Below are 137,197 nucleotides of genomic sequence, written 5' to 3'. Positions count from 1 at the left end.
TATATGGCAAATAAACTGAGGGAATGGACCAGCAACAGTATCATTCATCAAGATCAGTGATTGCAACCCAAACAAGTGTCCGCTGTATTTAGACAGCTGCATATGTGGGCTGAAGAAACTGAGAGCACAGCGCTGAAGGCAAAACTGTATAATAATGATATGTGTCTGGTTTTTTGCCCTAGTGATCAAAGCCCTGACAGTAACTTTCACCTTTTTTCTCTTCCTGTGACTGTGTGTTGTCTGACATAATACAGTATACTCAGCTCATCGCCTTTTATTGCAGGAAAGCAATCTTCAGTCCACAACCGAAGTCCTACAGGTCCTGGTTATTAAATTGAGAGCATCTTGATGTTACATGCAAATAAAGTGTCCTCAAAAAAGTGAAAGCTAAATGCAATAAAATTGGAACATTTGTCAGCTGGGAATTGACCGCTAGCTAAATCAGTCCCCCGAAGAGCAATTGTCCAATCACAGTGACACAACCATAAATAGGCTCAGCAGGCCTGTTGAAGGTTGAAAGTTTGAGCAGGACGATCTACCGAGGGAGCCCTCTTCATGATCAGCACATCCACTTTGAGGCATTTCCCTCCTGCTGCATGGAGGTCACTTATTAATACTAATCCATCAGTGCAGGGTAGCGTTAGCAGCTCTGCCCTTGGATTTTGTGACTTTTTCACTCCATTGAACGAAACTGAAGGAACTCTCTACTAGAGAGAGCGCAATGTTCATCAAACACTTGTCTGAAAACCGTTTTATCTTTTAAGGTTCAAAGAAAACCATATTGTTAAAAAAAAAAATACAAACAGTAAAGCATAAATCTATTGTTTGGACAGATGGGACTAACTTTAAGTTACCCTGCAATACAAATTTCTCTATTCCTGAATCTATATTAGGATTGGTTAGCATGGTTATGATGCTAGGAGAAGCTGTAGGCTGGAGAAGAAGCTGAAGATAAATGAAGCGTTGCCTGAGACATGTGGCCTTAACTTCAGTTGTTCTCATATAAGTTATATTATATCAAAGTGCTTCTTATTATTTAAAAAAAAAAAAAAAAAAAAGTCGACTGAACACATTTAAAAGTCGGCCAGAGAGCCTGTTCAACCAATTTATGGGAATATTTTTGCTAGATTAATTAGGTGATGCCATTATACCAGCTGTCATTTGGGGAAACTGGGAAAATCAATATTCGCTGACTACAAATGAGAAGCTCCTCTTATTTGCACGGTTATCTGAAGCCACAGATTTCAAGTAATAAATCGTTGCCACAGTGAACTGCATAGAGCTGCAAAGCTTGACAGGCACGGCAACGATAACTAGGGGATGCAGAACTTAGCAAGCGGTCAATTACATGTTGTTGAATGGATTTTTACAGTATTGATTTGAATAAAAAAATGTTCCTGAACATGCCACATGACAGATTTAAGTGTGTTTAGAAGGAAATATTTATTATATATTTTCTCTTAATCCTTCGAAAGAGATGTAATTTTTCTTGTAACTGCTCGGGGTGTGGAGCATAATAAGATTAGGGATGTACAGTACTCTGTCATATTCCATGGTCATCAAAGAAAAAAAAATGTGCCATACAGTACATAAGATGTAATTTCACTGACTGTGTAAAATCTGCCATCTGACATCATAATCGCAAATGAATGACGCATTGATTGTGTGCAACTGCATTTGTCAGATTCTCAATGACTCCTCAATAACAGACATTTTGTAAATGCTCTGCCTGGTGTTCCTCTGTAAAAGAAAAAAAAAAAAAATAGGCAGTGCAGGAGATATATCTGCTTATGACAACACGCTCTGACACATGACAGATTCATGCTGCTGGAGGATTTACTGCACTGCTGCCACGCACAGGAAGCAGTCACCTCAAGTGTTCAGAAAAGGATTTGGTGAAAGAATCAGGCCAGGGAGTAGCAGCAGATGCAAAAGAATAGAAATCTGACGCATCAGTTCACATGCATTTACACAATCGGGCTGTGATACTTATGTGTGATACTTCAATCAATAACCCCTTTTGGAGCATTTTGGACTCAGTTTTACCCACAACTGAAAATAATTATCGGCCACTGCACCTCTTAAATAAACCATGTGACTCATCGGAACACAAGAGAAGTACAAGATGTTTTCACAGCAGGGGGGGTTAATCCCAGGTCAAAAAAAAGATTTCCCAGTACGAAGCTTTCAAATGAGTTCAACATCCTTTAATTAAGTGTCAGTGAAATTGCCTGAAAACAAAAGCTCCTGTTCAAGATTTTATGCATGCACATTCATATCAGAGGTCATTTGAGAAAATCATTTTATAAAGTACCATGTCTATGTCTGCGCAGTGCAAAACAACAAGCATAAAGCTCCCCACGGATACTGTCTGACATTACATCCAATTCTAACACTAGCTTAATACTCAGAAATGGAAAGTGTTAAGATAATGGAAATATTCTTCAGGGTTTTGTTTTTTTTGTTTTGTTTTTTTTTGCTCTTCATTATTCCCTTGCCCCACAATAAGAAGGTTGTGGATTCGGTTCCCGGCCTGGGGCCTTTCTGTGTGGAGTCTGCATGTTCTCCCCCTGCCTGGGTGGGTGGGTGGGTGGGTTTCCTCCCACCGTCCAAAGACATCATGTTTGTTACCTGGTGACTAAATTGTCCGTAGTGAGTTGTTGGTCTCTGTCTGTCTCTGTGTGTTGGCCCTGTGATGGACTGGTGACCTGTCCAGGGTGTACCCCGCCCCTCACCCAGTGTGAGCTGGGATTGGCTCCAGCACCCCCCACAACCCGGAAACGGGTAAGCAGCAGAAGATGGATGGATGGATGAATCCATCGCTGGCATTTTAACTATTAGGAAAACATATTGGTCCTTCTGACAATCTGCTGGCACTTTCTTGGAAAGCAGACAGAGGCTATTTACACCGTCCTGAGCACTGTCAAAGAAAGCCAGACGATGTCACACTTTATATTACTTTTTTATTACACTTAAAATCCTCTCATCCCTCATTTAGTTCAATTGATTTCATCTAGTGATCTTATTTCTGTGGGATTCATTCAGGGAGCTCCCTACATTTAGAGACTCATAAAAGCACAATGAAGTAAGGGGTAGAGATACTGTGATAGTTTATCCACTTTATGTACTTCTTGCAGTTCTTTCCGAATCCCACAAGTGATACAAACAACTCAACATACTTGTTTACTCAAATAAACTAAAAAACAATAAAACCGAGCCAGATGTTTTTGCTCGTGGCACAGTCTAACCTGTATTCCCCTCATGGATGTAGAGCAGCTTGCATAACACAAAACAAGTGGGAATATTTACCTTTTTAAACTCAAACAGATGTGCGGTTCATCTCAAGCTTGCAAGGTGAAAAGGTTTATGCTTTCATGTTCGGCTGCACCTCAGGCAGCAGTGTATTTATGTGGAGACACGCAGCTTTGTCTTACCCAAGAGTTTATGGTGTAGTTGAAGTATTTCGATTTAAGGTCAAACTCAAGTTTCTGTCCGTCTTCGTCTGCTTGTGTGTTGCCCCTGTCATTTTAGAGTTGTGTTGCAACTGCTGGCGGGCAGGGCCGCTGTGAAAACTTGATTTCCCTAGGGAGTTACACCGCTGCTATGCCCACACTTTCAGATTACCTTTCCCATCTTGCAGGCACTATGACACTAGTGTTGCTAGTTTATTTTTAAACTGTCGCTGAAATCACAAAGCAGCCGTCTGCTTTCCTGATACATCTTCGGGTCAGAGGTGCAGGTACTTTTCAGTCCCCTCAATGACTCATAACTCATTTTGTCTCATTTGAAGTTACTTCAATCAGTGATTCTTTTGAAGACACTTCTGTGAATCACATTCGCAGCCTCGGTTTTTTAAATTTGGCCACGGCTTTGATGGAAAGGGACACCTTTCCTTATTCAGTATCACCCACTGATCTTCACTGCAGGATTATCACTTTAAGACTGCACAAAAACTATATTTGAAACTTAGTTTAGAATAAACTCTAATCAAGAAAAAAACATTGTTGCCTTTTGCAGCAAAGAGCAACTTTATAAAACATTCAACAAGATGTCTATTTAAATTAACTATTAATTAACTACCATTAATTAAGAAAAGCGAGGCTGAAACCAAATGTAATTTTTGTTCCAGACAAATATAAAACACTCCTCTGCTCTGTCTGACATCTCTCTTCATGATCATTTTCATTCCCTTACCCATTGTCATCTGGTTATTCAGATACTAAATCCTAATGACATATACATCATAATCCCTTGAAAAAATAATACATGAGGATGTAAGTATTATCAAATGAAGATTTAATACCTAAATCCAATATGCTTTTCTTTGATTCCATCAACAAAGAACATCAGGACAACAACATTTTAATGCAGCAGAAACAGAGTTAATGCTGGCTGATGCTTGTTGTAGCAGTGGTGAAATGGGATACATAATCTATGTTCTCAAAAGAAAGCAAACAAACAAAAAACATCAGTGTGCAGTAAAATCAAGATTTAAAATTTTAGGCTGTCGTTATAGTTGTTTCAGCCACTATCTCTGCTCTCGCTGCTGAGACCTGAAAGCAAAGTCATGCGTCGTCAATAGCTTTAAATATTGGCAAAATCCGTCTTCCTGAATTCCACATTCAGTGTTGAAATTATAAATCAATTATGGTGAACAGAGGCATAGTTAAACCAGTACTGTGTCTGTGCGCTTTGGATTAAAGGCTGAATGCCACTCCTTTTAACACACACACACTTGATTGACTCTGTTGGTACGAATGGTGACGCTACAAACAAACTGAGGAGCTCTGAAAACAAACTCTTCCATGGAGATATACATTCGAGTGTGTTTTTTTGTTAAAGGTCTTGGACGACCACCGGGTCCATGTGGTAGCGACAAGTTCTCAGATTGGCTTGTTAGTGCAGCCACTAACAATGCAACTAGTGCGTACTACTACCCTGTGCGCAGAAACATTTTAGATAGCACTAATCTACTGTCTTCCTGCTGCTCTCTCCCTGAATGGAAAAAGCCAAAAGGGTGCGTTCGTACACCATTTATCTCCTCTAAGAGAAGAAGGTGTAAGAACAGCTCCGGTAGCTGATACAAGGCATCGTGGGGATAAGAATAACATGGCAAGATAAGTGGAAATGTAAAATGTTTAATTAAAGCTGACATCTATTTAAAGCATTTACATCACTGTGTTTCTTTCTGATTAGTTCCAGTTGCATAATAATTATACTGGTCACCATGCTCTGCTCAGGGCACAGTTTGGTATTTGTGCTGAGCAAAAAGGTTGCTAGGCAATCCATTGAGATCTAAGAAAAGGTCTGCATGAGATGTGGTGAAGACAGAGAGCTGGCAGTTGCTGGGTAAATTGCAAGTAGACAATCAAAGTCATATCACACTGAGATGGGAAGCGGAATGAGAGGATCAAACTGCTGAAAGAAGCTGTTTACCTCCTGGCCTTATGCGCTGCAGAAAATGGTTGATATCAACAGGCACCATGAGCAATTACATTCACTCCATAAATTAGACAGTGATTGATTGTTTCATTTAAAACAAAACAGGGAATAGGATGGCATTATTCAAACATGATTCATGATGTTACATGCTCATGTCTGTAACAGATAAAAAAAAAAAAAAAACTTTAGAATGTGTCTGTGATCAAACGACTAGGATTTTGAATGGGACAAGTGAAGGAGGTGGTAAATTTGGGTTCACACTATGTGGAGACGGGGTGAGTGAGGACGGGAGTCACTCGCTCACACTCCCTCTTCCAAGCATCCAAAAGAAAAAAAAGAAAAAACCCATCCAAAATAAATAATGGGCCGTTGATGAAACACCACAAATTTTCTACACCTGACCGAGTTCACCTACTGACACGGCACGACGGGGCAGACTGAATTTAGCTGTCTTTGAGCTTAACACACAGGTGTGGCCGTGTGCCCTGCAGAGTATGGGGGGATTTATAGCAGGAAAGACTGTAGATGTCATGTCCCTGCAGCAGCAGCACCACCAGTGCTCAGCATCTCTGCCAAGGCGCAGTTTACTCTGCCAGCACTGCCCTTGCATCCCAATGAGCTGCATGCAGGAAACAGCTAATGTTACAGCCTCTCATCGTGTGTCCTGGGATATGAGCTCAATTAACTCAACATAAGCACTGTCAATGGGGATCAAAAATGATACAGGCCTCGTATTTAGCTGTGTCCATAATTACAGTTTATGGAACAAATCAAGCCACAAAAAGCAGTTTCGGATCAATGTGATTGATAGCTTTGATGCTGAATTTCATTGTTTCACACCTCTCATTTGTGCCTGTAATCCATCTTTTAGTGTCTTTATGCTCTAGCTGGGGCATTCAGGGTGATCTCAGGAGCCAAGAATAAAACTCGAGGATGCTCCATCAATTTTAGCTTGCTACGCTGATTTACATCTCTTTGGCAGAAGGCAGTTCATTGTGGAAATCCAGCATTTTTCCCTCTATTTTTCCACATGACTGGGAATTTATCATGGCAGATCTAATCAAGAACTCCAAGAAAGGCCGCAGAAGTATCTGCTCTGATCACATTTAATCAGTGGGCTCGTATATTTAATCAGAAAATGAATTAGAAGTCTAAATCGGATTAAGTAACAAGGAGGTATGTTGCTATTAGAGTTCAGGGTAAGGTATGAGGGTCAGAGGATCTTCAGCACAAAAAAGGCTCTTTGCAACTGGCAGAGGTCCACCAAGAGGTTATCTCCTCAGGTCATTCACACACACGAGGTCGAAGGGAAATTCATTAGAACTGCTGACCAGTTATATACCAGAGATCCCTATCTTTTTAAGTTGCTCTGTGTCATTTTCCTATCCCTTTGAAACCAAACAATTTTTTGAGTTCTTTACATATTCATAAGAGGTCAATGGCGCATTTCATTACCCATTCATTCAACGATGAATAATGGATTTCACAATCATCAGATATGGCTTTTGTTGTAATACAATTTTAATGCCACATGTTAACAAACTTTTTGACTCCTGAATGAAAGGATCTGCAGATAATGCAATTAAAAATGTATTCAGTAACAAGAGTGCAATGTCTTTACAATGTCTTTACAACTTGGAAAACCAAGTTGTTATGTAAAGCAATGTCATTTTGCGAACGTGTCGTGCGCCTGCAATGCAAACCCGAAGCCTAATTCAAAATGATTTTTCCATAGCAAGACGCGTGACTGTTCCTCACCTTGTTCTCCTGTTCTTATTATATTTACTCGCTAAATTAATCTACAGCTTATCTACCACTTCTCTATTACGTTGAGGAGAGCGGCACGATTAATTCTGATTCATTTAAAAATATATAGAAAAATAATTGTAAACTCACAAATGCAGCTGGAAATTATTGTTTTAATAGCAGTTAAATCTAGCCATTAAAGCTATTGCCTCATATTCTTTTCAGCACCAACCCAGGAATACAAATGTTGTGATGTACTGAGGAGTGGAAATTAGCTTTCCTTAAAGAGACTGTTTAATAGTTGTTTGTCTCATCTGTCTTTTGGAGTCTTTAGATGCCGGAGCATGATGTTGGTGTGTAAAGCCCGGGAGCATCATGTGTACGGCAATGAAATGACTTATGAAATTGTTTGCCTCACAGCCCCCTCCCATGTTACAAGGGAGTACGAAACTGTTGACTGGTGCATCAGTGCAATAAGATGCTCAATTGCATCAAGGACAATCAAGTAAGAGCCTTCAAAGATGCACCGTCTGGCAGAAAACACATGAAAATCATAGGGACGTCATAGACACACTCTTATATACAAGACTTGAAGTGAAGCAGGAAAATGAATTAGTTGCGAGTGAATAGTGATTCTTTATCCCTAACATCTCACATCGTCTGTGTCAGATGTACTTATTGAAGCCTCTGATACCTTTTCTCTGTTTTTCTGCTCAGTGTGTAAATTAATACCCTTCTGGTGTCTATCAAAACTTAATAAGTTTGCATTCACAAACAATGATGATTGGCATTACTTGCACTGCACGCACAGCGTATCGCTTTAAATAATGCAGCAGTTGAGTTATATCCTAAAATATTATTAGAATTAAACTTCAGAAGGAAATGTAAATAATATAAAACACAATTTTATATTATTTATAATATTTGTTATAAATTCAAAATACAATTTTTTTTAGGCATACTGATCATGATCATCCTCTTCTGCTAAAGTAGGATTTTCACACTCACAGTGAAGTATCCTCATAATCCTTTGTAGCTACTGGCACGCTAAATGGCAATGTTAATAAAAACTCTGCAAAGTATTGATTGAACTCACATTAAGTAAATTGGATGATCATCTCTCTTTAGCTTAACACTCTCTGAATAAATAAAACAAAGAAGAAGAGGAGAAAAAGAAATAATTTATTTTTATGCAAAGAGCTTTAAATGCATGTGGGAAGATGAGACATGGTGCAACCATATGGTGGTCCTGTTTTGCAAAAAAGAAAAAAAGAAAAACATCAGTTTTTGCTGCCATATGGAATGTGCAGAAATATGGGTTGTGTGTTTGTGTCCCGGCTTCATCCTATATATAGGCACATATAGAGAGAGAACATGAAATACATACTAAGTGTTAGTCCATTTTTTTTTATTCACAAAGAAATCAACGTGCAAACTTTTTCTTATTAATAAGAAGGACACACTTTACCTTTTGTGAAGTTGAATTCTTCATTGTATTGTGGGCAAATTCAGCTTCACAAAAAGTAAAAAGTCTCTTCTGATGATTGGACGGTATTCTGGTGTATTTTGTTATTCCTGTTGTTTCTCTGGGTTTGCAGAGCAGTTTCACCACTGAGTGTTTAATACAAGTGAACTTAATCTTGAGGCTCTTCCAGTATGAACACGTTACTCAGATTTATTGTGTGCTGTAACTGCTGCTGCCTTCAAGTGGACTTCATGAGCTTGTGGGAAGTCTTGTTAAGATGTGAGGACGGCGCTGCCAGGCAACAGCGACATGAGCACCAAAAGATTTACACCGGCTAACAATTTAGCAGGCTAGCAGGCTGGTGATGTAACGCAGCACATGCAAAGGTATAGTGACAGAGGGACAAGATTATCAATATATCCCTCAGACATGTAAAGAATATAGTAACTTAACCATCTAATGAAAAACATCACAACATCTGAGGTCATGAATAGCACAAGAGCAGACTTTTATATGGATTCTGGTGAACATGAGACCATTTGACACCAACTTGATCATTTGATTTTGGAACCCATGCAGATGAGGCCAATTTACAGTAACGAGCATTTATGTTTAAGGTTGGATTTTGCTTTGCACTTATTTTCTCGTGTCATTGAATATTAACGTATTTATCTGTGACATTTGGATACCAGATGTAAGCATTATAACATATATAGTTGATTTGGCATTTATAAAGGCCAAGCATGCCATTCAACTGGTAATACTTTAACAGTAAAGTAACAAAGTTTGTTTAATCAACAAGAACAGGCTACCGTTGCAACACACTGGAAGAGTTCATTTTTTTATATGCTTTGCTTCTATTCCAGAAACAGTTCAGAGGGAAATATTGGACATTATACTCGCCAACATAATAGTTTGGTTTTTTTGCTTTTTTTAACAGCTGTATCTCGAGTCTAAAGTAGTTATGTTGCAGATTGACTTTAATTTCACATACAAAGCATACTGTTTGTTCAATAATTGTGATCATTGGTACTAATTAAAGTGTCAAGCCGCTCTAACATTAAAATTCCTCTTAGATGCTTATGTCTCAAAGCTAATAATAACATAATATACAAAGTTAGAGTCAAGTATACTGGTCAAATGCAGTAATACTCCAAGATTAAACTTGTTTGAATCTTTCTAAAGAACTGGAGTATTTGCCAAACAATTAAAAGCACATTGTTTACTTAAGCCAACCACTGTGTTAGCGTTATTGTGAATTTACAGAACCTCGTTAATCTGGAACAACCGACTGAAGACAGTAAGTTGGAAATTATCCAAAACATGTAAATGTGTCCATGCCAATACAGAGATGCCAACCTTTATGGAATGAAATATTACAGGGCTGAAGTTAGACAGCTGATTCAGACATGGACCTTTTAGCCAATAGCATATTGCAGTGATTGTCACTTTAGAAGAGCATCAGCCACCGTTGCATTTGGAGGCGATATACTACGTGTCCGAGCTGTGTCAAGTCTTCAGGGTGTGACAGATGCTACAGAGAGTTGCAGTTAGCAAACTAGCCCCAGCAAAGACATGTGGTTTGATGCTGAATTCACATTGTTTTTCTAGACTGGTAAGTAAACAGCTGGTAATGTAAAAATAAGTTATGTAGCTATTGTAAAACTTGTGGGAAAAGAGGAACAGCTGTTTCAACATGAAGCCACGGCTGCTCTGATGAGCAATCCTCCTCAACATGAGCCACAAACACAACATGACGGTTGGTGGATTTTTCTTCTCTGAAGTTTATGGTCTATATATATCACATCTTTCAAAATAACAAGTAACAAGAACTTTGCGGGAATGTAGAGTAAGAAAAAACTGCTCGCGTGAAAATACACCTAATTACCTTATTACATCACATGTTACTGAAAACATGTAGCTCTGCCTGGGACTCTATATTGAATGCATACTTTTACATAAATAATATTTTGCATGAAAATGTCTTTTAGTCACCCTCAACAGAGACCTGTCGAGAGATCTGTGAATGTGCAGTGAATAAACACCACAGAAATCAGCATCCAAGATGTTGCTAAATCTCCAGGATTACTACTGTGTGTCCATACCAATAACTGTGAAATGCATCAGTGTTTGCTCAAGTGGCTGTTAAAGCACTACATTCTCCTCCAACTGGTTGATTTTCTCTGCCAGCACGTAGCTAAAAAGTTGGCTGTTTAATTGAACTTTTGCACTAAACTTCAGAGGCACTTTAAAAAATATGAATAGAAAATGTAATATTTTCATGTATTCGAAGTACTTCATGCATCAGGATATCAGGTGAGAAGGGATGCGTGCGCAGGCAAATTCCAATAATACAAGATGTTCACTCACAAAATGCAGCCATTCCATCTTGAAAATAAATAGAAAAATAAAACATAAGAAAATGCACCCCTGCTAAGTGCATGTCCACACTAGCAAGAAACATGAATTACAATTCTCTCTCTCTCGCTTCATAAGAGACAGAAAATCCAAATTGTCAATTCATTTTTGGGTGCTTTTATCTGCATAAAAATGTTCTGACAACATGCCACACAAAACCTCTCACACCTGTCAGTTCCAGAGATCACCCACACAGTATCTGTATTAGTCTTTCTGCCCTGAGTAACAGCTCATCGGGTACTGGGCCCTCTGGACCAATGCTTTGCCACACACACACACACACACACACACAGGTGGACACACGGATTCACAGCCTCCTTTGCCATCCAGACCTATGCATAGGCATCATAATTATGCACAGCAGGAATTCAAATAGCTCTTCGTACTTCCTTGCAGAGGAACATTGCATTAATTTTCCTCCACATTATACAGCACAAACAAAACAAGTAACATAGAAATCTTTTTTTAGTTGTTTTTGTTTACTGACTGAGGCAGTGGAAAGGCTTCACTAGATTCAGTAGGTATCTGGGAAAAAAACATCTATTCATGCTTTCTAGGGTTTCTTTATCCTCCTTAAAAGCACATGCATCACATGAAAAAAGCTGCTGCACAGAATATTTGGAACACCTGGAGGTTGTATTGAGTTACTATGCAAACCCATCTCCGCCATGTGTTGGATATGTCACCCTTTCTTCGTTTGCAGTTGAAGGAGCCACTTAGATCTGGGCTTCCCTGTCGGCATCACATCCACTTTTTCAAGTGCATCTGAGACTAACTTGACCCATGGACTGTGTACATAAATCTGCCCCAGTGCCGCCGACGTGGTCCTTTTCATGGTGTGTGTTAAAGGGATAAAAGGTAAAGATAAAGGCGAGACAAATAACGAAAAAGAGAAAGGAGACGTGAGAAAGAAATGGTGGAGCAGCATTGCTGTACAGGAAAACAGGCTGTGTTCTGCGCTGAAGCCAGCAGGTCTGTTAGAGTTGAACAGTTTCATTTCTTTTAGAATCCATTTATTTAATTAAATGCCAGGGAAGTAATATTATTTGGGATGATAATTAACAAACGACTTGATTTACAGACTTCACAGATCAGCCATCTCCAGTTCTTTCAGGACCACCGTCAGTTAGTTAGTTGGCTGTTCCTATTTTATGTGTGTTGTTCATGGCCTGTGAATATACACAGCAATGTTTAGTGCAGAGGATAACAGGATCAGTCTAGCATAGACTAAACGCAGCTCTGTAAAATTAAATCAGGATTGTGTTGTTTATGTGTGGAGTTTGGCTACAGTGAGTACTATTCTCTCTTCTAGGGTGACATATTTAGTCACGGGCCATCACACGAAGCACCCAGTGATGAAAAAATATGGGATTATTTTTCTTGAAGATGGGATTATTCCAAATTTAATTTCCAGCTAATCCATTTTGATATTTCTTTCAGCGAGACCTGAGATGCTGCACAAGATCTAATACTGAATAATGGTGAATATGCTTGTATTTAGGTCGGGTCATCTGCTTCTAAATTGCAGTGAGTCTGTATATAATAAATGATCATTTGATGTCACCTTAGGGACAGGAAAGGAGAAGGGAGGGAAGGAAAGACGAGAATCATAAACGCGAATCACAAATCATAAAGTTTTAACTCCTTGAAAGTGGAAGGTTGGATGAAACTCGGGGGAGATTAAGTGAGATTAAAAATTCTTAATACCTGGCAGCTCATCATTGGGCAGCTTTCCATGAAGCACTGACACGAAAGGTGACTTTCACACAATGAATAGAACACCGGATGACGCTGTCATGTGGGAGCAGGGATTTTTTTTTTTTTCTTTGAATAAACTCCAAATGTTCTGGTCAGTGGTCTCCTTTGTTTTCTTAAACTTTGTGGAATTGCATTATTTAGTCTTTCACAATGACTGTGTACATAACCAGTGATTTTAAAGGGCACTAAATGTCCGGTCCATCATATTGTCTTTTAAGCCTCCTATTATTAACAGCACTAAAGACAGTATTTATTAAAAGTGTCACCATATCGACTGAACCAAGTTATTTTTTCTTTATTTTTTGGTTCTTTTACAAATGTCCACTGAAACTTGTAATACCAGCTATAAGTTAAAAGTGTCACCAATCACAGTGGGTTGTACTCAGCCTCCACACGCCGTAAATGTTGGCTCTATATCTTAAGGTTTCACTGACTTGAGCAAAGCCAGTCCATGTTCAATTTCCTTCCACAGTAATATTCCCCTGAATTAAATGGGTTTGTGAAATTGGGAATATAGGAAACCATTTTCGTGAGATAAAACTATTTTTGTTACAGTGAAAGCAAAGCGTATATCCTCTTCTAAGTTATTTCAGGGGTACAAAAATCAATAGCTCTCTCGTTGCATTCCTGCCAAGTTGATGGAGGTGGTTGAGTACAGGTGCAAAGATAGATCAAGTTGGAAATCAATCAAATCTGAAACATTCCATTTGAAAGGCAAGAAATGTAGGGCACTGAAGTGAGCAGGAGTCAATTTCAGAGCACTAGAGGTTCATTCATATTGGAAAAGTATACCCCACCTCGTCAAAGACGATGGGGAGGTTGGAGCTAAGACTTTACAGGGTTCAATTATCCTTCAAATTGCATTCCTTGGCCACAACAAATTGGGTCCGTCTTCTAATCTTTGGATTTCTTGTCTCACCACTAGATAATATGAAATTAGAGTACTTTTAAAACATGAATGCATTTAATCCAACTTAATCTACTTAAGGTGGTCTAGGTAGAGCTTCAAGTATACTTGGCCAGCACTTAAACAGTCTCAAGTAAAACTATAAGAGTTTCAGCTGTTTTTTTGTCTTTTTTTTCTCAACTTCAAATGACAAGACAGACTTTCTCCCTGGTTTTATTTTCCTTTTGATTTGATGTATCTCAGAAAGAGTAATGCTTTACACTGTGCTGATTTCCTGTATCACCAGACGTGACCTTTTGCTGGGTTCAGAAAAAGACCAACAATTACCTATGAAATGTCACAATACAGCCTTGGCTATCTCTGTAATTGCATTGTATTTATTTATTTATTTATTTTCTTTCTTTCTTTGTTTTTGTTTTTTTTTTTTTTGTTGTTGAGAAAAGGAAAAGAAAAAAAAAAATATATAATATATAGAAGAATAAAATTGCAGTGAGCACACAAGTGTTGTTTTATAAGATATCAAGAAATCTTCTGATAGTGTATTTGTTTGGTGCATTTTTCTGTTTATACCAGAAATAGAGAATTCAATTCCAATGCGATTCAAATATATGAAGTACGTTTTGTTCACAAGGATATTTCTAAATTACATTCATAAAATATCTTGGCCATAAATCCTTATTTTCTACCATATATTCTATATTAATTAATAAAAGCAGTCGTCTTTGTTTCATATGACACCTTAAAAAACTGCAAAAGACGTTTTGTGTGGGACAATGTCGGGTTTAGAGGTTACTTCTGTGATAAATGTGTGTTATTTAAATTATAAATGTGACCTGTGTCTAAATCCTACTCATTTCACCCCTCAAATGAAACATGACCATATGTTCTACAAAAGTACCACGTTGTTAACAAGCTTTATGATGTGGATATAAAACAGAGTAATAAGCCATAACAGACATCTGAGACTCATAAATAAATTATAAATACCTTATCAGGGTTATTTCTAGCACATATTTAAACCCAACATAATTTATAGTCAAGGAATTACCAAATATAATTACTATATCTTCTGTTCTGTTAACATTTGTGAAAAATTATAAGAAAAAAAGGTTTTTCCGAAAATAATGCTTTGACCGATCCTTTTCATTACAATATATAAAATGGAAAAGATAATTCAATTTCCTATTAACTAGAAGAATTAAACAGCGTCTACAGCAGGTAAACCCTAGAAGTCCCGTTGAAATGAGTATTTAACTCAAATTGAATGATGAACGGGAAAGCTTTCCTAAAACACTGGAAGAAATCTGTCACTGTTCTGTGACTACACTCCCAGGTCTGTGCCAAATGTCAAGCCTCACCACTTAACTCTGGAGGTCAGAGAAATCGAGCAGGTATGTACATGACAAGAACAAATAGCTGTTTGTATGAGTAACCATAATTGTGCCGATAAGAACCATTACCTGTCCTTCCCAGGTGAGATTATCAAGTCAATGGTCTTGAACTAATGACCAGAACATTGAGCCCAGGCCCGACATAGTGCTCACTGCCTTAGCGGCAAAGAGGAAATCTGTCTGAAGCTCCAATCAGTCTTTAGTGAGGAGCCTGTCCCCATTCAGAGGAGTAATCATTCACAGTTCACATTGAACTGCTTAATTAAATATTCCTGGTGTTCATAATCTACATCGGTCTCCTGGATATAAAGACGTTGATGGAAACAAATAAAATGAAACGCTCTGATCAATATGTCTATATTACAACAGACCTTAAGATAATCGTTTTGGTTATACGTTCGGCAGCTTTACTGTTTTTTCTCCATCTCACAGCTCTCATAAATGACAGGCAGCTCTTCTCAGTTAAAAAACCTCTCAAGACATATCAGACTTTTAAATATAGTTCAGCTAAACACAAATTTTTCACATTTTTGTCCTTCTGCAAACATGATTTCTATAAACACAGCAAAGTTTGAAGAAACTGTATTAGCTACATAAAAAGCATTGCAAGCCCTGCGATTCCCCAGTTCATGGAAACACCAGTGACTTTGTTTGCAAGCGTCTTTACATATTAATACATATAATACATACTTACATATTAATAGTTTTTGACAGAAATATAAAAGACTGCATAGTGTAAAGCATGACATAGTTTGTCAGACTCTTAAAGTAAATATTTCTTGTAAGAAAATATTTCAGAGTTACCTCCCCTTATAGTGGCAGCACGGCGGCATAATGGTTAGTGCTGTTGCCTGACAAGAAGAACATCACAGGTCCAGGTTCCCGGCCTGGGGCCTTTCTGTGTGCAGGTGGCATGTTCTCCCCGTGTCTGAATGGGTTTCCTGTCTGTCTGTGTCTGTGTGCGTGTGTTGACCCTGTGATGGACTGGTGACCTGTCCAGGATGTACCCTATGCTGGAAAGCGGTAGAAGATGAATGAATGAATGAACCTTCCCTTATAGCCTTCATCAGAATTTTCCTTAAATTTCATTCACGAGAGTAGGAACTTATTAAAGCCCACATATAATATTTGCCCTTATTTTCTGCCATATGTACAATGCAATAACGGTAGCTGTCTGTATTATATGTGGCCAAAATATCTAGTAATTGAGAATGTAACAGTCATCTGTCAGACTTGAGACTGCCCATTTATTTCTACTTTGGCAAGGTGCTGACAACATCTCAGCAATTAATATGGTCATCCACTCCAGGCACAGCTCATTCTGGCAAAACAGTCTACTTGAGTATCATGCAATTTTTAATTTATACAGAAGGTAATTGACAAGAAAAAATAAATCCTGTGCCCTGTCAAACTATAACTATAAGCAAGTCATGAGTGAATTATTTGCTGAACAGAAAATCTCCGGATGAGACTTGGGCTTGAACATGTAGGGATGGATTTGAGAAACTGCCATTTCCAATCAAATATGCTATGTTGCTTAATAGTTTCACAGTTTGCTATGGGAAGGCTGAGGAATGAGGATGAGTTGGCATTCACAAACACTGAGTTGGCCAATCAGAACATGGTTTTAGGAGGGGGGCCTTAAAGAGCCCAGAGAATCTTTTTCAGTCAGAGGCTCAACCAAGGGGCTGCATAACAAGCAGACTGAGATAAATAAGGATCTTTTTTTGAACTGTGAATCGTGTAAAGCTTCTCTAGTGGTGTCCCAGAATGAAAATATAGAACTGGAAATTAGCATAATAGGTGCCTTTTAAGATCCGTCTCAACAAAGCTATCAACCTGGCTGTCTGGTGTCATGTTGGACTCCTCGACGCGATGCAATGGATGATAAGAATGATGTATGTGGTAGGGCTGTTACAGCAACACATCTGCTTACCTCAAAATAAGAATGAACCATAATCTCACACCTGCTGCTGGCTTCTCTCAACAGCATTGGCAGATAAATCTCATGGGATGGCACACCAATACACACACAGACATTCACACACGCCAAAAATGCCAGCGTGTGTCCAAACAGTTGATGGAAAAACATCTGGAACTAATGCTTGAGGAGAGTCTCTGATTTTATTGGTATTCTCCTTCTGAGAAGAACTGTATTTGGTAGAGACTTTAAAGAGGGGGGAAGTCAACTGAACATCTGCAGTATATTGCCCTGAAGCAGCAGTACATGAAGTGTGGCCGTCCTGTTTTTGAAGAATAAAATTAATATTATGTTTCCAAGACAATCCTGTTAGCAACTGTCTAATCCGACTCAGATTGGCAGGCTTGAAGCCTGGCCTCAGAAGCAGCTTGAGGATTACCTGGCTTGAGTCTTATAGACACCACACATGCTGGTAGCTATGTTTTGGCCAGCTCTGAGGACTACATACTCAGAGAGGAAAACACGCCATTCTGTATGAGAGGCACAACCACAATTGCAGTCACTAACGGCCTCAAACTAAAAAAAAAAAAACTTCTCTGCTCTTACCACAGACACAAGCAGCCGATATGATGAGAGTACGGAGACGAATAACAGCAACAAAGAACTCAATGCAGCACAAGCAGCATGTGTTATCCTTGCATTGTAGTCAACGCTCTGGGGACCCACAGTCTCACACGGCTTCTGAAGGCTGTCGGTGGTTGATATTTACCAGTATGTTTACATCTGTTCCTCTTCTGTGAGGGTATTAGATGTTTTTATGCACCAGCTTGAGTTCCGCTTCTGATTTACGTACATACGTCTTTCGGTCCAGTTTTCTGCCACTGCGCAGAGGGAGAACTGCAAGACAAACTCCACAGTGTCCCCATACTGGTTTAAGTTGGCACAAAATAAAAAAATACGCAAATAAAAGCAATAAAATGTGGTCTTCTGCTACTGCTGAAAGCTGCAGATTTAAGCTGCTATAGGTAAAACACTGCAGATAAATTGCTTTCCCCTCATTCACTTGCACAGCATTCATCACAGAGTAGAATACATTAAAGCTAATTGAGCGTTTTTGCCATTTGGGCTGTATTAATTGAAAAGCCATCACTGCCAGCCATGCACCAAATGACCACATTAACTGTCAACATTATGTTTGACATCCTCCTAGATGAAGTAGTGCTTGGGGAGCTCTCAGTGGGCTCTTAGATACATCAGACAAGGGAGAGAAGAGCCATGCTAAGCTTGTGAGTAGGTGGTCAGGCCTAAAGTCAAAGAACAAATTGCCATCTCTTTGCGTCACTAGTGCTAATCACCGCCGGATGGATTTGCCGTGTCATCCAGGATTTGCGTTTGCTGGGATGAAACAGCACAAACTTTCATGGTGTCTTGTTGGTTTCAAACGGCAATGAAACAGAAAATAGAAAATGATCCCCTTGAGTCTATTTAGAGACGAGCGCTTCTAAGCTGTTTTCATCTGTTTGCACCACATTTCTGTTCGCAGCGCATCTATCATATCATTTCTTACGCCTGCAAGATGTTTTCACCCTTACTGCTTTCCGGGTTTCACCCTGTTTGAGCATCTGAGCTTGTGTTTCAGAATAGGTAGCCTAGGGACTGAAATGCAGATTCTGTCTCCACTGGTACACTGTGCACTCACTCATGCGCAACTCTGTGCAGTGTGTTTCTTTTGAAATGACAGCAGTGCTTAATTTTAACATAAAAGGTATATACCAGATCCCTCCAGATATTCTTTGACTTGTACGTTTGCTCAAGGGTCATGTGGCATTGTGCTATGTAGTCTGGGGGTAAAACAGCTGAAACAATACAATTAAAATGGCTTACTTTGTTAAAATTGTGAAAAAATAAATCAAGATGAATAAGTTCACAAAGACAAGCGCGCATGTCATTCGGAATGAAATGATGGCCTATTACTCATACTCCATACAAGAGCACTGCTAGTCAGGATGGGATGATAATACGTGAAAAAGCCGTCCAGATAAGAGAACGAGTGCACAGAAATACAGCAGGATGAAGGTTATACAGCAGTGACCGCTTTCATAATGAGTCTGAAAGACAAAAGGCCATTTAATTTTTCTCATTTTGACACCAATGTACTGCCATAGAGTAGGGGAAAAAGTTGAAGGATGAGGATATTTGAGGATAGTATATAAAATGACAGATAAGCATTAGTCTCATATTCATACCACAGCATGTGTTGTGGATGTGGCTGTGGTGTGGAGATGACATTCCTGAAGCGTCTCCAGGGAACCCTTCATCTGAATATGCCTTTGAGACCAGAGTTTGTGACTCTGATGGGACTTGAACCTCATTTCCATCTCGGCTTCACTGGCAGTGGTGAATAGTAACAGGGAAAGAGACAGATGGTGCTAATATGGTGAAGCAAGGTGCAGGGTACAGTCCACAGTTGGTATTTTGTGGGTGGAGCACGTGACAAACAGGTTAGGATTAGGATGAATCCATTCTATATTATATACTGAATATATACAGTATATTTATATATTAAAATAAGACAAGAGACTTGAAAGAAATCTCATCTCCCTTCTTTCAAAGAAGCACTTTCCCCACAAACAGCTTGTAATTGAGCGTTTGGAAGAATGTCAGCCAAGAGAAAAAATATGGGTGAAGGGATGAAATCATTTAAACTCACTGTGTGTGGGTACAGAGCACGGCAGTCACCCTTATTTCATCTGCAGGTATTCAAGGCGCTGTAGCGCAAGACAGTTTGCATTATGGTGTTGTAGGCAGCGTCTTTCAACTGTCTTTACTTTTCATAGCTGCACTAAAAACATGTAACTGGAAGTTACTGGATCAAGTATCTGCATGTAAAGTGAAGGGTGTTGCACATACTGACAAACCTACTCACCTCTGGAATTCCTCTGGTTTTTCAGCTTTCTCTTTTGGTTTTTGATGCAATTTTTATGTTGGCTTTAAGTCTCATTAGCCTCTGCAGTCTAATTTCCAGACACAGAGGGCAACTATTTTTGTGAAATATACAAACCCCTCAAAGCCAAACAGCCGACAGACAAAGTTAGTGGCTAGTTGGTGGTAAAAACAAAAGCATTTACCAGCATGTAAAACTCAGATGGAAGCCTGGATCCCAAAAGGCTCAACTTCAAATGACCAATCACATTCCTCATCTAGTTATTATTTGTTTTACTAATCAGGACCATAACAAACATTTGCAATGAATTCACACTCAATGCTAAATGTTTACCTTACATGGCATGTGTAGTTAACTGTGTGAAGAAATTGTGTTCATCAAAAAATATAAAGATGACTTCATGGGCTAATAGACCTGCTGAAGCTTTCAGAAACACACAGGTCCGCAGATGATTTTCCAACAGCCAGATTGTAATCCTTTTATATCTGGCACTCTGCTCAGACAAATGAAATCATCTGCTGCAACTGGAGAGAGGCCAAGTTTACATAAATAAATTAAGAAACAGATTCAGTTCCACCTCCTTCAGTGACTGCACCTGGATTCCATGAACAGAAAAAAAGCATAATTTAACTGATAAGGGTCTCTAAATAAATTGCACTCAAATAGCATTTGATTCAGATGGGTCTTCGTTTTTTTGGTTCTTCAGAAAAAAGTATTGGTCATTGGATAAAGACTCATTATTCATTGAGAGTAAATACAGCAGAAAGTTTCAAGGGTGCTTTTTAGAGCTAATATACTACAAATCTGTAAACTGGGAGTTGAAAATACTCCCAACAGCCTCATTGTTGAGATAATACCCTTGCTGAGACATAACTTCATGCATAAATATACACATGAAGGAGTAGATATTTACAGGGTAGATAGAGGCCCTACACTTTGTTTAAATCCAGCTTCCTGTAGAGATGGTTCTTTTGGAGGGGGGGCTGCAGTTGCCACGGGCCACCATGAGAGATTGTGGATTCAACCAATGAAAACCTAGTTCCTCCAAAATGCTTGCAGGAACCCAAGAGCCATGTGCATTGAAAAACTGTGAATAACTGTAGTGAGGAGAGGTGGTGCTGTTTTAAAAGCCAAGGGTGGTCACTCCGAATATTGATTTCTTTTTGGCTTTTCCTACTTACTGCAGTTTGATACATCCTTGATTAAAACCACAAAAGCTAAAAGTTTTGACTATGATGTTTACATTTATTAAAGTTTAATATTAAAATGTTAAATAGTTGAAATAGTAAGCTAATAGCAATAATGGTGTGAACATTGAAATAATTCAAGGTCAAGAATAAATGTAAATGTAAATGAAAGTATTTACTTACTCTATAACCAATCATTTTTGCTGTTGTTACCAGTTCAAACCCGTTTACCAGTTTAGAGGAAATGTCCAGCATCAAATTTCATTCCTTTTCTTGTTTTAAGCTCGAGAAGTGAAAAACAAATGTAAATTGTCAGGCCACCCATAATGATAACCAATGGGTCAAATTGAAATTGAAATTGGACAGGTGATGCAAATTCTTGTGTCTTCCATCACCTTTCTTCGACTGATATTAGGACATTAACCAGCCAACCCGCGGCCCATTGCTTTCCTTATCACTTTCCCATAGCCCATCACTGTAGCCTCCACTTTGCCCTGAAGGCTTTGCGCCATTCAGAGGATGCACAGTATTGTCACTGCTTGTATTGTAAACTCAATGGTGGCTGAAAAGCTTATCAAGCAACCACCAACTTCCCCTGGCAGGAAACCATGTTTGGTGGCACAAAAAAAATGTACAAATAGTTCCTTTAAAGTAGTTGGCTAATAACTGATGCAGTATTGCCTATAACTGGTTATAAAACCTTAAAGTAATGGATAAATATGTGGTTGGAATAGAAAGCATTATAATGGCTAAACTGTTTTAATGCATAGCCGGAGATAGAGTGAGCTGGAGGCGGAGTAGATGAATGATAAAGTTGATTGCTTTCTTTGTGGCAGATGAACAAATGCAAATTTGTCCAAATCAACTTAAACACTAAAGGTACTACAGCTGAATGACACAATGATGGCAACAATATCCATTTGACAACCACAGGTCATCTAACAGGGCTGTAGCAGTCGTCTACAACACATGAGAAAGCTAGGTAATTATGCAAAACCGATACACACTATCATAGATGGAGTACACAACAGTGTCTGAAAGAGTTAATGAGCTTGAGTTTCAAAGTAACAGCCTGTTTCAACAGGGAGCTGCAGGAGCTGGGACTCTGTAAGTGTGGATGGATGGGGTTGTTTGATCACTTGTTATCCAGGTGCGCCGTTCCAAGGTCGTGTTATTGCATCTTGCTTAATTATGTTAAGTCAAAACCAAAGTTTTATCACATCTGAATTCATTAAGCTTGGCAAGGACCCTCCCCTACCGCTACAGTCCCCAAGTCCCTATGAAAATGCTCAGAGTTGTTAAAAACAACTATCCCGGTACTCCGTTTGAGCCTCATTCAAAGCTCTTGAATGTCAGTCAGCGTCCCTTAATGGCAGGGTTTCTGCTGTGGGAAGAAAATAAACTTTGCTCTGTCACTTTTGTTGAGGCTGAATTTAGTGTTGCTCAAAACAAGACTGAAGCCTCTGTTCTTATTCGTGCATTTCAGCGTGTGCCTGTGTGCACATGCAGGTTTACAACGGTATCTTTTGTTCCCTAAAATAGTCAGTTTCCTTTACCAAACAAGCAAAGATATATGATGCAATCTTAATTTAAATTCCCTAAAAAGGAAAGAATGCCGTGGCAAACATTCCATTATCATTGCCCTGAAGAAATTATATGATGAATTAAAAACAGGAATTGAAACGATAGCTTCAGTGACACTGAAAAGTCCCATTAGTGGCCAAGAAAATGAAAGATCTTTTATCAAAGCCTGAGACGACAGTACTGTAGCTATCATTCACTCCCAGCAGCTGGACATTTTTCCTGCACAAACCTCAGATTAATGCTTATCTGTTGTTCAACAATGTAATACTTGAGCCTGCTCCCTCTATTTAATATGATTGTTTCGCACACCTGTGGAGAGCAATTTTCAAAAAATACACCTCCCATTATTGTCACTTATTCCACAGAGAAAGATGGTTTTCTTGATTGAAAAATGAATTACTTCACAAGGATAAACAATGTTGTAACTGAAGCGCTTGTTTTCTTTCTTTGTCCAGCAACACGAAACTATATCAAATGTGAAGTAATGATCCCAAGTGTATTACATTTTAATGGTGTTATTACAGCATACGAGCACAATTAGTTCATCAGCAGAAAGGGGAGATAATTTCCAGCAGCTCGGCTCTATTTAATGGCAGTCCCAGGGATGCTGGCACAGCAGAATAGGACCCAGTGGCAGAGGACTGCAACAGTGGATGACATTTAGAATCACAAACAGCTACTTATAAGTTGTGATTGTGTAGGCAATTTATTTGAAGAGCCACAACATTAAAAACTGGTGTGAAGAAGAACCCTTCTGTCCAATCGGTGTTAGACAATTATTAAAAGATCCACCGCTCGTTCTTCATGAAATGTCTTCAAATTAATTTATATTTATCAGCATAATATGTAAAGACAGCAAGCTTTGGACAGGCTTAATCTGGATGCTGCTTCTTTATTACATCCTGTAATGTGCTATCATCAAAAGGTAAATTGGTAGACATCTGATGATGTATAGCTTTAGCACCACCCATCCCATGACATCAATTATGCTTTGACAGTTTCACGGTCGTCAGGCCAACCATAATGATATCCAATGGGTCAACTTGAAATTGGACAGGTGAGACGGTATGTCATCCTGACATGAGGACAATGGGAGCAGCATGAGTGTTGATGGCTAGAAAAATTGCTTTAGGTGCATTTTTGCTGGTAAACATTTTGAGCAGGTGTGCAGATCATCACTACATATTACAGCAGAAGGACATTTTAAGAAGAACACCCATTGGATGCTCGTACTGTTTCCACACTGCAAGAAGGTTCTGGGTTCAAACACCAGACCCTTCTGAGCGGCGTTTGTCCAAAGACATGCATGTTTGGTTCATCTTTGGATGTGAGAGGGAGGGTCAACATTTTGACTCGAGCTAATAGAGTTTTCTTTTTTTATATAAACCTTGAAAGAACATGTTGATATAATGTTCATATGATAGAAGTACTTTCAGGTTTGAAAGACCTATTATAATGCTGCCAGTTCAGTTCAAAAGGGAGCCAGTCAAACTATGAGAAGCTTGGTAAATCCTCAGTCACTTTGAAAACAGTCATACACACTCATGAAAGAGATTGCCGTGAATGCTTGAGTTGCCATGGCTGCAAAGCGAGAATCCCTCATGTTTATTTTCCCAGATGCTTTTAAAAGTGTAAGACAGCAGATACTAATCAGACCCAAAATTCTTTTATTACCATGAAAGCACGTGTAGCCTTTGCTGCCACTGCTGCCTTGTTGTTGTCACTCTTAAAAAATGATAAATGATTTTGCAATGTATTTAATAAATTACCAGTGAATGCGGTGAGACAAGGAGAGTGCAGATCCGTGGGTGGATAAAGGTGTCCTTGAGGTATTTCATGCAAGAAAAATTCACAGAGGATTTAAACAAACTAGACTATTGCAAACAGCTCTGTTTTGTGGAGCTGAAAAAGCTTCTCATGGTTTGCCTGCAGTATCTCTCACAGCTCAGCTTCAGTAAGTTCTGCAGCAATGATGTTTTTCCACCATTTACTGTTGATAGTTCATCTGCATTGTATTGTAAATGAAAAGTGATAATTATTTCATTGTTGAATTGACATTTGTGGCATTTCATGGCTCTAGAAATCCATAAAGCTGTTTGGATGGACACATAACAGACACAAGATACATTAACAAATGGGGAAAATGTCTTTGAGAGAAAGACCTAAATCAAAGGTTCGCCTGTGATAGATCGACTTCAAAATAGAGAGAATATCAGTATGTTTATACTCTATTTTGTTGTTTGGAGGATATTTTTGTCGTCTTTATTTGTGATAAATTGTACAAGGTGACTGAGATTAAAGGCCATGGCTCCAGGATAAAAAATCTTTCATACTGTCCATTCAATGCCTGACAAAGGTGTATGATCTCCAATAAATGCAGAACTGACAGTGAGCAGGAATACAACATTTTTATCATTTTCATCTTTCTACTTCGCAATCTGACGTGTCCACCTGTACAAAGAGAAAATAACCCCTAAAGCCATCTGCGCAAGCAGCTTATTGTAACCATAGTCACTGTTATTTCTTTTATGCATGATTATTAACACCATGTTTCATAGTGTAACCATGACAGCACAGATCCTCTAAGCTTAAACATTATTTCAGTCAAATGTAATCAAATCAACTTAAAATTTTTGATGATGTTGTCCCAAAATGAAGCTGTGGGAAAAGCAGATGCAACATATGACACCATCAGCGACTGTAAATTTAAGCTGTGCACCTGTGTCAGTGCTAACACAAACTTATACCCTTATAATAACCGTTTCAGTTTGTACGATTGCATTTTTCATTGTTGCCAAAATAACAAAATCCATTTAGTACAACCTTGAACATTTTTGATTGCGTGGTTCAACAAATGATTTTACACTAGGTTTTCTCAATCCTAGCAGACTCTGTTTATCAGGTCTTTACTCGCTTACAGGCCTACGTTAACAGGCTTGGCCAGATAGGTTTGGCTTGTTCACTTGAGAGTTCTGTTTTTCTTCACCCTCTCATCACTGATTTGAAGTGGTTCCAGCCGAGTTAGAGAAAGATAGTCATGTACTCAAGGGCATGAATAAGTATGAATCAAATCTGATCCCACACACACTGTCCTTATAAAGAAGATAAGCTGCATGTACTGTAGTTTTCTTTTGAGGGTATGACTGGACGACCGAAAGATGTTTTGATATGATTTTAGTTTCTTCTTCGTTTCTTATTATGTTTGTATTTTTGTTTTTTTTTTGTTTGGGAGTTTTTTTTCACGGATAATTGATGTTGCAGAGAAATAAATAAATACACAAAGAAAAGAGACAAGTTTATGGAAAATTTTAGTTCTGATGTTTAGTTCTGATTTGATCAAACTCTGAATTGTTGCTCATGTTAATTTACAACTAACAGAGTAATTTTACTTTACATGAGCCGAACTCAGGATTTCGTTTTTCAAGTAGCCCAAGCAGAGTAGCTTAGTTACTTTACTAATACTCAGCATGAGATTTTACAGCATTTTTAATATACCAAACAGATTTTTTCCTGCATCTAAAGAAGATATGTTAGCCAGCCTTTTCCTCTTCATAATGTATTTCAAATTACAAAAAAAGTCTAACTTCCCTTTTTTAACTTTGTATATTTTGTTAGCTTTTTTTGCTTGTTTGTTTTTATTATTTACTGTAAAAAGTTGTTTGTTTGTTTTTATTTTATGTATTTAAAAGCTTTGGATTAAAAAAAAAAATGGATTGAAACCCTGCCCCAAAAAAACAGATGGTACTCTCTCAGATCATTGTCTTTATCTTCTTACAATAATTTTTACCAAATTAAAGTTCTGGGTAGGGAAATGCAGGGCAGAAAAATGGAATTGTAAAGTGGAGGGGAAATTATAAAATCCAAGCCAAATGAAACCAAGGTAAAAACATATAATGATGACTGACTGAAAATACACCATCATGCATCTCTGCATGTATTCAATGGAGGTTGAAACCCCTCTCAGTATATTGTGTTCAGCCTTTTTGGTTTATGGCTCCATCACAAAACTAGCAAATGTTAAAAGATATTTTTGTGTTATAAAGACACCCACTTGCATGCATACACACATCCACACAAACACATGCACAGATACACAAACAAGCACAAATAACCAGGCTCAACAAACCAAACACATTTCCCAAGAAGAAAATCCACAAACAAACACAAACGACTGACATGTTTCCCTCTGTGGATGCCTGATGTGATGAAATAGGTCCAATCGCACTGTCACAGACTTCACTTGCTCTTGAAGTCAATACTGCATTTATATGAGCAGCATTCAGCAGTATGTATAGAGGAAGACAAGGGACTGAATCCATGCAATGAGAATAAAATGGAGAGTCACCACATATCTGGAGAGGTGGGTGTTACTTTTGGTCCTGGGAGCTGTGCCCTCTTGCTCAAGGTCAATAATATTCTGGTCAATGTCTCTTCCCAAATCTATTAAGTCCTCAAGAATCTCCTGTGTTTTTCTTTCATTCTTATCTGGCTTTGGGCTTGGTGGAAACCACAAAAACTGATGGAAGCCTGCCAAGATGTAAAAATAGGCAAAGAAATCAATAAATGGAGTAGTGGATTTAATTTTTCCACCTCCGTATGCTACAAGCTGCAGCTGGAAAAAAATAAGCACGGTATTCACTCAGGATTTCATGGGATATATTTTTATTCACTCTCCTCAATGTGTTATTAATGTATGAGTGCAACGCCCTCGAGGAATCAAAGAGGGCATGACCATATCTCAGATGAGAAAGGGGAGAGAGACAAAGTTGCAATAAAACCAAAGTAAATCCCTCTGATACCATTTGGCTGGATATTAAAAATCTCAGATGGGTTGTCCAAGTGACAACTTAATCCATTTAGAGATACTGAGTAAGCAGCAGGAAGCTGAGTCAGGGTCAGCATACACAGAGGTCTGTCATTTCTCACATGAGCGACTATAGGTTTATCTCTGGTAATCTATCCCACACGCTTAAGAGTCTGAAAAAACAGCAGAGAGGGAGGAGAAAAAAATGTAATCATCCATACCATACTGTAGTGATAAAAAAGCTCCAGTACATGAGAACCGGCTTAAAGTGAGGTTACAAAAGTGCTTAAAAAAGAAGAAATGCGTTGTCATTTTCAAAGACCCGAAGAACATCTCCCATTTCAAAATCCTTGAGCTGTTAAGATTCGACAAAAATGACCTTTTGCAAATGGAAGAGTTCAGTATGGTAATTAATTAAACTACGCTCCAAAGTAACAAAAGACTCGCTGAATGAACGGCGGACTCAGTGTCCTTCATGCCCCGAAAAATGTAGAGTACAGGTTCCATGGCCATATTTTAATTTGCATATGTAAGATACAGTGCCAGAAACAACATGTGTTAATGACAAGAGAAAGAAGCTGGTGAACAATACAGCTGTGTAGGTTGAATGAAATAATATATGGATAGTTATTACATCTAAATATTAAAAGCTGTATATCCTTAGATATTACAGTAGAGCCCCAATAAGCTATAGCTTGTAATAGTCCAAGAGAAAGAATATTTTGTTCCTATATTTAATACAAAAGTGACAACAATAAAGCAACCTAGAAATGTTTAATCTAATTAACCTCTCATGCTACTGAGCTCCTACAAAATACTGATATTAGACATATTTATTACTACTTAGTGCTGTAAAACTCATTATTTTTACCCGATGATAAATACAGTTAAAAAAACATGGCTTGACATATCTCATGAGCACCATCTTAAATATGGAACTGGAGCCAACAGCCAGTTAATTGAACTTCAGAATTTGAAACGGAAAGCCTGGCTCTTTCCAGAAGAAGGAAACTCCTCCTGTGAGCTTTTCTGAAGCTCTGTGTCGCATTTACTCTTCAGTTTTCGTATCTGTCGAAATAATGAGGCACAGCATGTTAATGAATCAGCTTTGGGTGCTGGTAGGTTTTATTAGCAGTGCCCTGTTCCCAATCTTAATGCTAAAATAATCCCAGCTCACATGTTTGGTTAAGAGCTATACTGGTGTTAATCTTCTCATCTAACTCTTTAACAAAAAATAATTATTCTTCCACAAGGTCGAATCATTTCTGTGAAGAAAATCCAGAGATCACTATTGCTATGTATTTGGGACTGGTGATATGCCAGCTCAGAATCAAGGCAAATTTTTTTACTTTACCCATATATATACACGACTCACAATAAGTTAGGGATCTTGTTATTTACATGAGTGCTTTTCCTATTTGGTCTGAATTTTAATGAAATAGTAAAAGTTCCCTTTGATATTACTAATAATGAATGAGAAGAAACACCATTTTCATTAGTTTAATATTTATTATCACAAAAATTTAGACAATAAGAAAGATAGCCCCAAATAACAAAAATTGTCACTGAACGTTTTTACCTCAGAGACATCATTGAACCCATCATCATCCCCCAATTCCGCCAGCACACCCCCAACACTCTGTTCATGGATGATAATGCTCCACCACATCGTGCCAGAATTGTCACAGCTCGACTTCAGGAAGTCGGAGTGCCTCATATGGTATGGCCAGCAATGTCCCCTGACCTGAACCCCATAGAGCATGTCTGGGACCAGCTGAAGCAGAGACTGGATGATCGTACCCCACCCCCACATGACCTGGCAGAACTGCATGTAGCACTTATGGAAGAGTGGAACGCATTGCCTCAGAACAACATCATGAGGCTAGTGAGGAGTATGAGACGTCGCTGTCAAGCTCTCATTGAGGCAAATGGTGGAAACACCCGCTACTCACATTGTCAGTTTTTGTTATTTGGGGCTATCCTTCTTATTGTCTACATTTTTGGGATAATAAATATGAAACTAATGAAAATAGTGTTTCTTCTCATTCATTATTATAATTATTATTATTATTGTAATATCAAAGGGAACTTTTACTTATTTCATTAAAATTCAGACCAAATAGGAAAAGCACTCATGTAAATAACAATATCCCTAACTTATTGTGAGTCGTGTATATATATATATATATATATATATATATATATATAGAAACAACCAAATCATTCCCATTCAAGACAGAGAGTCATATATTAAAAACATTCAATACCTCATTTGAAGAAATGGCACCTATTAAAAAATAATGGGCAATTTTAAAATGAGGAAACGTTTTGTGTTTGAATAAAGAAGGGTTTTGTTTTGTTTGTTTCTCTAGATAGATAGACAGACAAACCTCAATGTCAAATTCCTTCATTATCCATTGGTCACGAAACCTGGAGGCCAACGACGGCGTCTCAGCCACTTAAGACACAATACACGACGCACAAGTTGTGTTTGTGTTGGTACTTTGAAATCAAATCCTACAAACTGTGCAGTCATACAGTTGGTGACGTTAGCTTACAATGACTCATGTATTGACAGAGGCATTTACAGTCAACTCATTTAAGCCTTTCAAAAATATCAGCTCTGACAGGTGTCACTGCACGCCATCTTTTGGCTTTACTTTACCGCGAGGAGGAGAGAAGCCAAGGAGTAGCTGGGGATGGTAGGTACACCGACCTCTCTGCCTCTCCTGCTCTCTGATGAGAGGAAATTCTGGAGCAGACCAAATGAGTTCATACTTCAATACTGCCATCTTCTGGATACAATAGTACATTGTAGACTTCAATGCATTTTCATAAACAGTGGGCTAGTGTTTGGATTGTTTTCAGCTTTCAGGCTTCATCTTATATGGCCGTCAAATTTACTCTTCCTGTGCTAATGCTAATCACAAACCAAGCTCAACCAAACTGGTAACTTTCACCCTACGTCCTGTTAAAATATATGCATTATCAAGAGAAACAATTTTAAGTTGCAAAAAGGCCATATATTTCTATGACAGAAATCGCTTTATCGAAGTTTTCATTCATTCCTGTTAAACAAATATCAAATTATAGATCCATCATTAACAGCATCATATTTTTTATGAATACTGATGAATTTACAATTTAAATGACCTCATGCAGACTTAATCTAATCTAAGAATTTCCTTAACTGTAATTTAGAGACCAGGCAGACAAACTACTGATAATTGTATGAAGGACTGTTTTTAATTTGTCACCTGTAGCCATCATATATACATCCTCTCAAGGAAGATGCATGTACCCTCTCCATCTTTTCATGACTCATGTTGATATAAATGATTAGAAACATTAGCTCTGTTAAAGTGAAGTGAGGTAATTGTAGGAGCACAATACTGAAAGTGAAAACTTTGAGTAGATAAATATGGTGGACTGCCATATGAATAAATCCCAGGATTTGCCAGCCTCATGTTTCTATTGTTATGTGACTTGTGAAATGTACATTTTAGAGAAGTTAAACTGATTCAAGTTATATATTATAATTTTTACTGGAAGAGAAGATGTTCACACTTCAGTTTATAGCAGATGTTTAACAGTGGAGCAGAAACAGAGCTCCTATCTGTCTCAAGTCTCAAGCTGTACTGTATTAATTTATGTAAGATAACGGAGGGCATGTCCCTGGTGTTGGAATTGTCTGTCTTTGATTATTTCAGAATGTCAGTATGGAGATAATATTGTTCGGGCAGTGTATCACATCGCACCATGCAGAAGGAAACAGATTTTAGATTAACGGCTGGAATGATGTTTGTAAATGGTTTGTAAATGAATCAAGGTGGGTCATTTAGAACAGCTAACAAAAAAACAAAAAGCTTGTGGGCCTCCCATGTGTACACAAGATTATGCTCTCACAAACAAAGGGCTTGTTGAAATTAAACTTAAGTTAAAGTGTTTGTGATGTGTCACACAACTGACACAACATTAGTTACTCTGGGATAGCCCCCTCTTGAAGCGCTTCATGTAACATCAACGAACACAACATGTGTGACATTTGGTGAGATGTGGAGTCAAACAGATATCAATAGACCTTAACTTGACCGAGGTCCAGGTTTCAACTCTAACTGGGACCATTACCAGTGAAAATGTCTTTGTCAAATGTATATTCTGAAAGTCAGGCAGAAAAGTAAGGGTATTGGCACTTATTTATATATTTAACCTTGTCATTTCCGTCAAATGTTTGGAGGCTCTTATCCAAAGAGATTGCTGGGATTATCTTTGGTGTCTCTACATTTACAGCATCCACCTACATCTAAATGATCATCGTCATGAACAAGAAAAAGCTTAGCAGAGGTAGAGGAAGTAGATGTTAGAGCAGTGGTTGTGTTGGTAACAGTGGATGGAGCAGACCTGCAGATGTGAGCCTAAATTCTATATTGATTTTATAATTGCTAATCTCATCCTCTCAGTCACCAGCTGAGCTCTGTGACGCCAAGTACCCAACATATTGCTGAAGGATGTGTGAAGAAACAGACCTTACTCTTTACAACATGGCTCCGGGGTGGAGCACCTGCTTCAGTGTTCCCAGGACCATCAGCCATCTGCCAAATGATACAACATCTGTCATATAATGGAAACATGCTAATCTGAAGTGTTGTTTTAAAACTTCCTATGCTGGGTGTTCACAGATACAGGTAAAGTTTTTGATTAGACATATACTGTCAGTGCAGCATTTGATATTATAGATCACAGATTACTGTTCAAGAAAATCATGTGTCCACAGCTCAAATGATCAATAAGCCATAGCAATTCAACAGGTAAAGATATGTGATTGCTTGGTGTTAACATTGGAGGGTTAGGGTTAGGGTGAATCGGCTATTATGGTGAACTTACGTAAAGAGATTCCCCATCTGACACCTGTGCCCAGATGACCTGATTCCTCTTTTCTACCTCTTTCCGCCACAACATTAAAAAATGAAAAGAGGGCTATCTGTCACATCATGTCTACTGTCCTGCTTTGTGGTCAAATGCCTCAAATAAAGACCTTACACTTAAAGCGGTCCAAAACAGAGCAGCGCATCTAGACCTCAAGTGTAAAAAGAGGACTAACATTTTCTACATGCGCAAATGTTTATTTTTCATACAGTAATAACAGGCATAATTACTCTACCAGAGAGGTGGTAAAATAATTTTTTATTATGCTGATACCCAAATCTAATTCAATTCAAACAAAAAACAACTGTACAGAGCCATGTTATAATGAAACTTGTCACCTCATGTAATTACTGAAATAAAATTTAAGAAACATCATAAAATCCACTTCATGAATTCTCAATAGATAGTTTCAATACATGTTGTGCCTTTGAGATAAATCCTCACATGTATTGGTGTTTATGTGTATGTACAGATATAAATATAGATCTGTCTTTTCTTTCTGTGATTTAGGAGTCGTGAGGCTGTTGATTCACATTGTTGTTCATTTAATTTGGGGGAAAATTTGGATTTATATGATGTACCAGGAGATTGCCAGGTGTGTTCTGATTTGTTTGGCGGATGAGAGTCTTCTTCAACGCTGGTTTTTTATTTCATTTTCCACTTTTTAGTGGTTATTTTTCTGTATGCTTTGAATGCTGCTATGTCCTTGTATGTTGTCATTGTCTTTCATCTTTTTGCACAGTGCAACTGCTAATGGGGATCATAAAAAAAGCTAAACTGTAATCTTAGTAGTCATTATCTGATCAGCTTTTGACATAATCAAATAAAAAGATTAATTACAGGATACGTTGTTCTGTCTCTTAAGATATAATTAAAGCCGAAAACTAATGATTATCTATTTTATTAATGTTCTGTTGGATCACATTTTCTTTTCTCAGTCACAGTGAAGTCCACCATGACTCTTCTAGTTGTTGTATGACTTTATTGTGTGATCTTATCTGGTGGTCACATTATGTATCTAAAACTCTTAATGTGAGGGTGAACAGTTTCAAAATAAATTATAGAAAAATTAGATTAAGTTAGACATTGTTTCTTAGATTAGGCTCTAAGGATTTATGTTGTATTGTATTCGTGACATCCATCAACTCCGCATCTGCCCAGACACAATGTAACTCCCGCAAGCAGCCTTCAAAATAAAAGCGACCTTGGGACTAGTTTGCTCAAATCAGGCCACACCTCATCGTATTTAGAAAAATTGCTTTAGTAAGATTGTTAGAATTAATCATAATTTCCCGTCTTTGCTTTTGCTTTTGTTGCTATTGTAGCTCCCCCGGTCTTGCGCAAATAAAGTTGGATTAAAAAAAACGGAGCTGTTTCCTTATGACGTATTTTTAAGGGGACAGAAGGAGGGCGGTTTGAAAGGAAAGAGACGATTTTTGTCAACATGCTTACCACACACCAAATTACCAGACGTTGTTGAAGGGAGTGTTCGCTGTCAGTGAGATGTTTTGTCTGAGAAAATGGGCAGAACCTGATCTTGCTGTTTCTTATTCCTTGGACTTCGCTCATGTTGAGTGAACTTGGTACGTTAGCTAGCTCGCTGTTCGTCGCCTGTTTTAACTTTCCTCCCCGCTAAATGTTGACCAACTGTACCGAAATCTAATGTCTTTCTTAGCCGCAATCTAGCAGTTGTAACTTTTAGAGGCCTCGGTAAACTTACAAAAGATGGCGAGTGTGCACGAAAGTCTGTATTTCAACCCTATGATGACGAACGGGGTGGTCCATGCTAACGTGTTTGGCATCAAAGACTGGGTGACTCCGTACAAGATCTCGGTGCTGGCGCTGTTGTATGAGATGACCGCATCCAAGATCACACTGCCGGAGAGGAGACGACTCAACAAGCTGATTCTGCCCCTGCAGCAGGTTGGTTTGAACGGTTGTCTTGTCGGCTGTCCTGTGCAGCAATGTGTTGAGGGAGCAGGTGTCTCACGGCTGTATGTTATGTTCCATGTGGGGTTCACCAGGGTCCAGACCTGACCCTGGGCCAGTTCCTGCAGACTGTGGAGGAGTGTTGCCCTCAGACTGCATATGCTGTCAAACTCAGGTGCTTCAGATTTATTCACAATGGCTCGATTTCATTTCTCACTGCAACACATTGTTGTAGATATTAAGAAACTGAGACTGTCAGTGCTTTCACTGTCTTATAAAGTGCAGGAATTATAATGATATAGCTTTTAGCAGGGGAAAGCTGTGATAGCCAAGATCCTAGATAATATCATATTGCGAAACTGTTAAAATATTTACACATCTAGTTGCTGAGACTGTTGTATTTACTTAAAAGGTTACATGAAATGGCAGATGGAGAGCTGAAAGACATGGAGTACTTCTTTTCCACTCTTCCTACTCCGTTCACTGCTTTTGATTCTGAGGCTTATAAAACCAGCGTTGTGGGTGAGTAGTACGAATCATCTGGCAACTGCCCTCAAAGTCTCAATGAGATTCCTGCAATGGTTGTATTAATTTTATTCAGAGGACTTTTATTAATCAGAGCCACACCTGTTTCTCTTAGGTCTTTTTATGAGACACATGCTCCTGGCTTACAACAAGCTGTCCTTCAGTCAGGTCTATAAACTCTATAAGTCCCTGCAGCACTACTACCACAGTCACTATGCCAAGCCTACTGATGGGCAGGCGGGTTTGCCAGCACTGGTTGCTGACGACTCTGAAATGGACCTCACTAGCACTGAAGACACTGTAGGAGACAGAATAGACAAAGAAGAGTTGGACACCCCACTGCATGAGTCAGAGCTGCGGTTGGTGATGCTGTTCTTCAATATTTATGTAAATTGTTAAGGGACAAGCATGGATATTTCATCCTTCCCTTGATTGTGTGATGTTTTCTTTTTTTTTTTTTGGTCTAGAAATGACAATGCCCCAAGCAGAGGTCCCCTGTCACAAAAACAGGCAGAGTATTTTCTTGCGAGACAGGTAAATATTTAAAATGAGAATCAAATCAAGACATTTAGCACAATAGGTTGAAGTCTAACCAGCACCTGTGTTGTAGTATTGAAAGGCTCTTTCACAACCTCTTTCAACAGGCATATCTTCTGAAGAATGATGAGAACAAAGCTCTGAAACCAGCTGCACTGCAGGAAGAGCTCAACAACATGCTAAAGTTTAACCCAGACTTTGCTGAGGCGGTGAGACCCGTCTCCCTAACTTTAATTATAGGTTTTACATTCTATGTTTGATTAATCAAAGAGAATCATGAGGGTGGGCTCATTTATCACCATAGTGATTTTCCTTTTTTTCTTTTTTTTTTTTTTGGGGTGGGGTCCCTCTCTCACCAGCATTACCTGAACTACCTGAACAGCATGAGGGTCCAGGACATCTTCCTCTCTGCCCACAGCCTTTTGCATTACTTTGACCGCCTCATTTTGTCTGGAAGTGAGGGAAAGAGCAATGGGGATGAGGGCTACGGTCGAAGTCTCCGCTACGCTGCTCTTAATTTGGCAAGCCTCCACTGTCGCTTTGGCCACTAGTAAGCAGAAGTACTTGGCTTGGACGTTCCTAAATGAAGAATAAATATGCATACTAGACAACTGTTTCCCTTTTTCAGTCAGCAGGCTGATCTGGCTCTGCAGGAGGCTATCCGCATTGCCCAGGAGTCTAATGACCATGTGTGCTTACAGCACTGTCTGGTGAGATCCATTTACCTTGTGAAAATGTTTTCCTTCACGTTACTGCTGTGCTACGACTGTTAACATCATGGCTTATATGTCTGAATTTAACAAGTGTTCCTTGGTTTATTTCCCCGTGTCTCTTTGCGTCATGTGTCAGAGTTGGCTCTACACACTGGAGCAGATGAAGGGATCTGACAGCACAGTGTTAACTGAGGATTCAGTGAAAATGGCTGCCCATTTTTGTCTGCCAGTGAGTTTTGCATAATCTCTTAAATAAGGATGCATACATTAGCCTGGCTCTGACTGTTCATTAAATTTTATATGAATTTGGCTCAGAAACAGGTCCAATTCATACAGCAAAATGCATTTCCACTTCACCACAATTTTTCTATTTTTCTTATAGTGCATGTAGATTCATTCAGCACACAAAATAGAAACATTTGTATCAAACTGGATTCAACATTTGCCTCCATCCAAATTCTGCTTGTATTCAAGGGAAAACAAAGAATGTTGCTTTACTTGACTGCATCACTTTCCATTAGCAATTCATTGGTTTGTATTTATTAGAGGCACCAAACCTTAAAATTTCAATCCACAGTAGGTTAATTACATGAGACACAGTAAACCTCAATATATCATAATAATGGAGAAAATAAAGCATTACTTACTAAAGAGGATTTGCTCGTGTTTTGGGAAAAGTTGTTTTGTTTGTTGTCGCACTAGTTAAAATGTCTAAGGTAAAGAAGTCAACAGTGAGATATTCGTTATGCATTTAGAAAACATGTCAAGCTGTTTGCACAGTGATTTTTAGTGGATACACATATTAATTGTCAGACATGTACTTTCTGATTCTGGTTCTGATTTTAATGGCCATCACTGTCATTTGGAGACATTAATTGCTCTAAGCACAGAGTGCATAATTTAAATTTTTATTTCTTTATTGGGCAAACCTTTAGCCTTTAGCCTTTAGCCTCCTCATTAACTGGTTATCCTCTCTTTTGTAGTACCTGGCCTCTCTGGGCATTCAGTCTTTGGTCCAACAGGGGGCAACACAGGGTAAGACAGCACACAAACTGATGGACGCACTGAAGGACACAGACATCCTGCACTGGAAACACAGTCTGTCGGAGCTGATCGAGATCAGCCTGGCTCAGACTACATCCATATGGAGGATGTATGGCAAGAGGTCAGACTCCTCACCTTGTCACCTCACCACACAGTTGTCAGTTCAGTTCACTCTTGCTGACAGCATGGCTGCATGCTATCACATAGCCTTTTCCTGACTCACAGTAAGTCAGCCCTGTGAAACATGACTGAAATGTCTGATATGTTTATGCATGGGTTAACATTTTGGACAGCTGAACATCTTCAGTCAGGCTTTGCAAGAGTACATGGATTGATAAGATTTTTCTCCATCATTAATGTGGCTCCCTCTGTGTGGTGCAGCACCATGGCTCTGCAGCAGGCCCAGCTGCTTCTTAACATGAGCAGTCTGGAGCCAGTAAACTTCGGAGTCCAGCAGAACAACACAGAGGCATTCACTGTGGCGCTCTGCCACCTGGCCGAGCTTCACGCTGAGCAGGTAACACATCTGATTTCATCTTGTCTACTTGCTTTCCGCCCAGCTGTTGAACATCCATTAGTTTGTCGGCCCAATGTCACAGGAGAGAAATGAACATCGATCAAGTTTGTTTTCCAGTTCCTAGGTGGATTTCAGCACTTAAATCTTTTTATCATCTACCTTTTCTTCTGTCGCAGGGCCTGTACAGTGCAGTCTCTGAGATTCTTCAGCATCTGAAAGAACAGTTTCCTCCCCACTCACAGCATGCCAAGGTACGCTTTCTAAATTGTATTATTCATTGCTGGCCCACAAAGGTTGCAACTGCAGAGAGAGTGAAGGGCTGAAAAAAGTTTTCAAGCCCACGTAAACAGCCTAAAAGATGTAAAGCTTGTTTTGCAGTTGTGTTTTTAGCCAAAAAATCATTGTAACAGAGCCCATTAATTACCTTAAAAATGCCCTCTGCCTGTAAAGAAAATGGCAAAATAAAAGTGGAAAATAGAATATCTAGCAAAATGTACTTTATGTTGTCCATTTTTATGACACCCTGAAATGTCTGGTTTTCTACTCTTGATATTATGATGTAGGGCATTTGCTTTATCCAGCCCACTAATAATACCCCTGTCCTGGCACCGAAGAGTTAATGCAGTTGACCTTAGTCCATAGATCCATTTTGTTATTAAAAATCAAAGAATTAAAGCTCTCCAGAGCAGAGCAGGTATTAAATGTGTCAAAGCTATGATCAAAAGTGCTAACTGGGTTTTGGTTTTATAGCCTTGAGCTTCATTTCTGATGCACAGAATGAATTATACGTTAACATAGTTGATGAGAAGAAATTCTGTCAAGTGTTGATCCTGTTAATGATGACTACTTCAATCTCCAATTCAGCTGTGGATGCTGTGTGATCTCAAAATCCAGTTTGAGAGACACATGAATGAGGGAAAATACCTCTTAGCAGAGCCACTGGTCACAGCTATCTCTGCCTTAAACAAAACAGAAGGTCTCTACAGGTAAGGCCAAAGCTCAAATGTTCACTTGAAATCCTTCCAGTGGCTAACTCCTTAATGTGGAGTTTCTGCTGTAGCAAAAACTATGTTTTGTTGACAGGAAAGCTCAAGTTCTGAAGGCTCTGAACCGCAGCACTGAAGCCTACAACATCTTACAGCGGCTGCAGGTTCACTGTGAGAAGACAAAATGTACAGAGATGATCATCAGGTACTCACCTGCTTAAATTGGAACACGTGTAAATGTGTAAATTGGAACACATTTTTGTGGGATTTTATCAACTCATCTTTTTAAGGGCTGTCATGCATATTTAATTTAGTGATGGTCAATTTATGCATCAGTGTACAGTAAGAAGCACTAAGTTTTGTGGTATAAAAATACAGAATAAAAACTAAATTCCTCTCCAATGGGTTTTTTTGTTTTTTTTTCTTGAAGAGGTCAGAGAAAGTCACGTGTTTACTCTTGCTTACATCGTTGCCTGTTTATATCTCACATAGAGTGATGCTCTCCACGGCCGAGCTCCACTGGGAGTCGTCTGGTTTCTCCACAGCTCTCCCTCTCCTCCTACAGGCCTTGGCCTTGGCCAGACAGCACCACCTACAGTCCCTGGCCTCAGAGACCATCCTTCACCTGGCTTTCACTCAGGTTACCGACAACAGAGAAACAGACCCTCACATACTGTTACAGCTCTAATTATTGCAAATCATCGCCGGTTTTTTGTGCAGTGAGACTGTTGTAAAGGCTAAATATAAGCTGGACGGACGTACACACATAGTTTATTTTTTCTCCCTTCTTTTCAGCTCATGCTGGGAGTTCCTGAGCAGGCTCTGAGTGTCCTGCATGAAGCCATTGAGCCTGTCCTTGCCCATGGAGCAATTATGGACAAGGGCCGAGCCCTGCTACTGACGGCCCGATGTCAGATAGCAGCAGCTGGGTTCAAGCTAAATGGTCAAGGGCAAGCAGGTAAAGGCTTCCCACACACACCCCCCGAACACATCGCTATCTTGCAGTTGTGTGGTTGGTCATTTACATTCATATATTGCTCTCTTATTTTTCCACTGTAGATTTGCGTTCGGCGGTTTTTGGTGTTGACACCCTAAATGAGGCAGCAGCATACTTTTCCAAGCTGAACTGTAAGGAGCGGCTGCGGGACGTCTACTACCTACAAGCTCAGCTTCACCGTTCCCTGGGACAAACTTCACAATCCAATAAAAGTGCCATGCTCTTCCGACTACTGGACCAGGAGCTGCAGTCGCCAGCACCACCAGTCTCCATGCGATTGTAACTGCCATTTTTCTTTGACAAACTACTTTTTCGTCGTTGTTGTTGTTGTTGTTGTTGTTTTTTAGCTGTAAAGGACACAGCATTTCCTCTAACTGCTGAGTGGAGTCACTTCTGGTGGCCACTAGATGGCGGTAAAACTCTCAGCGCCAAAGCTTTTCTTCTTTAGAAGTGTAACTCTTTGTAGAAACCTCCAGGATAATAATTAAACCGGACAATATCAACAGGCATAAGTAAGGCTGAGCTCCTGCTAGAATGGCTCGGCTGTCTGTTTACTTATTGAGTATGGATTTGAATGATGGCCTGTTTATAAATACAGCACGTTTTAACAGTTTTTGCCACAGCAACAGTCCAGTTTTGTCTGCAAAATAAACATGCTATGTGACATCATGGGAGAAACACCAAAAGTTTGTCAGGAACTGTCACCCCAGAATTGATTTATCCTCTGCTACTTGATGAATGAGGGTAAGCTACAAGACAAATGTGTTTCAGTGGCCTGGATGATTTATGTCACCACAAGAATACTGATGAGGCTTGAATCCAGAGGAAGGAATGGCGATCGCATTTATAATGCAATAGAGACTGCAATGATATAACAGCTGATACTGTTATCTGTATAACACTTATGTCTGACATGATTTGTGAGAAACTTTGCATTTCATCTGACAGACACATGAAATGAAATTCTTTCTAGAAAATATAAAACTTGTCTCATCTTGTTTAGTCTTTAGTTCTGACCCACATGTAGGAATAATTGCAATGACAATTTGTTTATGTAAAAGTGTTACACAGGTTGAAAGGATATCTTGGACAGTTTCTCATTGGTGTCAACCCCTGGAAAACTCTATTTGTGTTGAATAAGTTCAGTAGTCACGTTAAGCTTCTTGCCATTTATTGCATAAGTAGATGCATCAGCAGAGGCGCTCCCTGAAAGGAAGCTGGCAAATATCGCTCAGCTGGTCAAGTGAGACATCCTCTTTTAGAGCCAGGTCACCAGGTCAAGATAGGATAAACAAAACATTTCCCAGATGTGGGAACAAGAGTGTATGTTGACATTGTTTCTGCTTTTTAACCCAAAGAGATTTCAAGCATGATGTCCTGCAGCATGAGTTAAAATGCTCATCATTTTCCATCACATCACATTTGGCTGATACAGTTACAGCAGTAAACTTCCTTTTTGTTTTGAAGCTGCTGCTTACAATGTGCTTTCAATGCAGCTAAGCAATTTCCCTGGTTAAGTGATTTCTTGGTTTTTTTTTTCTAAACAAAAATGTTTTTGTTTTATGTTGGGGGCAGTGAAGCATTTTCATGGTTGCTGGCACTCCGTTATTCATTTGGTCAAGGAGGACAAAGACATTTACTGAATACTGATTGAAATTCACTGAGCAGTGAGAATTAAAAAGGGTCAGACTCTTCAGGGGTCTCCACAGCATTTGTTTATCTCTTCTCACCAGTATTGAATCCACTAAATCCTAAAAGTGTGTATTTATTAGAGCTAAAATTGTGAGTCCATAAATAGATCAGTCCATCATCAAAATCAAATCAAATCTCATGTTACCTTTTTGTGTCTTAGTCATGTTACTGACATAGCTGCAAGGATGGCTCTGGTCCAGCACTTTGGATGTGACTGAAAAGTCATAACTAATATTTGACGGATGTGCCTGAAATATTGCAAAAATGTTCATGATTGCCAGAGGGTGAATCCTAATGATTTGTTTTTCTGCAAGTATCACAATACATTTAACATACATACATTTACAGTGAAATGTCTCACCTGCTATTTGAAGGATTGCCATGAAGCATTCATGACCTAGCTCACAATGAATTTAACTGATATGTGAGACCCTTCATTTGATCAGGATTTAGGGTTAGGGTTGTTTTTTTTTGACTAGTTTGTCTCAGTTTGTGTTCTGAAGGATCAAATACTTTTCCAGCTTTTCCAGCTCCCACAGTTGTACAAGGTGTTGAGTGCTACAAACACCTGCTACAACTTAGAGGTATGTCAGCAAACTTGTTGGTTTGCTGACATACCATCCAGAGTCAGTGAGCTTTAAACTCAAAGCACCGCTGTAAACGGTTCAAAGTCTCCTTGAAATTGGATCACTAGACAAACTAAATTAGCAGTTTCAATACATCACCTGGAGCTTAGAAAATTTTGATGGGTCCTTTTTTATAAATGTTTTCAATTTATAGCACAAGGATTGGCATTAACACCAATGGAACAAAATCTGACTAAACATAACGACAATAAGATATGGTGACTCCATGACGATCAATCCCGCAGACAAAGAGCACACTCTGGAGTGATCTTTGTTCAAAATGTTTAATAACAAGCATGGCAACAAACATGGCATAAGAACAATGCATGTTTTAGAAAAATATATCTGCAAATGTATTTTTCAGAATACACTATACATTCACTTAACCTCTACTCGATATTAAACATTTACAATTCAAAAAGTAATAGTTTCACTGTAGGGTCACGGTAGAAAACAACACGGTCAGTTTCTGCCAAATAACCTGCTTGCAAGTTCATTTACATCAGGAGGAAGATGTAGAAAAACATTTTGGTAAAACGAGCAAACGAACTGAGGTGTTCCCATTGCTAACTGATGTACCTGCTTGTAGGTATACTATTTACTTCGTAGTTTGACGTGTAATCCAACAACGCTGTCTCACCCACTCCTCTCACTCCAGACAAACTGTCCAGTTATTGACGATAGCTTCTCCTTAGACAATAAAAGAAATGAAAGTACTACATGTACAACCTACAATCACTCATTCTTACCTAAAACATAGTCATGAAACCTAAGAATCGTTCTTAATATGACATTATCTCTTGTCTTTTATATTTGGTACTCACTTCTTTTTAATATATAGGATATTGTATCATACGTAAAATAGGTTTATGTTATATGAAGCAGATGAGTTTTGGTCGTCCCCAAAACGTCTCCTTCCTGACTAGCAGCCAGTAGTGATGATACAGGAGTCAAACTAGGTGCAACCTCTTATTTTTACTTCAAAACACAAAAGTAATGCCAAAGTAAAAAGTCATGCTGAATTGTTGAGTTTGAGTAAAAGAGGTATTGAAATGGACTAATTTTCTTGGTTTGAGTAAAAGTTATTGATCTCAGGGATGGTTTGGTGGCTGTGCCTCCATAGCTTAAACATTGCTTGACTCTCCAGTGCAGACACCTTCTGTGCAATGTGGCTCTGTCCAAGTGCCCTCGACAAGACACTCCGGAGTGATTGGCAGGTCAGAGGAGGCCCTGAAGTCACGCTCAGTATCCTGCTGGATAGCCTCCTTTCCTGGGGTCGGACTCTGCACAGAGCTGCTCTCCCTGCCGCACGACAGCCTGGACCACAGAGTCTGGAGTCCTCAGCAGCTGTGTTACATGATTCTTCTGGGCCAGACCCTCCAGGACACTCTGCAATGGTATCACCACGCACACACGCACACATACACACAGACACACACAGATTAAAGGTGTTACTTGTGATTCAGGTCAATAATGGTATCTAAAAGGAGCATATTTGTGGCTTGTTTTGCATTATTCAGTCAATGTACCCATAGAATGTTTCCCAACATTTCTATCACCTGGTACATTATGAAAATCAACTTTTTGCTTGATGCAATCTCTTTGATTTTAGGCTAACGCATCCCTAACTGAGTTTTTAGCATCATCCCAAGTTCAAAGTCTTTGCTAAGAGATGAGCTGAGGAAATAAATCAAAGGCATGGTATGCTGCGGAAATTGCTTTAAGTTTGCAGTTGCATTGGAAGGTAATGATTGATGTCTTTTTAATCAAAATGAGTATTTACTTAATAGGCCGAGTCTGCTCAGCCAAATAAGGACTCTGAGCTTGGCTTTCTTTGTACAGAAGTACACGGAAAAGGAAAAGTAGGAGAAACCAAAGTACCAAGGTTGTTTGGTGATACTGTGTATTCCAAATGATGCTTGGCATCATAACGTCTCCATGTGTGGCCCACCTTTTCAAATCCCTGCTCCACCACTGTCATATTTGGGTTGAGCTGATTGTGAACTCTTGGCTCCAGCACAGCTTTCTTTAAGTCATAGTTAAAGAACAGGGAGTTCAGGATGACCTGTTTTGGGGCAGAAGGTGTAAGATGCCAAATGATTAAGTGTCTGTCTGAAATAAAGATGTGCGTGAATGAATCAGACTTACTAAGGCAGTGGCTGTGGTGATTTTTGTGCCCCCAGATGCTCCTACAACCATTTTCACTCTGTTGTCTTTGTCAAAGATGATAGTTGGACACATGGAAGACAGTGGCCTCTTCCCTGCAACAGATATACAGACGGTTGCTATGACTGCTAAATGGATAAATGTTTTGTTTTTTTGTTTAGCTTGCTTGTTTGTTTTGGGGGTTTTTTCACCTTGTGGTTTAATGGTCTCTCAGAGCATTTTAGCATCTAAAAGCTGCCACATTAATCTGCCAAATATTCCAAATGCCAGCAAACAAACCAAAGAGCAGCAGTTAGCCACTGGCTGACAGTGGAAAGCAGTTTATTGCTTTAATCTGCCCAGGGAGGACGCTGTTGAGGATTTTCTGACAGTGACAAAGGCAGAGGCAAATGGAAGGCTGTTGGAAAACATCACATCTTCATCATACTCACTAGGGGAAGGGTAAAGGAGCATCGTTTTTGTAACAATGGAAATAACGTTTTAATTTGGAGTAATTACCAACCATTAAAATAGGCATGTTCAGAATTCATAAACCTAACTGGATTTGGACTACTACAGATGTGACAATTCAGTCCAGCCACACCTGGTTGGATGAAGTTGTTGGGCGAGGGAGGGATTCCAAACCCGTTAGTCATGTATGGAGAGCTGAAGTCATCCATTTCATCGTTGAAAATGATTCCCGTCGATCGAGACATGACTTTGGAACCAAAGCTGGGAAAATAAAATTAACGATTTGATTAATGGTTCATTCTCATTCATAAACTGCAAAACAGGAAATGAATTTGCCTTGTTTCCAAGGAAAGCCAGTGAAGTTCAAATTCTCTAAAAGCTTGACTTCTTACTACAGATTAATGGTGCTGGTGGCAGCCACAGCGCTTCCATCCTCAGCTATGACTGACAGGTGAGCCGTCCCGTGGTTGTCTGGGACAAAATAGTCTGGCTCATAGTAGCTGTCTGGGTGAGTGGTGTCATCCGTAATTTTACTTCTTATGCCATCAGCAAAGTAGTCTGAAGTCATATTGTGGATAAGCTGAGAAGAGCAATAAGTTTAAGAATTATTTCTTATAAACGTTTAACAAATGCAGAACACAACAGTGTACAGAAAATTCTATCAGAGTTTTTCAATTTAGAGTGAAATAATGCTCTTTAGCAAGGCATTAAATCCACTTACAAACCCTGAAGAACTGCTCAGGGGCTAATAGAATACAACTGTAGTACAGGCTAGAAAGGCTCCAAAGTAAAGATTTGAAGGTGAAAAATAATAAGAACAAGACTTACATCAGTAATATTGAGATAACGTGGGTCCCCAAGTCTGCTCCTCTTGGCATAAGCAAAACGAAAAGCTTCTACAATGCGATGGTATGTGAGAGTCTTTTTCTCTGCCGTAGCGACACTTGTATCTGTGAAGTTATAGCCTGTAAAATATCCACAGGAAAAAAGTCATGTGTGCAGTAAATAAAAAAAAATTCTGTGTTCTAGGCCCACTCAGGTAATGAGGCTTTTCCATCATTGCATCCCATTTCTGTCAGTGGCAGGACATTAAACTCCAAGTAAGGCACAACATGTGCCCTTCCAGCAGATCTGGAATCTGTGGAAACGTGTTTCTCCAGAGTCATATATGTTCACGTTAAACCATGTCCCTCATTTGAAGCTAATGATGCCACTTTTTATTTAAAGCTGGGATAACGATTCTCTGTCTGAACAGATGGGGTGTTGGTGGTGGATTAAATTTGGCAAGCAGAACAGAGCAGCAGCTCTGTTTTCTGCAGGCGGAGGAACATTTCAGGGACGACCTGGGGAAACCTGACATCCTTTCATCTGCATGGCTGCACAAGCACTTGGCCAAGCTGCTCACCATCCACTATGTTGAGAATGAGAGCCAGCACAGGCCCACTGGAGGGGGCGTCTGGGACATTCATGGTGTATTCCCCGACACTCAGCTTCAGAGGATTCTCATTCAGCACAGGCTGGTACTCCAGCAAATCATCCAGGGTGATAATGCCACCTGGAATTTGAACAGAAATAGAGTGGAATTGAAAATGAGGGATAGTGTTCAAATGACTGAGTCCTGTAAAAGTCACAGTCTATTCTCAACATTTATGCATTTTAATTCCAGCGCCTGTTCTCAACATTCATGCATTTTAATGGAATCTTTAAACACATAAAAGAAGAATATAAAGAAGACCTGCCGCCTGGATGTCCTCCACAATGTTCCGCGCCATTGATCCGTTGTAAAACACATCAGGCCCCTCTTCTGCTATTCGCTGATACGTGTCTGCCAGTTTTGGAAATCTAACAATATCATTTTCCTTCAAGATGTTTTTCTGAGAATCACAAAACACCTCACTGGGAGATGAGAAGAAAAAGATATTATATCATGTCAAAGCTACTGTTAAAATGTTAAAACTATCAAAACAGCAATAGGCCGAGCTGTCCTGAAGGTCACTGGGAATAATGTACACATTAAGTGAGTATTTGGTAAAAGTCTGAGTTTGTACACGCATACGTATCACTACAGGTGTGCCATGTTCATTTTCTCTGATCGCAGAATCTCTTATCTCCATAAACAAAACTTAATGTAGTAGTAGTGAATTGTGTAGTGTGTGCACATATGTAGTGTTGTTTGAACGAAATACCCATTTGCCTTCTGAAAAGACCTGGATGAAAGAAATGGCTATTTATTAAACATAAAGCTACCATGGATTTTTTATCATCAGACCCAAGAAGTTTGAATTTGTTCCAGCGAACATCATCCACAGGCCCAGTGGGATCGAGGAAATGGTATGACCATGAATGAGAAACAGAAAATTATATGCCATTATATTGCCAACACAGGAGAAAAACTGGCTGAGTAATTTGTATCGGGGCACAATCTGGGAGTCCAATGTCATTCTGAGCCCATAGGAGCTATAGCCAGGAGATTTTAGGATAAGAACTGGAAACAGCCAGTCTAAAATAAAGATTTAACAATGTTACCATCACTACAGCACTTCTGAAAGACACAAATAATAATTAAATAATGCAAAACCCTTTTTTATTGAATATGGAGTGAGAGTTAGTGGAGCCGTTGTTGCTTATTCACTTGTCTTCATGTTCACTTGGATTTACTGCCTTTCTGGGCTTGATCCTCACCACATGTTGGCGTCTCCTTGAATAGAATCTTTGCTCTTGAATAGGGCGTGAGCCAAAGCTTTTCCTATAGGAAAGCCATTGCGAGCCAAGGCAATGCTGGGCTCAAACAGCTCCTTCCAGGGCAGCCTGCCATGCCTCTTGTGCGCCATCTCATAACCACGGATCTCACCGGGAATGGCTATGGACAATCCACCTGTCGAGTGCACACAGGAATAATGCTGTTTTGAATTTCACAAGTTTTTCTGCGAAAGCTATCAGACATCTCCATTTATAGGTACAGTGTGACGCACCTCCAGAAGTAGTATTTTATTTTCATGAAACCAGCCACAGGTGCAGAGAAAGATAGAGGGATATTAAGGATGAGACAAGATCTGAAAGAAGCCAGACTACCATTTATCCTCTCTAAATCCCCCTCTGTCCTCTGTTACACTGGAGTCCAGTAGCTTCTACAGTGTCACCAAACTCAATAAAGTCAGAGCTGCTCAGAGGGAATCTCTCTTTCGCCTCTGCACCTGTGAAATACTCCAGCAGCTGACAGCCAGTTGCTACCTGTGCGAGAGAGCCTGGTGTTATTGCCAAACATGTCTTCAGTGGCATTCATGGGTGCAGTCTCCCTCGCGTCAATGGTTTCTACCTTCCCTGTGGAGCAGCAAATGAGAAAAGATGGATGAATTTTGCTTCGATTACTTTGTGCGCGAGCTGGAACAAATGACGCACGCTCACCTGTGGTGGCATTGTAGATGACAAAGAAGAGCCCGCCTCCAATTCCCATGCTGTGAGCGTTCAAAAGACCGACACATAACAAGGCTGCAATGGAAGCATCCACGGCTGAACCATTTTTCTTTAAAATGTCCCTGAAGACGTGAGAAAAGACAAAATAAAAAGCTTATACGCCAACACAGGCGATGTGATGCCAGTGTATTCCACAATGGGAAAACAAAAGAGCACCTTACCTCCCTACTTCTGAACACTTCCCAGCATCAGCAGCCACAGCAGCCTTTGAGTAGAAGTGATCGGAGGGGGGAGGCATGTTTTTCTTCCCCAGGCCCAGGAACAGGCTCACTGCAGCCACCAGTAGGACCACCAGGCCAGCAATCAGGGACTTCCCAACCATTTTCCTGCCCAGGAAAACATCCACACACCTCAAAATCAGACAGCACATGATTATAATCCGTGACTAACAACCCCGCCACCTGCAGAAGCACTCTGGTGACTCTGCAATCGTCACATATGGGGACAAAAGGAACACAGTAAAGTGACGCAGGACTTCGTGGACTGTTGCCAGCAGAACCACTTAAAGATCACTGCGAAGAAAACAAAGGACACTGTGGCAAATTTTAGTAGACAGGTACAGTCCCTCCCAGTGCTGGTGAATATCCAGGGAATGGACATTGAGATGGTGACATCTTACCTCGTACCTGGGCATTCACTTTTATAACACACTGGACTGGCCACGTCACGTCTAAACAGGAAGAGTCTGAGCAGACCGAAGTTCTTTGGAGTGCAGGGAACACTTCTGAGGACCTTCTATCAGACTGTGGGGGCATCATACATTTTTTATGAAGCTTTCTGCCAGGGCATCAGCATCTCAGCGGCAGTGAAGAAGAGACTTGATGAACGGATCAAGAAAGGGAGCTGGAGAGGGTGACTGGGAGGGGGACAAGAGCTAAACTCTCATCCATGCTGATGAACAACATTCGCCGCCTGTGGGGCACTTGGCACGGCACTGGGGAGCTCCTTCAGTGAGAGGTTTCTCCACCCAAAGTGTGCGAAGGAATGCTATAACAGCTATGCAATTTCTTTGTCCATCTATTTAAGTAACATTATCTTTGTACATATTTTAGGTTGTTGGTTAGATTTTGTTTTTGTATTTTATTTCTGTATTTGTATCAGCGAATTTTGGTTTTGTTTTTTGTTTTTTTTTTTAGTTATTCTAGTTTCTTTTTTGCTGTCACATGCACATTTCCTGATCTGAGGGACTAATAAAGGATTATTATCTTATCTCAGCTCCAAAACAAGGATCTCCTCTTCTGGACACCACCCATCATTTTTACTATGATTCCCAAAAGTTTACAAAAATAACAATGTGGAGGGAGAACAAAGAATTCACTCACCTTTAGTTGTTTTTAAACAGACAGACGTCAAATACAGGACAAAGAGAAGACAGAAGGAGACTTCTGGCGCTGCAATGTTCAGTGTGTATGATGATCATGATGATGGAACATGGTGTGTCATCTTTGGTTTTCACCTCTAATTTAGCTCAGGTGTCACCTTGCAATTGTTGCTGAGCAAAGTTTTGTGGATAATAAGCATGTGTTTCATTTGTTCCTGTTTTGGAAAGTGACAGGCATAAAAGCATTCACACATGGACAGAAAGGTACAAACAAGAGAATATGGTGGGACAACAAAGGTCGTGATAGCTTTCTTTTGTAACTTTGCCATTTTTGGGCATTACAGCAATAAAGCACTTAAGTTTCAGACTCAGACTGAAAACTGCACGTTCGATTCTTCACAGAAATCAGATTTTGCTGTGGTTTAATGGATGATTTTCCAAAGTGGACAGTACTTTTTTTCAATAATGGATGTTGCCTCTTCCACAGTTTGGGGTGGCAAACCTTGCCTTTCTAGTTTCCTATAACCTTCCATTTCACTCCGATTTTAATCTTGCCACATTGATAATGCCCTGTCAAAAGAACCTGTGGGCTGCCGCCACTGCTGGGACTGTGATTGGGTCTAAATCTAATCACTACTGTCCTGTTCTGGATCTTCCAGGTTCAGAGCCACCCTAAGGATTAGAGTTTATTTAATGGACAGAGCTGATTTATAGTGGAAGAAGGCTATTACATATCTGTTTGGTGCAGAAGTTTCCCTTCAGTCTTTTTTGAACACATCACTGTCACTGGGTGGGTTTGCGGGGTGGGGAGTTGCTTTTATAAAATATCAGCTGGAGATGGTTTATATTTTTATCCCTCAGCAAGAAACGTCTATGTTTCATTTTGACTTTGCTGGAAGGGAAGGCCTCCTACCCATCCAGGTTTCACGGTGATTGTTTTCACACAACAGAGGGGATGGCTTGTCTTTACCAATATAGTCAGCAGCAAATCAAATCACACACTGCTGTTGTTCCTCAGGGACAGACATGCTGCCTGCAGACACACAACAGAGCAACGGGCACAATAGAAAAGGAGGTGATGTCATGTGTTTTTTTGTGTGACTGCAGTGCTTTAATGATAGGGGCTCCACAGAGCGACGCTGTGTCAGGTTTGCAATTATAAGCTGTAAATTCAGCTTCTTAAGCAGGGGTGAGAAAATGCATGATTAAGATGCACGTATAGTGTTGAAAGTGTAGAAGAAGAAGAGACGTGTTCTGTATACCCGAGGTTCCCAAACTTTTTTGCATGTGTTATAATGCAGGTAGTCATACAGACGTACACATTATGGCCAGCCAGTCCAATCTGAGACACAGGGACATGCCAGCTGCATCAATGTTTTGCTGCTTTATGTGTGATTTGAGTCCAACCATGAATTTATGTCCATTGTTATAATTTCTGTACGTTATTGTTCTATTCGATTTCATTGTTTCTTCTTATTTTGCCAAAGGACTGCAGGACACAATTAGCCAGCTGGTTTACATTGGCATATTTGCAGACTTATGGTGGTCCTCTGTCACCTAATGAGGGTTTTTGCTGGGCTCAGGTGGTGCTGTTTGGAGCTTGACAAGAAATTGAACCATTGTGGGTAGAAGGAGGTTACAATACATCCTCTGAGCAGAACTATGTCTTCGGATCGGACTGAAGGCTACAGTCAGCCACTATCTGAAGTTGATGAAGTTGGCCCAGGCTAGCAGGTTAGCATGCTAATTCCAATAAGAAGAAGTGATGTAACAAAGACAGGCAATAACACTAAGGTTGCTCTCAAACTCTCAAATAAGCTATTGGTGGGTAAAGGAAGGTAGTTCTGCTAAATGTAATATTTTCATGTTCTGTCAATATGGTAAAAAGTTGGAAGGACGCATTTAAATAAAAAATGGCCAGAACTCAACCAAAGACTTTTGGATTTTTATTCTTTCACATTGGTCAAACTCCTAAAGGCCTTCTGTCTATCATACAGTTCCCATGAAGTGTCTCTGTTATTAAAACCCCACAGTTCCACTTTGTTGCACTAGCATTATGTTGCAAGTGTCCCAGAACCACAGGGTCAATTGGATAGTTGTTTACAAGCTGACTGGTGCCCACCATGATGGGTGAATTGAACTCGGTGTGTAAAAATGGATTCCCCCCTTATTTATCTCACAAGCTCTCTAATCCCTTCTTTCTTTTTCACTTTGTGCCAATTTCAAAGACTAACAGCACTGTAAAGACAGTTATGTTTGGTACATGATGTAAAAATGGGTTTTATCAGCATTGCTTGGAGAGTCAAAGCATTGTCAAAACAAATGAGTTGCAAGGTGATGATACATTAAATGAAGGGCACAAGTCAGTCATCGCAACCTCGAGGAAAACAAGCAACAGACTAACACAGACAGTGTTGTGGAGGCATTCAATAACATGACACGATTGGCAGCCGGAGCATCAGGAATTTTAGTGAAGACAAGAATGCAATCACAAAACACGTTAACAATTCAACTCCCTCTTTTTCTTTCTATTTCTTTATACCCTACACAGAGCATGTGCCAATATGGTCGTCTATCATTCTGAGCCCTGGACATATTTCGCTTGAATTTGGGAACCAGATAACTTGTGTTAAACTGTTTCAGGTGATTGTTGCAGCATTTGTCCTTGGGTGGCTCAACATTCATCTCTAGATTAGAGCAGTACCAAAATGTTCGGTTTGTGGCCAGATTCTACTTTTTTTGTTTTCCATTCATTTTACTTTTTGACCTGGAGCTAAAGGCTCCCTCTCCACTCCAAAACAAGCAAGGTCAAACACTGAGTGAAGCAGATTCACACTGAACGTTAGCTGCCAGCGCATCTGTAGCTTTGTTTCTCTGATGGCAGGCCAGAGCTGAGTCAGATGAGTTCAATCCTTCATCTGGTTAAAATGTATGTGTGGTATATGTAGACGCATGTAACTGACGCATGCATAAAGACGGCATGGCATCATTAACTACATCCATCTAAATCACCGTTACTTATCAAATTCAAAATAGCTGATGTCTCTGACGACCTGTCCAAGGTGACCCCTCCCTTGCCCAGAGTGAGCTGGGATTGGCTCCAGCACCCCCTGCGTCCTGGAAACATGTATATGGCAAACATTACTAACTTTGCGTAACGTTATTTCACTCTTGTAATTATAGCGAGGGGGGTTAATAAAGGGTTTACCAGCAAAGCACAGTCTGCCAGGAGAGTATCACACTTGATCTGTCCTAAAAACTAACCAAAAGAGACACAGTTGTCATGATGGGACCCAGAAATAGATATACACTATTTCACAGATTGATCCAATTCAATCTGCAAAAGCTACAGTCACCTTTACAGTAATTTCATTTCTTGCAGTGCAGGTGTTAGGGACGAGTGAAATATCTCAACTGAAAGCTAAATGCACCCATGAGTCACCCCTGTGGGGGAACAAGATAGCTGGCAGAAAGGTACACCGGGACACTGATGTTCTTCAAAGGATGGCAGGGGTTTAGTGGAGCTGTGAGAGATGCAAACAGGATGTGACAGCAAGACTGCCCAAAGAGAAAGTCAGTGTTTATTCAAGGCCGGTGGCGAAGCACGTTAGCATCTGTTGAAAATAAAACACACTTTGATTTCCCTGGAAGGTTTAAACTAAAATTCCGAAAAATGTACGCGAAAGAAAAAAAAAAAAAAAAAAGGGAAAATTGGAGTTTTCACATATTTAGTTCTGCTTGGTTTATCCCATGGTGCATTATGGTTAAAAACAACACTGGCATCTTTGACTCTTATTCACCCTTATAGGCACACAGAGGAGGAGGGGGGACGCGCAGCCGGCGCCAGCTGCTGGGATTGGTCGGCCGTCCACGTTGGACAAACCTAAACAGCAGCGTAAAGCAGAGACCTCCGGATGATGAAGCAGCCGGAGCATCTTCATTATCCGAGCCAGGCGCACGTAAGTCACGTTGGTTTGGAGTCTAAACAACAGCAGTGTGTGCCCGCTCCATGAGAGAATATTTGTAAACTAAAGTGTAGGATATTGTGTGGATCCGCACCAGATCAGCCTGCTGGCAGTCAGGCAGCAACGCAGCGCCAGACAGCACGGCGCTGTTTTCCGCCATCCGCTGAGGAGCTGGATCTGATCATGGGGCTTTCCTTATGGTAATATTGTCTGAGCTGCAACGCCAAATCCACCTATATCTAAAAACATAAATAAATAAATAAAAATAAAAAAAAAAATCTGATACAGCCATGGGTTCCAGACTGAGCAGACAGAGCAGCCTGGACAATGAGAATTTCTCCAAAAAGCGACGCAAGCTTCTGGATAGCGCCGGAGAGAGCGACAGGGGCAGCCGGGGCGGCGGGGACTTTCTGTTTGCACTGATGCTGAAATCAGACAAACTGCCCGGGATGCTGCGGAGGACCAACCACAGCCCGTACATGAGGCGAGTAGCGTGGATCAAAGAGATACAGAAACTGCTTCGTGACCGCAGGATCGAGCAGGCGACCGACGTGCTCAAATTACTGAGGAAGGTAAGAGCAAGCTGCAACAGTCACACCTGTTTACTCACACTCCTGCTGCTCTGGTGCTGATCCAGGCATACATCCTTCACCCCCCCCCCCAGCAACAGATGGAGAGCAGGCAAGTGCTGATGATATGTGCGCTCTGCATGTCTACAGGTGCCTTCTCCATCGAACCCTGACCTCTGACCTTCAGACCACCTCTGCCCTTATCTTTTCCCCAGCACGTGACTCTGCACTGCCTGTCCTGGCTGCTGTGGCCACTTTCTCCAGAAGCATTTGTTTTTACAGAAAGTAGGGCACTGCCAGAGCAGTGGGCCTGTGACACAGTGCTTCAGTGGCCGACAGCATGTGACTCAACAGTGTTCTCCCCAACTGTGAGCCGACATGATTTGTGTTGACATATGATTTGATCCATAACCTGCGGCCGAAATAAGGAAGTGGTCATACTGCAAGGTGTGTGTCATCATTTTAACCCAAATTTCATAGTTCTAAGATGGGACTTGGATACTTCACTGCCGCCTCACCCCCCCAGCACACACACATCTGTATTTGTTTTCTCCACCATGGCCAGTGTCTCACCTTCCCTCCTTAGGCTGTCCTAACGTTCCCTTTACAGTGACCTGCCCCTCCATCCCTGTCTGCTCCTAATGGCTCTCTCTCACTCTCATTCTCTCTCTCTCTATGTCTCTCTCTCTCTCTCTCTCTCTCTCTCTCTCTCTCTGTAATGGCGACAGCAACAATGTAAGCCCTGGAGTTCCATGTTTCACAATACAATATGTTATTTTACTTACTTTTTCTGCAGGCTGCTTTTTGTCCACATCCTCAACTAAAAAAACCAACCCGCTCAGATCAAAACATTTAACATCATAATGCCCAAAAGACATGTTTTTATCCAAATACTTTGCAGTATATTTGATCCAGGTTTCATCCGAACATGATAGTGGTTATTAATAGATATTGTAGTCGTGACCTATAGTATATGCAGCTCCACTATACTGAGAAAATTATGTTAGAGCTTAATCAAAGGGTTTGTTTTAAAAGCCTCCCGTTTCCTGCTGGGGGATATGTAGCATTTAAAAGTGTAACAGAATATGTATAGGTGGATTGAAGATGTGATGGCAACCTTTGTGAGCTCATTTGTTTGCCTTCCCTCAGGGCCTCCTCTGTCTTTTAGCTGTCGGCCAATCCAGCATTAATTACTCTGAAGCCTTGACTCAGGAGAGAGTGGAACATCCTTAATCAAGCCGATGAGATAAACTAGCCAGCCTGGGCTCCATGACAGCGACATCACAGGGGACATGGGCTCTCTTCCTCTAAATGAGCTCCACTTTTATTAAATAAGCCTTTCTTTATCTATACTCACAGTGTCACAAGCTGGTGGAGCACAATTTCTGAGAGATTTTGCTCTCGGAATTTAAAGGGACTTTGTGGGAAAGTTAATTGGTGTGTAATAGTGAGCACTGCTCCAGATATAAAGAAGATCTGAGCTCTGTAGCAGATATGGGAAGGATTCGTGGCTTCATGCTGCGCTTGCACATGACAGTTGATTGTGTCTCAACTCAGACGAGGAGATATTTTTATACCTTGTTTCTCAGAAGGGCAGAAGCAGCTTCTCAGCTGCCTTGGGTTGAGTCTGTGTTTACGCTTGCCCTTGTTAAAAGGGGAGCCAGTAATGTGGAGCTGCCAACCTCCCACTCAAACTGTCTATTATAATCAATGCCGAGTGGGGGGTAAAAAAAAAAAAAAAGGTTGTGCGCAGAAGTGTGCACGCGGTATGTCTCAAAGGCTTGCCTCTCTCATTAAAGGTGCATGGTCTGCACAAGTGCCTGTCATCGCAGTTTGCCTCCTTAGCACCTTGAGGATGGACGTGTTGATGAAGGCAGATTGTACGGTTCAGTACATGCAGCTGCACTACTGACTGCTGCCTGTCTCCTCACACTGAAAAGGTCATCCGAAATCTGCTGCTTTTACTGCAGATGCCTCTAGATTTATCATATTTATCAGCATTTATGAGCTTTCTTAACAGATGTCAGCTTTGACCTCTTTGGACATTTTAAATTTCATTTTCTCAGAATCAATGTCATATCTTGATGAGGTGAAAAGAAACTTGAAATATGAACATATTTTAGAGTTTTCCAATTAATTACAGGTAGAGCATGAGCTTGCATAATTGTTATAGTGGTGGACTCTGGAGAAGAGTCAGAAGTGGTCTTGTTTATGCAAACAGTTCAAGCTATGGCTCAGTGCCATGGAGGCGTGATTATTAGATTTCACTCTCCTGTAGAAGAAAAAGCTGCTGTCCCCTCTAATGAATATTTAAAACAAAACATTTCTTTTATCTTTCCATTTTAAGTCACATTGCCCTTGACACAAGAGAGGCTCCATTTGCATCTTTGGGATTAATTTTTCTCTTTCCTCTATCCAAACAGACACTGTTTAGTTGTAATTACTGCAGGATATTATTGTACATTTTCATCATGCCATGATTTTGATAGGATCTGGGTTTGGAGGGCACCTCACTGAACGACATCTTGTACAAAAACGCTGCCTTCCTCAACCTAGTGGACCCGATATCACATGAACTGCTGCTAAGCCTGGCCCGGGAGATGCAGTGTCCAAGGAAGGTCAGTTTTTACTGTGCTCTCTTTCCTGTAACACTTACAGAAAATCCAGGGGGGGAAAGGCACACTTGATGTTGGTTGTCTTTAAAAACAAAGCATTCTCTTAAAGCTATTCCCATGATGGCTGCCTTTTTGTTAAGTAATTGAGATCAATGCAAATCCAATCTGAGGATGCTCTCGACTCACATTTCGAAAGACCCTTAGTTGAAAGAAATTCTGCAGACTCGTGTTGCTTTTGAGGAACTAGAAATAGGACTAGCTGTTCAGTACGAATCCTAGAAAATTATATTTAATGCAGGTTGTTTTCAATATAGAAATCTCATACCTGCAGATTTATAAAATAGAAAACCCTGTAAATCTGTTGAAAAATGCGAATGACAACCCTCAAAGAATCAACTGAGCTAGTATGCTGGAAAAAAAAACAACACTTGTTTTTTGCTCAGGGATAGATTTATAATTCAGCAGAAAATATTGAATTATTTGGATGCTGGCTAGGACATAGTTAATGAACTGAAATTGCCCATGTTTGCCACTGGCTGTGTCAAATCTCAGCTCTTATGTGCACTTCCTGTGTCTTCCCATGGCTGCACCCTGCATGTGATTAGATTTTGTTCCCCCAACAAAGCAAAATAATGCTTTCATCAGGATAAGTTTTTAGGAATCTTGAATTATAAGAAAACCTTTTCTTTAGTGTTTTCATGAAAAAGGAGCTTGGGTTGATAAGAAGATAACTTAAGACCTGTGTGAAATAATGAGTTGTCAAGATGTTTTCTCTTGCACACACAAGCAGAAAATCAAATTTTAAAAGGTTACGGCTTTTCTGAAAGGACAGTTTGTAAACACTGTGTCTGCTTTCATCTGCAGGATGCAGACACCATAAAATCTTCTGATAAGATTTGCAGACAGCTGATCTACCACCTGACCCCGCACTCAAAATGGCTACGGCAGAGCATGTCGAGACGGAAATCCCAGGCCTGGTAAGCCCTCCAGTCCAGACATCCAGCCTGTAATAAATCTGCACTCCACACAACAAAGAACAGGACTCCACATTGAGCTGTAGAAATTTCCATCTTTGTAGCTTTGTAGGTGACATTGAACTAGGACAGAGCTGGCCACAGGCTGACCGGATGGGAACACCATGGTAACCACAGCTGTCAATCATCTCTCTTTTTAAGTGGTCAGGTCTGCTCAGCGGATGTGTGTTGCCACTGGCCTTTCTCCCTTCAGAAGTGGCACACCAGCAAATTCGTCCATCTGTTTGCTGAAGAAAAGCTAGAGATGTGGTTAAAATAGGACTGTGTCTGTCTTGATGAAAGACTGAATTGTTTTTTATGTGCAAATGATGACTAGAGAATTAGCTTGTGCACAAAGGCTTTTTTTTTTCTGCCAAGGTGATGCTTGGTAAACCTATTCATGACCAGACACAGGCTATCATAATTCTCTCTTGTGTCATTTCTTATTCTACAGCTGGTTAGATGCTGCACATAACACATTCATTTTCTGAAATGAAAGTAATCTCAGGGTTGGCAAGGAGACAATGGGAGCTCGGTGAGACGAGGCAGGTCCATTATAAATCAGTCAGTGGTATCAACATTAACCATCTGAGGAGAAACGAAGACATAGTCACAGGGATCTGCTAAGAGCAGAACCTTCACTTCACAAGTTTAGTTCAGCCCGGCAGAGGCACAGAGTTTAACTCACACTGACAGCATCTCTGAAAATGTGCAAATACATGTGATTGCTCGATTCCAATAGCTGAAGGGCGTCCTTTTTTTTTTTTCGAAGTCATATTGTTGGCTTCATAAACCTGCATGGAGGGAGACAGACACTGGCTGCGACAGCAGGAGCAACATGAATCATTAAAACAAAAATCCACCCTAAAACAGAATATTAACAGAGTTGATGCTGAGAGCTTTTCCTGCTGTCATGTTCATGGACAAATACCTGTCAAAGCTAGAGAGAGGCAAGACCCAGCCCAACTGCTGCTGCGTGTGAATAGGAGATTCACTACATACATCCCATTTCTGGTTCATCTGGCTTAACACTTTTATTACACTTTTGTGTAATTGTTGCTTAGAACAGTTAAACAGTTAGATTTCCATTTACTGCCGTTAAAAGTAGCTACTGAGCTCAGGTTGCAGTGTGATATACCTTGGTGCGGACTTGCAGGCTAGGGAAGGTTCAGACTCAGTGATTAGTGTAAAAGGCTCCTGTTGACTGAAATCTTCACTCTTATGTCTGTTTACTAAACGTGAAGCTACACTGGTCAGATGGTTATCTTAGCATAAAGACTGGGAAAAGGAGGAACACACAGCAGAGCACACACCAGTCTGCCTTAGTCTTAACCTGTAGACCTTTGGAACTTTGCTACCTCTCTCACTGTGGAAATAATGAAGGCACAGGAAAAAGCCAAATAGCTGGCCTGGCTTTTCACAGAAACAAAGGTGCAAAACTGATGTTTTTTAAAACTAGGTCTACTATTTCCTACTTGTAAACAGAGTAAAGATAACTGCTGCCCCCATTTCTAGCTAAGTTAAATGTGTCTCTGCTGTAGTGTCATACTAATTAGTAGTATCAATCTTCTCATCGAACTCTCTGCAAAGAGCGATCAAGCGTTTTTGTGAAATAATGAACGATTCCTTGATGAAGGAAAGGGTGTGAAAAATATCAGTTCAGGGTGGATTTCACTCCCGTCATTGTCTAGCTGCTTGCAAATTGCCATCATCTGTGAGGAAATGCAAGAATCTCTGTGAGGTTTCTCTGTATTCAGAGGAAACAGAACCAGCTCAGTCCTCAGTGCAACCGGCTTCTTCAGCCCTTCATTATCCAGCATTAGTACTGCTCACCAGTCGCTCTAAATACTGAACAGTTTTCTGACTGGAATGCCAAACTGCATTCATGTCTGAATCTCACAAATCTTTTAAATCTATCCAGTTAGATTCTTTGTACTTTCCTAGAAATGTTTCATTTGTTGTTTGATTGTTTGTTCACATTTATGACTTAGCCCTACTTTTTTTTCCACCTCAGTTTCTACACCACTGTCTTTCTGTTCTATCGTCCTTATTTAGCCTTATTTTTGGAATGCTTAGAATAAAGAAATAAAAAGTATTCCTTAAATTAGCACTGTCTTTTTAGTTTCAATGCTATTTTTCTTCATCAACTACATATTTTTTTTTACCTGTTCTCACATCTACTAACACACATGTAGCTTACTATGCATTGCATTGCATGCAAGTTTAATCAGGGGCCACTTTAATCATTTTTAAAGAACATGTCAGTTCACGCTGGGAAGATATGAAGGTTGATATGAAGGACGATATGGAGCTTGTATTTGATGGCAGGGACTGTGTTACGGATATGGGCTGTGAGGTGAGATTCTCTGCATCATTAAGGAAAATGTAGAAGTGAGCCTTTGTGATAATATATGTGAAACGCAGCGGAGTAGATGTGGTTAGACTTATCCCATCTCCTGTGTCTCTTGTGCAGTTTTGCCTCAGCTGTCAGAGAACTGAAATGGTAACAAAGCAAAGCAATGAAAATGACTCAGCAAAAAAATAAAAAACAGCAAAAGGTGTGAGCAATGCATGAATTGACCTGGGGAGACCTGAGGAGGAAATTAGCTCCTGGAAAATGTAAAATTAAATTTAATTTAAAGATGAAAAAAAAAGAAATTTATGGCTTCTGTCATTATCCACCCACTTGTTAATAGAGCCTGTTTCAAAAAGTATCTTTATTTGTTAAAATGACTCAATTAGCATCAGCTAACCCTCCAGATATGAATATTTATACATGACTAGAGTGATTTGATTTACGCTGACTGAATTCAAACACTGCCTCATTATATCAAATCACTGACACACAGAGACTGATGAGCCACATATGAACACAAGAGATGTGCTCTGCTTCCTCAGTGCTTAGATGGGAATACCAAGTGGATGGCTTCATTAAATAATATGAACTTAATTTATTGCTTATTTTTGTAACAGATATAGTTTGATAACCACCATTTGTGTTACCACTGTAATAATAAAAATTATTCTTCTTAATATTAGTTGTCATAGCAGTAGCAGTATTAATATCAGAATTATTAGTATTGTTGTTCCTACTACACTATTTCTTTTTTCCTACTTTTCCTTCACTTAACCCAAAAATAGTTTTGTCATTTAAAATGAGGTCTGTTGTCACTGTTCGCCTTGATGTTAAAGTGAATCACTTTATCACCGACATGCTTGTTTGCTGGTATCAAATTGATTGAGGTAGGATGGAGGAGACTTTCTGAGAGGACACCTGTGTCATCCATTTTTCATGCTTCCATGCCATACAAGCCTGTATGAAAAGGAGGGATTTAGGTGATCAAAACCCATTCACACCTGCAGGAAAGCCACTGCCAGGCCATAGCCATTAGGATTGTTGTGCCTCTGGTGAAGATGAGCTCTCTGGTAATTATATAAGGCTGCCAGAGCTACACAAAAGAGAGGGGGAGGAGTGGGGCTGACAAGACTTTGTGAAAGATGCATCGGCCTTGACAAATGTCTTTGTCATACAGATGCTGTGCTCAAAAAGCTGATTAAACTCGCCTTAATCCCGGTTTCACAAGCAGATTTCATACTTCTTGTTTGTTTTGTGGCAATTAACACAAGTGTTTCTGCTAATCATCCCATCACCTGCTTTTAAGATGGAGCAGTAGAGATGTTGCTGAGGGCACATCCATTTTCAATGTGACTAGAAGAACAGTTTAAAGCATCACAAGTGACAGGTACTGCAGCTAATGTCACAGTAAGTCACTGAGCATTGGAGGATGTTATAATTCACCCTGACACCAAATCAGCGTTATGGGCCACTTCAGTAACAGCTCGAGTTAAACACACCACATCCTCGCAGGGGAGAATGGGCACCGGTAAATTTGTTTGACAGGAAACAAAAGGGCAAGGGAGGATGTCAATATCACACAACTATTTTTATCATATGCAGTGCAAAGCAAAAGCCAACGCCACAGAAAAGCATCACAGATCTGCCTCAAATCCTGCTTCCTTTACAAGTCAACACTTTTTAGGTTTGTGCTGTGAGTGAGTGTGTGCACCGAAAAAACACATATCCTTCTTACTCACACATCAGATAACACCCCTTCCATGAAGACTGATGCTCATTTATTAACTCGTTATGACTATACAACAGTATGTACTAGACCAAGCACACCTGAGCCACGGTTACACTTTTCTAAATGTTATCTTTTAACAACGGCAAATGTTTCAAAATTTTTTATCTCAATCAAATACCCACTGATAAAAAAAAAAAAAAATCCAGCGACACATTTTAATGAGAGTAGAAAAGATATGCTGAGCTATTGCTTGACTCTTTATCATCAATGAATGAATAAGCCAACAAATGAAACCCTAAACTGTATAAGCCTGCAATATTTCTGTGTAATTCAATTCATGTCATGTTTGTCACATAGACTATAAATTCCTGTATGAAACGGCTGTGACTGAAACATTTCAAAATGTTAACAAATTGTGTTAGGCCATCATGACTGATCATGTATTAATGCACAGTGACAATAAGTTATGACACATCCTACATTAAGTCATCATAATGCCAGCCACAACGACTGAAACATTCCTTGAGCATACGTTTTGTACCCCATTAGGAAGTGTTATTAGATTCTCCTTCGGCCATACGTCTGATGAACACACACAGGATTTTGTATGTCATTGCCATAGGCTGTGCTCTAAGGAGCTCTGTGCTCCTGGCCTTCAGCGTTTTAAGCTCAAGCTCCTGGCTCACTCGGATGTTTTGGCTCCTCTGTTTACATTAGTAAATCCCCATGCTGGAGTTTCTGTGTCAGCCTTCCGCTCCAAACCAGCAAAGTCACCCCCTTTATACAACACAGGAAACACAACATAAAACCACTTCCATGTTCCCAAGTCACATAGAAAGGGAAATTATTATTATTATAATCATTATTATTAATAAAAGTATTATTATCATTGTTAGTATCATTGTAATTCTTTCATGCCCTCAGCCGAAGGTTTAACTCTAATGTGCTCTTTAGTGTTTAAAAGTCATCTAGGTAACCCCACTTCTTTTCTCTTTATGTTCCAAAACAGTCTCAAGACAACCCTGCAGAAAAAGCTGTCCAGTGACTCTGTAGACTTGTCTGGCATCCCTCTGTCTACTCGAGATGTCCGTCAAGTCGCCTTCTACCTCCAAAACAACAGAGACAGTGTGATTGCTGTGGATATCAGCTTCACCGAACTCCAGGATGAGAACTTAAGGTTTCTCCTGCCTCTCCTTGCCTCTCTGCCCAAACTCAGCACCTTGGCTCTCAACGGTAACCGCCTCACCCTGGCCATCCTGAAAGACCTCACCGAGATGCTCAAAGACCCCAAAAAGTTCTCCAGCCTGGCCTGGATCGACCTGGGTAACAACGTGGACATATTCACTATGCCTCAGCCGCTGCTAGTCGCATTGCGCCGTCGCTGCAGCCTGAAGAGCAGCTTGCCAACCATCTATGAGTACACAGAGGGTCAACCGTATTGCTACCACCTGGAGACATCTATTGAGGAAGCCAGTCACTACGAAGAGGAAGAGGAGGAGGAGGATGAGGCAGAGGATGATGAGGATGACATGGGGAATAAATTTGAGCTGGAGCCGTGGGGTTTAGGGGAAAAGCAGCTCTCCAAAGACTTCACCCTTCACTACTGTGAAAGGTGATGAGTTATTTTCTTCTCTGAGGCTCTTTCAACTGTGGATGAAACGTCTTCCCACAGCAATTCGTTACTTCCTTTGACCTCTTGCCCTCACACCACGAGCCCAGTCACCCTTCGAGGCACGAGGGAGACCAGTACCCACATTGTGAACTTCTCGTCGCAACACAGCTACCAAGCTATTTCTAACCATCTCTGAGTTAACCCACACAAGATAGTGACAGTCACTTTGGCAGACTTACTGTGTTGGTGGATGGAGCTCTTCGGAAGAAGGTGCGGTTTCATTGGAGGGGGGCTGGAAGAGTTAATGAACCGGTGCTCGCTCTCTCTCTCTTTCTCTTTCTCCTCCTCTATCTCTCTATCTCTGTCTCTCCCAGTTATAGTGGCAGCTGAGGAGCCAGTCCCAAGGAGATTTGGATCAGTTGGTTGGATGGTGGAGCGGCATCCCTGCGATGGCTGAAGTGGAACTGGAGTTAGTTTGGAAACAGTGGGTCCTGCTGGGTTCTCTGCCAGGACTGAGACTATCTCTGGCAGGCAGGGCCTAGCTCCACATTGTGTGTTCTCTGTTAATCTCTCAACAAAAGCTATGACACAAGTTCAACAGACTATACAGCCGACGACCTATCACGTGACGCTGGCAAAACTGCTAGGTCAAGACTTTTTGCGTTTTCCCCCCCTTTCCAAATGTCCACTTGTGAATACCCATGCAGCTCTTGTGTAGATGTAAATGAGGACACAAAAAATGGCTCTGTTGTGTTCCCACAGGCTATTTTTGTGCACTTTTGGTGAACAAATCAATCTTAGAAGACAACAGGTAGGACTCAACAAAGGAAAGCTGTCACTGATTGTTTTTGTACTTGGCTAATACCGATATTCACCTCTTTGTAATTATCTAACTTGACTGTTGGAGTCATCACTACGGTGTTTCAGCACATTAATGACACTACAGTCAATTGTAGTATGGGCTACACCCAAACTGCCCTTCCTACTGCCATTTGTCTCTACACATATGTTGCCATCTACATTTATCGTACTTCGTTGGGCCAGTGTCAGCTATGAGACACAGCCGTGACTGTTATCTGTTGGTCACAGTCTGTCTACAGTAGCACATAATGAATACATTAGACTGACCGAAACACTGCAATGCACTTTAAGGCACTATATTTTTTTATTATATTTCTGTTTCTCCACACATCGTTTATAACTGGAGATATTTACAAAGCAGAAGCTGAAAGCATACCTCTTCAAGGTGAAATGACCAAATGGCTTGTGATTGTTAGAGAGCTCATCAAAAACACCACCACCAGATATATAATAAATGTTTAAGTGTGTGTATTATGTGTTTGTAAGAGTAAAACGTCTGATTACTGCTGTAATTATTTGTGTTATTGTTTTCGTGTTTCGTCCTTTGTCCAACTCTGTGATTATAATAATGACTCTGATATTTATGAACCTGAGCCCTCTGACTGGCTCTAGGCTGTAGCAGTAAACAACAGGGGGACATGGCTGATAGAGACACTCAGCAAAAATTAAAATAGTTCAGCCATAAGTGTAATTTTCAGTCAGAGCAGATGCCTTTTTATGTCAAACATCTAATCTGAGTAACGGAGACCATTGTCCACTTGGTTTGTACATTATGTTGTATGTGTCAACGTCGAACTGCTCCTTGTTGTAGCCCGTGTGTATTTGTTTCATGCCAAACACTGACTGCCAATAAAAGAGCCAATCCAAGATGTCTTACCAGAAGTCATTTGTTTTATTGAGAAAAAAAAAAAAAAGCGCTGGATTGGTGTCACAAGCAGGAGCTGCATCTGCTCATGAGCAGAAGACTTATTTAGGCAGATTAACATGTAAACAGGGCAGTAAAAGAAATCAGCTCAGCCTGTGCCGTTTGGGATTGGTTGTGGGAGCTCTGTGCTCATTTCAGAGCCAGCAGATCATCTGTGGCGCTGCGTGCTGTCAGGGGAACGCCTAAGCTGCCACGATTTTCCAGGGAAAGGCATGGTGGTCATCACATGAAGTCCTACCCATGATCCTCTTCTGGCAAACTTTTGTTCTTATTGCCAGACATGGTAATGTGGCATTTGCAACAGGTGGCTCCTATAAGGTCAGGGCGCAGTGTGACTGTCACACCCCCCGAGGTCCAAATACCATATCAGAGGGCATTGAAGCCCACCCTGAAAATTACCCAGGATCTTATCTGACCTTTTCTCAGGAAGATTGATTCATTTCCTCAGAATTGGAGAAAAAAAAAAAACTTTGTTTAATGCATTCATTAATGTGTGCATGTGTGAGTCACTATTTGATGTGATTATTAGGCTCTGGCTGCATGATGCACATCCACAAAAATGTGAAACACAAAGAAGTCACGCACATTGTTCATAAATTATTATGGCACAGGGAAACATATCCAGAGCAGATTTCAACAGCAGCAGCCTCAGGTTAAAAGGACTGACTCTCCAGCTGAGGCATTCATCAAAACCACCATTGTTTTATGATTATTATTATTATTATTTACTGACTTTTCATTTATAACAGTCCGGTATATAAAGCTTATCCTTTCATCTTGTTTTTCTTATTTCTGCATCCACTGTTTGACTAAACCTTTGCTGTGAAAAACATAAGAAGTCAATTTTTTACTGTCCTGAACACAGCCATTACAATTTCAGAATAACAGATGAATTTTTATATTTTTATAAAATGTACTGATAATATGTAAAAAGTCAATTAGTGCCTACTGCCCTTCACAATGCGGGGGGTCAACACTTCTCCTCCTAGCCCCTTCCTGGACAATGTAACACAAAATACGCCTGTTTGAGGATGTTTCACTATAGTTACAGTGTATGTCAGACGAGAGTGTAAATGTGCCAAATGATACCAGATATTAGCCAGAACCCAAGTTCCAGAAGTAAGAATAAGTCCTTCTATGTGGTAGTCAAGAATTTAAGGTGAGTTCTTGCTGTAAGTCAAGCAAGAAAAATTCACAAGTTTATGAATTTCTGATGATCAACACCAGTTTCCACATTTAAAGTCAAAAGACAAAAGTCAACAAAATGTATCATTATTACCTCTTCACTTGTGTCTTTTTATTTTTCTGCAGAATTATGCAAATCTTTCAGGGCTTATCTGTATCAGACTTGGTAGGATGGTATGGGGGATGGGGTGTATGTCGGGAACAGTGAATTCTGGTGTGGATCTGGTTGAAAGGGACAGATACAGACTCAGTTACAGATTCCTTGATGCACTGTGATTGTTTGGCTTTCGAAGAAGTAAGTTCAATCTAGCTCTTACTTTTACTGTCAAACATCATACTGTCTATGATGAACCTGCAGTGTGTTATGCTGACAATCCAAATTACAGTATTTTTGAATGCAGCCCTTCCAGATTATTGCTGCTTTAGTTGATGGCCTCTACTGGTGGTACAAACAGGTTGTCAGTGGAAGAGGCCTGTTATTCAGTGCTTTGTATGATGATTTTCTAAAAGGAAAAACAACACCTGTTCAGCCTGTGAAGGTCTCTGTAATCTTCAGGCCTGCATTAACTAGTCTGTCTATCTCAATAACCAGCTGCCTGGCCCAGTTTCCTGGCATCAGACACTGCGTAGATACAGCCGTCCTCCTCCCTCTTTACGGCGTTGACCACATTGAAGAACCTGTTTGGGTTTCGCTGAGTGTGTCCCAAAGCTTTGAGAGCCTCAATGACGTCCTGAAGGGAAACGAGGACAGGGAGACTCAGGTGGAACAGAAACAGCGTGATGTGTTTCTTCACCAAATGAATGTATTTTACCGTGTCAAAGTTGGGTTCAAAGTTCAATGCATTTTGGGAGTCAACAAAAACGATGGGCTCTGCAATTGCCTCCTTCAGGCTCTTTCCAAACCAGAGGTGGTGCATGAGCGTCTAGAGGAGAGACAGAATGATGCACTGTAATCTGCCAGATAGGAAAGTGATGATTACAGAGTGGATTATGTATACAGTGAAGACACTCATGAGGGCAGCTCTTGCTATGACGACAGTAAGGAGCATTAGTCTGCAGCAATTTATCTTAATGGCACTCAGTGTGATTGCCATGGACACGTTACCGAGGCGATCCCAGTCGTGATCATGTTCCCGCCAGTCGATCCAATCACCAGTGTCTTTGATGGTGACTTGAGCACGGCGGGGGCCATGGAGGAAGGAGGCTGATCCCCTGCAAACACAACAAACGCCATGTCAGACAGGACAGACGGCGATAATCCAGACTCATCAGTGTGAGAGAAGCAAGAAGAAAACGATTATAAATGCAATCAGCAGAGTGCCCTTGCATAACAGACAAGGGGCAGAGGGTGAAGGGCATTTATTCACTCAGTTTTCATTTATATGTACATATATAACATTTGTGTTTGGGGAAAAACGTCTACTATGTCATCCTGTGAATTAAAATCAGATATAGAGCACATAGAAAGCAGCTTGTAACCATCCTATCTAACACTCACTGGAACTTGTCAATCTATATTTGGTTCCATCCTTAGAAATTCTTGCTAAACAAGGATGGATATGAAAACAGCTATTATTACTGTGAAACTTGCGTTAAATGATTATTAAATAAAAGTCATGCTAATGGGATTACCAGGAAAGATGTTACTGACTCTTCCGCAGAAGTCTAACATCTGGTTGTTGAGGATGACTCCGGTGCTCGGAGAGAGGACCTTGGAGCCATATCTGTGCAGACAATACATGACACACTTTCTTCATCCTCCACTTACAAAACAACTGTATTATTGGATTGAACTTTGCAGATACGGACATTTGGTTGATGGTGCTGGTGACCGACACAGCAGATCCATCCTCGGCCAACACAGACACATGTGTGGTGCCCATGGTGTCCAGATGTGGGGTGATGTTGTAGTGCTGGGGATCATGAACCGTGTCACTGCGGATCAAGCTCCGTATGTGGTCGGCAAAGCTGTCCCCTGTAAATCTCCTGGCCATCTGCAAGAAATGCGGCTCATTGAAAAAGATCCATCACGAAAAAACACAGATTTTACAAGTAAACTCATGATTTTATGTCAGACATCACAGTGAACAAGAAAGAAATTAAAGCAGAGCAAAATATGAGAGATAATTTTACACGTCTAATCCTCTGCGTCCAGGTTTTTGGCCTCTCCTCTGTTCATATACCTGTCATGCTCTAATTCCTTTTTAAAAACAAAATCAAATTTTTTCTCAGATGATAAAAGGATGGTTCAATAACCAGACTATTTTGGAAGATTTTAACTATGTGCTTAAAACAGAACAACAACTGAAAAGCATAAGATTTGTCAGCACTCATATGTTCCCAACACTCCATGACATGCAACCTGACATAATTTGCATGTCTCTTCATAACACCATAACAGCACAGTGAGCATTAAAACCAAGAATGTTTTTTCATCTTGCTTATAAGGGGTGCTGAAATGTTGATAGACAGTAAGAGACGCCAGTTCCTGGGAGGAGATCTGTTTCTCTCTCTCCACTTCACATAGACTTTTCGTTCAAAGGGGAGCAGAGTACATTGGTTTGAGAGCAATAGCTACCTTTTTAGATTTCTCGTCCTATGATGACTTTTTAAAAACATATAAACAAATAAAATGTGTCTTTATATAAGATCAAACCTCCCAAAGCAGATGAAATGAGGTCCAGCTACACAGGCAGATTTACTTCTGATATTTTCACTTCTGTGCTTTTACTTTGGTAATATTTTTTTACACTGTTTACACTGGAGTGCTGCCACTTTCACACCACTGGTGATGTACATGTCAATAGCATGTGAGGGGATGTTCTGCGAGTCTCACTTCTTCTGAGCTGAACTGTGGATTTGTCTGTTTCTTCATTCCATTGGCAAACTTCAAAGCTTCAACGTATCGATGATACGTGAGAGTCTTTTGTTCACCTGTTAGAGATGCTGAATTCAGGCCATATCCTGTGAAGAAGAAGCATCAGTTATATTTCTTAGTTTGTCCGTTTAACTGAAATGGATCCCACCTCCAACAATCAGGCTTGCTTGAAACAGTAACATATTCACTCTTTAATCTCCTTGTGTATGACTTTTATATTAAACAATCGATAGAAGCATAAATGTAGCATGAGTGACCAGCAGCAGCTCTGCAGTCTGCGTTGGAGCAGGAACCTTTCATGATGTTCAGGACGAGGCTGAGGAGGACACCGCCTGCGGGGGGTGGAGGTATGTACATCTGGTACTCTCCCAGTGGAACAGCCCACGCATCAGTCACTGTAACGTTGTATGACTCCAGGTCCTGCACCGAGAGAGTTCCCCCTGAGAGAAGACACAGAAGCAAACGGTTCTGCTCAGCAAAGCTGAAAAAAAGGCACAAAAGATTCACATAATCAAGACATTGAATGGATCCAGGCAGCTCACGCTGCAGCATGTGACTGATCACTGGAGCGCTTTACAGGCCAAATTGAAATGATCATCTGTAATTAGATCATTCTGCTGCACAGAGAAATGAAAGAATAGCTGGCAAAGAGAGTACGATGAAACCCGTCTCACAATACCTGCCTCCTCTATGTCTCGGATTAAATCCTCTGCTATTCTTCCCTTGTAGAAAGCGTCTGCCCCCTCCTTTGCAATCACCTCTAAAGTGTCTGCCAGTTTCTCAAACTTCACTATATCACCGACATTTAGCAAGTTCCCGTTCTCATCTGAAAATAACTTCCTGTTGGATAGATGCAGTCAGAGTAAATATCACTTAGAGGTGAAAAGGTGGTTAATTTTTTTGTTTGTTTTTTGCTTGTGTGTCTGTGGGTGTGTTAGGTACCTGAGGGGCTTGGTCTCGTTCGTATCAGTGTAGGGGAGGTATCGACCTTGGATTTGAGGAATAGGAAAACCTTCTCTGGCCAGTTTGATGGTCGGCTGGAAAAGGGTTGCCCACGGCAACTTCCCATAAATCCTGTGGGCCTGTTCATAGCCTCGAAGTTCCCCTGGGACTGCAATCCACTGGCTCCCTGGATGGATGGGTAGTCAAAGACGGTTATAAAAAACATTTCTTCTTCTTTTTTTTTTTTTTTTGGATTTTTCATTGAGGAATCCGACAACTACAGTGATCTGGCTGCTAAAGAGCGTCATCTTACAGATACTGTACAACAATTTTATTTTCCTTTCTTTTTTGTCTTTGTTCCAGCCACGGCGCTTCAGACTTCAGAGTGCTGGTTTGGGAACCATTGGACTAAAGCAAACTTGGGTAGAACATGGGTAAAATGACTGTTTCCTCTACATTCATTTAGGAGTGGCAGGCCATTTTTTTTTTTTTTTTTTTTTTTTTTTTTTTGGGGGGGGGGGGGGCTAATGGCGTTAAAACGATGTTAAGCGCGGCAGTGAAAGTGACGTCACGTCAGGCACCCAGGCAGCAGGTCAGAGAGTCAGAGGAGTGTCATCCTGGAAAACAGGGCAGCGACTTACCGGAGGAAAGGTAGACTTATTTTCCTAAGATAACTCATCATAGATTTTACAAGTTAAATAGACAGTCGCAAAATATTGAAGGCCAGCTAACATTACGTGACATACCGGTAGTTTAAGTTAATTTGCACCGGTGCCAACTCAGTGCGGCTAACGTGGGTACTAATGCTAATAGATAGCATTAAGCTAATATCTACACGATATGATGTATCAGCTGCTGACTAGATTTTCAGATGAGCTTGTTCAAATATTTGTCTAAGGAGAGAGAGTCAACTGATGAAGATGACGCTAGTCGGGTATCATTAGCCTTACTGACTCATAAGTGATGATGGTCGGGTAAAAAAAAAATTATTTTATGTTCACAGTTGGATCAGATGTGATGCGAGTGTAAATTATCGAACATTACTCAAAATTTTAGTGTAATCGTATTAGACAACTAACATTAGACAGGGAGGAGTAGTGGACATTTAATAATGTATCATCAGACACAAACTAGAAGCAGTTTTAAAATGATTAGGGCGGGTGAAAATGTGTTTCTGTTTGGGGGTGAAGAGTGACTTGAGAAACAGGCTGCAGGGGGATCACCTTGCAGCATGTATGCTGCTAAACATCAAGGGGCCAGCTCTGGGAGACTTCCCCTACAACAGAGCCTCAGAGCTTTTAAAAAGCCAAGAAAAACTCTGTGTGCTGAGCCTGGGTGCAAACTTTGCCACTGATTCTACAGCCCCATCTAGCTGTTAAAGAGATTATTATTTTTATTTTATTCGTTTTATTGTTTTATTTGTTTTTTCTACTTTTGACATTCAGCCTTTATCTGACATTGCATATGGCTGAGATTAATAGGTTGTAGTGGTTGTAAGGGGAAAAGTCATTGGCCAACTGGCCAGCCAATAGGTTGTAAAAGTAAAATCTGCTGTCAAGTGTCATTTGTTTAAGCCACCACGCCACAATATTTAAAATAATTTATTTTAACCCTTTTAATTACCTTTGAAAACATTTTCTACGAGAGGCTTCCAATTGGTTCCTTCTTGTTGTGTATATATTTACTCCAAAATTTAATTTCTTGCCTTATTTTATAGCCTTATTGAAAAGTATGCAGGTTTGCTTAAATGTAAAATTCATATGTCAGTTAAGTTTTATGTTTTCCTGCTTGCATGTGTTGTTCTATATAATATGGGTACGTAAACATTTTGCCATTTATTAACCAACTTTTCCTAGTATCTGTGAAAATACAGTGTTATGAAATAATTTTACAGTATTGTTATCCAAAAATAAGTAATACGGTTATAATCATGAATACCTCAATAACAGGAAAAACCAAATAATGAAAGTGAGCTTTAAACAGTTACACAAGTGTAACAAATATAGACTAATTATATCGCTTTTGGCTGTTATTTGACTGATGTGCTGTAAACATAGTGTTCCCTTGTCATTTGTTTACAGATCATACTTCACACCTCCAACAGGCTAACTGGGGCTTGTACATATTGAAATAGTATGAACAGCTACCGGCATAGTTGATTTACTGTACGGCTTAGCTCTGACATGTGCATGTCAAAGATGGGGCCAGTGGTATCTCCAGCCCTGGACATAAGTCTTTCAACTTTTTGCCCTTATATGGCAATTCGAATTCACCAGATGTGAACGATAATGTATTCTTCAGAGGAAAGACTCTCACATGAGCAGCAAAATATTAATATCTACCCTTGTTTCCGGCTCCTGCCTGTAGTAGTCAAGTAACCTAAAATCCAGCACAACAGCAGGAGCAAGAAAAAGAAGTGCAGCTCAGAGCGAAGGAATCAGAGTCTTGTGTCAGAGCAGTACCTGACACCAGCTGGAAGGTTGTGGGACAGGTATTCAGCAGGTCAGGTTTAACCTTCCTGGGCACTGTCTCTCTGGAGTTGATGATTTTCGCTTTGCCTTTGAAGAGAGCACATGTCACACCTAAACTTAAGCACTGGAGCTGTTTCACTGTGGGGGTGGATGGAGGTGTCTGTTACCTGAGCTGTCCATCACTGTGAAGATGGACCCCCCACCGAGACCCATGCTCTGGGCGTTTATGACGGAGGTGCACAGCAGCGCAGCAATAGCGCCATCCACCGCGGAGCCGCCGCTCTGAAGGATGTCCCTGCAATATTTCACTTATCAGTGACCTTTTCCGTGTGTTCTAGCAGCTCTAGGGCTCATTTAAATCGTTATCTTCCCAACGATTTGTATTGAAATGACAGTAGTTATGGTTGGTTGAGTGAAGGTAATGTTGTTTAAAGTTGAGTGTGCGCACAACTTCAGAAAAACAGACATGAACCGTGTTCATAGTGCGTAAACGCCCATGCAGCCGCAAAATCAGTGAATGAAAATGAATAAATATGCCACTCACCGTCCGATCTGTGAGCATGTGGCAGAGTCTGCGGCCACTGCAGCTCTGGAGAAAGTATCAGCTGGACACTCGCGCCTCACAAGTACAGCAACACACACGATTACAGCAACCACACAAAACCTCGCCTTAGACCGCGCCATGGATGCTCCAACCTGTCAGCTCCGGGCTCATTCAAGTTTTATCTCGCCTTGAAGTGCTGTCTCTTCCAGATATCACAACTCCGACTGACTGACTGACTGACTGGCTGACTGGCAGTCCATCATGGTGGGCGTACACAGGGCAGTTTGGTCCCGCCCTCCCAACCGGAGGCCAGAATGGGGAAAGAAACTTATGGGGCATCTGTTGCTTCATGTCTGAGCTTTAAATTGTGTTGCTTATAATGTGTGTGTAAATGCCCAATTAGAGTAAATAATAACTTATGTCTGCATTCAGGGGTTTGAACCAAATTTGAATAATTGGGTCACTTTGCTGGGGGAAAAGTTTTTAAATAATTTCCATGCTCCAGATTTGAGGGGAATTATCCTTTTTTTTTCTTTCTTTCTCTTCATCAAAGCTCAAAATTTCTCAGTTAAAATCAAATAACAGCCATAATAGCAACAACCCCACAGAAAAATTGTTGACCTCATTTTGTAAACCTAAAGTCTCTAATCTCACGTTAATAATGAGAACAGCTGCTCCCTGTTGAGCCAAGGCAGTTCAGAGGTCAAAAACAAAACAGGAGCTTGCTTGGGTAAAATAAGCAGACTAATGAATGTTGGCACCGGATAAACGACCTGAACAGGTGGAGCAGACAGTTTTTTTTCGGTACAGACGAGCCAGGATATGTCAGACTGATAATCATGGCAGAGGTTCTAATCTTAGGCTGCTCTGCATGTTTTCAAACTTCATCCAACCTCAGACCTCAGTGTGTTAGTCTCCAAAGGGAGAGAACAGCATTTGGAAATGTAATTTTGTTGTTTTTCCACTGTGAAGAAGGCAATGGCCATAGTCATCATCAAGATGCTGCGGGCGAAGGAAGTTGCAATGCATCTTGGGAAATGCTGTCTGCGGTCCTGCCAAGCTGTGGTCGATGGGCGAACCGTGAGACATACGGAAGAGGGAGTTGTTCAGCTGTGTCAAGTCGACTGATGATAACCAAAGCACTGTCGTATATAGAGAAATTGGACCTTCAAAGTAAAGGAGAAATGCACAGTAAGTTTCAAGACGTTTATTGGCTTTTATTCGCACTGCAGCTATCAGTTACTTTCACTGTCAACTCATCAGGTTCTTTTTATTAACTATAAATAAAAATAATATCCACTTGGGTTGTTAATGTCATATAAAAACGTTACCGAATGTTTTGCTTGTAAAATATCAAAATAAAATGAAAACAGTTGCAGGTTATTTTCTTGTTCAACTAATCAAAATTCAGCGGTATCTAGGTGCAAATACAGGGAAATCTATTGTTTTAAAATTTTCACTGGATTAATTACAACGAAATGATTTTGGCCAATATTTCGTATAATGAAAAAGAAACAACAACAGCACAAGAACAACTCTCATAATAATAACCCTAAACCTGGACCTTGTTTTACTTGTCATGAGAAGTGGATTCACCTCCACCGCTCCTGCCAGTTGGAGGGGACTCTTCAGTGATGTAAAACCTCCAGTTGGCACGGTCCAGAAGAAAACTGTGTCATTGTGCCAGTGACACAGTTGCTTAGAAAGTGAAGGCACACTTCACCGACCTCACAGCTGAAGCAGTGTGAAAACAGCAGAGTAGTACACCACTTCAGGGATGGTGTATTTTAGGCAAACCAGGATCTTTGCCTCGTGCTGTTGTATTCTTGCACAAGCTCTTGTTTGTGACAAAAGTTGATGATTGTCAGCTTGTTCAGCTGTTCAGAGTAATGAGAAGAGTTTATCGTTTCAGTTTATGTTGCTCTATAAATAAACTACAGTGGTCAACCTCTGTAGGGGACAGTGAACGGTTTCTTTTAGCTACTTGTTAGTTACCAATATTTTCTTGATAGATGTGAAAGTTTATAGAAACGAGTAAAAAAAAAAATTGTCGATTAGAATAAAACATGAAAATGTCTGTCTTTTTCTGATGACACCATCAGCATTTCCTAAAAAAGGTGCATAATAACGCTGGAGCAGAGGGATCGAAATGTTTCAACTGGAATAAAACTCAGAAGATCCAAGTTGAATTTGAGGTAGAAACGAAATTATATTTTCTTCTAGTTGGACTTGACCGGTCTGTTGTCTTCACATTCCTGACTTTTTCCTGGAAGCCCTGGGACCACAGCCCATTAAATTAGGTGGGAGGAGTCCTGCTTTTTTCTCGGATTGATTTCAACGTCGTCTTTGCCAAGACGTTTATTTTGAAATGCGTTCCAGGAAACGCCACCGTGCTCATCCTCATGGTAGCTTGACGCTAGGTGTCTTCCCTGGTGGAGCTGGAGTATTTACAACAATATAATCTGAAGCCTGTCCACCCAGACAGGCGGCAGCCAGTCGCACCCACGGCGCTGCAGTTTCTTGTTCTTATTTTTATGATTTTTTCCCCCCACCCAGTCACACGATGGGGTGTCGGTTCCACTTAGGACTTCTTTTGTGCATTTTCTTATAATGTTGGCAAGTGACATCCGTCCGCCGTGTGCATTGCAGTGGTGCGCAGCTTCGCCCGGAGAAACACCTGTGCGCCTCCTCCTCCTCCTCTCCGCTGGCCACAGGCATGAATGTTGAGTAGGTATGGACCGAACAAGCGTACCAAACGGCCAGCTGGCTCCAGACAAAGGAGGCAGGAGCTCGGTCAGAGCGATCTGCTCGTTTGTCGACACGTTCAGCATCAGTTTGTGCGGCAGCTTGGCCTTGGCGGCGGAAGCGGCTCTGTAGTGGCCAGATTACACGGAGAGCGGTGGTGGAGTGGTGGAGGAATAGTGCATGCTGTGTGTGCTTCAGATGGCTCCATGGTGGGGTTGGACGGTCAGTTGGTCCCAGGAGCAGCGGGAGTGTGAGTGTTGGTGGGGGGGTGTGGGGGCGTCTTGATGCTGTCAGACAGGATGTAGGGGAGGATCAGTTGGAGCTGTGTTACCCGACCATTTTTGGTGAGAGCGCATCGTGGAGTTGTGATCACAGTTGACGCATTGCACTCCTTGCGTTTTGGCTGCTGCTCCATTATCATTATATAATCATACTCATGTAATCATCTTTTCTTTTTTCTTTTTTTCTTTTTTTTACTCAGGCAGAATACGATTACACAGTCTACAGCTCGCCCCCTCCCTCCCCTCCCCTCCCTCCCCTGAGGATCCATTTATGCAGCTCTTGCTGAACAACCTATGAATGCCAATTATAAACGTGGGTGGGTATCAACACTGTTTACGTTTACATAATTCACTGTTAAGCCTCTGTGTGTGTGTGTGTGCGTGCGTGCGTGACGATGCCCCCCCCCCCCCCAAAAAAAAAAAAAAAATCCAAAAGGGAGAGACTTCTGTTAAATGCAGCGATGTGCCCATGACTCATGATTTTACACAGCGCAGTACAGGAATGTGTGTGTAAAGCTGAAATCCATATTGTCAAAGTGTGTGTTTGTGTGTGTGTGTGTGAGTGCGCACGGTCATTTATGAAGTCCACAGTGTGTGGGTGCGTTTCAGCAGGTGTGTTTTTGCATATGGCGCATACAGGATGAGCTTTCACTGTGAAACTCTGAGACACAAAGCAAATAGTGAGAATTCCTGCATCAGAAGAACTCCCTCTGAGAGCAAACACACTCACACTGAACAGTTTGGAGCATGAAGGTCCATCAGCATTCTCCTAACGTCTGTCACAACATACCCTTCTCCTCTCATCCTTCTTTCTCTCCTTGTGTCTTTGTTTTGCAGAGAACGGATAACCCTGAGGTTCGGTGTCTGTCTGCATTTGTCTGAGAGTGACAGAGGGAGCAGTACAAATAGCGCACAGCCAGACATCATGCAAGGAGAAACCTGCCCTCGCTGCAGAGAGCTGGGATGTTAGGACTGAGGAGCGAGAGTGTCAGATCAGATCAGCAGACTGTTTACATTAGGGGCAGTGGAACAAACTGCTTCACACTCGACTCACTAGCACCCCGTCTGTGGTTTGAGGCACCTTTCAATCACCATCCACAAACGGTGTGTTAGCTCATCTTTCATTAGCACTTTCCCCCCCACCCAGTCAGATTCAACAATCCAGAGCCAATCCAGGATGGAGTGGTCACTAGAGAACATAAGGGAGATGGTGGCTGGAGGGATGCAGTCTATACGGGACTGTGAGCTCTGCGCTTTTGTCATAGCTATGTGTGTGCTGCTGCTGTTTATGTGGTACTGCTACAGGGTGGGCCGCGAGCATGGTTCCAGCCCCCTGCGTGGGAGGTACCTGGCAGGGCCCGTCCGAATCGGAGGGGTGGTGGGGGGCTTCATGAGTTCAGACTGTCGTGGCAGGGGTAAAGGGAAACATGGATCGATGCTGGAAGAGCAGAACGGCTTTGCTTTCTGCCAGTCGTCAGAGTGTTTCCGCTGTACCAGTGCCGGGGAAAGTCTGAACCAAAGGCTGTACCACAGTCTGCAGGATTACGCCAAACGCTACACCTGGTCAGGTATGGGCAGGGTGCACAAAGGAGTGCGTGATCAAGGCAGATACCTGAACAGCCGACCAACCATCCAGCGGCCGGAGGTCTTCTTCCTCCCGGATCTCCCGTCAGCCCCTTTCTTCTCCAGGGAGGTTCAGAGACACGACGTTGAGCTGCTGGAGCAGAGCTTCCCTGCCCTCTTGGCGGAGTTTGAGAGCATCTACCACCAACCTCCGGTCCGCAGTGGGTCCTCCCTCCCGCCAGGGTGGAAAGCCAACAACACCCCCCGTGGACAGTGGTGGACCTACTACCTGGTCAACCAAGGCACCCCTTTGGTTCTCAATGTCAGGAGATGCCCGCGGGCGTGGAGGGTTCTTGGACAGCTGCGCACCTTCATTGCCAACAACATGTTTGGCAATGCCTGCTTCTCCGTGCTGACACCCGGAGCTCTCATCACTGAGCATTATGGTCCAACAAATGTCAGGCTTCGCTGCCACCTGGGTAAGAGAGTGAACCATGGGCGCACGTGAGGTTCGACCTAACAGTTAATGCATTCACTAATCAACACATTTAAGCAGAGAGAGGCGCAGCCCAGTCAATGTGCTGCTTTGATGTTTAGCCTGGTGGCTAAAATAATGTGGCAAAAGCTAAAAACTCTTATCGCTTTCTCTGCACCTTTGATTCTATTTCTATCTGTTCTTTGCGAAAAGGCTATAAGTAGTAATGTCCATTGTTGTGTAGGCAGGATGCTGTAAACCAGCATACTATAATGATACAGGAGGCTTTAAGAAGAGAACATTTTGTGTGGGCTGTGTCATCTGGTAGGTTGGTTAGCAATACAAAATGTTTCTAAATGCCTTGTATTTAGTCCCATTGGTTGGGCTCGTGTTATTTTTTCCTCTGGCAGGTCTCAGGGTGCCCCCTTCCTGTGAGCTTGTGGTTGGCGGAGAGCCACAGTGCTGGTCCGAGGGCAGCTGTCTGCTTTTTGACGACTCCTTCCTCCACAGGGCCTTTCATGAGGGTAAGATGGTATTAATGGAATATTTTGTGGCTCTCTGTCCCTTTTTACTAATTCCTCAAAGGAGGATTGACCTAAAAATTGTATTATCCAATATTGTAATAAGTTAATTGGAGAGCCTCTTTCATATGAACCTGATATGGATTTCAGTTCAATTGTAGCAAATGGAGTTCTTGATTTTTCTGCTGCTATCTTTTTCTGTGTGTTTGTGTAGGCGGTGCAGAGGACGGCCCCAGGGTGGTCTTCATGGTGGACCTCTGGCACCCCAATGTGGCTGCCGCAGAGAGACAAGCCTTGGACTACATTTTCACTCCAGGCCGTTTAGAGGACAAGGAAGGGAAATAGGTGTGAGCGAGAAACCATGTCCAAGCGAGAGACAGATGGCCTTTAGGAAAGTGTCTGTGGGATGGGGGAGCTACTCTTTTTCTGCCTCTAGACCAGCTCTCACATTCACTGTGTACATATTCTCCGGCTCGTAGAGTATCTCTCATAATTCTCCTTAGCAGATGACTAAACATTGGGCCTCTTTTATCAGTCATATTCATGTTTCTGCCTGCATAGCAAAAGATGTAAAAGACAAAGATACTTTTGAAACGTAGCAGGCACAGGGTTGGTGATGCAGCCATTTTGTTCATGGCAATGACATTTTGGTCCAGTTGTGGTTGTAATTTTACTCAAAATCACTGATTGTTTGGTTAATTTGTATATAAATAAATGATTTGACTAAATAGCGAAATTCCATTAAATATATTTTTCCAACATTCAAATTTCCTTCTAATTTCAGGTCCAATCTAAAATCTGTTTCATTTCTATTGTTGCTTGAAACAGCTCAACAGTTTGCTGCTACAGAGCAAAGTATGCTCCGGATGAGATTAATGACTCTTGGTGAGCCAAACAATAATGTATCACACGCTTGCTGTTGTGTATAGACGGGTCCGCAGGGCAACCTATTCTATTAGCTATAAATGAAGTGGAGCCACTTGAGTAAGGCTTTATGCACCCGAGACTCTTTTCAGCCATCAGGAGAGACGAACACAACCGCATATGACTTTACACTTTACACATTTTACTCACTCCTTCACACTTGCTTAAACACCTCCATACAATTCCACAAGGGCTAAGAAATTTGATAATACAACTCTTTTCCAAAACGTTTCTGGGTCCCATTTCAAGAGATGAATGTTGAAGAAGACAAATTTTAGAACTGCTTCTTTTTTAATTGTGCAACAATTCTCCAACAATTTCCCTATTGACCTTCCAGACATTCACCTTGTCTGCAGAAGGTTGTCATGTTGTCATTGACTTTAGCACCCATTTTTATTTGTTTAAAATAATCAAAGAAGTAATGCTAAAAGCAAGGAGCCACTGTCAGTGGATCGGTTGTTGGAAAAGGTTCTGACAGAAACTTACTTGTGGACAAAGATATCAAGAGGGATCCAATCAGGCGTTTCATTCAATCAAACTCTCAGCCTGCAGAGTTAAAGGTGCCACTTTTGGCATTTTTCTAACTGGCAACTCTATATCAATAAGTAGCAATGGATTGCAAATAGATCCATATGTGGGTTGATAATTGAGGTCCAATGTCCATCATGATGTGAATGTTTACAGACGCAGCTAATGTCTCTGTCATGACTCCTGCCAGTGTGGTAGTGTATTGTGCTCCCCTTGAAAAATCAGTCCTGCTTTCACAAGACTTGGTTAGAGAAGCACATTTTTAGGTCAAATTGTGTGAGCCAGCCTGTGCTGTAACACTGGAGATGAAGCGTTTTTGGTAAATTTACTAAACTCTTGTAATTTGGTTGTATTTGATATCAGGTTTGTATTTCTGTAAATACGGTTGAGGTAACAAAATGAACAGTCTGAGATGTTTTGAAACGATTGTCTTCAATGCTATAACTATTGTGTTGTCTTGATTTACAGCTAAAGTGACTGCACTTCATTCTCCAAAAAGCCAACCATGAAAATCGTTTTGATAGATTAAATTTGTAGATTCTGTAAAATGTTTATGAAGTATTAACTCTGTTATTCTGTGATGTTTTTTTTAATCACCATGTAATTTGACAGCACCATATGGTAAACATTAATCCATTGTTAAAGCCACAATCCTCAATTGTTCAACACCACTCCATGAATATATGTGCACACACAAAAGGGGTCAAAATTAATCTTCTGCAGCTTTACTAGTTCTCTGCAATTAAAAAAAAACATCTACTCAATTGAAATTGTTTACAAAAGTATGATCATCATTTACGAGTTGTTTACAACACGAGGAAGCACTGACACTCACATTGAGCAGTCCATAATCTAGTTTCAAATTCAGATTGCTGTTTATCCACTTCAGACTACGAAGACACATTCTCAAGGCATTTGCTTTACAGTGTATGATGGGCAACCATTTTTGTTTACATTTGAATCAAGGATTTGTCCTTTAACACATTCTTGTGTGGATTTTGAACAGTATTTCTGTACATTTAATAAATGGCCGAGTGTCTTATTTAACCAGCTGTTGTCCAAAGTGTCACTGTCACACAGGTGAAGACACGTGCTGAAAAGCCCCTCTGCAGAAATATAACTGGGATGCACTTAAGAATGCAAAGTACTGGGGCAAAATAAATGATGTTGCCGTTTTTCAGACGGATGTAGTTTTACAGCAGCAGCGCAGGGAGGCGTGGGCAAACAATGATGCTGTCGCTGCCCTGCTTTATCACAGCAGCTATTTCCAATCAGAGCTGTTTTGTCTCTCGAATCCAGCAGTGTTGAATACAAATGGTGTTGCTGACACTCAGATATCATTTAGAAAAAAAGTGCAGGTTAACCCTAATCTGTAACTGTAGGTTTTCCTAACGCTAATCCTCAACTAAAATTGTATTTGTGAGTCCACATCTGGTGACCTGTGTCTTGGATGGTTGGTTGATTCCAATCATCATCAATAATAGCACATAACTCTGGAGATGAAAGACCTCCAGCCTGTTTGTTCTGTGGGCACAGTTTTTGTTGCAGCGTCACAACTCTTGAATTATTTAAGTAGACTATAGCAGCTATTGTTAGATCACCAACTACTGTGTGTCTTTGAGAAAGCACAATACTAGTAGCATGGAGGGAAGAGGAGTTTAAAGCTCAGACAGAGACAAATGTGTCTGCACAAGGATTATCCTCATTCACATCACTAATTCATCGAAATGAAATAATAATCTGACACATGTATAAATGTAATAAAAGGCAGGGCTGTGTGGGGAATAGCTGTAGTGGGATTCAGGGACCTCTAGGTGTAGCCGGTGGGGTCCCAGTGGCCCCCGACAGAGGGAACAATTGTGTAATATCATTTTTCAATTCATTTGAAATGCAGGAGAGCAGAACAGAGACAGAAAAATAATGATGTCCAGGAGTTTGCGTTGGCTCGATTTTTAGACATCATCTGGATTTTTAAATGTTTTTGAATGTTTTAGGAGGATGAAACTATAGGAAGAAAAAATTAGGTAACACTGTGTGATTATTCAGGCTCTCATACAACATAACTATCTGTGACAACATACTGCAGCCGGATAGAATAGGAATCCGACTAACTCAGGATTTACTCTGACTTGCTTTTAGAGCGTCTTGCGCTCTCAGAATTAGCATCATAATGGATTTTGACATCATGGTTTTCAAGAGAGTGAGTTGTCATTTCCCAGCAAGCTGTTTGACTATGTTTGTCGATTTGGTTTTGTTTTTGACATCAGCAGGTGTGCCGACCACTGGCAACCTTACTACCGTCCACACCCACGTCATCGCCACGATGCCAGAGACAAGCATCCACATCAATGGAGAGGTGACGCTCTCCGACTGCGCCGCCGCACAGCAGCCAGGTGGGGAAATGTAGCAGAACTTAGCGCTGGCGGGAGAATATGGGCCGACAATGGGGAGAATGATGACACAGACCAGATCCGATCTGCAGCTATGAGTTCCTCCTTTCCAAAATCTGAATCTGCGACCTCCTTGCTGAAATCGTCTTCGGCGGCGAGGAGACCGACACACCTCCCAGAACGAACCGCAGAGAGCCGGAGAAATCAGCATCAGCATCAGCATCAGCATCATCAGCATCATCATCAGCATCACCACCGTCTAACCGCACTCCAGGGCAGCAGCAAAGCGGAGGAGTCCTTCTGGTCGGCCGAGTGCGACATCAGTGCCCGGAGACCCCTGTGCCACCCCTCCCTCATCGGCAGCCAGGACAGTAGTATTAACGCGTCCGCCCGGGACAAGTGCAAGTCACATGCCCCTCATCACAGCCAAGGTCCCGACCCGCCAAATGCGAACGGCGATGCGGGCCGAGGTACGAGGGAGCACTGCAGGTCATCCAAACCCGCACACCGGCACCACCACCACCGCAGGAAGCACGACCGGGAGGACCGTCCGCCGGCGCCAGGCGCCCCGGAGCCCCAGCATCGCCGTCACTGTCAAACTCATAGCCGTCCGGTCCCCCGGCTGCCCTCCCTGTCAGACAGCAACGACGGCAGGGCTCCTCTCTGTGCACAAGGGGGGCACAAGGGGGGCAGTTTAGCCAACAGCGGCGGACAGGTCAGCAGTCCGTCCCTGTCCTCATGCTCCCTGGTCCCGCTGTCCAGCCGGTCCTCCCGTCGCTCCCGGAGGTCCAGCGCCGCTTCTTCCACAACAGACATCAATTTACGCACCATCCTCAATTCACTCTTCGGACAGGTAAGGCCCTGAAATATGGAGGATTAGGTGTGCTCCACTTTTTTTTTTTTTTTCCATTTGCATCACTTCCACAAGTGGATTCATTTGAAGAGTTGGAGTGCGTGAACCTCTGTTGGGAATGTGGTGAGCCCTGACAAGCTGTGACCGTGAAACACCAAACATCACAACAACAACAACAAGAACAAAAGTAAACAGAGAAACCTGTTCAGACTAATAGAAGATTTTTCATTTTGTTAACCTGTCTCATTGGGTAGCATAGCGTCTCCTGCACTGTAGGCTTCTCTTATAATAACTAAGTCAAAAGCACTGAGTTTACTGGCCTTCTCTGAAGAGCTAATCTGGTGAAAACCGTGCTTTGTTTCTAGATTTCTGCAGAAGGTGCTGAATGTGGCCTCTGGTTGCAATCAATATACACTAATGTGCTCTGTGATGCAGTCTGCAAACACTGTCGGTACTGGGGCCACTGTAGAGGAAAAAACTCCTTCTACACATTCATTTCTTATGTAATTGGTGAATACAGTGCTACCTCCTACAGACTTACTCAGTCAGGCGGTCCTTTATTGAAGAGGATGTGCTGGGGCAGATAAATGCTCTAGTATCAGAGAGGAGGAAATCTCGAATGTGCTAATGTGGTCACTCGTGCATACAGAAATATTTATTCATATTTTTTTGCATCAAATCAAATGAAATGTATCTAAATGGAACCAGCTCATAACAGAGTTACTCCAGGCACTTTAAATATACAGCAGGTCTACACCCAACAAGCAGTTGGCGAAAGCAGCAAAGCAAAACTTCCTTGAAGAAGTGAAAAACGTTGGGCAGAACTAGACTCGGGGTGGAGGGGCATCTGCCTTGACTGTTTGGGTTGCGAGAGAAAGCGAAAGAGAAGGGAGGGAGAGAGAGAAAACAAGAGCAGGAAAAATAACGAACAAAATGTTCATGGCAATGATTTGATAATGGTAGTTAATGATAACTAATGTTAATGAAGCAAATTTATGTAATGGTTTGATATACATATATCAGGGGAAGAGAGAGGGCCAGTGAGGCAGTCTACGCAATGATTGTTGTGTTATATTTGGAGGAAATCTCTTTCATATTCATGTGGATGTGCAGCCTCTATTTTGAGCAATAGCTATTTTTCTAAAAAAGAAGGGAGTTCAGCTTATTATGCTTGGATTTTAACTCACAGAGCTAAAGCAGCTTGTCCATCCCAAAGACTTCTCGATGTTAACCTGTTTACTGTGAGGATCTCCCTGGTCTCTTCCACAGAAGTCAGAGTTTATTTGCTTCCATGTATGGTGCTCTGAACTTGATCTATTCATGATTTATGGGGTGCTTTACATATGGTACAGAATTGGGAAACTGCTAGGCTCCAAATGGGAGAGCTGGCATCAGAGAAATATCTTCTTGTACTTTTAGTATGAAAGCCCCTTCTACAAATAACCCATGAGTCAGTCTGTGAGCAGATGTATGAAAACATTAGTGTGACCTGAAAAAGGTCTTTCATGAGACATCTGTGATGGGTGGAAATGTAGCACGTGGTTTGAGGGATACACACACCCCCTTCGGGTTTGTGTCTGAACAATCCAGCTCAAGGTGAACTCAATCTTAACTGCTCTTGTTACAAGTAGTGTTTTGAATTGCCAGTACATCAGAACAGATAACCAAGGACTACCTCTGGCCTGGGTTGGAGGGTATAACTATTATTTTTTTTTTTTTCAGAAACAATACACACTCTCTCACACACACACACACACACACACACACACACACATTCATACGGTAACTGCACTCCTGCCTCTCTCAGTCTCTGTTCATCATTAGTGCCATGTGGCTGCTGTAGTGACCTTGTCTTTGACTGCCTGATGTGTGTGTGTATATGTGCGGGGGTGTCAGGCAAGAGGTACAAAGGCATCGACAGAAAAATGTCATCCCAAAATTAAGTGCAATATCAAAGCTGCACGCTGGTAAAATGAGAGTGCAGGTGGGGAGAACAGCAAAACTGGAAATAGGTCATTGAACACATTGTGTTCCTGTTAACGTCACTGAGTCAGATTTTAATAGCACAGAAACCACTAACACATTGCAATGTGTGTGAACCCTGAAGTAAAAGGCTCCTGGTCAGGGGCAGTCTTGGCACTTACCAGGAGAGGTAACACGCCTCATCACCTTTCTCTTTATTTTTGTTTATGTTCACTTTTGGACGCTGTGTTGATCTCATTGTCTGTGTTGCTCACAGAATACATGTCAGTTTGACAAGTGTAGTGAAGTACCTCATAGACACCTCTCGTCCTCTTTTCCTTTAATAGGCATACCTCGCTTTGCCTCCATGGTCCATTTCACTCTATCATTTACTTATTTCTTCTGCTCACTGCCCCCCCCACCACCACCCACTCTCTCTCTCTCACACACGTGCTGCTACTTTGCTACTTTCATTCCCTTCAGATAGAGCAGTACTTGGGAGCTCAGTGTTGTTGTTGCTGTTTTTTTGCTCAGCTGTAGGTGAGCACCCCAGGCTTCATGGGTCTTGCTGAAACCCGAGTTTTCACTCATTTCAAAATACAAACAGAAAACTTAACAGAGAAAAAGTCCTCATGGTCCTTTTTGGTGTGTCTTTTCTCCTTTGGTATGGGAAACTGTTTAGACTGGCCTCTGAGAACGGTAAGACAGCTTTCAGTGTGATGTTCCGTTACACCCTGTCTGCCTTGACTCTTTTGATGGATTATAGTGGTGCTTTTAAACTGAAGATGGAAAATACATCTTGATGGTAGAGTGGCTTGATTTTTTTATAATTTTTTTGGAACTGCTTCATTTTCCTTCTCTGTTAAAATTCATGAGTTTGTTGATCAGATCAGTCACTATAGTAAAAAATTCATATAGAGGATCTAAAGCATTTTCATCTGTATGTGTATGATGAGACCCCCACACAGTCAGAACTAACATGTGTTATGTTTATACTACACTCAGTTTAGGTTTACTTTATGAGGTTTGGAATTTTAATTTCCACTCTGCTTAATGTTGGAAGTTTGTAATGAAAGTTACAGCCGCTACGCTGCTTGTAAATGGCTCAAGTGTATAACTTTAATTTTTTATCAGACTGCTTTAAGCCCTTTGTTCTGCAACAGGTGCTATTTTTCAAAACTGCAGCATGACCGTTTGTCCAAATGTGGCCACAGAATAATGTTTTTCATTGTGTACCAACTGATGCAGCCCATTTGCTGATGCTTTCTCTTGCCTTCCCTGTGTATCTCAGTATGTTTACTGTTCAAGTGACAGTGTATAGCTGTGAGGTGCCAGTCTGTACAACGTGGATGTAAACAGTTATGAACAATGAGTGGAAAGTTGGCAGCATGATACTTTATTGATACATTTAACTTCTGTCTTCATATTTTCCTACATTTCCATTTCATCTAGTGTCCATTTTCCATTTTCTTCATACACATCCTGTCTCAGTTCTCAGATTGTACCTTTATTCCATTCTGCTTTGAAGGATCTCTAACTCTGTCTCTGCACCCCTCTGGAAAGATGCTCCAGGATGCTGAGAGGAGACTCAGGGGGGTGCTGCCTTGTGATGAGATGGGCCAGGCAGGTTATCTCGGACCTTACCAGGAGTCCATTGTTTCCATGACGCAAAACTGTGTTCTCATGAGCAACATACTTGGACAAACCTGTGTCTTCCTGAGTAAAGGCATGGCCAAGTGCAGGCTTGCTGTACGTAAGTCTGGACAAAGATTCCTTTCTAGCTACTGCTGTCTCTCTTCGTGACAGTACAGCTTACATGAGCAGGGTTCACCAAACAAGCTGCATTAATAACCACTGGGTTTCGGAAACCCTGTTTTCTATTATAATTTCTTACTGTCTTGCTACTTTTGAATGGTATCCTGCCATCTGACAGCGGGGATCACACCAATTTGGAAAATGGCTTCGACTGTAACTCTGCTAGACTACTACAACGCTGAATCCATGGCACATGAATGCTTATGTACATGCATAGATAAGGTATTTCCAATCTCTCAGGCTTTCACAGGTTAAGGTTTGTGACTTGGAGCAGACACATCAGCGCTTTGATGCAGGACCGCACAAGGAAGCTTAATATAATTAAAATCTAAATATGACCAAATGCAATATCCTAATTGTAGGAGATGCTACTTGTTTTCTTTTTTTTTTTTTTTCATGTTTTACGACATTGTCCTCACGTACAAATCATATTCTCCATTAGGGAAGATTCTTGTTTGGTGCGTGAAATAATCAGAATGGTATCATTGTAGCTTCATTTTAGAATTTTCTCAGTGAAAACAAAATTAAAAATGATAATTTTAACTGAAATTATACATCACAATTGCAATATCTGCCACAATAATGGAAAAATGAGCGATATTTTTTTTAGTTTGTTTACCCTTAATTGATGTGCATATTTGCATTTTGTTCAGTGTTTCTCCCCATTTCATTCTTTATGTTAAGCTGCACTAACCAGATGCTGACTGATCGGTTACATTTTTAGCAGACAGATATGAGAGAGTGATGCTAGCCTTCCTACCCAACTCTCAACAAATTGAATAAATGTATTGTATGCTAATCTGTAAACTGATCAGGCCTAAAACATGATGAACAGCAGAAGTGTTGATGGCGCTTTGCATGTAAGCATGTTGGACTGGCTGGTAATGCTCCTTTGCGCTCATGTGCCTCCTGTGTTTTGTATCCAACTGGTTCCGGTCAGACCGTTCTTTGGGGCCTGACGTCAGCTCTCACCGTTGTGTTTAGACTTTTCGCTGCTCCTGCTGTTAACCCCTGAGGGTTCTGGGATATGTCTGCCTCTCTCTCTCTGCCCTTTAAAGGTTGTGTTCATTATGAACAAGCTCTGAAAAAACAGAAACAGCTACATTCTTCTGTGAACGTGGGGGTTACAATTCTTAGTAATGCTTGATAGGAATCAGCCTGTTTCTACTTGGAGTTTTTGTCATCAAGATTTGAGATTAAGTCTACTGTGAACAACTTTTACTTTTGAGTGTCCTTAAGTTGAGGTTGACTAAACAGCTGAGGATTGTTATGGAGAAGGTTGCTGATTTAGGTTTGGGCATCACTCGCATCACAGTATTGTCAGCGGTACGTTTGCATGTACTTCATAAACAAAAGAGTGTTTGTTACGATATGTGAGTATAATGACTACTTTTTTTCATGTGTTGTGATTTCATTTTTACTGACCAATAATGAAATGTTATGTCTTAGGACAGAGAACTGCGGCCAGAGGAGATGGATGGTTAGTTGTTCTTTCTTTATTGTTGTCTCTTTGTTTACTGAAGTGTTGTATTGTACAATCTGTGCATGTACTGTAAATGTATTGTACTCTAATGTGATTCAACCATACATGTCTGCCATAGAGGTTTCACAGTACAAAGATTAGAGTGACACAAAATGAAAAAGCAGACACTTTCTGTTTCTTGGCGACATTTACATAATCATGCCAATCAGCCATACTTTTCCTTTACGAAAATATTTTCCTGTCCTTACCCCGCAGAGTTGCGGGATGCGTTTAAAGAGTTTGACAAGGACAAGGATGGTTTCATCAGCTGTAAAGACCTTGGGAACTGTATGAGAACCATGGGATACATGCCCACGGAAATGGAGCTGATAGAACTGAGCCAACAGATAAACATGAACCGTAAGACATAAACTGATTTTAATTCCTTTGTGTATTTACATGTCATGTATATAATTATTCCCTGTATACAAAATGGGTTGTGGTTTAAAACTCTGTGCCAAAATCTCTTTTTCTTAAGTGGGAGGTCATGTTGATTTTGAGGATTTTGTAGAATTGATGGGCCCAAAACTCCTTGCCGAAACTGCAGACATGATTGGAATAAAAGAGCTGAAAGATGCGTTCAGAGAGGTAAGACTGGCGTCACATTTTTATGACTGGTTTCCATAACTCTGATTGTGCTGAGTTTTACTTGTAGTGTTACGATTTTTAATGCTGTTTCTCTGCTTTCTTGTTATCAGTTTGACACAAACGGAGATGGTGCCATTAGCACGTGTGAGCTCCGAGATGCAATGAGAAAGCTATTAGGCCAACAAGTAAGACTTGGATCGTGATATGACTGAGTATTTTTAAACCATCATTGTTTGCGTGTTATGCTCCACTTAATCACTTAATTCTGTCAAATTTTCTTTTCTTTTCAGGTGGGTCTAAAGGAAGTGGAAGATATCCTGAGGGATGTTGATTTGAATGGTGATGGGCTTGTGGACTTTGAAGGTAACGATGTTTTCGCAAATTATTTACTCAAAGCAGAGATTTGCTATTGCAACAAGGCCAACATTTGCATTTGCAACTGGTTAGGTCAGCTGGCCGTTTGCTTTTGCCATTGTTACAAAACTAAAGGCTATAATGAAGCCCCAGGAAGCATTTCTTCCTGAGGGAAGCCTGGATGCTACAGTGACTTGGTGGTAGAAAATGATGAGGCAGTCCAGGAGAAACTGCTTAGCATGCTAACTATAGCAGGAGAAAAAAATGTGATAGAAATAGATGCCAAACAAGAGGGTTGTATTCCACTGCTCTGTTGGCTCTGTAACAATAGAAAAACAAATAGCTCCTTTATAGCATGTTGTCAAATTCAGTGCAGCTGTTGCATTTCCTCATCCTCCCCCTCTCTTTTCGCAGAGTTTGTTAGAATGATGTCTCGATAAGATCATGATAAAATGATCGGCCCTGAATGTGAAGCTGTGTCCTTCTCTTAACTTGCTCAAGTACAGCAGAGGACCTGCTATGATCTTCTGAGCCATCCAAATCTGAGTGACACTGGAAATAAAACTCATTGAATGTTATGGAGCGAGGAGTCACCTCACATTTTCAATCAATAAGTGTTCTTCCTGACAAGTCTCCAGTTCAAGTGAGGCAAAATTTGCTGTAGCCTAGCTGATGATTGTCTTATGTTTTTGCACTTTAATTCTCACTAAATAACTTCCTGTGTGGATATACTGTTGGCGTCTTGTCTCATCTTCTAAATGGTTAAAGTAAGTCTCACAAAATGTCGCCTTTGATGTACAACTAAGTCAGGAAGAGGGAGTTAATGTCAGTGCAAGAGATTAGTGGGCTGTTTGACATTTCAATTCATTTTCACACAGTATGTGTTATGATAAAAACTATAAGTAGAATGTCCTTTGTGTGACATTGGTGCTCCACCAAGGAACCCATAAAGCAATATCACACTTTTATTGTGACCATAGTGTGACCATCTGTGCCAGTCCAGTCTGATGAAAATGTCACTGTCTGACACCTACGTGAAATGAAGAAGCAGATCTGTGATATTAATGAGGAACAGAGCTTCGAAATATGTCTTGTGTGTTATTCTCAGCGGTTTACTGAGATCTGGGGAAATTTTAAAAACTATTTACAAGGATGCAAAGCTTCCTTTCAGACCTTATATCCCAAAGCTCACAGTGCTCACTGATGGTAGCCATCTGTGGCTTGCAGCATCCAGTACAGTGAAAATGAAGCATTTCCAGACTGTTTTTTTCATTGCTCAAAAGTATGAATTCCTGGAGTCTATAACCTAGCTTTGGGAACATGAATGTTTTTGTTGCTCTTGTTGTTTTTTGAAATTCCACATTACCCTGTCTGAGAACATACACTAGGAATTACATGTGTGAACCTTATTTACAGCGTACACGATTATGTATGTTATTATGTTGTACTTGTACTGTCACTGTCAGTATGTCTGTAGTTGTGGTAAAATTCCACATGTGTTGTCAGAGCAATTTTTATGCATGCCAAAGAGAGAAATTTATTAAATCCAGTATGCACATTTGCATTTTTGTCAAACAACGCAAACAAAATACTTTGCCAAGTTAACTGTATAAAAATAAAAAGTGTTTACATTTGAACTCTTTTTACTGTGGAGAAATTGACACTGATTGAAAATATAATGCACATACTTAAACAGACTGACCAAAAGTTGTTATGGACCTTGTGTTTCCGACTACCTCTTGATTTTGAACTGTGTCTGAAATTCCTGTCAAAATGTCATAATGAGCATATTAGAAGGGGCTGCTGACACTGAATGTCCTGAGGACAAACCTCATCATAATATCTATTATTTATGTAAGGTAAGGCTGCATGCTGGATACATGTTCTCTGCAGAAGCATTATATAACCATCACTGTGCAAGTCAGCAAATGAAAATAACTGTAAACTGTGTAATTGTGTGACCTTTAACTAATTTAACTTGATGGAAATTTGTTTTAACAACAAACATATTTGGTTGTTGCAAAAGGCATATTAAGCAGTAAAACAGTGTGCATAAATGATGTTATAGTGAGAGGTCCTTCTGCATTACTTGGTGACAGAATTTACAAACAAGTGCAGCAATTTATTTCACTGTCATTCCCCTGCTAAGGCTGAACACCATTGTATAAGGATGCTAATTATTTTTGCCTTTTAACCATACCTCAGCAGCTATTTTTTCAGCACACATTTTTTTCAGGTTTGTAGCTGCCTCCAAATTGTTGACCATTTGAGCTTTTCATTCAAATCTGTTATAGCCAGTTTGGCATTTTTCAGAGTTATGACTATAATCGAAAAGCATGGTACCACAGCTGCTTTTTACATTATTTGGATTGTCCCCAATAATGGGAACTGTAAAGTAACAAGTTAAGATCACTGCAGTGCATGTAGTGTAAGAATAAGTCTTTCCTGTAGCGAGAAAAACAGACATGGTTGCAGCCACAATAACACCAACAAAAAACCGATCATTCTGCTTCTGAGCCACTTTTGAATAAACAATGATGCAAGCAGCAGCAACACCAAGCTAACATCAACAAATGTGTGCACACATGCTTGTAAAAAAAAAAGGGGAAGCTATAAACATTATGGCAGTCTCGGGTTAATGTCGTGCAAAAATAGTGACAAATACAGCATCATCTGTAGCAAACAACCTAACTATAAGTCTGTGCGTTCATATCTGGCCGTATGTTTACCGTAATTGACCGTATGGTGTGTCCATGAAAAAGAAATCATGAAACACCTGTCAGCAGTCGCGGTAATGCCGTTGCCATAGCAACTATCTCAAGTCACTGTTTTCAGTTGAACCGTCGAGTGGACCGTTTACGTTGCGTTGGGCTCACCTGATTGGACAAAGCTCGGGCCGGACCGGAAGTGGGCGTGAGGCGTGGACGAGGCTAATAGGACCTACACGCACCGTCAGGGTCAGGTGTTTTTTATATATATATAACCAGGAAAAACTACGGGACTCAGAAATAAACCCCAGAATCTACTACAACTGGAAGGCCATTGGGGACTCACAGTTTCTGTCAAAAAAAAAACCAAACAAACAAACTTAAAAAGATGAAAAAAAACACCAACATCCTCCATTTGCATGTGATTAACTGACTTTTGGCCTGTTAGTCTGGGTGTGAACGCTAACCACCGTTTCTGCCTGAAAGGCTGAATTCAGGGAGTGAATTCTCAAAGTCCTCATTTGACGTGTAATACAGACACGGGACTTCTTCATCCATGCTTCCGCCAATCAAGCTCAAAATATGAGAATAAAGTGTTTACAGCCCCTCAATACCTCTAACCTTTCACAATGCTGACGACCCGGTCCAAAGTCGTTATTGGTGCAGTTACAAAGTCGGATGTGGCTGCACTGTGTCGTGAAATAGTGCTGAATGGAGCAGGAAACCCGAGGAGCAGGGTGTGATTCGACGGAGTATGTGTCAGTCATTGGCCGGGTGAACGCTAAGGTTAGGTAGCGCTGTTCCGCCTCCTGCTCCTGCACACTGGCACGGCTAGTGTTCGTTCGGATGCACACATTGAATGAAAGTCAATGTAGCAGGCTGTGGCCACCAGCAACTGAGAACATCTGCACACAGCCAAGTCGCCTTCCAGTTCAGAGCAGAGGCAGCAGGGGAGACTGTGTCCGCAGTGATAAGGCAGAAGACAGGCTGAAGTTACCGGGGACAGAGGAAGGTGAGAGACGTTGGCATGAACGCTGGTCTTGGCTCTCACACACCAAGTATTTCTGGTTAGAGCGGTTAGCTGGCTAGCCCAACTAACCAACCTTACTCGTTGCTAATTTCTCCTTAATGTGTTGCTTTGCTTAAAAAATCGGATAAAGTGAAACTATGTCACGAACCCGTAATGTTTAAACCCGAACACAGCTTTATAATTTAACTGTCATTTTCTAGGTCTCTCAGTGCTTCTGTACTAATGCTACTGCCGGTATTGGTTCTGTTAGCATGCTGGCTAACTTCAAGATATCACGTTGCATGTCATCAAGACGGGCTTGCTAGCCATCCATACGCTAGCAATGGTACACACGGAAAGGTCCCTTCTGTGCTACATTGCTTTCTGTCTGTGTCTCCAGGACCGGGCTGTGAGAGGCAATGCAGCGGGTCACAGCGCAGCTGGTCGCCGGGCTGCTCGCAGCGGTGCTGTCGCTGCTGGCGGAGCAGTGTTTGGCGGACGGCGGGGCCCCCAGCCTCGCCGAACGGGTTATCTGGGCTGTAAATGCCGGGGGCGAGGCACACGTAGACGTGCACGGCATTCACTTCAAAAAGGACCCACTGGAAGGGAAAGTCGGCAAAGGTGAGTTCATTTTGCCAGCGTGTAACCGCCAATATGCGCCTGCATGCTTTTGCCTGGTTTCACCAGGCAGGTGAGCTGTAGCTGAGGGTGACATTGTTAAGGTAAACGCTGCCCCCACCCCGGGCCGGAGACATTTCCAGTAGAAACATCTGTATGGCCTGGCTTCCGCAAGTAACCACAAACTAATGAGGAGTCAGCAAACAGGGCCACAGCTCCGCCCCCCCTCAGCCTGTGGAGGAAGCAGGTGATGATCTGATCTAATTGACTGCACAGCCACTCTTGGCGTCAGTTCTGAGGTTTGAGTGAACAAGGTGTGGTAAGAGAAAAACACAGCATTTCACTGAGTGCACGAAAAGGTCAGGGTTTGCCTAATGTGGTGTTTTGCTTGACATTAAACACAATCAGTTTTCTTGAAATTCAGCCTTTAATGGGGTCTTGCTGGCAAAGTGCACACTCAACCTGATGCTGTTCCCCTCCATAGCCTCCGATTATGGGGTTCGTCTGCCAATACTGCGCTCCAGTCCAGAAGACCAGATCCTTTATCAGACTGAACGCTACAATGAGGACACTTTTGGATATGATATCCCTATTCGTGAGGAAGGAGACTATATACTAGTAATGAAGTATGCAGAAGTTTACTTTGCTCAGTCACAGCAAAAGGTATGGAGCATTGTCATGTTTACCTGCACAGTAACACTGACATTTTAATTCCATACTTTATTCATTTTATGAATATTTTATTTGTTTCTGCATACTTGTGTAAAGGCAGCAGTCTGAGAGTGGTTTGAATGGCCATTAGTATTCTTCATAGTGGCACCATGAATTAATAGGTGGATTAATTAGCAGTTATCCACTGTTGTCTGTGAATATGCTTTTCTAGGTATTCGATGTCCGTTTAAATGGCCATGTGGTGGTGAAGGACCTGGATATCTTTGATCGAGTAGGTCACAGCACTGCTCATGATGAGATAGTCCCTTTCTCTATTCGACGTGGGAAGCTGAGCGTGCAAGGAGAGGTGTCCACTTTCAATGGCAAGCTCACTGTGGAGTTTGTGAAAGTGAGTTGCTATTATTAAGTTTGGAGTTTGGGTGATTTTCTTTAACTGTAAAAAGGGCATGTCAGTTTGCCAATTTTGCCATGACAAGTTTCAGTGACATTTTGACAGGTCACTCCTGTTTAAACAGGGTAATCGTAGGGTAGTACTCAATATGTAACTCTACAAATATCATCTAATTGCTCACTGAGTGTTTCACCAGTAAGCAGTATTTTCCAGGAGTTGGTTACCCATTTTTGGGTTTTGTACACACATTCAAGGGTGGTGTCAAATGTCAAAAAATCAAAAATGGCTTCAATCTTATTTCAGTAAGGCAAAATTGGATGCATATAAATATTTAAAACGTGAGATAAAATTTGCTAAATGATAGCATAACTTATTTTGTTTACTGGGAACATTTTAAAGGAGAAATTGCTTATTTGAGATTTCATAATTTTGCTGGTTTGTAGATTGGATCTGTTTAAAATATGGTCACTTAACAATATCAATATAAGTGAATAAAATTATGAGAACAACTTTGAGGGCAAATGAAATAATTTTTGCATTAAAATATTCTTGATCCCTAAGAAATGACAACCTTTTTAATAGAAACACTCACAAATTAAGTCTATACTACGTTCATTTTGGAGCTGATCTTTTTGGAGTTGTTAATCTGAACAAGTGAAATTACCATTATGACTGTTGTGAAAAAATGACTTTTTGAGCTTATTCAACAAGACTGACATACAAAACCAACAGCACATTTTCATGATGAACACAGTTTGCAACTAGTAGTCAGTGTTGGGCCATGCCAATGATTGACAACAGATCTAAATCTAGCCTCCATATTATTTGTTTACTCATCATGGACTGCTTTTTTTTTTGAGTTGCTCTCAGGTTTTTATCAAACTGTCATTGTCTCTACATCACTTTTAAAATTCTCCACTATTCACCTCTTCCTCAAGATAGTGGTTGCCTGCCTTCACTTCCCGTTTTCATAGATTGGATTGCTGGTTACCATGATGGAAGGATGTTAAAATATATGCAACATTTGTTGCTAGCACTATGTAAAAGAAATAAATGGAATGGGTTTGGAGTCCATCATTCTATCGAAGAGTGCCTTAAATGAGGTTACTGTATTTTGCAGACCATAAGGCGCAATATCAATGAACAGGTCTATTTTCATACATAAGGCACATCGGGTTATAAGGCGCAGGATAAAACATACAAAGTGAATCACAATACGTAACAATTAATACATGGCTGCAAGTTGGTAATTTAGTTCAAGTGTCCCACTCTTTATACAATGCAACATCACTTTTTCTATTTATAGTCACTTCACACAACGTGACATTTAGCCTCTTACTTTCCCATTAATTCCTAGTTTATCAATACAGCAACAGTAACAATGTGATAAACACCTGAGTCAAAAATGCCTATGTACTAAAAATACTTTATTGATTTGGCTTATAGGTGTTTACTTAGCCCATATGAACATCACGACCTCTAGCAATGAAACATAGCAATCGGAGACATTGCATTTGGTTCTGTTTTTAAGTCTAGGAGCTAATCACATATCTTGGGGCTTCTGACATGATTAGTATTTTTCAAGCCTAACAAATAAAATATATTGCTAGTGGTGTTTGTAAAACAAATAGCTACAGGCAAAATTTGTTCAACAGCATACTTAGGAAAAGTTTTTCTGCAGTGAACTCTTAATTTTTTTTTTGTCTCTTTTCTTTTCTTTATTTTTTGAGATCGCTTGTTCCCTGCATATTCTGTCTCAAAAAAAGATAGAAGTGGTGCATGCTGTCCGCTCTTACAACAGACTAAACATAAAAAGAAAGACATCTAATGATGGTTTTTGTGTCAAACTGAGTCTCATAGTCCCTTGAAACCAAAGGGAATTATTGAGCACTGAAACTGTATTCCTTTTTGTCACAATTGATTCAGTCTTCCATCTTGGATCTTCCATCATGGATCAGCAGAAAAGGGAATGTGTCCTTTCAAAAGAGGACAGAGATCTGTTTAAGGTTCACTTTAATCCTGATGATTTTTCTGCTCACACTATAGCTCAGTACAATGGAGCTTTGTAGTGTTCACTTGAAACAAGATGCCGGCTGCCACACTTGTATATTATCCATATTCTTGTGGTACAGTGTTTGTCTGTTGATTTTTTTATTTTTATTTTTATTTTTTTGGCTTGTTTTTTTCCCTCTCTGATCAAGACATGCCACTGTTGTATGGGATGTCTTAGGTTAAACCCTTTATAAGATATGAGCAAGTTCTACTTGCCGCCGTGCTGCCATACAATAGCACTGTCAGACAGTCGTGCTGGTGTTGAATTGTCACCATGAAATTACTGCATCCTGTATATATTTTTCCTTCTTGCCAGTGGGACTTTCCAGTGCAAAGTATGATGAAACTGCTGACATTTGATAACAGTTATGCAAACGTTACACTACTGAGAGGAAGAGCAGTAAAGAATTGGTGAATTGTTGCATGTACTCATAGTTGCTTAATAGAATTGTTTACATATGTGCAAAAATGCAGACTAATCAAGTTATTTTTTTCCCTTTATTTTGGCATTAGTTTTATCCACTGTGTGGTACTAATCTGGTCTGTGTTTCAGGGTTACTATGACAACCCCAAGGTCTGCGCTCTCTATGTAATGAAGGGGACATTAGATGGTGAGTCTACACTTCAATCGCTTACCCTTTGTACTAAAACTTTTAATCCTAAGCATATTGAGTAGTTTCCAGTGTCGGGTTCAACACCATGTTATAGATGAGGTAGTCGCAGTGTTATATGTTCATTCTTATGCAATTAAGCAAGTAATGTGGACTCACTCTTTTTTACTTGATAGATGTACCAAAACTTCAGCCTCACCCAGGCTTGGAGAAACCAGAGGAAGAGGAGGAGGAAGAGGAGGACAGTGAAGGAGGGGATGACAGTGGGAAGAAAAAGGTCCCAGCAGGTTCTAAGTACAGGGTCCAGTCAGGTCCCCGAACACCAAACCCATATGCAGCTGACAACAGCAGCCTAATGTTTCCCATCCTAGTGGCGTTTGGGGTGTTCATCCCCACACTGTTCTGCCTCTGTCGGCTGTGAGCTAAAACTAGCGGTCGAAGAGTCGTCAGGAGGACAAGACGGACGTGAGACCATGAAGAGAGAGGAGAGAGGAGAGAGAAGGTGGGGTGGGGGTCAAGGGGACAACAGCAGCACAGGTAAAAGCATACACACAGCTGAAGGCTTTGGGAAAACCATGATGGAAGGAACAAACGGTGACAATAACTTTTTGGAGAGGCACTACAAGATGAAGCAAACGCTGTGGGTGAATTGTACCTTTTGAGAAGTGAAGAAGAGATGTAGGAAGTGTATGCAATGTGCTTCTTTGTGAATGTTTTTCGCATCCACTTCTGCTGACCCTTTTGAACAATGTTAGTCATTTCCACTCTGACTGGACAGGATTTACAGATGCCAGTCTTCACGGTTTGAAACCACATTTCAGCAGCTAAGAGATGCTCAGGAGCAATTGGTCTGGGTCTGTTTTATAAACTAGAAGCGTTGTTTTGTACTGGGTGTTTAACACTCCTACTCAGCATCTGGTCAGTTACGTTACCTTCAAATTGGAAAATGGTGCTGCTCAGAAATTGGTCAAATAGAATAGTATCCATGAATCAAGACTTAGAGAAATAACAGATGCCATTTAAGAGAGTTCCCTTTTTGTGTCTTGTCCACTTAGTTAATCCTGTATTGACGTGCCATCATCTATTTGTCATAAGATGTTGAAAAAAAGAGAGATATAGGTGTTGAACCAGGGATTATTTGCTGTGTGCCGTTTAACTAGGCTTTAAATAAAATTGGGTTTGGTTTCACAATTTTATTATTATTTTTTTTTAAACAAAGCGCCAGAAAAAGTCTCAGCAGTGATTACAAAATAGAAGTCCTTGGTGGATTTTTTTTTTTCTTCTTCTTCTTCTTCTTCTTCTCAATAATGGATAAATTTTAAACTTCAGACTTTACAATATGTGAATTTTGAAGCTTCAACACTTTCTCTCAGTAAAACACACCAAACTTGCATTTGGTGAGAGGCAAAATGTATGCTGTGAAATGCTAAAGTTACATTACTGAATTTGTGGTAATCTTTGCCTTTTCCTTTCACTCGTGCTTGCCTGCCTTTTTGTTTCACCAAAGAATGTTTTTGTTTTTATTTAGTTAGAAAAGGAAAACTTTGTGGCCTGTTAATTTGACAAGTAGCTCACAAATTTCAGTCTGTGATGTCTCTGTGGCAGCACACTTTCCACATCAAACTGATCACATTTAGTTGATCAGAGTTTTTCCTCTTTTTATGTCAGTGGCCCAACAGAGGGGGGAAGTTGTAATTCTTTTTATGGGTGTTTTGCTTTGTCATAAATATTTGTTGAATTTAAAACAGAATGCTGTGTTGACTCGGAAGGGTCATGATCTTCAGTCCATCTGATAGGGAGAACAAGCTGCTGCAGCTTCATTTTATGATAATAAATCACAAGAATCTGTGCCAGTCAATGAACTTGTTTAATCCAAATTTTCTCTCTACACGCCACAAGTTTACCCCCCTGTAAATAAGAGATGACAAAGCACAATATCAGTGGAAAATCAAATGTTTACCAGATGTTCTAGATCGACAGCGGGTCAAGGTTCCCACCCCGGTCTTCAGTCAGCCTTGTCAGATCAGTTGTCTTAAAATATTTTAATGTGGTCTGAACCATTTTGTTTATCCAGTGTGAAGTTTCAGTGCAATTAGGCTTTGTGGTCTTTGAATTGGTTGGAAAAAAAACTGGGAGATAAAGTGTACAACTTTGAGCCTTTTGATTGTTTTCTACATTGCCATATTATCAGTTCACTTTGACTCAGCTGTTGAGCAGTGATATCCCCTTTTTTGTTTTCTTTTTCTTCCATTCTTCTTACCATGTGAACTGAAAAGTAGCTTTGTTCTTCATTTTTATTAGAGGTGTGCTGTGAACCCTGCTATTTATGTATCTAGTTACCTCCCGAAAGTGCTTAGCTCTACTCCAAGGACAACTTTGTAACTTTGCCTGTTTCACTAATGCGTCTTAAATGTCCCCCCCCCCTCCTGACCCCTCCTCCACCAGTATTGCTGTTGCCATATGCAGTACTTGAAATACGGTTAATAATTCAGGTGTTGCGGATCCTCCCTCACTCCTCCACTCTCCTTTCCATTATGATTCATGGTGGGCAAGAAGTTTGTGCCAGAAAATATTCAATCAATAGTTGACAGTCTTTTGGGTTTCTGCTTGTTGTTTTTTTTTTTTTTTTTTTTTGTTTGTTTGTTTTTTGTTTTTGTTTGTTTGTTTGTTTTTTCTAAGCGGTAAACTCAACTCATATTTAAGACCTATATGCACCTTTTTTCTTTCCCCCTCTGAAAAGATGCAAAAAGTTAATGTAATTCAGCACCAAAGTCATCATGTTCTGTCAGTCTGCACGTCTACACAGTTGCGTGTGTATATAAGGTACAAGATCGCACTTTTTATTGTGTGACAACAATTTTGATCTCATCCCTTTTGTGTTATAGCTGAGGTGTTAGGGTTTTGGTTTGTTTCTTTTTTTTTTTTTTTGTCTGTCATGAGGAAGACTTTGTGGCCTTTCTTCTGGGGAGGAACGGTTGTTGGTACAGAGTATAAAAATAAATTTAACAGGCAGCCAGATAACCTTGCTGTCACCGTCAAAAAAATAAATGAGATTATTTCTGAAAATGTGGGATCTTCCATTCTATCATATATATAATTTAAATCAGAATGGGGCTGATCTGGAGATATTTTATGATACGCTTGGATTTGTATGTTTGAAATTTTTTCCTCAGGATCTGTTTTGGGTTTTTTGAGTTTTTGAAAAGTGATATTTTATTGGTGTGACATTTTGCACTGCCTCATGTATTTTTAAATCATTATTTTTGAGTGTGTGTGTGTGCGCGCGCATGTGTGTTTGTCTTTGTTGCCTTTTAATTATTGAATACAACGTGCTTTACCATCATTCGCCTTGAGGTTGCTATTTTGTTGGCTTAAATCAAATAAGCCTTTTTTTTTTTTTTTTTTCTTTGTTAGACACTTTTGGGGGCTAGATTTTCATTCCACACAAACAGAGAATGGGTGTCTGTTTAGTAGGATTAATAAATCTTGAATCTGTCGCTAACCTCAACTTTTCTAGGAGCAAAGCCAGATAACAAAAAAATATCTTTCTTTTTGTAAATGCCCATCACATGTTTCAGATGGTCTTTTATCTATTTAGCTCCTCACCAGCCGTTTTCAGACGTTATCAATACATCTCACAGCTGAATGAACTGGAGTGGAATGAAGATCTGCTCTTTCCTTATTGTCTGTCTGTTTGTTCATGAGAACCAAAGAATTGCTGTCATTCCATCCAAATTCTTAAGCTCAGTGTCCTGACATGACACAAAAGGTTCTTGTTTCCTTTCATCCTTTTATTTCTTCTCTTGGTGAAGCAGTGAGTAACACCAGGGGAAGCAAACATGTCTCGTCATCACTTTTGTCACCACTAATGATCCGTCTGCCATGCCACTGGTCCTGAAAACTCCATCCTAAAAAAGTTGTTTTAATTGTTCTGTAATTAATGTAAATTCTTTTTTCTTTCTTTCTTTTTTGAGATGACAGTTTTCAGCTCAATGCTTTCTTTTACTTTCCTCCCCTTGTCTCATTTTTCAAAGCAGCTGAACATGTGAGATTGATTTAAATTGAGACAAATTTAAACAGAGAAGAATCAGGCAGCTTTTGGCCGCCGTCGTCTGGGCAGCAGACCACGTACACAAACAAGCGAGGCCTGCCACCGATCACACAGTGTGAGTGTGTGAGACAGTGAGCGTGTGCCTCAACCCTACTGTATAGATATACATGTGCTGGATGAAGAGATGCTCATCTGAGAGCAGCTGTAGACAGCAGAGGGTGGAGTGAAAACTGTATTTGAGACCCCTGGTTTTACTCAGATGTGGCAAATGGCTGCAAAATGGGAAATGCTGATAAATGCTGTCTCTTTTTAATAAATGTGCTATTTTATCAGAATGTTTTGTTGCTGTTTCTCAGTCCCAACATTCCTGTGCTGCTCAGACGGTCTAATGCAGGTATACCATAGTAGTACTGTTAAATTTCATTACTCTAACAAGTGCTGTCTTTATCCAATGGAGCATTTTGAATAAATAAAACTGGATAATGAAGAGTTCAGTGGGGTCACAACAACATGTACAAGCCATTTGTTTATCCAGGTGCTGTTTTTTTCCCCACCTTTTCCCCACCAACTGTGAAAGCATCTTTAAATAGAACCACATATCTACAAGGTGCTGGGAAGAGAATATTTAAAGACAAACACAGCTGAACAAAGCAGACGCAGCAAATTCACTAACTGAGGTGGCCAAGCACTTTGATCAAGAGCCACTGCTCCGTTTAGTTTTAATAACCAAAGTGACTCCATAAACTTATTATATTCACTATGTACAAATGGATATATATATTTTACAAAGCATACTATTTATAAATTAATAGATTTGAGGTTGAAGTGCATTGTTTGCTTGTTAGAAAAGAGTGATTCAGCAGATAAAATATTGCCATGCAGTAAAACAGTCTGTTTGGCTTCATCTGTAGTACAGCGCCATGAAAGGTGTGTGTGAGAGGTGGACGCCGCTGTCTCCACAGGACACCGCTGCTCCGGCCTGACTGCAGCCCAGGACCAAGCCCAGCTCCAGGGCAGGCAGTGTGGCAGCCACCCCATCCCCCCACACGTCACCGTTGGTGTCTTGTAGAGCATCAGGCGCTGGCTGTTCTCCCGGTGGATTCCCCCTGGAAGAAAACACCCTCCGCCGTATGTTCACCAAGCTGGGACCCCCTCCGGCACCACCTGCCCCCTCCTGCAGATTCTGGAAAAGGAACAGCAGATCCACCCTCAACTCCACCATGTTGCCACGTGACCACACACTGTACCTGAAGGTAACAAGAGACAACAGAGGCCTTTTAGACTAAAAGCTGAAGTGAAGCATTTGTAAAAACTGTACATACAAAAATGTAAAGAGCACGCTGAGAGCAGACGTCTTACCTCGTGGGAAGATTGCGCTTTGCCATGGAGGGAAGCACGGGGTGGAGATCCAGGCGTTGGGGGTTGGAGAGCTGAAGATGAAGCTCTGCCCTCGTGACTGTCAACAATAAAATCTCCCGGGTAAGGAGAAACTCCACATCTGTTTCTGAAGGGAGACAAGAGTCTATCAGATATCATGTCATGCTCCTTTCCCTTAAATCGCAGGCATCCAAGGAAGGATCTCCTTCGCTGAGGAGGTGTTTTCTCTCTTAATTCCTTGTTAATCTGTCAGCAGGACACCTCAATAATTCTTGGAGTAGACACTGAGCCAGCTAAGGCTCATTGTATGGGGATAACTCAGTCCTCTGTACAGTTGAATTAAGCCATTAACATGTCCCCCCAAACTGCTTTTCAAAAACATCAGCTCTGCATCCAATGACATTTTACTGCTCCGTCTTCCACCTCTGGGTGGGCTTCTCTCTAAAATGTGGACAGTCAGAGGCTACTTTTGGCATTGGAGATTAGAAATCTCTTAATTCTGGCTCTGAAACTTTAAACTTGGATCATTCATATAGATATATTTGAAGACTAAGAAGTAAATCCGTGAGAAAAGTGCTTTGTCTGACACTTTGCACAGACTTGGTGGTGAAATAATTTTCAGGGAAATGGAAGCGATGTCACTGAGCTGCTGTGGTGCTTTGGGGGGATTTAACACTACTATTAAGATATTTGTTCTTTACAAACCTTGACGCATTGATGTGTTCTCCATTTCAGCTTTTATGTGTTACTTTATTAACCTGACGGGGAGAAAACCTGATCTTCATTTATCTGCTGGATCTCTTCGGAACCATCTGAGACGCTTTGAAAATCGCTCCACCCCGCCAAATGTAAACTGTGCAGTAGTGAAACAAAGAAAAGGCCGTGAATCTGTGTTATCTTACCTCTTCTCAGGCGGCCTTGAATCCCCTTCACGCTCCTGCAGTTCAGCCTCTCCTGACAGCACTGGTAGACCCGGCGGACGAAGCTGAAAAGAGGCTTTCCTGGGAACACCAGGCCCAGGGAGGCTCCCGAGGAAAAGGGTTGTACACGCAGTTGCAGCACTGTTGTGTTATCCTCTGGAACTTGCCTTGTGTTTTCCAGCCAAGGGGCCGCCAGCTCTGCGCAGCGCTCCCGGTGTTTCTCCTCCGCCCCGCGCCTCCACCGCCTCAGCCAGCCCGTGCGTAAAGCTCCACTGGCCGGCGGCTGTGCCAGAGACCCGGGGGGGCCCGCTGCGCGACCACATACTCCAATGTCACTTGTCATCACGGAGAGAAGAGATAGCACAATCCACAGGCAGTTTTGGGAGGCCATGGTGAGATTTCTAAATCCTGACCTTTGGATCTTCGCTGATGAAAAACAGGCAGCTTGTCCTTGTTGCCAGCTCCGCATCAGGAGAGTTTGGTCTGCCTGCTTTATACTCCGCTGACAATGGGGACATCTTACCGTTTAGAATTTGAATCCTGGCCCTCCTCGCAGTCCCTGCCCCTCTTTTTGTTCGTACCTTTAGCCACCCATTTGCCCCCCATTGCTTTCTTTTAATTCGCTTGCATAATGAGGCGCCCCGAAGGGCCTCGACCCGGCCATTCAAATTCAACTCCCGAGCTAATGACTCTAATTACTCCATATTTGGATCATCAGGGACGATCTCATTTACAACACATGTGGCACAGAAACCTTTCGGACAAGACATGGACAATCACATTTCATGAGCATGTGTTTGGCTTTCCTAGCAGCCGCGTAGAGAGGCATCCAGCCTGCGGGGGGAAACGGGCCAGATTCCACGGTCACATGCTGATGGGCCTAATAAGGTCGTGTTGTCCCTGTAGTCAAACAAGCTTTCAGAAAAGTAGCTCCCATAAGGGTCAACACTGACAGGATCCTGTATTCATTTCATTTCCACTAATAATGCCCTGAACTGTTAATAACACTTTTTTGTTGCTTCAGAGTGTGTCGGATACTTAGAAGAAGCTCATTAATATGTGATAAACCAGTATCATTTATAGCATGTGCACCAAAGAAAAGCCTGAATCTGCAGCAAATGATTTCATTTTAATTCACATTTTAAAAACAATAAATACAACGATAAGGAATTGCAAGATATTGTTGCATTGGTGATTAAATAGAAAATATGTGTGTAGTGAAAAGTAGAAGCTTAAAAATCAGTGAATAAAAAAGGTCTTTTTCAGCACAGGAATGTTGTTAAACAAACATGAAAATAAGTCAAACTATGACTAAGACTTAATTGTATATATAACGGACACAAACGTTAATGGAAGAAATGTAAGCTTATTTCCTTTGTATTAACAAAAGATAGAAAAAAAAAGTTATATTATCAGAAAAAAACCCATTATATCTTTTGATCATCTCTCTTCTTTCAGTTGCCTTGATTCTACAGTTGTTCACAGGACATGGAATAGTTAGAGTGGACATGTTGCGTGTCAGAGCAGGTTGACCCCGTGCTTCAGCAGTCTGTGCCGGGCTTTGCTGGGCAGCAAGAACGCAGAATCCTGGTGGTTAGGGATGCCCGAGTTCCTCAGCGATCCACCTTGCTGCTGGAAATAAGTCTCCTGGGCCACGCTGCGGGTCCCATACACTGCAGCACCCGCACTCCTGCAGTGAAAATGGCACGCACATTTACACTTTGAGCATGAGAAATTATGTCACGGGACAGAGAGGAGGACAGGGGCAAAAAAAAAAAAGAAATACGAATTTGCAGTGTGATCTGGGCAAGTAAAGGAAAAACATGCAGGAGCTGGTGGGATGTAATGATCAATGTGACGAACTGACAAACCCCACCCCCGACTTCTACTTAGGGGAGCCATGAAAGGCTCAACACCCTCCACCCCCCAGCACAAGCACTATGACCGCCACCACCACCTCACTGCCATACTGACCTGATAATAGCCTCCTGCAGAGTTTCAGTGTTACAGAAATGCAAGTGAAGAAGTGATGTGGCCCTGACAAAAGGATGCTCCAGGGCTCCCCCTGGTCCACCAGACAGGTTGGCTGCAGAGACACACAATAACAGAGCCACATTAACCTGGACATGCTTGTCTGCTGCACAAAGGAATGCTGATCACAGTGTGACTAATTAACCGTTAGTTCGTGCAAAGACAAATATAAACTTACAAACCACCCATGTCCCCAGTTGGACATGACAGGGCTTTTACCCACTCTAGCAGAAAAGTGTAAACTGGGAAAAGACGGGAATGATCTGAGAGGAGGAAAGGAAAGAAGAGCAACAAAGTGAGTAAAGGCAGATATGTGAGGTGGCCCTACTTGTCAGTGTGCTCTGGATGCAGTCAAAATGGGCGAAGATGTAGGGTCCTGGAGTGCCTGGGGCCCCTGAAGAGATGGTCCTCAGATGGGCCTCCAGTCCATTGAGGGATGCCAGGCTGCTGTGATACTGGATACAAACCATAAAAGCAGAATCAAATATTAGCATTTCAAAGGGAAATTAGTGCACTTAAATTCGAATTCCCTCAGTCACAGCTGGTGGATTACAGAGGTAGACATTGTAATGTATTACATCAGCTGTGTCACCAAGCTTCCTTTTGTTCCACTCATCAAAGGAACTGTGTAATGTTTTGTGTTCACTATTAAAATGTGACAGAGATAAGAGAAACGATGGTTATTAGCAGGAAAGCTTTTGTTTCTCACCACTTCCTCCATTGAAGCTGTGTCGCTCAGGAAGTGAGGCTCCACCAGCAGGGCCAGCACCAAGCCTTTGACCCGGTGCAGGTACAGAGTCATGGGGACCAGTGGACTCTCCCCCGGGTATTCAAAAGCACCAGAGCAAGGGGCAAGATCTCGCTGCTGTGCCTTGTGACGACCCTGTGCTCTCCCACAGCCGACTCCACCATCTCCCACCATGGCCTCATCGTCATGTGACTCTGCCCCTTGCAAGTCAAACACGTTCCCACAAGCTGTGCCCCCATCTCCTTCACCTCCACTGAAGTGGGAGTTTCCTTCAAAGACTGAGCTGTCTCCATTGTTATGTATGAAGCCGTCGCCATCACCGTTGCTGTGAAAACTCTGATAGAACGAATCTTTCAGCGCTTCCTCGGCTTCTCTGGAGTTTTTTCCATTTGAGAGAGGAGGCACAGGGGACTGTGGTGGGGGGCTTTGTGGATCAGCAATGATCTGTGGGGGAGCTAGACTAAACGAAGAGTTATCTGAGTCTGACAACCAGGGGCTGAAGGAAATCCTCTGGGATGGACCTGGATCAGAGGAGTCGGACTCAGTAGAGGCCATGTCAGATAACGTTCTCGACAGGCGGGTCTTCTTTGGGGGAGCATCTTTTTGTGGAGTTGAATGGGACCTGGGGTGTGGAAACCAAGACAATCAGACCTTTCTGGAGTTATGATCAAAGTGTCCTGTGAAGAAGTCTGTGTTGGTCAAATACATTCCGGAAACAAAATAAATAGATTTCAGGAAATGGAGATGGTACCTGGAGAGTTTGTCGACAGGAGGGGACTGTAGGTACTGGAGTTCAGACAAGGTGAGAAACACTGTGGTGGAGCTGACAGCACTGAGAGAGCTGGAGGAGCTCGGTCCATTTGGCCTCTGGGACTAAATCAAAATGAAAAACAACTGGCTTCTCAGTTTTCCTGTTACAGGAACAGTTAAACAATTGTGGAAATATAAATAAACGTGTTCTTGAATATTAAGATGACAAAATGGAGACAGTGAGTTTATGAAACATTTCTGGTGTCTCGGTACAATAAATTAATGTTTTAAATGAAAAAAATAAAAAGACAACAAAATAACTGTAGAGCATGAAGCCTGATAGCTTATCACAAAGCCTGGAAACAGGGTCAAACAGCTAGCCCAGCTGTTAAAAGATCTGCCTACCAACAGGTATGAAAAACAGACATTTGGAGCAACTGTCGTGTCTCACCTTGGTGTATGTTTCACTTTCATGAACCATGACCTTCATAGTGAGCTGTGGAGACATCTGTGTGCTTAACACTCTGAGGAGGAAGTGCAGACAAAACGTAGTTATAGACAATGATTTACAAACTCCCCCACTGAGAAGTGGATAAGGCTAAAAGGTCAGCCTACCTTCCTCTGAACAGAACACAGCCTGCTAACACTAGAGGGCAGCGCTGACAGGCCTGAAGAATGAGGGCAGCCTTCAGGAGCAGGAGGGGGTCAACCTGAGAACAAAAATTCTGTCTGTCACCAGCCAAAAAACATCAGCTGGAAGAAATGACAGGATGCACAGAAGGATGATTACATCACTGGTTCAGCTGTTGAACTGACTGTGTATGTGTGTTGTTATAGAATTATTTCATCGGTTACGTCCTTTAACATGGCGTTTGCAAAAACAAAAACAGAAAAAAAAAGAAAAGGGAAACCAACAGGATTTGACCAAATACCCTAAAATCTAAAGATTTTAGATAGTTTAATTGAATATTTAATGGTAATAGTACAGAAACATGTATAATTTACGGGCAATGCTTTGTGAACATCACAGTAGATTCTTTATTTCCAATAAATAAATCTAGATTTGCTTCTGCGTGCTGTCTGCTTTCACAATAATACAGCAAGTCGTGAAGTAGTCATTTCCTGCCTGAGGACGTTTACATGCAGCCGCAGCATTACAAACATTATGCATGTCAAATGCAGAAGTCAGACGTTTGGTACATACATTGGTTGAGTCAATGGTCTTCAAAGAGCTGAAGATGTGATGGAGCTCTGAGGATGCTGATTGCAGATTTGACAGATATCGTGCCCATCGAGCTGCCAAAGTTTCCCGAGTGTTCATCTACAGCAACAAACCAAGTTTACTTTACAACATGCAGAGACAGACAGAACATTTCTGGCCTCAAATATGCTCACACATACTGAGTCCCTTGATTTTCAAAATACAAAAACCACATTAGGAGTATTGAGTTAACTGGAGACTGCACCTGGTAGCTCTGTCGGACTGAGCCATTGTAGAAACAGAAGATGTTTATTAGCTGATCCAGGAGCTCACAGACACTGATGGTGGGAACCTCCGCTGAGCAGCCCAGAGCCTGGGAGGAAAAGGAGGACAACAACAAAACACACACATCCCCCAAAATAACGATCACAGAGTCATATTAAGATCGAAACAAAGTTGTTTTGAGGAGTTTCAACTTGGACCACCTGTGAAAACACTCACCCAGAAGAAGTCATCTTTCATGCGGATGGCATACTTGTTGCGGTGCAGCCGCAGAAATCGCACAGGAGAGGAAGAAAGCTCAGAGACACAGCGGCCAACACCGGCTAGCTGTCCACACAGCAGCTCCTGCTTATCTATGGGCGTCTGACAGACACACAGAGGGAAAGTTTAAGGTTACAGAACCACAACCTTTGGTTTTACATATTAACATACAACAGATCAGACAATTTATCAGTCAAACCTCTTCTGGATAGAAGTAGCAGATTCCATCTCTGGTTGGGTCACTCTCTCCTGTGACCTTGGATGCATCATATAGGAAGAAATAACTGCACCTGCAAAATAAATACTCTTATTACTGTCTAACTTCTTCGCGGCCTGTTTGGTTTCTCTAGAAATCACCTCGATATCTGTTATGTCCACGAATGCCACCATTCAGAGATGGATTACGTTGCTAATGTGCTTCGGCACATTCAATGTACCAGATGTTAAAAAAAAAACTTCCGCCAGGAAGCCAAAGCCAGCACATTTACCATCACGTGGAAGAGATCCGTGCACAACATTAATGCTACGTGAATAATGGATATCATCTGAGCTCAGGATCCGCACACTGCGGCAGACCGCTGATGTTTACAGGCGGGAGCTTGTTGCAGCAGTCAGACTGGAAGTGGAGTGAAAAAGGTGAACTCACCTTCTGCTCTGCTCAGCCATCACCGACACAAAGACCAGAAGCAAGCAAGCCGATGCTCGGTCATCAGCTATCTAGCGTCCGCGAGGTGTCGGTCGATCGGTCTGGAGATTGGAGATCTGTAGAAGAGCAGCACTGGAGATTCCAGCTGAGCATCCGAGTCCGACGGCGGAGTCCTCCAACAGCCGGACAAGATACAGCAGGTACTCACGTTAAAAACCCGGCGGCTCTGCGCTCCAGTGTTGACTTTCTGTTCGGCCCTGACGCTAATGAGTGCGGCAACACCTCTGACACCAGAGGAATGCAGGTCAGTCACACTTTTTGGAAGTCATGTGAAAATACGGCAACCGCACTGGGACAAACTTGCCCGCTGTTCAGAGACGCTCAACAAGAATGGAGGCGCTAGAAGAATTTCAAAACTAAATTACTTTTAAGAAGTAGCTCTGGGTCAATTTGTTACCAATGTCCTGCTTCAGAGAATTCACATAGAACAAGTGTCGGTGTGTTGCAGAAGTTCACAGCCACGTCTGGAATGGCGTGAACTGGAAATGCAGTGAATTAAATATGCTCCACTAACCTTTAATATGGTTCCATATAGTGGTCTGTGATGATAGCATTAACAATGCTCATGGCAATACTTCTATTAGTACTAATAATAATGATAATATGTTGGTAGTAGTAGTAGTAGTAGCCTTCCTACAACGATCGTAATTTGCATTTGTTTCTTGAATAAAATTCTTCTGAAATATCTGAAACTGTTTCATCCATGTTCTGACGGGAAGTGTTCTCCTAAAAGAGGGTGAACTGAAGGCAGATTTAGTAAGATTATTTTGAATATACAGCCAACAAATGGTGGGGATTAGCGCTGTTGGCTGACAGCCATAAGGTTTGTGACGGACAACAGATAAAATATCAGCCGTTTAAATCGCCGCTGCATGCTTTCTAAATGTCTGCATTAAACTCGATTCAGATTATTTTGTAAAAGTGAAGCTCAGCCTAAAAACGAGGCATTCATGGGAAGTCGTGTTTGATGCAGTTTGCTATTGTTGGTCAAGACAAGGAGGCTTTAGTCTGCAGTCCTTCCCTCCGACGACATGTTGAATCCTAATCTCGGTAATCGATTGCGGGTGGCTGCGGAAGTTGGCTGAGAACGCGCACGGCTCAGAGTGTCCGCGTCCTCCAACAGCTCCTTTTCATCGCTTCATCACTGCTGACCACAACGCGTCGGAGTGGGCCAAACCTCCAACACGGAGCCGCTGCAGGATCAGACCTGGATCCACCAGAAATCATGTCAAAGTCAACACTTCCCTGAGCTCCCTGTCGTCCCCTCAGGTCTAAACACAAAACATGAACTTATGGAGTCTACACGACAAATCAGCAAATTTGCCTCCATGTTGTGCAGTGTGAAGGTTCATACTAATGTATATACTTGTATCTGGCACACACATCAGCCACTGAACAAAACCAATAGTTTTTATTGTTCTGTGTTCAAGCCCTAATGTATTCATGTTTTGCAATTTCATATTGTAAGTGCATACAAAAATGATTAATAAACATATACAATAACAGATGGTGTAAACAAAGTCAACAATTTCACAGATTTATAAATATGGGAAAAACTATTATGAGCAATGCCAATTTAGAAATATGAAAACATGGAATGATCCTAAAAAGATTATAGGTTGTAGATGCTATGATAAACTGAAACTAAGATTTAAAGCAAACTGTCTAGCTTCTTCTTTTACAACAATAATAATAATAATAATAATAATAATAATAAGAAGAAGAATTTTCATATTTAAATAGAAAGATCATCAAGCTACAGAAAGTCCTTCTACACTGTAGACATACAGGTAGCTTTGTGTCGTACCTTTAAGTAATAATTCCATCGCTAATGCAAAGTTTGAGGTGCTATAAGGTTGTTTTTTTTTGTTTTTCTTTACTTCAGTCCACAATGTGTCAAAATCCAACACACTTTACCTGGACTCAGGCTAGTTAAGATGGCAAGCAGCACAACCTTTCCACATTGTCTATCAGTAATAGACTTCAGCTTGTTTAATGCTGGAGAGGATCTGTAATCAAACGTAATAAATATGATGCCCTCTGTAGTGTTAAATTGTCCAAACTGAACTAAAACACTGAGAATATGTTTAAAAAAGTAACCGTCATTTCACTACTCCTCTGACAAGTGTGTCATCAAATTAAAACCAGTCATTGTCTTATTCAATCATTGTACATCCAGTGTGGACTAAAGGCCTAAAAAACTAAAAAGGAGACATTTTTTGGTTCAACTGTGTAACTCATGTGATAGTTGAATCCCCCTGGAGCTCCACAGGGCCTCCACTTATAAGGCCTTCTTCATAACCCTCCTACACCGAATCCTCCTCTACCCTCGAATCAAATGTGGGGCAACCTCTAGCAAGACAATGCTGGGATTTAAATCACATTTGTTCATCTAAAAGAAAGACTTCATTACTCTCAGGATCTAAGGATTACACCAGATGCTCTAAATGATGTTGCATGTATAGCATTGAATATGGCTATATTGCAACAGTGAGACTTTACTACAACTAAACAAATGACAGATTTCATAAATAAGCTGCCCACAATTGCTATTAAACTCCCAACACATTTAGTGGTCCAGATGTGCTGTAGGCAAGGCAAAATGAAAAAAACTCTGACTGAATCAATTCTTCCAATTACCTGAACCCATTAAATAGATATGAATATTAGAATAAAGCACCAGCATTTCTTTATACCAGCTGCTTATCAAGTAATAGGATTTCTTTCTCCAGCTTCTTCATCTTAAGTGCTCTGTATGCCATCTGTTGGTCGCGGTTCTCCATCTCCTTTTTGAGGTAACAGCAATAAAGGGTTTTTATGTCTTCTGTCTGCCTCTGCAAAAGAAATGAAATAACGCATTTCCTTATATTGTGCCTATTCTTTCGTGTTAACGTGAATGACGACTGACACGTACGTTCACCTCTTCTGCACTTCTGTCACCAGTTGTAGCACATGCTGAATCAGGCTTTTCCTGCAAACTGCTGCTGTGCACATCCTACAAAATACAACCGAGTTTATATGCTAAGGATTAAAAAACAAAATTGTCATTTAATGGATTTTTTTTTTTTTATTTGTGAAACACTTACCCCTTCAAATTGTGAATCACTGACATCTGTCTCATCACTGCTCAGGCTCTCTGGTTCAGTCTTAGTTACAGGCAGGAGCAGTACAGGGTGGCCTGACACTGCATTGGCAGTGCCAAAATTTAATTAAACCATGTGCTAAATTCCAGGTCCTTTATGAAAGGTTAACTTCACCTACCACTAATAAAAGGGCTGTCAGATCCAGTCAGGGGTTCCAAGCAGGTAGCTCCGGGGAGGACCTCTACTCTTAGCCTGTTGTCTTTGTGCTGCAGAACGTCATCCTCAGCAGAGGTCAGTGAAGGGGTTGTTGAGTCCCCATCATTTCTCATCAACTCGACCCTCCGTCTCTTTGCTGCATTTGGATGAATCAGTAAAGTGAAACAACCTCTTGGACATTCCAGTGGAGTACAGTGTATCTGGAACCTTCACTTAAGAAAATGTAGTAACACTAAAAAGGAGACATGTAATTATGCTATAGAATGACTCCTGGGCTATACTATAGTATTATAGTATAATATTAATATATAACTATCAACAGAAGATAGCTTACTTACGCAGCGTTACAGTAGATCACTAAAACAGATTATTAGTTTTGTATAGATTATAATATAATTATTAAGAAAATAGAAAATAACCTGTGATTTAAATTATTACTTTCAAGTCTTTAAGAGTAAACCAAATATTTGACGATGAAGAAATATGGTACCTGTCAACTGCTGTGATTATACCTGTTTGCACAATGTTTTTGTGTTTGACTTTAACTTGCTGCCACGTTCTTTTGTAGCCACTGTCGGACACCCTGGAAATCAGAAAATAAAATATTCACTACGTTAGAACAGTGAAATTATTAAAAAGTACAAGAGTTATATTTTTAGGCAGCAAATGTGAGCTGAGTTAAACAGGTAATAGTTCCTCTTACGCATTGATTTTATCAGCTATTCTCTGCCAGGCTTCCTCTCTGAGTTTAGAGGCGCTTGTGGTGTTTGATTTGGCTGTCAAAATCTCTCTCTCTTCTTCATATAACTTCAAAATTAGTTCCTGCTCTTTAGAGCTGAAAAAATGAGCCCTCTCCTGTTTTCTCATCATCTGGAAATCTTTAAAAACACACAAACAAAGGGACTGTATAGGTTAATCCACTTGAGTCACAACCATTGCCGTTTGGTGTAGTTTATTATGTTGAAAGATCTTGAACAATATCTCCTCACCTCCGTCAAGGATCATGAACTGTGACATCCGCGTATCGGCGATCGATTGTTTCCCCTTTATGGTTGGAGCGGGTGCGCGCAGTTATCCGAGATGTTTCAATGCTAGATTTACTAATCGAATCGCAAACCACGACAGCGAAACGCAGCAAACCCCAGCTTCATCGATGCGACTGCTATTTACGATACGTTTCAGATGATCAATAACTGTTTGAGTAACGGAACCGGGGGTAAGATGAGCCGTTGCATGAGGCTTGATATCGGCGAGCTTTGTTAACCCTGGATTTTCTAATTCGGTTAATGGCGCGTCCACGTGAGAGAGGTGGAGTCTGGAACAATGCGCGGTCACGTGTTAAAGACCCGAAGCGTCACAACAGATGACACAAATCAGCAATTCTCTTGGAGACCAAACGCCGACCGTGTCCAGCAACACCGTGCAGGAATTACACAGGATGAAGGCACAACTGGTGCATAGTTGTGCCTTCATCTGGAGGAAGAAGCACTCCAGTTTTACGGAATAGACAAACTACTTGGATATATAGCTGGGGGAAATGCACCGATGCAAAGAAATAAAGTAATAATAGTTGAATTCCATTCATTTCCTTCAGTTTGATATCTGCTGGTGTTCCTGAATTTAACTTGTCATCGCAACAGGCATGCACTAACTGAGTGGGTGTCAGAGGTGACATATTTGGTTTGTGTGTAAATCTCCTTCATCCTCTTCCTTTTAAAGAGTTTTTGTTACGCTCTGTCTGATATGATCGTGCACCTAGTGTTGGGCATGAAGAACAAATATGGACGCATGGAATGAGATAATGTGGAGGACGTAAAGGTGTGTAGTGACGTTAAATGTTCAATTTAACTCATTTACATTCGGGCGTTGGTAAAGGGGGTATTGGTTATATTTAGGCTGAAGTCGGCAGCAATAAAAGAGCAAACGGTCAAAAGTTATTTGACCGTTAGAATAAAGATAATAACGCATATACAAAGAAAAAAGTCTCTTAGAATGAATGAATTCATTCAGCCAAATAAAGATAAAAAATTATCACAATTACATCACTACGTCAAACAAAAAAATCCTAAAACATTGTATACAAAAAAACCACAAGGTTCACCAGTAAATACACACGAAGGAAAACTGGAGTTAACCTCTGTCACTCAGACCAGTGTCTGGTTACAACCCTGTTTATCGTGAATTATATAAAATCATGTAAAATATGAACCATTTGTGTGACTTAATTTCATGAATGTGTCAAATGTTGGCTTATGAGTAAACATACTTTTTGTCGTCATAGTGAATTTGGCATTGGACAAACAAAATCAAATGAGTTCATACAAGGTAATGTTTGTGTTGAATCTGACGATCTGGCGTCGTGCGTGTTACCTGCATCTTACTTGCATCATGCCGTTTTGTCTCTCTATTTCATCTAGTCTTTTTTGCTCCTGCTGGTGGAAGGTCTCCACCATCACCATCTCCTCAATATGATGAACATATTGGGGAAAAAGAAGCTCAAAGAAGCTCAAAATCAAGAAAGAAATTAAATATAGAAGCATCCATTCATTGTGGTTCCTCATGGGCTGGAAGAAAATACAAAAGTATTAGATATGATATAAGGCTTGGTCCTCCAGTGTATAGTGCAGAGATGTTCACATGTCATTTTTTTGCAAGTCCAGGTCTCTAAAAACTAAGTCCCATGTCTCTTCTGGTTGTAATGAGTGGTCTACTATCTATCATCCAGTGATAAAGCTGTAACATTAACGTTACGTGGTAAACAAAACCTGTAACCTGCCTGTAAGGTGGCAGCAGGGGCGGCCTGTCAGTGGAGGGCGCTAGGGCGCCGTCCCATGCTTTTATTTTATTCACTTCCTGAAGTGAATCCAGCCTTCTAACGTTGGATAAGCATGTGACCTGAGGCTGTCTTTTAATTGGTGTGAATTAGATTCTTCATGAGACGGAGCTGTGTGCGTCCAGTTTGTGTCCAACAGACATCAGCAGCGAATCAACGATCGGTGTCTTGTTTTGTTTTGTTTTTTTTTCTAATGCAATAATGCAATTATCTTTTCCGTGGGGCCACACGAGAACCAGGAAATATTATGGAGGGTCGGACCAAAAGGCTGAACTAAATTCTACATATTAACTGTATTTCTTTATTTAAATACAAGTACTTTGCGTTTTTTGTTATATAATATAATATAATAATAATTATAATAATATGTTGGTAAGACTGGTAAGGGTGTATGTTATGAGCAATATAACCGCGGGTTTCTTACCGCTCCAGATTTCCAGCAATGTCCTCGATCCTTCTCGTCACGGTTCGCCTGGACGGCGGGACTTTTAAGAATGCTTTTTTTTTCAGGACATATCAGTGCTGCAGAGTCCACCAAGCAGATGGTGAGCGATTACGTGGGTTGTCACAAAGCTGCTCTTGGTTGCTGCATCCCTGGATGTGCGAAGTTTGTTTAAAAAAAAACAAAAAAAAACTTGCTGCTTTTGTAGCTTAGCTACCAAAGCTTCCGATATCCGCGCCATTTCAGCATCAGTCAAGTTTTTATAATTCTCTGCATGCTTTGTCTCGTAATGCCGACTCAATTGCCGACACGGCAATCTGGTCTCCGCAAACCAAACACACCGCTTCACCTCTGACTTCAGCAAATAAATACCTTTCTTTTTTTTAGTAGACATTTTGGGGGCTAAAATCCTCGCGTGACCTGCTTGTGACAACGTCGATGCGTGCGTGTACTTAACGTAAATAAAAACACAACTTCAAAATAAAAGCAATGCACATTCAGTCCCATTAACCTCACGCGGGCCGTGAGACGTCCATGTCTGATCTAATGTGATTCGACAATTCCTGGTAGCAGCTTTGGCTAAGTAGGAGAGACAAAGAGAAGGCACTGAGGTCATATTCATTTGGGTCCCTACACACACGGGCATTTTCGGAATTGAAAGAGTGGATAAACTGTACGTAAATTGCGCCCTCCCAAAGGCTTTTAGCACCAGCCGCCACTGGCCGACAGTATAACTATATATTTTTCTCAGTTTAAGGTTACCCAGTAGATGGTGGCAGCCAAACGTAACGTTACTCGTCCATTTTTTGACATCATGTCAACGTCACTCAATGCAAACAAGTGACAAGCAAACTAACACTCAACTCATCTTTTAAAATATTCAGTTACAAAGCTAGTAGCAAACTAGGTGAACGTCACATAGCTGATGCTAAGCTAGACATGGTTCCTAACCGTCCACATTACAGTAAGTTACAGAGTTCTCAGGTGCCTGACTGAAGTTGATACAGCGTCCTTAATTTTAGTACCACAGACTTTGCAGTCTGCCCTTTTTCTGTTCATGCCATCTTTTTTGAGGTTTTTATAAACAACCGTAATTATAAAGGGTAACGTTACAGAAGCAGCTGTAGCTTTGCCGGTCGCCAGTCATCTGAAGGACGACTGCGTGAGGCACACCCGATGCCTAACATGGTTATTACTGCGACAAGAGGGAGGTAGTGACATTAAGCTCCTCACGCCATTCAAAGAAAATGTAATGATTGTTCACGATTCCAAGTCAAGTCTGAAGTCTCTAAAGTGTGCGACTTAAGACTGGAGTCCCTATCTGGTATAATGTGGTGTAATCCAGCGTCCTTTGTGTTAAAACAACTATACCTGCTGGTCTATTCCCACTGCATCCAACCCGTCGTACATTATGTTGGCCCAGCCATCCCTTGAGAACATTACAAACAAGGATCAGAACCTGGATGGGGAACAAGACAGACATCAGGCAAACAACTAATACAATGTAGTAACAGCATGTCTGGCCAAGCGGATTTCTACTGATTCTTTTTCAGCAGCTAGATCCAATTTCTGTTTGGGGGGTGGCTTTTTATATCTTTATCTCAAACAGTAAGTAAGTGGCAGAGAGGCAGGGAGACAGAGGGAGATGACCTGCAGAATAGGTCCCATGCTGTAATGAAACCCAGGCTGCTGTGATAACATGGCATATGTGCTCAGATATCATTTCTGACTCCTAATTCCATTCTTTCTACCTACTTAACATTGTCCTGTCACTGATGTCCAAACTCCACATCTCTCGCTCCTTTTCAGTGCATTACCCGAGGCAGGTCGTTAAAGTTGAATGGCTTTTTGACCCATTGATAGTCTGCTGTAAGACACTTGTCCTTGTTGGTAATGCTTAAGTCCTCGTCAACACAGTGGTAAAACCTCCCTTTGAACAACTGCAGTGTTTGTGTGAGATAAAGACAGCTTCCATTACTTTACTTAACTATAAAAGTAATTTCAATCATATTCATCTGATGATGACAAAAACAAAATCAACGTGCTTTAAGACCAGCTCCACAAGGAATATGATGGTGAAGATGATGTTGCTAATCTTCAGTATTTCTGCAAGCAACTCAGACTGGTAAGGGCAAAAGGTGAAGAACGTACAAATGCAAAGAGGTATAAAAAATGAGAAAAAGGTTAATTCTGCTGTTCATTGTTCATTCTGCCGTTGCCCTTTAAGGTTGCTCATCACCTTTCCATAACGGTCAAAGGCTATGGTCATGATATTGAATATGACAACTATCATGATCACATGGTCAAAGAATTTGTGGCTGACAATCTTCATAAGCCATCTCCTGATTGGAACCCACACAGTGTTCTAGAAGACAGATGACGTTGGAGTTAGTGAAACACTGAAGCTGCGTCTGTTGAAGGTTATGTTGCCTTAAAAAAGCCGTTGATTAGTCTCGACATTATGCTCTGATAGCTGCCACTGTTGTCAGAGGGTGTCAGGCTATTATCTTGACTGCTGGTACAAGGACAAGATGAGATACACAGTAAGTGAAAGAGGGTTAAATTGTTGAATTGTCCAGGTGATATGTGCATGTGTGGATTACTGATTGATACATTTTGGTACTTACACTACAAGATACAACTGCAAACGTTACACTATCTTACCTGCATTAGTGTAGACTCAACAGCCGATTAACTGGTAACAGCACTGCATGACAGCCTTTTCACTTGCCATTGTCATGCTGGTCACGGACTCTGAGAACGTTGCGGCAACGATGAACGCACAGACATTCATCATGATGAAAATAAAGAGCTTCAGCGATGCAGCAACATGGCACATAATGAATTATCACTGGCCTTCATTTAAGAAATTACGATGGGAACAATAAAGTTTGGAAATATCAGATTTACTGAGTGGTCCCAAAACAAAGATAAGCTACTTACAATGGTGAGGATTGTAAAAAAATAAAATAAAATATGAAAGTCCAGAAGGAATGTGCATCCATGACATGAAACATGATGTCCGTCCATCCTTCCAGCGTGACAACCTGCACAGGAAAGCAAAACTTCACCACCATATCCTCCAAAGTAATGAAGGGTTCCTCACAGACGACTAATAGATGGCATGTGGCAAATCGCACATGAAGTGCTGAAGCAACAAGCTCCTAACAGACCCCACATAAACATTTATTTATGATACAGAAATATTATATTTAAGCATGCTTTAATGTTTGAGTTGTATTTAGACTTAAGTGATTTCTTAAGATCTAAATTAAGAAGTTCACAAGAAAGTTCTTAAGTACAATTCCTCAATATTTTCTTACGAAGTTTTTTATTTTTCTTACTTACGAGCTTCCTAAAACACGTCACGAAGCCGTTAGCCGTTAATTAGCTAATAGTTAGCCCAAATTAGCTACCGTTAACCGAAGTTAGCGTCGGTTACACATTTGAGAGTAAACAGACTCTACAATTTACATCTGAAGGAGAAGGTGGGTAAAAGTGGCTGTCTCAGCGGGGGGACGGACGCTGAGAGAGAAAAGGTGGGCGGATTTCACGTCGGAGCTGAGGGGAAACGAATGATGAACAAGGCCGGTGGAGCTGAAGGTATTGTAGCATCGCGGGGTAACTAGGTGGATGGAAGCTATGTCGCAGTTTGCTAGCTCCACAGAGCCCAGAGATTTATTTCTTTGCCGCAGCACAGCTGACCCGAGGTGAAGGCGTCCCCCGGAAAACGACGACCAGGGTCTATGACTTCATCCACTGTCGTGAAAATGTCGCAACTTACCCACAACATCCCTCACCCCTCCCCGGAACCACCCAAATACATGGCAAACACCCCTCCGCTGGACGCTTCCCTCTTCAGGGACAAAGCAACAACCCGCATACCGAGCCTTACAGCATTCATCTCGACTGGATGGGATGAGTTACATTAGAGGCTTAACGCTTCACTGTAGAAATTTTAAGACTGGTCAAGGTTGTCTTAAAGTTGAGAGGGGGGGGAATCAAGAAGACATTTGGGAACTTTGTTTTCAAGAATGCCGTTTATTCTTAAGAGGAAACTTACGAAGACAGAATTTAGGGAAACAATGGCACACAGAAGTGTTTTTTGTTTTTGTTTTTTTTTAAGATACATTTTGTGAATGCGACAAGCTCTCCAGCTCTCTGGTGCTGCTTCTTTTGCAGTTGTTTTGACAACTATTACTTTTACATCTGGAAGTGATGTTAAAAGTTGAACAATCACAGGTACACAGGTCCAGAGAATATCTATTAGATCGGCCTCAGGTTATGTAAAGATAAATCATATGTTTAGCTTATAGTTTATTGTCTTAAAGATGGAAACTGTAAGTGCAGATGGATTGTGTTAGCCCACTGTGTATCAGCCGGTGTTTATTGTGCTGTATTTTGACGTTTCAATTTATCGGTGAATTAAAGTGATGCCAGGTGTCTGCTGTGATGATGTCTGGAGTCATGCACACACACACTCAACAGAAACCACCTCTAGTGGCCAGCACTAATACCATCATACGTTAAGCATTTAATCTAACAATACAATCACAGTAGCACAATCACAAACACGACCTGAGATGCCACACACACACATACACACAACTAAACGGGTGTGCTAGCAATACATTCAAACATTGAAACCACAGGAGATTTACGGAAAAGCTCGTTGCTGTTTGTGACTAACAAGGTGGACACTGCCTCCAGGTTTGACCCAGATTTCTGCTTGATATCAAAGTCCCAGTTTGACATTTTGGTATTCATTTATATGGGCAATACAAGGGGGAGCACACTACATGTAAATGCTCCCAGGTGTCTTTCTGTGTCTTGGTCCACAATCATTATTTTCAGAATTTTGGTGTTATCTATTTATACATTAGGAAATTCTATTAAATACAATTAACATGTTTAAAGGCACCAATGGCACTCTACAAAGATATAACATATGACAGTTTCATTTGTCGTCTAATTTCAGACCTACCTGTATCACATTATAATAAACTCCTGAAAATTTAAGTACTGATTGACTCTAAAGGGAAACTCCAGAAATGTTGCAATGCCATTGAAAATGCAGCAGAATCAGACCCGTCTTAATTCCCACGTTATACATAACATATTTTCAGTGGGTTGGTATTTCTTCTGCTAGTGAATAAAAAATGCCTTACAAGGTACTGTAGGAAAACAGGAAGCATTAGGGAAATATTTCATCAGATCTCAGTTTGCTGAGATGAATGATACAAAGGTAATAGAATCTTTTTCTGAGCCTCAGGATGTGCCCCAGGCCTCAATGGTAAGTATGGTACATGTAACCTGTGTAATGTACGTGTAATGTGCTCGCTGTTAGTTCCCTTTTCCTCCAGCCCTTCCAAGGTTACATGATGATCTATCCAACCCAGATTTGGGAAATCATTTTTATTAATCTAATGAATAATTCAACTGTCTTTGGAGTCACACTGACTTTCCCCTAAAGGCAACAGCAACAGCTGTCCAATCTCTGGATGTTTAAAGGGCTGCTGTGAAGCTAAAAAAACTTTAAATAACACTATCAATGACTCACTTTGCTCACTTAATGATGCCAAAATCAGTTGAATATCCTAGTTTGTATTGTACAATATCATATATTTTTACCTGATGAAAATAAATGGGTGATAACAGCCTCCTGAACCCACTAGTAGGTTGATAGGCCCCTACTAGCCCATATATATGGGACTGATGCGTGCTGATAATGCCCATTCAATAGGCTGACAACATTCAAATAATTTGCAAAATAACTATTCAAAGCCACAGCTGGTCATGACAGAGAAAGGCATGGGTTGCCGACCCCTGGTACAGATGTATTTTATGTATAGATAGTGTGGATAAAGGACGTATAGAACCCAGTTAACACACACACACGTTGAAAAACATAAGTGCTTCCTCTAAAATTAACAATGGTTTCATTATTTCATTTCACCAGCGTGAGCCACTATGAATGACTGTGAATCAGTTTTCCTGCTTTAATATATTTAAATGCCTTCAATGAAAAAGGCTTATTCAAATGAAAGTTTACAAACCTTACATACAAAAAAACCCCCCAAAAAATTATATACACACACACACACACACACACACACACAATATATACATAAAATAATAATGAAAATCACACCAAACGACAGAGGAAATAAGCCATTCATTGAGGTAATAATAGTTAGTTTATTTACGTTAATCAAGTTTGCAGGCGGACATTTTGTTATCTGGTCCAGAGCAAAGGAAACAGGTTTGGGTGCCTCATGCTGAAGGCACAGAGAAAAAAAAAGAAGAAAAAAAAAAAGAGTAAACTGTGAATTTGAGTGTGGTCCAGAAAGAAACACAGAGGGACTGGTCCCGGTTATGAAATCCAGAGGAAAGGTTTACTCATGAGCATCCTCATAGCCATCAGGGAGGGCATTCACATGTGGATTATGGAAAAGGCTTTTCTTGCCATCTCCCCAAGGGAAAGGCTGTGGGAATAACAACAAAACAGAATAAGACTGAGAGGCAGAGAGAAATTTTAAAATGTATAGCATTTCATTGACAAAGTCACACCTTGGTGCGAATGCGAAGGTGGGAGTAAGGGATGAACTCTGGCTGTTCATGGCTATGCTGCTGTTGTTTCAGGTACATGTTCAACATGCACACGGCAACACCAGGTATGGCAACCAGAAAGCTGAGCATCCTCCATTTCTCAGCTGAGAATAGAAAGACAACAATTACTTTATTAAAGAAAGCAGTTACATATCTCAAGGCCAGGTTTAATAAGAACTGAAATTCATGAGATGCAGTCATAGTACAGGAGATCATTTATTTAAGTTGTTAAATCTGTACCTACTTGTACCCAGAGTGTACTCATTACCAAGACTAAAATTTGTAATGCCATCGTGTTCAGCAACAGGAAGCACCTGTCCACAGCTATACAGAGGCAAAGCCATAGCCATTTAGAAATTTAAGACATGCCTTGACAATCATAATATACCAGGATCAACATTAAGCGAAGTGAGTTTCCATCATCCATGCATGCAAATAAACAGTTTTTACACACTCTATAAAGCTTTAGAAGAGTGAGAAAAAAAACACTCTATAAAGCTTTAGAAGAGTGAGAAAAAAAAAACAAGCCATGATACTATTTCAATATAAATCTTAATCTATTTATTTCCAAACTACACAGCTGATTTTTTTATCCAAAATTTCCTTCATTGAAATCCACAGAATGAATATGCTGCAAAATGAACATCCAGATCAGAAGAATAATTCAGCCATGGAGCAGCAAAGACAGCAGCTTTTCCACCAAAGGCCAATGATCACTTTCAAAGCCCACCTTCGATAGTTCACCACGTCATCCAAGCCACTTTTCCATGCCATTTACTTAAAGGACATTCGACTCCTGAATTTATACTCTGCCTTACATGTTAGGAGCCCATCACTTGCTGAACATCAACCTTTCGCTCATGTTCATTGTATTCACATTTCAAAGTCGTCTGGTACTCTTCAATTTACTAATTTGCTTTCCGTTTCACCTACATTAAATCTAAGTATATACACACACTACAAATATGAATTTGATAGTCTTCAGGAAATGGGTGTTTTGCTGTACTCGTGATTCATAAGACGGGTTTCTCTTTCCTCTTCCAAGCTCATATAGCTCATTAAGGAAGGATCTTTATTCTGCATTTGATCAATATACGAGACGACAGCACTCCTAAGAAGAGTATCCAGTGACCTAATGTGACACTGTTCGTTACACTGCTCCAACTTAAAGCTATATAATTATCCAACCTAAGCTGAAAAACTTGATATATATCTGAAAATGCCTTTACTGGTGTTAAAATGAAACGTCATTTTTAAATTAGAGGGAATCATCTACTTCTACGTGCTGTGTCCGCTCCAAGGGACGACCGGTGCTAACGCAGCTAACGCTAGCTCAGCAAGGTCACCGTCCAGACCTCACAAGCGGTGGAAATATGAAGGCCGGAAAAGACGAGCAGCGAGTTTTATCAAGTTGTGTTATTTACCTAATCCACTGTGTCCTCCAACAGAGGCAGAGAGCTGGCGCCGGGCCTGGGTCAGAGAAGACCTGAGCAAAGCTCGGGAAACGCGTCCGAGAGTCGCCATTTTCCTTTCTGAGCGCTTCAGGAACCGGAAGTATTATTTCATACAGGTATCACGTGAGCTTCTCAGGCCTGACCCCCGACGCTCCGCCCCCCCTGCGGCAGGAGATCGAACTACAGAGACCAGAAACCAACTGAGCTCAAGTTTCTGCCACCTGAGGGGCTTTTACATTCACAATAATCCTTTCTCTCCGGAAAGGTACCTCCAATACATTGTCACAATACTCTATTGCAAATTAAGCTTCCACAATGCAGAAGTGCAAGGCAAAAGACAGATTAAAATCACCCCCAGTCTTCCTACACGGAGTTTAAAATCCCCTAGTGGGATCAAACTGGGCAACCTCAGATCCTTCTGAAGCGTATTCCATGTTGAAGGAGCAGAGTAGGAGAAGGCCTTCTTACCAAGTTCTGTACGAACTGAAGGGATGGCAAAGGCGATGTAGTCCAGAGAGTGGAGGCTGTAACTAGACAGGGAAGTTGTCATATAAGTCGACAGATAAGATGGCAGCAGACCAAGGATGGATTTATAGATGAAGATATACCAGTGCATGGTTCTGTGCATAGATAATGAAGGCCCAGACATATTCTTAAAATCTGATTTCCTCTGAATATTCAATACAGTCAAGTCACTATAGCAGCTAGCATTTCAGCGCAGAGCACCTGCAGAGTACATAAAAGAGAGAGCATCAGGGAGACAACAAGTCTTGGAACCCCACAAGCAGACCAGAACGTCAAATCGTACAATATTTACATGCAGCAACCAGCCATTTGGCTCATTTCCTATTGATGATGTTACAACGTGTGCGGTGAACAGTTTTGGGTGTAGCGAGTCTGGGTTCCCCACAGCATAGCCACCAAGACTCCATGCCATGACAAGGCAGAGGGCCAAGAGAAAGGACTTCATAGGGGTAGCAAAGGGACACAATCACTTCAGTAAAGTTGCTAGACTTACTAGAGTTACTGGTCCCAGCTCCACAGAAAAGCAGAACACCATACAGGTATGTGGCAGTAGATGGTTGCTGGAAGCCTGGATGATAGGCCTGGATGTCAGGTGGTAGCCTGGGCCTGGTGGTGGATGGCATAAGCCTGTTATGAATATTTGTACCAAATCAGAGAGAGAGTATCCTGCAGGGTTAACATGCTGGCACAGTGGAGTATTGCTTGATGAAACAGATAACACTAATAAAGAGACTGAGAAATAATTACATATGGCCATTATAGCATTGCTAAAACAACACATCTAATGGTGGCCTGATCCTTTTGAACAGGACAGTATATGTGCCATAAGTCCGAAACAGACAATAGACAGGCATTACGTCTTCTTATATATATTTGAGAAATCTTATTGATCACCTTATCGTCCTCGCCTTTTCTTTTATAATTACCTGCACTACGTTTACATGGAATGAAGCAAACTCTTATCTCCTATGTGGTCTGTAATGATGTGAATGTGTTTCTCTTTAAATAGGAGGACTTCTGGGATTCCATGGTCAGAGTCCAACCGGAGACATCCAGAGAAATTGTGGTTGATGACGGTGAGTGATCTTTCATGTGTTGTTTTGCTCATGAAATGTTTTTGTTGTCCTTATTGTGATCACGCATAGAAATCTCTGGAAGTGCAAAAATGTTCTTCAATCAGTGCCATGTTTGTTCAAATGAATTCAATAATCCATTAATTCTAAACCGAATAGTGTCACTATTTCTGAGGACAATGTTGTGATATGATTATTTAAACTTAGTAAATAATGAAATTAAATTATTTAACTGGTTAATGGTGTATTATACAGTATAGGGCTGTATATGGTAATTTATTAAGCCATTAATAATTAACTTATTTGGGTTGAAAAGAAGGCCATTTATTTGCTATTGCCCTCTGATAATCTTTATTTGTCTATGGACTGAACACTATGATCAGAGCTAGAAAAAAAGATATAGCATTGGACTAGCAGAATTAAAGAGCCTAAAATAACAACTTCTACTCATGACTGTGATCTCTTCAGAAATGGATTATTCGTTTCAGCAGTTTGGATCATCTGAGAACGGCTCTCTCAGTGGTGAGCACCAAATAACTAGACAATCAGGTACAAGATGTCCATGCAATCAGATCTTAATCCACATTTACATGCGATTAGCTCATGACTGTCACTTTTTATAGGTATGAGGAGGATTGTGATGTATATCCTGTATGGAGTCCTGGTGCTGTTGCTGTTAATTCTGCTGATGGTCACTGGGATAAAATGTATGACTTTAAGATTGTCACAGTTAAAGTGTGCTGAGCCATTTATATATTGCTATGTAATAACTATAATGGGACTATTTTATAAACTCTAAGTCTCCCAGTTGAATAAGGGAATCACTGATGTCAAACTTCAGCTCGAGAAAAACAGTCGTGGAGGAGGAGCCTCGTTGTCCACTTCAGGTGTGGAAATGATTGGTAGGGCAGGATTTGACATATAGCTGGGCACATAGTGTGTGTTTAAAACTGTTATTGTTGTTTTGTTCTCTCAGCGGCTCTCAGCAGTGGGTATCAAACAGCTGTGCAGAAACCTGCCGCAGTTAAAGGTAAAAACAGAATATTATCAATATTTTTTCTTTACTCACACTGTCTAACTTGTTTTAATCTCAATCAAACCAGGAGTATGTAGGGAGGGATGGGTTTCTTTCCAAAGCAAATGTTACCTGATGTCCACTTCTACCGTCACCTGGAGCAAAGCAGAATCGCTATGCCAATCTGTTCGTGGACACTTGCTGGTCCTGAACAGTGTAGAGGAGCTGGTGAGGGTCCATATATTTTAGACTAGCTTGTGTGAAGGGTACTGATAAGATAGCCCTTACAAAGGTTTAAAAATAAGATGCTTTCATCTTTTTATTTCAAGGACTTTATTTCAAATGTTGCTGAAGCCAGATACAGCTACTGGATTGGACTTGTGGAGCACGAGGAGGGGCACTGGACCTGGGTGGATGGAACAGACTTCAACACAACCCCAACGTAGGAGAAACATGAAGCCATAAAATGAAAAGCAGAAAGTTATGATTAGGTCTGGCATAATTAATTCACTTCCTTCCTCTCTCCGTGTGTAGCTACTGGGACGAAGGTCAGCCCGACGACTGGAGCTTAAGGGTGAACGGAGAGGACTGTGGGCAACTTCACCCCTCTTACAGAAACCAACGCAAGCTGTGGAATGATGCAGACTGTGGTCAGCAGTACTACTACATCTGTGAAAGCGAATCATGACAGACCATGGACCTCTCTCAGCTACCGAGGCCACACCAACAGCACAGGCCCGCTAGGTTGAGGAAAAATGATTCGTGCAAATTATATTTCACTGATATCACTTTTTAATTTGTGCTGTGTAGCGTAGATGACACAAAGAGCTGAAATTTGCATACACACCCCTGCTGGGTCAGTAAAACAATAACATGAACATGACAATTGTTCTTTACTGATATCTAATAAAGATATACCCTCTTCAGGGTTGGTGGTGAGTTTCTCCGGACCACATAACCCTGCATCCCTCAGCTTATTTGCAGCGGTCACTGGGAAGGTGGGCATTTTCTTCATTGTAACCTGCTCTGGCAAAACACATGGCTGCTTGTCTGTCACACTCACAGATGAACTTCTCACAGGGATCGTTTTCATCTGAAGGACAAACATATAAGAGAGCAACACTAGTGTTCGATAAAGGCAAAACCAAGTTGGAGAAAACAATGTGGTTTTTTTTTGCCAAAAAGTTTTCACTTGTCACATTGCGTCGTCGGCAGAGAAGTTCTACTCTAATTCACAGTTGTTAAACACTGGTTGCTATTATATCCAAGAATGAAGGTAATTCCTTTTTTTCTTTATTACATGAGAAAAAGCAGTGGCTTAAAAGTAAAGTAACTGTGGTTCGGGGGATATTATTGTTGAAATCTCACCGCTACAGGTAACAGTCTTGCTGGCCTTGTCACATTTGTAGCTGTATATTTCAGTGTAGGGGTTGTCAAAGATGGGCCAGCAATCATCATGTTGCATGGCCTCATGGTAGCACAAGTCATGCACCTGACAGCATCTGCAACGCACACAAAGTACACACAGGTCGTTACGGCACTTTTCATATGTGATGCTAAAGAAAAACACCAACAGGTGATGTTGGATTTCATCGTATTGTAGATGTTTTTATTTAACGTAGGCCTGCCACATTTACTGATCTGGTTAAATGAAACACATGGTTACATTTTCATGTAGCCCCAAGATGTCAAAGAATACTGAGTATGCCAGTAACTCCCAACAATTCAGGGAGTTATCTCCAAATATGTAGTTTTTTTTTTGGGGGGGGGTTGCCTTGCATGAAATTGTTTTTGGATGTTGCTGAAGAAACACATCCAAAAATGTGAATCTGTCTACGCCACAAGCAGGACTATCACTGTACCTGGATCCTCACCTGTCAAGCTCATCAACAGGAGTGCCAGAGCCTCCAAGTCCGCAGTAGCAGCCGTAGTCAGCATAGTCCAGCACAGGCCAGCTGTCAGGTGTGGTGCAGAGGATCATCGCCCTGAACTGCCACAGAGCTTGGTACCCCAGCACTATGAAAGATGAGACACCTCATTCACTAGTTTACAGCTTAAAATCACAAATTCATAAGTCTCAAACATAAACTAGAAATGAAATGTGAGCTGTCATATTAGAGACTTGTGGGTACTTACATGCTGGGAGGCTGAGGAACAGGATGAACAGGGAGGGAGTCGGGTGCATGTTGCACATGAAGATGTGATATGTAAAGCTAAAAGCTTATATGGAGTGTTGACCTTGAAACACAGTTCTTTTTGTCCAATTGGGAGAAGTTTCCCTGTTGCTATACATTATGCAACATATGCACATGCATACCATCTATCTATACATATATATATATATATATATATATATATATATATATATATATATATATATATATATATATATATATATATATATATACACACATATAGTATAGACACAAATACACAAATACATATTCAAACAAAAAAAATGTTTACATGACATACATTTTTTGTCATGTTGTATGACTTTATTTATTTTCCCTTTTGTCTTAACGTAAGTATTGGAGTTGAGCAACCTGCAGTGCAACGTCATGGGAACTCTAGCAAGTGTCAACTATTGACACAGCTGCGTTTCCCAAAGTTATTTAAGAATCAACTTCAGGCTAAGGAGGAAGTACCTACTGAAAGGAGATCCAGGAGCAAATAGCGCCATAAAAAAATGTTTGATTATGAAATTATAAAAGATGGCAGAAAAAACTGTCACTTGACCAACCTTTCAAGGGAGGGATGCCATGTCATATTTTAGTAAAAAAAAAAAAAAAATCCCTCCCTAAAGTGCCCACCCCTCCCCATTATCTCCAATTTTCATCTTGTGCTATAAGGTCAGGAAACATACCTTAGGTTCTTCTCACTCTAGCTATGACCCTGTCAGCTCCTCTGCTGCTGCTTCTCACTGGTAAGACCGTCAGTATCTATCCTTCCAGTCAGTATCATTTGGCATTGTGCCTTTTTAACCTAACAGAGTCCTGTCGGTTTATCATATTCACGATTTGTATTAGAAACCTCTGTTTCTTCAGATTCATTGTATGTGACGTGTCTCTCCCAGCTTGCGTGGTCAGCGGTGCTCAGCTGCCCATGGCCTTATGGCAGTTTGGCAGAATGATTGAGTGCGCTCAGCCTGGTATAAACTCTCTGAAGTACAACAATTACGGCTGCTGGTGCGGCTTTGGCGGGGGAGGAACCCCTCTGGATGAAGTGGACAGGTAAGAAACTGTCATTCCCTAATTTTACCTCTATCATTTTTCAAACAAAAGAAACCTGGGGAGCTTTCTCCAACATTACTAGCCTTCTTCCACCTTTGCTCATGTATTTTCAGATGTTGCAAAGTTCATGATGAATGTTATGAAGCAAGCAGAAAGACTCCTGGATGCACATCCCTTTCTGACCTTCCCTACGTTATTGCTTATGATTTTACCTGCTCAGATGAACAAGTGACCTGTTCAGGTAAGACTGAGAAAAACTGATAAAGCTTCAAACTTTTTCACAGAATTTCATGATCTTCCTTTGTGCAATTCAACGGCTTTAATTTGATCTACCTGTGTCCCAGTTGAAATGACAGAAAAATAGAGTTGATTTTTATAAGTGGAGAAGGCTCTGGAGAAGGAAATGTGCCCATGTGTTTTCCTCAGGATGTGAAGAGCTACTGAGACCACTGGCTGTTATATTGGTTATATTATATACATTATTTATATTGTTGATGATTATATTTCAAAGTTTTTGTTCTTTTTTTTATATGTTTTTTCAGTTAGTTATAAGTGCAGCATGGGCAGAACTCAGCGAAGAACAGACTGTAGCTTTATAGTGGACAGAAAAATCAAACAAGGCTGCGATTATTTCCTTGTGCGTAGGTCCTGCACATGTATAACATCAGTATTTGAACAGCTGTCTCAGGCCTTACACAGCTGAGAACTGACTTTCATGGAGCACCTTCACACAGACATCTAGTGTACGTGACCAACATATGTCGAAAATGTTCTTCACTCTGTCCTACTACTTGTTTTATCTGCAGCTACCAACGACAAATGTGAGGCTGCTGTGTGCGAGTGTGATCAGGTGGCTGCTCACTGCTTTGCTCAGGCCAAATACAACCCTGAAAACAAGGACATTGATCACAGCGTACAATGCGTCAGCTGAGATACTCAACCTCCCAAAAAATAAAAAATAAATAAAGAAAATAAATTCTACATTGGCAAGATAATTATTTTCCAAGAAAATTTTAATTTCTTTGCAATTTTGAAATAAAACCAGATGTTGACTCCAAAGAATGTGTTGGAGAGGGAGAATAAAGAAACTAAGTTGCCTTCCAGTTGAGTTTCACCACGTGTCCTCATCACTGTTTGCTCACATAGATAGAGCTTCTGCAGCAGAGATTACGTTTTTTTAAGCTTACTTGACTAGAATCCAAAGTTAAGTTTATGCGACGCATGCACGTAGCCAATGTAAATACAGTCTACTTACATATCGGGATTAAATGAGGTTACTGCGAAGACATCACTTCACCCTTTTTTATATTCATTTCACAGAGACTGATCATAAAGGAAGAAGCCTTATGTCTCAACAAAAAGCACCGTGGTTGTGTTTTTAAAATTTGCACAACATATTCACAATACAAGGTGACAGGATGGATTAAAAAAAAAAACAAACACATTTACATTGATATCAGGAAGATATTTTGGTTCAGTTTTAACTAATCAGTCCAAGTAGCAGCTGTGGATTCTGGGGATTATATTGGTTTGTACAGAAGAGTGGTCACATACTTCTTTTTGTATCGATGTGTTGCACTGAGAACCATCACCCCGTCCTAAAACACAACAAGGGGAGGAGTATTTACATTCAAAGGAATCTCAAGACAACACTACGCAGGCAGATGTTTTTCAGATTGCATAAAATTAAAAAACTTCAAAGATATTGTAATTAATGCGAATACAAACACTATCACTGTAAGCAGATGTTTAAATACTCTCGGTGCCTTCACATTTCATGATCACTGGGTATACATGCTATATGTTATAGAGGTTTAATTACCTTAATGGAGAGTGCGTACAGGTGATTGAGCATCACATGGTTGGGCTCTGGAAGTAGTGTAGGGTCACACTGACGAGAAATTCAATGACAGGGTGAATTTCACTATGTTGCATGCTGCCGTGACAAGCACACGTATTCCAGCACAACCTGTACTTACAGAGACACCCGTGTCCTTGTTGAGCAGCACTTGCAGCAGGTGGGGAGGCAAGATAGGAGGCTGTTTGATCTTGTCATCTGGTTTGGTTACGTATGCGTCCTGGTGGTAGGGGCCGGGAGGGGAACTGGACAAGTCTGGGAAAGAAAACCACATTTGGCTACAGCCATACATCCAAAGACAGCAGCTGCTAATGAGGACAGTTCCTTGTACCTGACATGTCTGCAGAATCCTTCGAGTCAATCCTGAGAGCATCAAAAACTTCAAAGTCAGTTCTCTTCACCTCGATGACATTATTGACGGTTCCAGTTTTAGACGTCATCACAGCCTGAAAGAGAGTGAAAAAGGAAATTTGACACTGATGCTGGTGAGTGCTAATTGTACATATTTAGCTGCAGGACTTCTATTTTTCCTTTACCTCTAAAAGTTACATTTCCACTCACCCCATTTGGATCCAGAATCCACTGACCGTCCACACAGAACTTGTACTGGTGCTCTCCCTCAGGCAGGTCCACTATGGCCACAAAGTTCTTCTGACTTGAGTTGGAGAAACAGCCACATGTCACATTTTATAGTTCAAGGAGGCAAGACGTTGTGAAGTGAAGCCTTCTGCCTGTGTCAAACTACCTTTTGTTGAGCGGGATCTTGGTGGCCCAGTTGTTAAAGGAGCCAGACACATAGACATCTTTAGCGGCCCCCGACCATCTGAACACAGTTGGCCTGGCCTCTGCCTGGCTTTTGTCACACTCCAGGTCCTGCTGCCAAGCCAGAAACTCCTGTATATCTTGTGGAGCCTGAATAGCGTGATATCAAAGTATTGTTGTCATGTTAACAAGCCTCTGCATCGCAACACAACACCACACCACACAAGACTTTTTTGCTGAATGAGTAGCTGGGAAGGAGCTGAAGATCAAGTACACTTTGTGTGTCTGTGATTTAGAAAACACAGATTGTGTTTCTCTGCAAACTATCTGAAATGCATGTTTCTCTGTGTACCTTCCTCATCCAGGCAAACACAATACACAAACTTCTATTTGTTTCTTCGATCCAGAGCTTTTGGTAAGTCAAAAATATTTAAAAATATTTGCGCCACCTGAAATTGTGTTTCAGTTTTTATGATTGGGATGATTTGTATTTAAAATGTAAACATGTAAACAAAGTTTTTCTCCTTCATTTGTGAGACAGATTTTGTGACTGCTCTTCTGCAGAAGGCAGTATCTAACATTTTATTTTGGTATTTATTTATGGAAACACAGTGCTTGTGTGTGTGTGTTTCATATTTATTTACTTCCCTTGTGTTTTAACCTGAACATCATATTTATTTTATTTCTGTGTTGAGACGAAGCTGGAACTGCTCTCTAAATTCAACCGTCAGGAAGCTATTTAACGTGAGCTTTTAAAGTAGGTTGTTGAATCCTTTTACTGCTGGAAATGAAAAGAGGCTGACTGCATGGAAATGTATTTTTAGCCACTGGCTCTCATGTGGATATAATAATGTAATGAACAAGCATGGCAAAAACTCTTTATTTCCACCTTTCAACCTTTCAACACCAGCGTGTCTAAATGTATTTATAAGTGTGTGGGATGTTTTCTTCTGTACATCAGTCACTTCTCTGGGATGTATCTTACTCAAATGCAGTTTTGAGAAATTCTGGATTTAGGTTTATGGGACAAAAGCAGAAGCTCAATGTAAATTCAACATTTCAATCTTTGATTGCGAGCAGATCAGAACGAAAACAAGATGATTTCATTTATCAGATGAACTTCAAAATAAATTGCCAAAAACATGCAGAGCACCGTTGGACCACTGAGGGTTAATGTTCTTCAAATTGTGGGATTTGTCAAACTTATTTAATGACGGTGCGTCTGTTATGAGTGTGTGAAGCCACTCCTGTAATTCTCATTTTTACCTTTGAATCGTCCCTCTGGAAAAGATCGGCGTCCTCTGTGCTGTCCATCAGGATGTTAGGACGAACCTCTTTCCCTGCTTGCTGTCCATCTCTGTACGACCTTTCACCCTGGCCCCCGCTGGACCTGTCACTGCTGCTGTTCCCCATCCTGGAGGCATCAACCACTGCCAAACACATGGAACCAAGTCAGCATGTCTCTGTGTCCTGGGACACGCAGGGCCGAGACAATGTCCCAGAGGGGATGAATAAAGAGTCAGTCTGTCAGAGAGCAGATAGAGATCAGCGCCTCTACTAATAGCACTACACATGATGTAGTGCTCCCACACACGAGCCCCTGTTTCAGTCAGGGGCTGTTCATTGCTTTCATTTTTTAACGTCAGAGGTGCGATCAGCTGGAAGAGACAACAACAGCAACACAAAGTCGTGGTCTCAGCTGGAAGAGACAACAACAACACAAAGTCCCCACCTGAATCTCCTCAGAGGACTTGGAGTCTTCTCAGGCGGTCTGATGTGGTCTGGTCTACATGAGTTAGGACTTCCTGGATGTGCAGTCGTCCCGTTTCCCTCTCGTTGTTGTTGCTTCCGTCTTTTGAGTGGACGCGTTTTCTTCTTGGAATGAAACAAACAAACAAACAAACAAAAAAGAAAGAAGGAGAAACCCCAATAGACGGAGCTCCGTCACCAGTGTCAGACGGCTGAGGAACAGCTGTGCTCACATCTGGACGGTGCTTTTCCTCCTTACCTCACAGTCTGTCTCCACGCTGCACCGAGTGTGCTTTCGCCATTTGGTGGAAACTTCAGCGCCCAGTGTGTGTGTGTGTGTGTGTGTGTGTGTGTGTGTGTGTGTGTGTGCGTGCGTGTGCGCGCGCGCGCGCGTGTGTGCTGCAGAAAACACGTCTCTTCCGCCTCCTGTCTGCGAGCTCACGGGGAGTTGAAGTTTAACCCGACTGTTGCCAAATGTTGCCTTTTTATTTCAGATTTGTTTCACCGAAGAAAAAGAAAGAAACTCTGACTAAAGTTCGTATTTGATCGGTTAACTGGTTGAACTTAAAAGCTGAAAACAGTCGAATAACAAAGACTCCCAGTTACAGAGCGGAATAAATGCGTCCACTAGAAGCTCTATTTGTTATCAACCTGAGGGTCGTGGCACTTCCAGCGGCCACGCAATTCATGTAGAGGTCCCTGGACTTTTTCGTGGATTCATATAATTAGTTTTTTTGTGTATGCGTCTTCTCGAACCTTTTTACTTAATTCACTTTATTACCGATTGGTATGAATGTTTCTGTTGGTTGAGTTTTATGTTTTAAAGCGTTTTATGTTGCCGTTAACATTAAATAACTAGCAGTTATAATTTTTGCCTGACTTCCAACCATTGAGGACACATTGATCCATGGTAAGGGGCCACAAGCCAAAAACTGCTGGGAATCACTGGCCCAGGAGTTACGTTGTCAAAATAATTACTCTGAGTTATTTTTAAATGCATCACACAAATAAATCAGTGTTTTGGCTCACAGATTTCTGTTGGTTTTATTACCTCTCATCACTGTCAGTTAGGATAATCTGGATCATTGACAATAAAGCAGACTTTTGTCTCTGAAGTCTGCTGTATGCTGTCTGTCACTAGCCTGTGCTTCGTGAGTGTACTTAAAGGTTCTAATTGTTGTGTCAGAGATGAGCCATATAGCTGGGGCCCATATCGCCTTTTTAGAGTTCTGCAGCTCTGCAAATACCAAATTTCACTGAGTTCTCACGGCTATCAAGTTACATATAATCAACACAAATAAGCCCGTGACTGTACACTCATAATAAAAAAACAACAGAGTCATCAGTATATCAGTGCCTAGAAAGGTCATCTTTTATTCTCAGGGTTAGAGAAAACAAGCGGAAACTAGTTCAGAATGAAATGTCCTCTTACAGGAAACAAACAGTATACACGACATGTTTTATCCTCTCAAGTACCGTATCCGTCATTTCAATTCATTTAACCCTACTATTGGTTTATTACTTTACTCCGCTGCAGCAAAGAAGTGCAGTATAAGTCTTAAGAAAAATTATTAGAATAACCAACATCTCAACCAGTCTGACTCCATGTTAAAGCATCTTTGGATAATCTGTAATTCATCGCTAACAAAACAATATATATTTGCATCATATACAGCGTGTGATGTGTCGGTATACCATAGTAAAGTGTAAAATGGCATATGTGGTGATGACGAGAAGCAATCGCCATATGGAAGCCATCATAGTCCTGCTTGTCATAACTCTTTTGGGCCTATAGTGTGATTGTAAGGTCAAATTCAATTTAAAGATATTTCTAAACAACTAGGACAGAGGTGCTGACGAGGTACATGTTCATGGTGTACATATAAGCAGGACCTAGATGGCCAGGGCATGTCATATGTCTTTAATAGAGATAAATTCTAAACTTTCTTTACATTGGCCCCACATTCATCTCCCTGCACTCATCTTTCTCGTTGTCACTAATATATATTTGTGTTGAAGCCAATATCCTAAGCAGTAAAATACACTGGACTGCTGTGCCCACACGCCTCATCCTGTTACTCAGAGCTACAACCATGCAACAGCTGCTGCTGGCACATCGACTCACCGCAACTCCTTCCCTTCAGACGGCTCCAAGATGTGAAATCTGAATGTTGTGTGTCTATCTCGCACTTCAACTTTAAACTTTGTGTCATCCTGGATATTAACCGGAGATATCCACAAGCTGTGCTTCTTCAGTTTTAAACCCGGATGAGACAAACTGTGTGGTAAGTACTTACAGAT

At 41.0% G+C, this 137,197-nt stretch overlaps 15 protein-coding genes and 1 long non-coding RNA gene across 35 annotated transcripts; 7 read left to right on the top strand and 9 right to left on the bottom strand.

The window, feature by feature from the left end:
* The first annotated feature begins 33,908 nt into the window (after positions 1-33,908).
* anapc5 (anaphase promoting complex subunit 5) lies at positions 33,909-41,829 on the top strand. 4 transcript variants are annotated; one of them, XM_029510635.1, is made up of 17 exons: positions 33,909-34,416; positions 34,518-34,597; positions 34,835-34,944; positions 35,063-35,303; positions 35,415-35,481; positions 35,592-35,693; positions 35,844-36,034; positions 36,113-36,194; positions 36,334-36,426; positions 37,181-37,362; positions 37,623-37,758; positions 37,935-38,009; positions 38,623-38,744; positions 38,842-38,949; positions 39,237-39,384; positions 39,540-39,687; positions 39,804-41,829. In XM_029510635.1, the coding sequence occupies exons 1-17, from the start codon at positions 34,219-34,221 to the stop codon at positions 40,022-40,024; spliced, it is 2,304 nt and encodes a 767-aa protein (XP_029366495.1). In that variant the 5' UTR covers positions 33,909-34,218; the 3' UTR covers positions 40,025-41,829. The 4 variants fall into 4 exon arrangements, with proteins under 4 accessions (XP_029366495.1, XP_029366493.1, XP_029366496.1 ...); XM_029510633.1 differs by having other exon boundaries at positions 35,063-35,306; positions 39,540-39,702; XM_029510636.1 differs by having other exon boundaries at positions 35,063-35,308; positions 35,432-35,481; positions 37,220-37,362; positions 39,540-39,702.
* A 500-nt stretch (positions 41,830-42,329) lies between these two features.
* Positions 42,330-49,622, bottom strand: ggt1a (gamma-glutamyltransferase 1a). Of its 2 annotated transcripts, XM_029510698.1 has the most exons (13): positions 49,472-49,618; positions 48,311-48,475; positions 48,081-48,211; positions 47,907-47,996; positions 47,358-47,550; positions 46,411-46,571; positions 46,081-46,230; positions 45,504-45,640; positions 45,068-45,255; positions 44,809-44,936; positions 44,208-44,320; positions 44,011-44,124; positions 42,330-43,448 (listed from the first exon to the last, which is right to left on the bottom strand). In XM_029510698.1, exons 2-13 carry the CDS (start codon positions 48,469-48,471, stop codon positions 43,302-43,304), a joined length of 1,713 nt encoding a protein of 570 aa, XP_029366558.1. In that variant the 5' UTR covers positions 48,472-48,475; positions 49,472-49,618; the 3' UTR covers positions 42,330-43,301. The 2 variants fall into 2 exon arrangements, with proteins under 2 accessions (XP_029366558.1, XP_029366557.1); XM_029510697.1 differs by having other exon boundaries at positions 47,907-48,211; positions 49,472-49,622.
* A 3,945-nt stretch (positions 49,623-53,567) lies between these two features.
* On the top strand, positions 53,568-63,516 carry lrrc75ba (leucine rich repeat containing 75Ba). Its single transcript, XM_029511410.1, has 5 exons — positions 53,568-53,635; positions 53,724-54,007; positions 56,494-56,622; positions 57,484-57,596; positions 62,727-63,516. Exons 2-5 carry the CDS (start codon positions 53,726-53,728, stop codon positions 63,331-63,333), a joined length of 1,131 nt encoding a protein of 376 aa, XP_029367270.1. The 5' UTR covers positions 53,568-53,635; positions 53,724-53,725; the 3' UTR covers positions 63,334-63,516.
* A 2,642-nt stretch (positions 63,517-66,158) lies between these two features.
* ggt5a (gamma-glutamyltransferase 5a) lies at positions 66,159-73,464 on the bottom strand. Its single transcript, XM_029510927.1, has 12 exons — positions 73,136-73,464; positions 72,759-72,886; positions 72,583-72,678; positions 70,121-70,307; positions 69,858-70,018; positions 69,472-69,618; positions 69,137-69,264; positions 68,110-68,294; positions 67,933-68,024; positions 67,406-67,512; positions 67,113-67,223; positions 66,159-67,031 (listed from the first exon to the last, which is right to left on the bottom strand). The coding sequence occupies exons 1-12, from the start codon at positions 73,273-73,275 to the stop codon at positions 66,882-66,884; spliced, it is 1,632 nt and encodes a 543-aa protein (XP_029366787.1). The 5' UTR covers positions 73,276-73,464; the 3' UTR covers positions 66,159-66,881.
* A 2,098-nt stretch (positions 73,465-75,562) lies between these two features.
* On the top strand, positions 75,563-80,996 carry asphd2 (aspartate beta-hydroxylase domain containing 2). Of its 7 annotated transcripts, none has more exons than XM_029511631.1 (5): positions 75,563-75,862; positions 76,362-76,478; positions 76,999-78,203; positions 78,610-78,723; positions 78,935-80,996. In XM_029511631.1, the coding sequence occupies exons 3-5, from the start codon at positions 77,339-77,341 to the stop codon at positions 79,063-79,065; spliced, it is 1,110 nt and encodes a 369-aa protein (XP_029367491.1). In that variant the 5' UTR covers positions 75,563-75,862; positions 76,362-76,478; positions 76,999-77,338; the 3' UTR covers positions 79,066-80,996. The 7 variants fall into 7 exon arrangements, with proteins under 7 accessions (XP_029367491.1, XP_029367490.1, XP_029367489.1 ...); XM_029511630.1 differs by having other exon boundaries at positions 75,563-75,866; XM_029511629.1 differs by having other exon boundaries at positions 75,563-76,130.
* Positions 80,997-86,022: 5,026 nt separating this feature from the next.
* On the top strand, positions 86,023-91,279 carry cabp1a (calcium binding protein 1a). 6 transcript variants are annotated; one of them, XM_029510849.1, is made up of 7 exons: positions 86,023-86,076; positions 88,642-88,672; positions 88,931-89,074; positions 89,193-89,302; positions 89,413-89,487; positions 89,593-89,665; positions 90,071-91,279. In XM_029510849.1, exons 1-7 carry the CDS (start codon positions 86,044-86,046, stop codon positions 90,094-90,096), a joined length of 492 nt encoding a protein of 163 aa, XP_029366709.1. In that variant the 5' UTR covers positions 86,023-86,043; the 3' UTR covers positions 90,097-91,279. The 6 variants fall into 6 exon arrangements, with proteins under 6 accessions (XP_029366709.1, XP_029366710.1, XP_029366711.1 ...); XM_029510850.1 differs by having other exon boundaries at positions 86,044-86,091; XM_029510851.1 differs by having other exon boundaries at positions 86,044-86,093; positions 88,647-88,672.
* A 1,896-nt stretch (positions 91,280-93,175) lies between these two features.
* On the top strand, positions 93,176-102,103 carry mlec (malectin). The gene is made up of 6 exons (XM_029510845.1): positions 93,176-93,376; positions 93,774-93,994; positions 94,476-94,654; positions 94,875-95,051; positions 97,660-97,717; positions 97,894-102,103. Exons 2-6 carry the CDS (start codon positions 93,793-93,795, stop codon positions 98,136-98,138), a joined length of 861 nt encoding a protein of 286 aa, XP_029366705.1. The 5' UTR covers positions 93,176-93,376; positions 93,774-93,792; the 3' UTR covers positions 98,139-102,103.
* Positions 102,104-102,669: 566 nt separating this feature from the next.
* Positions 102,670-104,408, bottom strand: LOC115048407 (uncharacterized). The gene is made up of 3 exons (XM_029509854.1): positions 104,048-104,408; positions 103,128-103,266; positions 102,670-103,015 (listed from the first exon to the last, which is right to left on the bottom strand). The coding sequence occupies exons 1-3, from the start codon at positions 104,406-104,408 to the stop codon at positions 102,670-102,672; spliced, it is 846 nt and encodes a 281-aa protein (XP_029365714.1).
* Positions 104,409-105,183: 775 nt separating this feature from the next.
* Positions 105,184-111,081, bottom strand: hps4 (HPS4 biogenesis of lysosomal organelles complex 3 subunit 2). Its single transcript, XM_029511589.1, has 12 exons — positions 109,985-111,081; positions 109,538-109,628; positions 109,297-109,440; positions 109,061-109,168; positions 108,799-108,915; positions 108,210-108,304; positions 108,046-108,118; positions 107,596-107,717; positions 106,806-107,466; positions 106,425-106,551; positions 106,040-106,151; positions 105,184-105,755 (listed from the first exon to the last, which is right to left on the bottom strand). The coding sequence occupies exons 1-12, from the start codon at positions 110,002-110,004 to the stop codon at positions 105,584-105,586; spliced, it is 1,842 nt and encodes a 613-aa protein (XP_029367449.1). The 5' UTR covers positions 110,005-111,081; the 3' UTR covers positions 105,184-105,583.
* Positions 111,082-111,847: 766 nt separating this feature from the next.
* LOC115049409 (uncharacterized) lies at positions 111,848-114,787 on the bottom strand. Of its 3 annotated transcripts, none has more exons than XR_003841123.1 (7): positions 114,333-114,787; positions 114,047-114,221; positions 113,834-113,926; positions 113,306-113,479; positions 113,131-113,228; positions 112,959-113,039; positions 111,848-112,878 (listed from the first exon to the last, which is right to left on the bottom strand). XR_003841123.1 is itself a non-coding variant. In XM_029511591.1 (7 exons), the coding sequence occupies exons 1-7, from the start codon at positions 114,358-114,360 to the stop codon at positions 112,735-112,737; spliced, it is 765 nt and encodes a 254-aa protein (XP_029367451.1). In that variant the 5' UTR covers positions 114,361-114,786; the 3' UTR covers positions 111,848-112,734. The 3 variants fall into 3 exon arrangements, 2 of the variants coding, with proteins under 2 accessions (XP_029367451.1, XP_029367450.1); XM_029511591.1 differs by having other exon boundaries at positions 112,965-113,039; positions 113,856-113,926; positions 114,333-114,786; XM_029511590.1 differs by having other exon boundaries at positions 113,856-113,926; positions 114,333-114,785.
* A 2,939-nt stretch (positions 114,788-117,726) lies between these two features.
* LOC115049320 (uncharacterized) lies at positions 117,727-120,331 on the bottom strand. The gene is made up of 3 exons (XR_003841118.1): positions 119,967-120,331; positions 119,562-119,665; positions 117,727-119,372 (listed from the first exon to the last, which is right to left on the bottom strand). It is a non-coding gene; the product is annotated as an uncharacterized LOC115049320 (long non-coding RNA).
* Positions 120,332-122,796: 2,465 nt separating this feature from the next.
* On the bottom strand, positions 122,797-124,776 carry cox6a1 (cytochrome c oxidase subunit 6A1). The gene is made up of 3 exons (XM_029510996.1): positions 124,652-124,776; positions 123,189-123,331; positions 122,797-123,103 (listed from the first exon to the last, which is right to left on the bottom strand). The coding sequence occupies exons 1-3, from the start codon at positions 124,749-124,751 to the stop codon at positions 123,014-123,016; spliced, it is 333 nt and encodes a 110-aa protein (XP_029366856.1). The 5' UTR covers positions 124,752-124,776; the 3' UTR covers positions 122,797-123,013.
* An 840-nt stretch (positions 124,777-125,616) lies between these two features.
* On the top strand, positions 125,617-127,982 carry LOC115048406 (hepatic lectin-like). Its single transcript, XM_029509852.1, has 9 exons — positions 125,617-125,745; positions 126,216-126,282; positions 126,748-126,801; positions 126,903-126,986; positions 127,080-127,166; positions 127,256-127,309; positions 127,383-127,522; positions 127,624-127,736; positions 127,829-127,982. The coding sequence occupies exons 1-9, from the start codon at positions 125,617-125,619 to the stop codon at positions 127,980-127,982; spliced, it is 882 nt and encodes a 293-aa protein (XP_029365712.1).
* Positions 127,983-128,260: 278 nt separating this feature from the next.
* Positions 128,261-129,479, bottom strand: pla2g1b (phospholipase A2, group IB (pancreas)). The gene is made up of 4 exons (XM_029511347.1): positions 129,431-129,479; positions 129,169-129,310; positions 128,663-128,796; positions 128,261-128,387 (listed from the first exon to the last, which is right to left on the bottom strand). The coding sequence occupies exons 1-4, from the start codon at positions 129,477-129,479 to the stop codon at positions 128,269-128,271; spliced, it is 444 nt and encodes a 147-aa protein (XP_029367207.1). The 3' UTR covers positions 128,261-128,268.
* A 704-nt stretch (positions 129,480-130,183) lies between these two features.
* Positions 130,184-131,458, top strand: LOC115048576 (phospholipase A2-like). The gene is made up of 4 exons (XM_029510150.1): positions 130,184-130,220; positions 130,371-130,527; positions 130,641-130,768; positions 131,334-131,458. The coding sequence occupies exons 1-4, from the start codon at positions 130,184-130,186 to the stop codon at positions 131,456-131,458; spliced, it is 447 nt and encodes a 148-aa protein (XP_029366010.1).
* A 48-nt stretch (positions 131,459-131,506) lies between these two features.
* prkab1b (protein kinase, AMP-activated, beta 1 non-catalytic subunit, b) lies at positions 131,507-135,278 on the bottom strand. 3 transcript variants are annotated; one of them, XM_029510147.1, is made up of 9 exons: positions 135,156-135,278; positions 134,880-135,022; positions 134,414-134,577; positions 133,131-133,297; positions 132,947-133,040; positions 132,717-132,831; positions 132,507-132,640; positions 132,350-132,418; positions 131,507-132,125 (listed from the first exon to the last, which is right to left on the bottom strand). In XM_029510147.1, exons 3-9 carry the CDS (start codon positions 134,558-134,560, stop codon positions 132,048-132,050), a joined length of 804 nt encoding a protein of 267 aa, XP_029366007.1. In that variant the 5' UTR covers positions 134,561-134,577; positions 134,880-135,022; positions 135,156-135,278; the 3' UTR covers positions 131,507-132,047. The 3 variants fall into 3 exon arrangements, with proteins under 3 accessions (XP_029366007.1, XP_029366008.1, XP_029366006.1); XM_029510148.1 differs by having other exon boundaries at positions 134,880-135,019; XM_029510146.1 differs by having other exon boundaries at positions 134,880-135,225.
* Between the last annotated feature and the right edge of the window lie 1,919 nt (positions 135,279-137,197).

The sequence above is a fragment of the Echeneis naucrates genome, chromosome 9, assembly GCF_900963305.1.
Source record: "Echeneis naucrates chromosome 9, fEcheNa1.1, whole genome shotgun sequence".
Lineage (NCBI taxonomy): Eukaryota > Metazoa > Chordata > Actinopteri > Carangiformes > Echeneidae > Echeneis > Echeneis naucrates.
Note: the sequence above shows the minus strand (reverse complement) of the source record. Positions and strands in the feature narration are given on the sequence as shown.

Excerpts from the sequence above, each read along its gene's own strand:
- anapc5 (XM_029510633.1), top strand. The coding sequence starts at position 34,219 with ATGGCGAGTGTGCACGAAAGTCTGTATTTCAACCCTATGATGACGAAC. Across the intron at positions 36,195-36,333 it reads TGTGCTTACAGCACTGTCTG|AGTTGGCTCTACACACTGGA; the intron begins GTGAGATCCATT and ends GTCATGTGTCAG. Across the intron at positions 38,010-38,622 it reads CCCACTCACAGCATGCCAAG|CTGTGGATGCTGTGTGATCT; the intron begins GTACGCTTTCTA and ends TCTCCAATTCAG.
- ggt1a (XM_029510697.1), bottom strand. The coding sequence starts at position 48,471 with ATGGTTGGGAAGTCCCTGATTGCTGGCCTGGTGGTCCTACTGGTGGCT. Across the intron at positions 44,937-45,067 it reads ACCAGCACCATTAATCTGTA|CTTTGGTTCCAAAGTCATGT; the intron begins GTAAGAAGTCAA and ends TTATTTTCCCAG. Across the intron at positions 44,125-44,207 it reads TCACCACAGCCACTGCCTTA|GTCATCCTGAACTCCCTGTT; the intron begins GTAAGTCTGATT and ends GCCCCAAAACAG.
- lrrc75ba (XM_029511410.1), top strand. The coding sequence starts at position 53,726 with ATGGGTTCCAGACTGAGCAGACAGAGCAGCCTGGACAATGAGAATTTC. Across the intron at positions 54,008-56,493 it reads TGCTCAAATTACTGAGGAAG|GATCTGGGTTTGGAGGGCAC; the intron begins GTAAGAGCAAGC and ends TGATTTTGATAG. Across the intron at positions 56,623-57,483 it reads AGATGCAGTGTCCAAGGAAG|GATGCAGACACCATAAAATC; the intron begins GTCAGTTTTTAC and ends TTTCATCTGCAG.
- ggt5a (XM_029510927.1), bottom strand. The coding sequence starts at position 73,275 with ATGGCGCGGTCTAAGGCGAGGTTTTGTGTGGTTGCTGTAATCGTGTGT. Across the intron at positions 72,679-72,758 it reads CACAGTGATGGACAGCTCAG|GCAAAGCGAAAATCATCAAC; the intron begins GTAACAGACACC and ends CTCTCTTCAAAG. Across the intron at positions 68,295-69,136 it reads CACAGTTCAGCTCAGAAGAA|ATGGCCAGGAGATTTACAGG; the intron begins GTGAGACTCGCA and ends CATTTCTTGCAG.
- asphd2 (XM_029511633.1), top strand. The coding sequence starts at position 77,339 with ATGGAGTGGTCACTAGAGAACATAAGGGAGATGGTGGCTGGAGGGATG. Across the intron at positions 78,204-78,609 it reads CAGGCTTCGCTGCCACCTGG|GTCTCAGGGTGCCCCCTTCC; the intron begins GTAAGAGAGTGA and ends TTCCTCTGGCAG. Across the intron at positions 78,724-78,934 it reads CCACAGGGCCTTTCATGAGG|GCGGTGCAGAGGACGGCCCC; the intron begins GTAAGATGGTAT and ends GTGTTTGTGTAG.
- cabp1a (XM_029510846.1), top strand. The coding sequence starts at position 86,941 with ATGCTCCAGGATGCTGAGAGGAGACTCAGGGGGGTGCTGCCTTGTGAT. Across the intron at positions 88,673-88,930 it reads GCGGCCAGAGGAGATGGATG|AGTTGCGGGATGCGTTTAAA; the intron begins GTTAGTTGTTCT and ends CTTACCCCGCAG. Across the intron at positions 89,488-89,592 it reads GAAAGCTATTAGGCCAACAA|GTGGGTCTAAAGGAAGTGGA; the intron begins GTAAGACTTGGA and ends TTTTCTTTTCAG.
- mlec (XM_029510845.1), top strand. The coding sequence starts at position 93,793 with ATGCAGCGGGTCACAGCGCAGCTGGTCGCCGGGCTGCTCGCAGCGGTG. Across the intron at positions 93,995-94,475 it reads GGAAGGGAAAGTCGGCAAAG|CCTCCGATTATGGGGTTCGT; the intron begins GTGAGTTCATTT and ends TCCCCTCCATAG. Across the intron at positions 97,718-97,893 it reads AATGAAGGGGACATTAGATG|ATGTACCAAAACTTCAGCCT; the intron begins GTGAGTCTACAC and ends TTTACTTGATAG.
- LOC115048407 (XM_029509854.1), bottom strand. The coding sequence starts at position 104,408 with ATGACAAGTGACATTGGAGTATGTGGTCGCGCAGCGGGCCCCCCCGGG. Across the intron at positions 103,267-104,047 it reads TCAAGGCCGCCTGAGAAGAG|ATGTGGAGTTTCTCCTTACC; the intron begins GTAAGATAACAC and ends CTTCAGAAACAG. Across the intron at positions 103,016-103,127 it reads AAGCGCAATCTTCCCACGAG|GTACAGTGTGTGGTCACGTG; the intron begins GTAAGACGTCTG and ends TGTTACCTTCAG.
- hps4 (XM_029511589.1), bottom strand. The coding sequence starts at position 110,004 with ATGGCTGAGCAGAGCAGAAG. Across the intron at positions 108,916-109,060 it reads CAGTCCGACAGAGCTACCAG|ATGAACACTCGGGAAACTTT; the intron begins GTGCAGTCTCCA and ends TTGTTGCTGTAG. Across the intron at positions 107,718-108,045 it reads AAAGTGAAACATACACCAAG|TCCCAGAGGCCAAATGGACC; the intron begins GTGAGACACGAC and ends ATTTTGATTTAG.
- LOC115049409 (XM_029511590.1), bottom strand. The coding sequence starts at position 114,360 with ATGTCACAGTTCATGATCCTTGACGGAG. Across the intron at positions 113,229-113,305 it reads TGACAGCCCTTTTATTAGTG|TGTCAGGCCACCCTGTACTG; the intron begins GTAGGTGAAGTT and ends CTGCCAATGCAG. Across the intron at positions 113,040-113,130 it reads GTGATTCACAATTTGAAGGG|GATGTGCACAGCAGCAGTTT; the intron begins GTAAGTGTTTCA and ends TGTATTTTGTAG.
- cox6a1 (XM_029510996.1), bottom strand. The coding sequence starts at position 124,751 with ATGGCGACTCTCGGACGCGTTTCCCGAGCTTTGCTCAGGTCTTCTCTG. Across the intron at positions 123,332-124,651 it reads TGGAGGACACAGTGGATTAG|CTGAGAAATGGAGGATGCTC; the intron begins GTAAATAACACA and ends TTCTATTCTCAG. Across the intron at positions 123,104-123,188 it reads ACCTTCGCATTCGCACCAAG|CCTTTCCCTTGGGGAGATGG; the intron begins GTGTGACTTTGT and ends TTATTCCCACAG.
- LOC115048406 (XM_029509852.1), top strand. The coding sequence starts at position 125,617 with ATGACAAGGCAGAGGGCCAAGAGAAAGGACTTCATAGGGGTAGCAAAG. Across the intron at positions 126,283-126,747 it reads AGAAATTGTGGTTGATGACG|AAATGGATTATTCGTTTCAG; the intron begins GTGAGTGATCTT and ends TGATCTCTTCAG. Across the intron at positions 126,987-127,079 it reads GATGGTCACTGGGATAAAAT|TCTCCCAGTTGAATAAGGGA; the intron begins GTATGACTTTAA and ends ATAAACTCTAAG.
- pla2g1b (XM_029511347.1), bottom strand. The coding sequence starts at position 129,479 with ATGCACCCGACTCCCTCCCTGTTCATCCTGTTCCTCAGCCTCCCAGCA. Across the intron at positions 128,797-129,168 it reads CCTGTTGATGAGCTTGACAG|ATGCTGTCAGGTGCATGACT; the intron begins GTGAGGATCCAG and ends TGTGCGTTGCAG. Across the intron at positions 128,388-128,662 it reads CAAGACTGTTACCTGTAGCG|ATGAAAACGATCCCTGTGAG; the intron begins GTGAGATTTCAA and ends TTTGTCCTTCAG.
- LOC115048576 (XM_029510150.1), top strand. The coding sequence starts at position 130,184 with ATGACCCTGTCAGCTCCTCTGCTGCTGCTTCTCACTG. Across the intron at positions 130,528-130,640 it reads CCTCTGGATGAAGTGGACAG|ATGTTGCAAAGTTCATGATG; the intron begins GTAAGAAACTGT and ends ATGTATTTTCAG. Across the intron at positions 130,769-131,333 it reads TGAACAAGTGACCTGTTCAG|CTACCAACGACAAATGTGAG; the intron begins GTAAGACTGAGA and ends TTTTATCTGCAG.
- prkab1b (XM_029510147.1), bottom strand. The coding sequence starts at position 134,560 with ATGGGGAACAGCAGCAGTGACAGGTCCAGCGGGGGCCAGGGTGAAAGG. Across the intron at positions 133,298-134,413 it reads TCCAGAGGGACGATTCAAAG|GCTCCACAAGATATACAGGA; the intron begins GTAAAAATGAGA and ends CACGCTATTCAG. Across the intron at positions 132,832-132,946 it reads GGATTCTGGATCCAAATGGG|GCTGTGATGACGTCTAAAAC; the intron begins GTGAGTGGAAAT and ends ACTCTCTTTCAG.